Source organism: Corvus cornix, chromosome 2 (assembly GCF_000738735.6).
Source record: "Corvus cornix cornix isolate S_Up_H32 chromosome 2, ASM73873v5, whole genome shotgun sequence".
Lineage (NCBI taxonomy): Eukaryota > Metazoa > Chordata > Aves > Passeriformes > Corvidae > Corvus > Corvus cornix.
In genome coordinates, this window is record NC_046333.1 from 42903481 (window position 1) to 43047659 (window position 144179).

The 144179-nt window shown below is 39.6% G+C and overlaps 1 protein-coding gene and 1 long non-coding RNA gene across 7 annotated transcripts; one reads left to right on the forward strand and one right to left on the reverse strand.

Annotated features, from left to right (window-relative positions):
• Positions 1 to 21369: 21369 nt before the first annotated feature.
• LOC104689066 lies at positions 21370 to 27234 on the reverse strand. 3 transcript variants are annotated; one of them, XR_005601388.1, is made up of 4 exons: positions 27147 to 27234; positions 25967 to 26152; positions 24186 to 24302; positions 21370 to 22948 (listed from the first exon to the last, which is right to left on the reverse strand). It is a non-coding gene; the product is annotated as an uncharacterized LOC104689066 (long non-coding RNA). The 3 variants fall into 3 exon arrangements; XR_005601386.1 differs by having other exon boundaries at positions 21370 to 24302; XR_005601387.1 differs by having other exon boundaries at positions 21370 to 24302; positions 25967 to 26068; positions 27147 to 27232.
• A 142-nt stretch (positions 27235 to 27376) lies between these two features.
• Positions 27377 to 120068, forward strand: SATB1 (SATB homeobox 1). 4 transcript variants are annotated; one of them, XM_010398970.4, is made up of 13 exons: positions 45267 to 46158; positions 46251 to 46320; positions 49019 to 49254; positions 53040 to 53216; positions 54021 to 54147; positions 54875 to 54998; positions 73190 to 73301; positions 75622 to 76076; positions 84602 to 84814; positions 93133 to 93288; positions 115048 to 115251; positions 115750 to 115845; positions 118345 to 120068. In XM_010398970.4, the coding sequence occupies exons 3-13, from the start codon at positions 49044 to 49046 to the stop codon at positions 118825 to 118827; spliced, it is 2358 nt and encodes a 785-aa protein (XP_010397272.1). In that variant the 5' UTR covers positions 45267 to 46158; positions 46251 to 46320; positions 49019 to 49043; the 3' UTR covers positions 118828 to 120068. The 4 variants fall into 4 exon arrangements, with proteins under 4 accessions (XP_039404258.1, XP_039404259.1, XP_010397272.1 ...); XM_039548324.1 differs by lacking the exons at positions 45267 to 46158; positions 46251 to 46320 and adding an exon at positions 27377 to 27456; XM_010398969.4 differs by lacking the exon at positions 46251 to 46320 and having other exon boundaries at positions 45268 to 46158.
• The last annotated feature ends 24111 nt before the right edge of the window (positions 120069 to 144179 follow it).

Consider the following 144179-nt stretch of genomic DNA (forward strand, 5'->3'; position numbering starts at 1 on the left):
ATGAAAAGTAACTCTTGTTTTGGAGTAAAAGGGTTCAGGTGCAGAAAAAATTAGGGAGTGATGCAAGTTGTCATTAAATGATACAGGGGAGTTGGCAGGGAAGAAACTTTCTATTTCCTTCTTCCAGCTCCCAACTTCAAAGTTTGCCTCCCCCTGGTCATGCTAACACAACTAGATGTTGGGCTGTGAAATAAACCAGATCCCTGAAATGATCCAAGTAAAAATAATCCTTCAGAAGTCTACGATTGAAGTATAACTCTAGCAGAGCTCTTGGAGACCAATTTTAGTGCTTATTTTATTTAAAATAAATAAGACTGAAATGATTAATTGTGTTATCAGAAAAACACTATTGTTAAGCATTATAAAGCAGTGCATCATGCTTTATTCAATTCATAGATTTATTTTTTTTTTTACAGCCAGAAGGAACTAAGCATTATGAAGATGATTTCAAGTTCATGGAGAATAAATGAATTGAATTTTGAGTGAAAAGTAAAAATTGACACCCTAAAGTTAAAACTAGATTGGCAGGATATCTAAAAATGCAATACTTTCAAAAAGAGAAAGAGAGTGAGATCTAACCTTAATAACAAGAAAACATGCAAGACCAAGTGTAAGCTTTTGAAAGATAAATTTATCCCACTTACATATTACTGCTGCTTTCTAAAGCTGTCTCTGCCTAGTTAAAAAAGATTGATGAAAAAATGCTAAATAATAGAAATGGAAAAGTGTGCATTTCATACAAGTAAAGCAGGAAACAAGACAATAAGCAGATTTCCTAATAATCAGTATCTGTCTAAATGGTTGGCAGGAATAACTTTTAAAACCAGTGCTCAAAGTCATGCAAAAGAGAAGAGATGGTAGGTAATGACACAGGTCCTACAATAATGTGGCAGTGGCGCTTTGGTTTCTAAATTATTCGTATAACTTGCACTGTATTGTAATTCTGTTACTTTCACAAAATACATATTATGCTGTCTATGCTAGAATACTTAAAAAATTGTCTGTGAAAGACAAAATGATCAGATGTTAGCAGAAAGAAAATCATTAAAAGTGCCCTGATTGAAAGTGTAGTCTCAAAAGGGGGTTTTGGCCCTTTACCTGAATACTGCAACTTTCTGTTTTCAGTCTGCTTAGTTTCCTGGACTAGAGAACACAGTTACAAAACACTTATTCAAGGAAATTTCATTTTGATTCCTGCAGCTTAGGAGGCTTCAGCATAATTTTCTTATCTGCTTCTCCATTTCACTCACTTGAACAACTTTCTCTACTCTGCTTGAATTGAAGCAACCTTTCATCAGCATCGTTCCAACCATCTCTTTCTTTCAGCTTCATCACTACCAGATGGCATGGTGTAGTATTAGCCTGTTTACATTTTAGATTCTCTCCTCCCACCTGGTAGGTAGCTGGGACTTGTTTGGCTACAAAAAGATGTGGTGGGAAAACCTCCATTATTTTCTAGAGAAATTTTAGAAGAGTGAAAGATTCTCTGTATTTTTCAAAACAGAAAATAAACCCAGATTTACTGAATCCTTTTAGATTGCACAAAATTTTATAAGCTTGCCACAGCTTTGAGTAAAGGAGGAGCAGAGAAGGGCTTATCTATGATGCAATATAGTAATAAGATGCTTCACTGTTTCAGATTATGACAGTTCAGCCTTTTCTGGAACAGAAATACAACTTTTGAATGTTAGTGCCATTTCAAAATCATTTATTGCTGAGCTCTAATAATATTTTTTTTTCCTTTAGAGTGTCATTTTATTCTTTGCATATTCATTAGGGTCTTGTTCTCAGCCTTCTAACTTCTAAGACCTAATCTAACATGAACAAAACAATATTTAAATTTAAAAAAATGTTGAACTCAGATTAGAGCACTCATATCTTCTCCAAGCTCTTTGCCTTGCTGCCAGGTAATATATTTCTCCTTCTGACATGAATACGCACATGGTTTTACTAAGGTGTATGTGGTAGATACCTTTGCAGTATTTCTTTCCCACATCCATATTTATCAAAATTTTTTTCAAAATGCTAATATAATCCTAAATGTTGGGGTGAAAATATCAATTAAAGGGGAAATTTTAAAGGGTCAATTTTCATTTCAGCTTACTAGTGTTTATTTCTTCTAAATGTTGAATTTTAACACTTGTTATTTTGATCTGGGTTCCAGGCCTTTTGTGACCATTGTTTGGAGAAAGACAAGAGAACAGTGAAAGAATGGATGAAAAAGATTTACAACACCTTTTCCCTCGTTAGTTACATCCATGTAATTATAGCAAAGCACTGAGGGGGTACCACTTTGCCATGCACCTGAAGCATTTTTTCCTTGACGGTGCACTGATAGTTTAGTAACACAGCCCCTACTGTGACTGACAGTTGGTTTTGGACTAAATCATATAAAACTGAATAGGAGAAGGTGGCTATTGGCTAGTTCAGCCAAAGTCTATTTGGCAGAGTAGATTAACCTCCATGAAGCTCTGCACTATTGCACAGCTCCATGTGATGCTGGTGTCTGCAGCTACTAAGAGTAGCCAAAGGCAGCACTGTAGAAAAGCAGAGAATCACTGAAAAGGCTTTCTTTAGCTGCAACAAAGATTACATGTATGCCAAACACATCAATACAGCAGATGACCTGACAGAACTGGTAGTTAAAACAATTTAGTCTTCTTAGGAATGTTGTTCCTGGGGTAAAAGCTCAAACCTCAGCTCACTCAAAAGAAAATTGTTCCAGAGCATCATTTCTGTAGTTAACACCTTAGGAACGAAAAATGAGTAAATGAATACTGTTACTTCAACACTTTTATCTACTTCATTTAGTATTTTCCAAGAGCCAGTTCAATGCCATCTGAATCTGTAAATTACAGAAATGAAAAGTATTTAAGTCTGTTGATTGGGGATAAAAGCAAATAGAAGATTTCTATTGAAGAAGCCAAATATGAAGGTGATCTGAGAAATTGCATTAATGTAAGCTTTTGTCTAGAATCACAGGTGAGTCTAGTCATCAGTCACCAGGGAGAGATGAGAAAATAAACAGGAGAGTAAGAAGAGATTGAATGGAAACATGGTAAAAGTCCTGCCATGTGACCTCTGCCAGCAGAGCCCAATGTTGATGAGAGCGCCTGTGTGAGTTTTCCAAATTAAGTTTATGCTCTTATCAAGGGTACCAGGACTGCAAGATTAGGGCTTCCAGCTGATCTGCACAGACCCCAATAACGGAGGAGATTGTCATATAAAGGCATGCTTTACTTCAGACACCCAGACCAGTTGCAATTCAAGGTAATTAAAAGTAGGAGCCCAGGATACAATTGCTTTCTTCCAAATTAAGCATCAAGTTCTTGGAATAAGTTAAGGTAGCCAAGATAGCAGCCCAAGGTTGACAGGTGTGACACAGGCAGTACAGGAGAGCTGTGCCCTTCTGCTGCAGCAGCTGCAGGCCAGGCAGGTGACAGGAGGGTATCTCCTGCCTTCAGGAAACTGATCTGAGAGCCTAATTTCTCTGTGTAACCCCCAGGAAGACGTAGGCACCTGCATCAGTTAATTCAGGGTGCTGAAGTTAGAGAACATGATTACAGCCCTCAGAAAGTATTTACAGACAGGTGGCCTTGCCCATTCACCCTTGCAAACACACACCCTCTCTTCAGTGCTAGTGACCTTTCACTCCTGCCACCAAGACTAAGATGGCATTGAGTCTACTGTTGTGGAATGCTCCGGCTGTGGAGTTCCCTCTGCTGACTCCCATCCTTCTCCAGGAGGGAACTTTGTTGAAGTGAGGCAATGGCAAAACTGGCATGATGCTGAAGCCTGCAGCTTCAGGCTGTCTTAATCCAGGCTGCTATATCTTACCTCTTCTGTTTGGCCTCTGTCTGACTGCCTGAGCAATTCGCACAGGGTGGAGGTGATATTTGTGCAGAGAGGTGGGGAAAATCCCACCCTTGAAAAAATGCTAAGATGGTGAAAAGGGTGCATGTTTTGTACATGGCCTCTGGCAGGTTCAAATGTTAGAATGAAGCAAAATCAGGGCTTGAAGCATGGGTCTTTATCTTACATGTGAGTGTCCTAATATCCTTTACATTACTGGCTTGAGTTGCCTTAGAACACTTGTTTCATCCTGATACAAAGAGGGAAATTTCTGAATTTTTGGCAGGATAGTAAAACCACCCAGCTACAGTCTCAAGGCATGCACCCTCTCTTCATGGGAGGTGAGCAATCACATGCCACGCTGTTCCCTCAGGTACTGGCCCAGCTCCACAGGCTGATAAAGAGGGATAATAGGTCTGAAGCCCCACCTCCTTTCTTTGCCTTTTTGACATCCTGCTCCCCAAATCTGAGTGACAACAAAGGCTACTGTAGTTCTTGGGCTGCCTAGGACACCCACAAGGCAGCCTGTCAGGTCCTGCATGGATGCCAAGGCTCAGCTGGGAGCAGATCCTCCACAACACAGTCAGTTTTGGAGACAAAAGCATTTCCTTCCTTTTCCAGCCACTGGCAGCATCACCCTGGGTTACCTGAATTACTCCAGGGGTCCAAAGTTTCCTTCCTATCCTGCCATTCCGCTCCTGCATCACGTATCCCCTACTGGCCAAACCTCACCTGTTAGAGGGGCAGGAAGCTGAGGGAAATTAAACAGTCATTGCGAAGGCTCACATAAAGCGGAAAGATAATGACTGCTCCAGCCAGCGCTGGCAGTCACGGCACAAACTTCCCCGCGCAGCACTGCCAAGGCAGCTCGCTCCTGACTGCGACACACCTGCTTGCTGAGAGCTGCTCTTCCCGTGCCAGGGCTGCCCACCGCTCCCGAGCAGCGCTCACGGCCCAGGGGAGCCAGACCACCCCGCTCACGCCACTTTTAAATGCAAAGAGCCAAATTCAGGCCTACAGCTCTCAGTCCTGGTGAAGTAACACATCCTTTGCATCCTTACCACCTGTATATGTGCCATACACCAAACCAGGAAGTCGCACTTTTCTGTCCGTAGAATCTTCTGTGTGATTTACAGAACGCCACTGAGCACATTTTAAGAGAATTCAGTGCTGAAAAATGATTTTCAGTGAATCTTTTATTAATCTACACGTGCCAAATCATATCTTCAGGGGAAAAATAAAATTCTAAAAGAAGCCTAAACAAAAATAATAGAACAATTATTGCTGGAAAATTCTGATTGCCTATAAATTATAAGTCTATTCAGCTCTGTGACAATTTATGTTTTCATTTATGAAACCATTCTTGTTATTAACTTTCAGTCTTGTTTACTGAGGGAAGTAGGAATACACCAAGCAGGCAAATCATTTTAAACCATGTCTTGAAAACCTAGGGTTATGGCACACGGGGCACGTTTATTACAACTGTTTTAGAGCGCATGATAAGTTTAAAATGGGGCCCTATTTCAAACAGCAGGGGTTGGTTAGGACAAGGCAAGTTACCATGACCACAGTTTCTAATGTAAAAGTGTCAATGTGCTCGGTGTATTCATAATGTGTTTATTCTCATTACAGTTTTCAATTTGTCAGTGTTTTACTGGCATGCAACCACAGAGCACAGACAGCTATTGCTGGTTAACCTTGTTATTGCAGACAAGTTACAAGTCCTGACAAGAGTCTGATAACTGTGCCTACTTATTTTAAGCCATGCATGAGGAAAGGGTAGGAGGTTCAAAGTAAGTTATGCTTTCCTGTGTGAGTCCCCATATGATCACTCAAAGTTACTGTAAATATAAAAGCAGAAGTGCCTGATTGCCATTTTGTCATTATGACATTAGACAAGAAGGTAATCAAAAGACAGAATCAAACATGAGGCTGAAGTTACAAAAGTGTAAAACCCTGAAGCCTCAATCCTCTAAAGCAAATGTATGGATTTAGTTACCTGTACAGGTCCTTGCAGGATGGAGGACTCATTCACATGCAAATAATCTTTCCTGGAATCTATATCCCAGAAGAAACAGTGAACAAACAGGTAAAGAGTGGAAATTATTATTTCTTATGGAAAAAATGTGCTTTTCTCCTCCGCCTCCTTTTCCTCTTGACACATTTACTGCTTATTCATCTGTCTCAGCACCTTGTTGTATCCTGATGTAGACTTTGTAAACTTGCTGGGTCAGAATAGTCTCTTTTCCTATTAATTTAACAAATCAAAAACAACTTCTAAAAATACCCCGTGATCTAGTCCTGATCCTTGACTGAGGCCACATATCAGTGCTGCAATGTAAATATGACCTTACTACTTCACCAAATGATCCACAGCAGTTAAATAAAAAATATACAGTTGTGAAGGGAGGGGGGAAAAAAGTTTAGGCAATTCCTGGGTGCAATTTCACTTATCGTGGTAAATCAGATAACACTCTTACAACTTCCCAAAAAGAGACACATAAATAATATCTTTTTAATATTCTGAGACACTGGCCATGCGCTGTTCTTTAAAAGTGAGGATCGTGGAGGTGCAGCCCTGCAATTAAAGGATTCATATTCTATGTACATTTTGTCATCTAAATCAGTAAGCCACCAAGGACTGCTGGTTAAAAAAAAAAAAAAAAGGAATAAAAAATATAAGAAAAGGGGAAAAAAAAGGACAAGTTATCAATCTCTAACAAGCATCTGCCAGTGGCCATTTGCACATCACTTCTGATTGTTGTCCTGCTGTGGAGAGAAGTGGTGTTGCCCAGTGTATACCTTTGGTTTCAGCAGAACTTCCTTATCATTAAGGTCTATTACAGTTCATTAGTGTCCTACAACATGAGCAGCCAACATATGGGAGGTAGAGCAGAGAGAGCCAGGATTCTGCTCCCAAACAGCATCTGACGCTGCTTGGAAATCCTGCTTCTTCAGTCTAGGAATATGCTGCCTCTGGAAAGGCAGTATCTTACACACATAGCATTCTTTCAGTGGAGGCCCATTTTATCAGAAAATTTAAAAAAAAAAAAAAAGCTAAATCAGAGAGCTGTGGAGCTGCTGTAAAATTAAAATTAAGAAAACCCTTTTCTCATTCATCTTTTAATGTTCCTTCAAATTAGATGGAGAGGAGAGATAGTTACTTGCTTCACCCTCACCCTTCTCCACCCTATCATTTACCCACAGAAAAGACTGATTTATAACAACAGTAACTTCTGTACTATCAGACATCTACAAGTTTTTCAGTCTGCAATTTTACCTCACATGAATAGATACTGCAGACTTAACACGCTTCAAAAAGTTAGAACCATTTAATGAACTACTACTAATGTGACTACACTTCTGAAGACACGCAGTTCTTTCAAATGTGTTTCCAAGTGAAGTAATGCTTCTGAGATTTATTATAACACATATATTTTTTCCTGAAAATTCTGGGCTCAACTAGTTGGAAAGCCAAGAGCGGAGTGTACAGACATCTCCTTGTTAGCTGTGGACTGGACCATTTTCAAGATAGACGGCTTTAAGTAGAACTGTGCTTAAATTATTCTTAAGTATTTGAAAACTGGTTATTTTCTTCTTTGAAATCTGTTTTGATCCAAGCTTGGCGTAAAGAAAAACCAAAGTAAATTAAAAGCAAAACTGTCAATTTCTGCATTTGTTGTTTTGCAGCCCTACAAACGTTCTGCATTAGGATACTCCAACTCAGAGTAGAAATTTCCCACATCAATTCACAAAGCTTCAAGATGGGAACACCTATTCTTCTGATAAAATGTTTGTTTAGAGAAACCTCCTGAGCTCCCCAGTGCCAGTTTTGCCACCCTGGTAAATATTTATAAATGAGTCACAAGCATCTGAACAAAAACTTTGGATTGGAAGCCTGACTTAAGCACCGATATTAGCGCCTATATTCGTATTTCACTTGCTGACCTTGTATCTGCCACTTTCATGGGAAAATCAAATGCTTTACATTACTACGTTCAATTTCTGTCTTATATTTCAGGCCACATCTAAATTCTACTCCATGAGGTTCATGATGGTATGTTTCTTTATGAATCATACAGTTGTCAGCACCATGGGTCTTGGGTAAAGTTAACACACCTGACAAAGCTAAACCATAAGGGACATTTTGTTGTGTCTGTGAGAGTGAAACACCACATTTAAATTTATTTTGTTTATATCCAGTGCACAAAAGAAACTTATTTTTATACTCTGATACGCCTTAGTATCAGGAGGTGAAACATCAAGAGTAATAAGGCATAAAGGCGGTCACAGACATTTCACCAAAACAAATATACTTTTTTGTACATGAGATGCCATGTCAGGGTTAATCCCATTTTTAGCTCTGTGGCTGACAGTCCACAGGGACTGTGGTGTCTCCACACAGCTATGCTACATAAGCAGCCTATGTGACTCTCATTGGGCCAGTAGATTCACATGGCAACACACTGTTTTGGAAAAACATCAGAGTTAAATTAAGGTTGTTTGTTTGTTTTGGTTGTTTTTTTTTTTTTTTTAATTAAATGCCAAGGAGAACTTAAGAATTATATGAACCGTGTGAGGTCCATCACCAAGGGATTCCTGGCCAGCATTTCTGTCCAGTCACTCACAACTTTGAAAAGCCAGGGTGAGTTTTCTTAGCCAGTTTCATCTCAGGATCAAAACACAATTCAGACCGATGAGGTTCTCTGAAATTAAAGGAAAAAAAAAAGTAATATGGTCTCAGTTGCAATCCTCATATTGATCTTCATGGGGCCAAGATCATTCCATCTACACTAACCACAACTCCCCTGGTGCAACTGGAGACCCAGAGATGTCAGGCTGATCACTTTGCATGTCTCTGTAAAAGAATGTCGGGGACATGAATTCCAACAGAAGTTGCAGTGGGAAAATGAGCCTCCTACAGAAATGCAGGGAATGTGCTGGAAGGAAAAGACCTTTCTTTCGGGCATGCAAAGTAAAACCACAGCAGGTATTCTCTTGCATGTCTCTGTACTACCTGGACCTTTCAGGTGTTGGAATGATATACTTCCTGATCTATAGCAGAGCAAAACAAAACAAGTTTTAAAACAAAGAAAAGCATTTCTTAAATTTTTCTTCCTGATGCTTTAGATTTGGAAAGATGTGACAGAGAAACCCTGAAGCTGAGGGGAAACAAGACAAGGGAATTAATGGCTAAATAATTTACACTTTTACTATTACAGTCACAATGGCTGATGGACTGAGAGCAGGCTGCTCATAAAAAGGTGAGGTATATAGGACACGGTGGAGAAGGGTTTGAGTGGACAGTAATACAAGTGCTACAAAGTAAAAGAGAGATTTATATTTTCAGCAGTGTGTGACCTGCTGGCATGGTTTTAAATAGCACTACTCTTACTTAAAATGTGTTAAAACACAGTAATTAGCCTGAATTGTAGCAGAGCTCATTTTTCTAGCGCTAATGGTCAGGATTGCAGGAAGAAAAACTGTGAAGACCATAAACTAAGTGCAAGCCAATATGGGGATATCTCCATGTTTGTGGACAGACTGCCCCATTTATTACAAAGGCATTAACTGAGACATTTCTCATGGTGTTTGAAAGGGTAACAATACTATCCTCAGCAATATTCCAGTTAAGAAAGTGTGCAGGAACAGGCTGATTATCAGAAACAGCACAAATATTTTATTTTCCTGCCTGAAAATAGTTGAAAGCAATAGGAACAAGTATCTGGTGCCAAAAAAAATACAAATATTATCACTCCAGCATAGGATTCAAGAGCCAGCTCTCAAATTTGAGTCCAAACATTACTGACAATTCTTTAAAAAAAGTTCAGTAGCATGTTTTTAAAAAATTCAAATGTTTCTGCAATTGCCGTTTTCATCCAGATCACAAAGAAGAAGTATCAGAACGTGAAGAGAAAGGTCTGGCAGTCCTGCTGAGCAAGATGAAAACACAAGAAGAGTAGAAGACTCACAAAAACAAACAACCCCTCCCAACAGTTTTTTTGGTGGGTCTTTTTTTTTCCACATTTCTCCAAACAAGAAATTAGGAGAAGTGTTTTTATGTTGAGGATAATATCCCTAAATTATTTGAAGTATTCTTCTCAATACTGATTATTTATTAGAATATTTTTTGTTAATACTTGCCAAGGGTGTCACCCAAACTGGCTGAAATCAAAGGGACATTCAGACAAATTCCCCTGCTTCGCCCCATTTTCTGGGACAGTTGTAGAGAGCTGTGAGACCCTGTGGTGGCAGAAGACAAGCCAGTCCCTGGTGGTGCCTACATCCATTGGGGGGCTGCAGAGGCAGGCAAGGGTCCCAGGAGGTTGCAGAAACATCTCCACCATCCTCGTACAAGAACCACAGAGATCCACACCCCAAATGTGTGTGTTGCTGAGCCCTGGACTAGCTGGGGTGGACAGACAGCAGCTTGTCACCATTATCTGCAGACAGGACGGACAGAGGGAGATGCCTGAGCAGTTCCCGGGGTGGGATTCAAGAGGAGCAGGGATTGGTGCTCTGGAGGCAGACTCAGGCACAGGTGTCCGCAACCAGAGTGCCGGAGGGAGGGTCACCTCGCCAGCATGGGTCCAGATGGCATTGCACATGGCTCTCCTCTTTCCGGAGCTGTGTCTACTGAGGCAGCACCTAAGGTCATGGCAAGGCTTGGCAGAGACCTTGCAGAGCTCCCTCTCCCCCCACAGTTGCCTGGATTTGGAAGGCCAGTGGGTTTGCAAACAACAAGCTGCTCTCCCCCGAGCTGGGGAGAGCTACCTGGTGACCTTCCAGAAGACAGTGCCTACCAGCCTTTGCCCTGGCATGAGTGAACTGCCAGCTCCAAGAAAAATAAAGAAAAAGCAAAGCAAACCACAGTGGTGCTCCTCCACCTATCTCAAAATTACAGGTGGGGAGTCAGTTGTTCCTTACTTAGGAGACCGCTGCAGCATTATTTGGCTTGTGATAATTACCCAGAGCATCTGAGAATATTGGATCTGGGCTCAGAGGTAGCAGCTCTCACCAGCCAGGTGCTGTGCACCAAGCATTGAGTTAACACCAGTGCTTGTCAAGGGGCCTTGGACAGTAGATATAGTGCCTGATCAACTGGTTTTGATGCTCCCAAAAGAACTAGCACTTTCTGTTCTAGGCTTAAACATTGTGTTCTTCCTCACTGCCTTCTCCAACTCAATGAGTGGCCACATACTGCAGCGCGTGTTCATACTGGTGGGACCTTCACATGGGATCAAGTGTTAGGATGGCATTACCAGGGATACCACAGTGACTACGGGGGTGGGGATAAGTCCAGTGGCATGTCAAACCATGGACATCAATCTCTCAGGGATGAGATTGATACAATCCAGGATACTGCAAGGGTACCTCTCTCATGAAGAAGTGACAGGAGTCAGAGGAGATGATGATCCTCCCTGGGTCATCAGTAGTTAAAGATACCTTGAGATTGACATAAAGTGACAGGATAGTCAAACTTCTGCCCAGAACTACAAACTCCAGGAGTCTTGTGCCTTATACATAGCTTTTATGGACTTTTTTTTACAAGTTCAAAGAGCATGAAAATATGACCTAAATATAATGAATACAGTTACAACTATACATCACTCCAGATGAAGCAAGAGTACTGTGTTGGACTGTACTGTGCACCTCAGTAAAGTATTAATATAGTAGGAGGTGCACCAGCTTACTTGTAAACCATTCATCATTCTCATCCTCGAGTTTAATTTGTTGTTGAGGCACAGGCCACAGGTTGAGCATTTCAGCTCATTTAAGGAGTTATGACCCAACACCATACCGTGGCTACTGTATTCCAAAAGACTGAACATCACTGTTAATCACAGCTTCCCAGCAGATCCAGAGAGGCAATACCATAAAATTGTTTAGTAAACAGTGCAACTGCTTTGAATGAAGATGAAAGCCCAATTTGAAATATTTGAAAGTAATTTTTAAAGAAAAAAGAAAAGGCATAAATTCTTATTACACGTTTCCACAAAATCCTTTTCTGCTGCTATTACAGTGTACCTTCCTGGGATAAATGTGTGGTTTACAGCATCTACATCACAATATATAACTTTTAGCACTCACTCACTTGATGCTGTAACGCATGCAGAGACACTTTTTTTTTTCCTCCTCGATCTTCTTTTGGATATTTCTTAAGGCTTGTCTACTCAGGGAAAGTTAAGCAGCAGAGCAACTCCAGGATAACTACTCTGTGATAGCTCCCTGTGGACGCTTCATTGCAATAAAAAAAAAGACTTTATTTGGGAATAATTACCATGCATTGTGAGTAGTGGAATAATTATTCTAAAATAAAAACCAGCCTAATTCCAGTATAAAGTATATACACCCATGCAGGAGGTTTTGTCTGCTTGTTTGGGGATTGAGGTTTTTTTTTCCCAGAATATGAATTCAGTACAAGAGTAGCTAGAATACTTTCTTTTTTCCCCTAGAATAGCTATGTTAGTCCATTTTTCCTTATAGATAAGGTTATGATATTGATTTAAATAAAAGATCTGTCACCTGGATTCTTGTTAGTTTGAAATGTAGTTTTTCTCAGTCCAAAATATTTGTGTTGGCAGCCAGTAACAGGCTGATGCGCCTTTCCTTGACAAGGATTTTCCATTCCTTGGTAACAGGAGGACTTGTCCTCCCCAGCATATTCTTTGGATAGGAAATCTGTAGCTGGAAGACAAAGTGTTACAAATTTTATTTTGTGGGATCATGCTGGAAATTATCTTCTTTTTTGTATATCTCTAGCAAAAAGAACAATTGTCTCTGGCCCACAAATCCAGAAGAATCATATTGTGACTGGCAAACCCTTATCTAATAGTGTTTTGTCTCTCCTTTCTCCCTAAATGCAACTGGCTATTTATTCTAAGCAGTTAGGTAATAGACAAAGATTTGAGAAGGCCTGGATGATTTGTCTTTTAAGCAAAGCTGAAATAGCTCTCCACCTGGCCAAGACACCAGCCAACCACAGACATCTCTCCTGGTCTGGTAGCACTGATTTGTCTCCAAGTTCACTCAGGCATTTCCTACCTCCTGTATTTATGACCTCTCCTGCCTTTGTATTTTAACTGGCTCTGCTCTCAGGCTGTGGGTGGAGAGAAATGTGTAAAACCACCTGCCCGTGATGATGTGTTTCCATTCAGCTTCAGGAAAAAAGGTTTATTCAGTAATTAAAAACTCTTTTTTGCCTTTAGATGTGCCTAAGCACTTCTACCAGAAGCATAAGACATGCAAACAAATCCATTCCTCATCCATCTTGCTGGCTCGCCTTTCCCTTTTAAAACCATGTAATTCTGTAATTTTGGTTGAAGGTGATCTTCAGGGTTCTTAGCTCTTTCATAATATGGCCTTTCATTTCCCTACTTACCCTTTAGCATTTTTAAGATCTGGCAGCAAGGGCTGTTTCAGATACCAAATGTGTTCATGATATTAATAGTGTTTTAATACACAGGCCAATGGAGATATTTAAAGCATCCCATGAACCATAAGGAGTTAAATTCAACTGTCTTCAATATGAATCAGCTTTATGTGCAGATGAATTGCCAGGCAAAGAGCAAACTGCAAATGTTGTTCCTGATTCTGTGTACACCAGCATTTTTGGTAATTTTTAAACATTCTATATTATCTTTTAAACAACAGATGGTGTTAATAAAATTATAAACCACACCCCATAAAATACCAAACAGCAATAGCATTTTCCACGGAAATAATACAAGGTATGATATTTCCGCATTTATGAAAAGCTGAGCATGAAAAACATTCAGGTTGCAAAAGATAAGACCCAAAATACTCCTTTTCATTTCTTGTTAATGCAGCTTCAGCATTTTAATTAGTATCAATTACTGCGAATGGAGTTTTGGATGTGTTTTAACTTGTTCAAAAGTTTCAAAAAAGAAAGTTTTTTATTTGTTTGGTATTAGTCTCACTGCAAGTTTGGATGTGCAATGTGTGAAAAAAAAAGGATCTACTTTAAGAAATGGAGTTTGCTTTTAATCACTTAAACTGAAAGAGATGGATGACATGTTAAGTTTTCTGTGAGCTCTGAGTATTAAATTACTTAATAAAAGAAAAGTAAAATTTGGCATTGCTGTGTAACTAATCAGAAAATAATGAAAACACTCTTAAATAGGTGACAAGTCAAAGCTCTATCTAAAGGGCCAATTCAATCTCACATTAACTTTGATCGAAGCAAGAGCTTTTGGTACTTCTACAGACGGAAAAAAACACAGTTAATGTAGAGATCTCTATTCTACTGACATTTTTCAACAGTTTATAAACTAGATGGAAACACACTGGCTTTCTCCTTCAGACTAAACTTGCAGTCTGAATATCACTCCAGGAGAACACTACAGTAGTTTCCCAGCTACAGTATGGAGACATATGGACAAAACAAGTGTCTTCTGTACATGCAGGAGAATGCCACCAAGCCTGTCATCACTTGGGTCATTCAGCACTTCCTCTGTCTATTTTGAGCCCAGCCTGCTGCCGTATCACACTAGGCTGAAGGGAGAATCTGTTTCTTCTCTCCTCCATCTATCTTTCTGATAGTCACAAGGCAGTTCTCTTTCCCCCAGAAGCCCAACAGTCATGGCAGTTCAGCTACTGATCTTAAAGAAATGAAAGCGGAGAGTGTTTGTTAGAGGGCAAGAAGTCTGGTAGTGAGGATCTGAGCGTAGCTAGACTGCAGCACAACGAAGTGTGAACCCAGTCAGACTCTGCATTAAATTATGGAAAGTAGTGATTATGCAGGATGAAAGTCTCGTCTCAGCCAGCTGCTGCCAGGTCTACCTGTCTTAAGGTGTTCCAGCAAGGTGTGTGGCTGAATCCTCGTAGCTCCACCCTCCTTTTGCAGTCTCCTGTGGCATGTGTGCATCTTCATTTTATAGTCTTCAGGGCTAGTCCTCTGAGTGCAGTTTGTATGAGTCAAGAAATTCATGCTGGCATTACCGAGATCAGAATCTAGCCATTTGTATGTCTGAGCACATATTCTCCTTGAAACAAGTTTGTGGTAGTGTATTCAGGAATGTTTCGCACTCAGGTTCAGATCTGGTTCCAGCTGGAGTTCCCTTGTAATGTTCCAAATCTCATTAAGTTAATGAGAGTTTTTTTCCAGCCATTCCAACGGGATTCCCTGTTTGTGTGCCCACATCCTCAGCTCTCAGGAAGCCAGGGTGAGTGCTGGGAACAAGAGGTCACACTCCATCCTGGCTGCTCCTTTCTTAGCAGGACACTGAGCAGGGAGGTAAGGCAGCCACACTTGCCTGCCTCCCTCATGCCTTGTCTTCCCCTGTTCCCCAGTTTCTTCTGTTTATTGGTATGATCAGAGACTTGAATTTAGGAATGGAGGGTAGGAAATTTTCACAAGCAGAAGAAAAATTAAACATTAATTTTGTGGGATGTGCTCACAGACATTACAGTGATGGGCAATGGTGTGACTCCCACCTACAGGTTAAGTTCAATCATTTAACATACGCTTTTTTCCTTTCCAACTACATTATCAAATTGCCCTGTCACATCTGGCTGCCTTGTTGACCATCCCAAAATAAAAGAGACCGCAGACAGAAGAGATTGCCCTCAGATGAACTGGGATGGCTGGAAACCTTGCACAGCAGGGGACAAAGCTGACATTTTCATGGAAAGAAGACTGTAGCAATCAGGACAGTCAAACCAGTACCTTTAATGAGAACTAGATTCACCCACACAAACAAGTTGAATGGACTCAGAGATACATATCTTCTCATATCCAAATCATATACTTCCTATTAGCACTACAATTATTATACAGACTCACTAAGAGAAGACAATCTTCCTAAATATTTATTTAGTGTTGATAGAATTGCTTACAAAACCTCTCTCTCATTCTGAGAATCTCTTACAAGACTCCCTTGTTCCCAAGTTCATTATTGCTACTTATATTATTACTGTAAATCTTTCTAATGCCTCAAATGCTTGGCTCAGAAGAACATTTTTATAATGAGGGTGGGGCAATGCAAAACTTTTCCTCTCCTAATTCATTGCTAAATTGTATTTGCAAGTTCAAATGCCAGAGTGATGAAATCACAATATTATTCATTGGATTTTGTTTGATTATTTGGTGGTGTTGTAGGGAACGTATCTATAAAATAACATGAAAAGCAAAGCAACAGAGCCGTAGGGGTTTTCCGGAATTTCTCTTCCGCACACATCAATTTTACTGTATGACTGTCCTGAAAGATTTATGCTTTGTGTTTTGAGGGCCAGGTTTTAAATGGCTTCACAGAATAAAAATATTAAAATTTAAATGCAACTTTAAAAATGTGTGTTGGACCTTTGGGCCTTCTGAAGAGGTCAAGTTCAAGACACTTATAAAAAGACCATTCCCTGAGAGACTGCATGGGAAAGCCTATTAACATTACTGCTTTCCTTTTATTTCCCCTTTGATCATAAAGTAAGGTTATGGGTGGCAAAAGCTGTAATGGTGGGAAGATCCCAAATAGGATAGTACGATTTAATCTACTGAACATAAAAACCCCAAATTACCAACAACAATATGGTGGGTTACCAATCAAGAGTATGACTACAAAATACCTTAAGGAGAAACAAAAACAACAACAACAACAACAAAAATGAGGAAAAAAAGCCCTGTACAATTCCACAGTAGGAATGAAGTTTGGTTTTTTTTTAAAAAGGAGAAAGAGAATTTTCATTCTACTTTAACTAAGTTTTATTTTGCCCATATGACAAAAAACATAACTACTATTTAAAGTGTTCCTAAATAGTGACTAAAAATAAACAAGCTCTGCATCTGGGTTAGAAAATACCAAAGGACAATTATCTGTTTAGGCTAGGGACATAACTCAAAATCTCCATATTCCATACAGAGGATATCAAAGCCCTCTTTTTCCTACTTCTGCAGGTCTAATAGTGACAGTGAATGATTTAGGGGAAGATAGGGAGAATATACAAGTCTACATGAGCACTTCTGAGCTCATTTTCATCCAAACAAACTGGCTTTTGACTGTTACATATATTTTATACTAAAAGCTGGGGGCTTTTTCTCAATCTTACTGTATGAGGTAAAATTTAGAAAATATACTCTATTAACTTTATCAAGTCTTCCATTGCTGCTATGGCCACTTTTTAGTATGTGGGTATCAAAAGGTCCCAAGTGCAAAACAGACTTAAGCTCATTGATTTTAAATAGTCCCATCTAAATAAAAGCAAAATTTGGCTCTGAACACCTCTAGCAGAAAACTCTGCTACTGTCATGAATATCTTAAATGTAATCTTTTTACTTTTAATTAACATTCTAAAGAGAAGAGGAAGTTGGAAATCCAGATAAATCTGTTATGAGTCAATTAAGAAGCCAGGATTAGCATATGCAATCAAGATGGGTGCAGCAAGATTTCATGGAAGAGTTCATGAGGAAGCAACCAGGATGTATCATTTGCATGGGCAGCCTCCTTGGTTTGTGTTCTGCTCAACCTCAGTATTGTTGACTTGACTCACTGCCTGAACATTGCCAAGCAGTAGCAAACCACGATTTCATTTTCCTGCTTGCACAGATACAACTTACCTTGACATGTGGTTTTAAAAGAGACAAATCATATGAACTATGACAAACCATAGTGGTCCTTTTCTTCTTTTTGTAGATGTTCTTTTTAGTAAAATCTCTTCCTTAACCTCAGTTGTTTTACTATCATCAGCAGATATTGCAGACTGTCCTACTCTTTCCTTGATCTGATAAATTATACTGAATACTTGTCTGGGACTAAAGTGGGATACTTCACACATAGGCCACCTGAGCAATGGAAGCCTTTAACAGGGAGTGACTGATCAGCAGATGATATAAAAGGAATTGATGAACTCACATGAGTTACTATCAGTTAAGTATTTATATTCTAAAGCCGATGTCCAATTTACAAGAGAATGCTACAAATTTTTTTTTTTTTTTACATGAGCTTTATGGTGCAGAACTTGAAACCTTTTACAGTTTTAGCTGATTATTTTAGAATTTGGTCATCATGGAGCATCCATCTATCCATGGTTTACCTTTTCTACAAATAAACTGAAAGCATGAGCATCCTGGGAAAATAAAGCAAATGTTTTCCTAGCTTCACCTTTCACAGAAAGAAGATTTCAAGGCTTTTAAACTGTGATACTCAACAGTAATAAAAATAATTTAATATATATCTGTGATCTCAATTGTTTTGAAAAAAGCTGTCCATAGCACTGGAGAACAATACAAATTTAGCACAGCTGCTGAAAGACAGTCACTACTGAACTAATTTTCAACATATGGTGTGATTTTGCTTAGATCTACAGATTGAGGGAGTTTGTTGAAAACTAAACAATCGTTCATAAATCTCAAGCCTCAGTTACCATGGTTCACAGGAAGCCATACACCTAATGCCAGTTAAGAAAACTATTTGTTTAGCAATGACTAGAACAAGATTATAGAACATGAAATGAGAAAAACTGAATTTCAGCCACCTGAAGCAGTGTTAGAAGCTCATGTCTGCTTTTGCTGATTTCTCATTCAGTACTTATGATAGGCTTTGCACAACATTGCTTTCCCTCGTATTGACCAAGACTTAAACTGATACTGGTGTAACACAAAATTTTATCCCTTCAGATTCAACAAAGAAAATTATCCTACATCACAAATGTAGTTTCCGAATTTGAAGTTTTTGGAAAAAAAAAAAATACGATACTGAGGGTTTTGTGGGTTTTTTTTAAACATGTTGCACACTGGAAGATGGGAAGGCCCTGACAGTGCAGTAAAGACTGGCCACTATAATCATGGCAAACATAAGCCTTTTTTCTAGGACAGAAACTTCAAGGTATCAAAAGAAACACATCTCCTGGGTCTTCTTTTGTCTTACTGAATCATCATAGTCAATCTAAAAAGAAAAAAAAAAGAGTAAGGAGCCCTGCAATTCAGAAATGCTCTACATGGACTACATTTTTAGAGGGTGTAAATACATTAGAATATATCAATATATATGATGAAATTAGGGTAAAAAGGTGTGTTCTAGAGGCTTCTCAATGTGTGCACACTATTAAAATCTGTCTGAGATCTGTTTGGCGAAAGCAACAATTATATTTCATACTAAAGAATATGCAATTACAGCCCTCTTAGCACTTCCTGCTTCCTTCAGCAATGAAGACCTGTCTGCACTGAAGATTATAAAGTCCTCCACTGTTTCACTAGGTCACCAGACTAAACAGGCCAATCCACTTTCACAGCAATTTATTCCATATTTTCTCTTTTGGGCCAACTTCTTTTATAATAAAACTGGGCCTAGCTGGAGATTTACAGGACTGTCACCACAGGAGAGCTAGCCCCTGTAAAATGACATAGAATGCTGTTTAAACTTAAGCACCAAAAATCTTTTGTCAAGTCCCTAGTGTATTTATTCTCATATCTATTATCTTTAAATTCTTCATCAGACATTGAAAAATATGATCTTCAGACTTCTCACGCTTCCACAAAAGTTACCACAGCCACAGAGCTGGTGTAAAGGCTTTATATACTAAACCATTATTTTAGTTCATGGTATTTGTCTCTCATCAGAAAAACCAGAAAGTCTACAGTTCAGATTTCTCAGGATCATAAATGGTTTGATTAAACTGCAGATGTTAATTAAGACCCAAATCTGTATCTTCATGCATAGCCAGAATAACCAGCTTGTTAGCTAGGGAAAGCCCAAGATATTTAGAATATTCCATCTTGTAGGATGTAGATCACAAGTGGAAGGGTTCCAGGGCAGCTTTGTAACCTACTCTTCAGCTGTATCAAGCAGGTTTGGGGAAGAAAACACACATGGAGCAGACTGCCTGAACTGTGCCCATACATCCTATATGTGGCAAAAGCAGTCAGTGATGCCATGGCAGAGGAAAGCGACTGCTGTCATTACCTTTTTTTGGAGGGATATATCATCCCCTGATTTCAGAAGTTTTCAAGTAGACAAAATGAAATTATTTTTAAAGAAGAAATAAGCATCTTTAAATATCATTACACTTTTCCTAGAAAAGGCCAACATTTTAGTGTTTATTTCAATTTTGATTTAGATAAATTCCATAAAAATATAATTCTAACCTTGTGTCCCACAGGACTCAAAACCAATATGAGTGTCTAGCCATGTTAGCCATTAGAGCTTCTAATGGCAACCACTTACAGTGAGAATTTTCATTATAAATAATATGCAATCCAACAGTTTCCTGTGCTGTCCTTTGTGATGCAAAATACAAATGGACCAGAAACTGTCCTGAGAGAACAGTTCCCAGCAGACACCAAATATTGCTCTTAATATGAAATCATCTGTTAGGAATGATTAGATACTGATTTATATGGTTTAGGGCCTAATCCTATAAAGGATTCCACTGTTCCAACCCTGAATTTTTTGTCCCATGGCTCCCGACCAGGTATCCAGAATCATGTTTTGAAAGCACAACCTTCCTCTGGAGTACAAGGAGAGACACCTGGGTGGCCTGGAAAACAGCCAGCACAGCATGTCTTGACCTCAACATAAGACAACTGGAGTTAACAAGGGGAAAAATGAGGCTTGTCCCAAATCTACAATCCTGCCTCCTTCTAAAGCCAAGGCTCTACCTGAGAGTTACCTCTAAAGTCAGGGCTCTACCCAGGGCTGTCTGAGAGATGCCTCCATCCACTCAATATCTACACCCTCATTCTTTTTATGAAAATAGGTTCCTGTGATCTTTCTTCAAAACTTATGTTTTATTAAAACATAGCTGGAGGAGAAGCTGGCTTCCCATCTCCCTCTATATAACAACTCTGTGATTAGAGCACTAATGCAATCATGGGATTCATCTCTGCTGCCCTGAAAGGCCCCAATTTACAACTCCTCTCACCCCGGGGAGGACCCTGACCACCAGGCTGATGGTTATTTTAGAAGAAGCAGTCTCGACCCTTCTGCTGAAACAGTGCCCTTGAGCACAAAAGAATTCAAGATTCCTTAGATCATAATCTTATGTTTAGGTTATTCCCAGGGCTGGGGCACACACTGAGTTTTCTTGGGATTATTTTTGTCTTCACTACATTAAAGTGTTGTGGAATACATACAACATCCCCCTAAAAAAAAATTAAAAACAAAAACAAAAATAAGAGTAAAAATAAAAATAGTCCTGGGAATAAGTCCCACTATTACCACACTGACCCTGCTGTATTTTGTCAAGAATGCAGTCATGTCAGGGAGTCTGGGCACACTCCTGGAGTAACCAGGAGGCCAAGCTGACCAAGACACTCGAGCAGAAGAATATTGTGGGTTGAGAGGACTTGGGTGGGCATGAACAGTCCTGAATGGCCACTTAGGAGTCCCAGGTAGAAAAGGAACTAACTCTAAGGCAAACCTAGTGCTTTGAGGTTTAGGCAACTTCTTAGCAGAGGTTTTCTGAATCACAGCTGTTTGTTCACATGTTTAAATTCCACCCGATTCCCACATTTCACACCATCCAGATCCTCTTAGTGACCGAAACACAAGCATTGAAAGAGACATCTTTGTGCTCACCAAAATATCTTTTTATTTAGGAAAAAACCAGCAGCAGTTACTGAAGACAGTTAACATTGAAAGCATTGAGTGGTTACCTTCGCAGCATAATGCCTGTCATAGCTCATCTGACAGACTGATTATTCAAAGTCTGGTGCACCTATGGTTGGGAATCACATTGCAAGGCTTAGGGCTTGACACTAAAACTGCCCTGTCTGTCCACAGGAAGAATTATGCTAAATTCTGATTTTGCTTCACAATATTCCCGAGGTGAAAATATAATTCTGAAGAAGTAAAATGTTTATTTTGACATTGTGACTGATGTCTTCTACTCTGTGACAGAAACAGTAATAAAAGGCCTCACTAACTAGATGCTGTAAATTCCAGACCAAAGACATGTTTCTCTGAAACCTCTTTATTCTGGGCACGTTCTGTTTAGGCCCTTACAAAATCTCTACATTTCTAGAAACCAAGTGTATTTTTGTCTCTAAACAGCACAGGGGTGAGGAGTTTATATTATCACCTATAGGAGGAAAAGCTTTTTCACTGGACTTACCAAGAATACAAGAAAAAAGCTGAATTTCTCCTATTTCTTCTGGGTTTGTAGACCTATTTACTAAGATCTAGTGGCACACCTTGTAACTCCTAGTTAGGTATTCAAAATTGTAGCATGACTACAAGTTAAATATAATTTGTGAAATATATGCCATATTTGATAAAAAATGCATGTAGTCAGAATCATATGATGATTTAATTTGCATAGATGTAAAACCGGAATTTATTATACACAACCTATATTCATAAAAGTAGACAGTCACCTGGTTTCTCTTCAGTGGTTTAATCTGGCAGTCCCTCACTACAGGCAACAGAATTTTTAAAAGCAGCCAAGACAAACCAGACACCAAGTGGAAGGAGAAAAGAACAGACAATGTGCAGGAAAAGTGTTTCACACAAATATTAATATAACTCCTTCAATCCTTTAAAAAATTATACTTTTAGACTGATGGAAGATGCAGACGGCAGTCAGGCAAAACAGAAGTGAGTCTGACATCACTGATGCACCTGCAAAAAGTTGATCTTCCTTTCCAAAAAGCAAAGTTTTACAAGGAAATCTACAGGATGCACTTTACTTTTTTAGGTCATCCAAAGATCTCCTGTAACAGAGATGCAGAGCAGAAAACAGTTACCATCTTGGAGAGAAGCCAAATGGACTGAGGTACGGTGTAGCATCAGGGCCTGGAAACATGGGCCTTCACGGAATGATTGGAGAGAACTTAAGCCAGTCTGGAGACAGACAGATGAATATGTTATTATTGACATGATGCCCAATTCAGTAAACAAATTTTCAGAAGAGACATTCAAGTAGCAAGTGATATAGGCCTGAGCTCAAGAGATTGGTGTGTAACCAACAAGCAGTAGAATAACCAAAAGACTGCAGAAAGGCACTGAAGATACATTCAGAAAAAGTCATCTATCTTCCACTGAGCCACTAGCAAGATGAAACATCAGAAAAGGTTGGGGTACTCACATTCAAAATACACACAGAAGGCTACTTCAGCATGGTTGTATCTGTTGACTACCATTTTCATCTACAACAGATAACATTTATAACTGATTGGAAAAACACAGTTACTCAAACCAAGTCTTAACATTTCATCAAGCTGCTGAGACATCCATGTATAGACCATGCCAGTATGCAGGTGTCTTTGCTATGTTCCACAAGCAATAACATATAAATAGTTTTCAAAACGTGGGCTGGAGTTTTTGTACGTTAAGAAGGAAAAAAGACCCAAATCTTATTTTCAGTTTCTGACATGCTCAGCTTAAGCAAATCATGAAGAAAGCAAGCGATTATAAGGAATGCTACGTGGCATGTAGTGGTTTTCACTGATATAGCATTATCCATACACTAAAAGCTCGTGATAAGCCATACTTGATAATGTACATATTACTTGAGAAGAACGTAAGTATCTGAGTGCTACTGAGAGTTCTGTTGCTCATCTGTAATTTCAAGCTGAAGATGACCTTCTCTGTCAACCATGGGTCAACATAACTCTCAAGTAGGCACAGGTTTCGCAGCGTTGCTTCTTGATAATGAACATTTCACTTCAAGCCCCAGGTAATATCAGATACAGAAAAAAACCCCACATATGTATGTATTTGGTTCCTGGGTCTGTGTGGATGCTTTTAACCCCACTCTACTCCTCACTGAATTTCACTTTCCACCCCTCTGTACTCATGTCTAAACATAAAGGTATTTACATGTCTGAAAGGAACTGGAAAGCAACTGTGATAATTCCCAGAGGATTTTAAAGCTCTTCTCACACAAAAGCAACACATCATTATGTCACAGTAGCACTTCAATAAGAGGCACCTCAGGAAGGGCCTCTGACATAGTTATGATTAGCAGATTCATCATTTTCACTACCTCACTTGTAAAAGAAAGACTGGAACAGAAATATTTTCAGTTAGTATCATCCTACCCTGGAATCAGTTATGTCTGTAGGCCTTATAGAATGTGCCATCAATAACATGATCTTTGGACAAATGTACTTTCATGCATTGTTGGAAGTCCCTAAAACTGACGGGTCTTTGAAATCGCGTGTGTATCTGTTGTTCCTTCGCAGGTTCTAAATCCACAAATTCATGAGTGGCTTATTGTGATTCATATGCCACTTTCATTTTTGGCAGGTAATGCTAATGGTATTGGAGAATGACTATTTGAATGAGATCTGCACCCACTTCCCTCAAATCAGGACTCTAAAAATGCACAGAATGGAGCTGTCAGCATAAATAATAAAAAAAAAATTTAAAAAGAATGCGAACACTTATTCTGTATAGGGTTTCAACTGCACAGTTCCAGGCATCAGGGATGAGCAGGATGAACAGGACTTTCTGTAGTTCCTGTAGAAGGTTGGGCAAGCAAACATCTGGGGGTGGACACTGAGGAAGAGGAAATATCTACGTGTCAGTAATAGGAAAGTTATATTGTACACCTGCTTTTTAGGCATGCCATCTGTGCTCAGTCATACCATATAGCTTTGATGACATGCCACAGCTAAAGGACAGGCAATATATGTCTTGCTTCAGTGACATGAATGACACAACTTGGTAAAACTCACTGCTTAATGATATAAATCATAACTCTCAAGCACAGTATATGGTTGTTCCATATGTTTTTCAGTGTTTAGACCCATATTAGGGATTTTGGCACTAAAAGCACTGAAGGAGCATTATTGTGAAAACCAATTCACACTAGGTAAGCAAGAGCACCTTTTCTATACTAATGCTGGACTTCCCATCATATTTTGTTAGTCTGTAACTATACCATAACATTCAGCTAATATTGTTTACAGTAGCCTAATATCAAGCAATTCTATTCCCATTACTGCTCACAGTCTGATATTAAATATTTGTTTCCAAAGTAAACTGCCCAATGTAGTTGAAAAGTATTACCACATTTTTTAAGCTGGATAGATCTTATCTTTTAAAAACAAAATGTGACCTTAAAAAAAGCGTGTATATTTTGACTAATACACAAAGTTGATGAAAAATAAGGTTTATGTTACATTTCTATTTTAAGGAAGGATTTTCCATAGTGCATTTGAGGATCTTTAAGAGGGAGCTTGGTCTAAATTCAGTTCCAGTTCTGGATCTGGTCTTAAATCCATGTGTAGCCTCAGGCAAATGTGTTAATTTTCCCTTTTCAGTTTCCCTGCCTTTAAAGTGGGGATAACATGACTAACCCAAATAGTTTAGCTGCAATTTGTAGCAATGAGTAACTTGATTATTAGATTTCTGAGACATGAAACACGATTATTATTAGGGCTTACTGACAAGCCAGTCAAAAATGTGATACAGATAAAGGAGATGGGTCTTTGACAATAGAAGGATGTAGGTTAGTCAGTCAGTCAGTTAGAGCAGCCCTGCAAGGAGGCGACTCCAGGGAGTGGAGAGTTGGACCTATAAAAGTGAGAATGTCCCCTCCGTACTGATTTCCTATTTATTTTCCTATTTATTCCCATGGTATCAAAATACCATAAAAAGCTAAGTCCTCTCTGGGAAATGAATAGGTCCAAAGCACTACAACAAATCAGCTGCAGGCAAATAAATTTTTATCTGTGTAAGTGAGCTCAATGTTATTTTCTAGTGGAAATGTCAGAATTGATTAAAGACCTAGCATTTCTATTTAAAATGAGAGAGTAGGGGATGATACATTTTAAACAGAGAAAAAGTCAGCAGACTGATAACATGGAGATAAAGGGGTGGCTTAATTTCTAGTGTTGTTGCAGTAAATTAGTACTCAACATATTGAGTCCAAATTTGCACCACTGTACCTAGTATAAATAGTAGTGCCTTTTAATAACTGTGACAAAAATACTCTCCCCACTGGCAAGGTCAATATTATTAATTGCTATTCCTATTATTAACCTTTGGGCTTGTGTATCCTCCATGGATTAATGATTATTCAATAACTGAGCTACAAGGTTAACCTTTTAATAGCAATTAATAGAAGGACATACTTCTGGCTAGCTAGCAAAAGCAATGACGTATCAACTTCTTGGCCTTGGTCTTGTTTCATGCAAAGGTGCCTATGGGAATTGTACCTGTCAGTTCCCAGAGCTGAAAGAGAAAATCTGCCTCAAAGTCGAGACAAATAAAAGACGGAGATTGGGCCGACATCCGAGGTCCCCTCTCCCATCAGTTTCCTAGGGAATAAGAAACAGCCTCAGCTTTCAGGGAAACCTGCACTCATTGCCAGGGTCATTCTCCAGGAAGTCCACTTCCAAATCCTGCATCAGTGAAGAGGGGAAAGAAGGTCTTAAAAACAAAAAAAGGAGAGAAAAGTACTTCCCCTAGGAGAAGTTTCACGAATAAAGGCGATTTTCAAACAGCGTTACGGAGGAGCACGTGGCGCCAGGTGAAACACCGGGCAGGAGCCCCAGAGTGATGCGCGGCGGGGCTCGGCCCCGCTCCCGGCCCGACGGGGCAGCAGAGCTGCCGGCGGGCCGAGGCCTCCAGGGGATGCCTGTCCGCACCCGGGAATCCCCAACCCGCGGAGGCCGCCAGCGCGGTAGCGGAGCTTCTCTCCCTCAGCCACTTCAAATCGCGGGTGGCCGTGGGGCGGCTGCCTGCCCGAAAGGGGCTGCTGCCGGTGCTCTGGGAGTAGCGGCGAGGGGTGGCCAGAGGGCGCGGGGGCAGCTGTGGAAATAAAGGAGCGGGGGAAGCATGGAGAGAAGGGGGGAGAGGGGGGGTGGGGGCGCGGTGCCGGGGGAAGGCAATGCGGGGACAGTGGAGGGTTTCGACCCGAGTTGCGGGGGGTAGGGGGTCGCGGCAGGGATGGACACACGCACACCACCATCCCCCGGCACTTCCACCAAGTCAGCCCCACCGCCCCGCGCGGCCGGGAGCCGCTGGAGGGAAGGAGCCGCCGCGCACACACACACAGACACACGCCACCGCTGCGCTCCAGCCGCCGCTCGGTTCTCCCCCCCTCCCACCGCCGCCGTGCAGGCAGGAGGCAGCGGGCGCGGAGCCGAGCGGGCGGCGCAGGGCTCGGAGTCCCCCGGCCCCAGTCGGACCGGCCTCCAGCGGCCGCGCTGCCCCGACGGCACCGCCGCCCCCTCCTCGGGGGCAGCGCGCACCTCCCCGCCCGGAGGAGCCGTGCGAGGCAGCGGGCGGGGGAGCGCGGGCACACACACACACTCACACACATATACACACACACACGCAGGCACACCCGCACAGACACACGCAGGCAGAGGCAGGGCTGCCCCACGCCGGTACCTTGCTGCCCTGGTGTTTTCCGTCCGGGCTCCTCCTTGCTGAGGCAGCTCGGGAGCGGAGTCGAGCGGGCGGGTGCGTGTGCGTGTGTGTGTGTGTGTATGTGCGTGCGTGCATGCGTGTGCCTGTGTGTGTGTGCGAGAGCGAGCGAGCGAGAGAGACTCTCCCCCCTCCCCCTCCTCCTCCTCGCTCTCCTTCCTTTAAACGCCCACTCCTGATGGGTGAAAAGACAACTTGAACTTCAGTGCAATTAACTTCGCCGGCGCCTCGGAAGCCGGAGGTGTCGCCGGCCTCGCCCGCCGCGCTCCCATGAGTGAGTCGGTCCCGCTCCTTCGGCGTCGCTCCTCGGGGACGTGGGGGACGGGGGGGGACGGGGCCGTGCCGGGGGCACCCGCCGCGGCGATTTACCGAGGCCGGCTGTGCCGGCCCGGGAGGGCGGGCGGGAGGGAGGCGCAGGGCGGGTGGCCGCGCTTGGCGCTGCCGCTGCCGGAGCCTCCCGGCCGGCACGGGCTCACACCTGCCACCGCGCCGCTGCCGGTCGCCGGCCCCGCTCCGGTCCGCTCCCCTGCCCGCTGCCGCCTCACCCGCCACCGGCACGGGGGTAGTGGGGGGAGGTGGGGGTGGGGGCAGAGGGAAAAAACCCAGAAGTTTGGCAAAGTTCTTACCCAGCCCCGCGCGCCTCCCGGCAGCGGCGGGCGCGGGGCGGCGGCGCCCCCGACGGCGCGGGGCGAGGCGGCGGGCCCGGGGGGTCGCGGGCAGGGAGGGGGGTCTCGGGGTGGCGCTTCCGCGGGGCGCGGGGGTTGCGCGGGCGGCCGAGCGGCGATGGCTGGCCCAGCCGGGGGCGCGCCCGTGGCGGTGGGTGGCACGTCCCCCCCGCCCGCCCGCGGCACGACCCGGCGCTGCCGCTGTCACAGGGAGTAGTGCCAGGAACTCGTCTCTGTGCTCCAGGATTTTATTTTTTGATTTTTCCGCTCCGTCTCCGAACCCGCCACCCGAGGTTTTGCTAAACCCTCGCCCCTTTGTCGCCGTCTCCGCCGGCTGCCGGGGGGAGCGCTCCTGACAGGCACCTGCCCGACCCGGAGTTTTCCTCTGCCAGTCTCCAGCTTTCTCTGACTGCGGGAGAAACTTCACTAAAATCTAAGTTTTCTGAAACACTTTGCACCAGCTCCTGAGCTGGAATGAGTTTAAACTGAGGAAAGCTCTCCGCTGGTTTTAGTCCGTACAAATGAGCGCAGCGCTTCTGCGAAAATTCACAAATTCAGATGCAGAGACTCCAGGGCGTGTGATCTGGAGGTGCCCTTTCATTCTGGTCCGTGCTGCTTGGGTGGGAGTTAGCAGCGGCCCCTTATTTCTACTTTGTATTATTTTGGTACAGTGCATTCATATATTTGTCTGCTGTAGTCTGCTGGCAAACATTAGCATTCAAGCTTACATTTTTGACAAATGTGCAGACAGGAATAGCATGAATAGGCATCTTAAATATTAACAACCTAAGCATCTGTTGTGAAACAAATTTAATATATTTACTCTGTTTTTCTCACATTGTTAGAAAAGGTTACAATAAGTGTAAAATTTCAGCTGTAGTTAGCACAAGGAATGCTTGGATATTTCACTATCTCTTCAAGCATTTAACACAATCACCAGATAGAAATGTGTCAAATCAGGCGCACTATTCAAAAACAACTTGAAACTGTAAGCGTAGAGTGTATAGACATGAATATAGGATGTTCTTTGCAATTTCTATCTTCTAATTACTCTTCAGCGCTATTTGTAGAATTTGAGAGTGTTCTTTCCAGTCCCGTACTCCTATATGCTCTTTAACATGTTTATACATACACTCATTTTCTAATTCACTTTCTATTTGAGATTGTTATTGGTATTGCCTTGCTTTTCAAATCAAAGCAATGGTTTTGCAAGGAAATGTGAAATAACATAGAGTAGGTAAAAAAATGAGCAGACAGAAAATGCAACGTGTTCACATATAAGCATGCATCAGAACAGATAGGGTACACACATAATAAGGCAATAGAAGAGAAATTAAAATCCTTGGCTAGTATGCTATGTATGCCCACTCTTCAGTACAGCTAGTGGAAAAGAAACAACTGACTCCAAGGAATTCCTCTGTCCCTGTAATAAAACTGTTCAGAGTACAACAAGAGCACAGAAGAGCGAAGCCTCCAAAAAGGCTGTAGAGTTATTTCAGGAATCAGTGCATTCCTTCCCTTTTTCCCACAAGTTCAAATATGTAATAAATAAGTCCTTTGTATGCAAAATAGTTTACTGGAACAAAAAATATTTAAATGAAATGCTTTTTGTGCATGAATTTTGAAAAACTGGCCATTTCCTTTTTATACTCTTTGTTCTTGATACTTTAAATAGCAAAGTAACTCTCGCAGTTTCCCTTCTCTTGCTATTTTAGCGACTCATGAATCCTAACCTGCTGTTGTGCTCCCGAGAAAGCAGTGTGAAGCAGAGTCAATCTGTAACTCACTGATGGGACACAGTGCTTTGGCAGTATCAGAAGCTGAGAGAGGCTGCCACGCCAGCCCCAGCTTGTACGCGAGCAGGGCACCTCTCTGGTTTGCAGCGTAGGCCCAGCAGGTCAGCGGATGAGCACCTGCCCTCTGTGGCTGCGCTTCCCAAGGCAGGGCAGGCAGCGCCAGCCCTGCCTGCACCCCTGCCAGCATCCCACAGGCACCAAGCACCACGTTCAGCTCTGCTGGGGACATGGGCACATCCACCCCTGCAGCACTAAAACCTCTTTAGAGAGGTTTCTCCCATGTTACAGGTTTGGGATAGAGAAGGGTTTACATGTATGCAACTGCCTTTTAGAAGATAATCATTGAAGTCTGGTGTTCTTCTTAAAAAAAACCAAAAAACCAAACAAAAAAACCCCCACCAAATCTTTAAAATATATCAACTACTTGATTTTTTCAAAGTATTGTCACCTTTTTAATTTCATCTATTTTTTTAAATCTAAGTATTGTCAGAGGAATTTGTAGTAATTCCTTAGGTATCCAGCTGTATTTGAAAAAAAAAAAATTGAGGAGATTACTTTATTAATAAAATACTTTGTAATATATAGGAAAATACATTAAAGTAGATTTCTGAATTAAAACTGGAGGAAATATGACTTCTGAAATGTTTTAGTCATATTTCTAGGAACTATGGTATTTTAACATAGACTCTAGTGAAGCATTTTATTGCCTTCTTGTATATAACTGCCATTGCTCTCTCTAGATATATTTAATATATATCCAGTGAAGCCACAAACTTTCCTTCTACAACAGTTTAAACACATCTGGAACATTTTACTTTCTTATAATTTATGTTAATAGATGTAGAGTGTATATACAATCTTCTCAGACATCATTGCTTTTTCCAAAGGGGAATTTTTTTACTTTCAGTCAGGGAATATATTTATAAGAACAAAATAACTCAAAGTATAGGCAATTCTATATATCATTTTATTTTCTGTTATATTAGGTTGATTATATAAAGCTTTCATTTAGAGCGATGGGATGATGAAATTACAGAGGAGTGATTGGCTTTTGTTTTTTCAAATGGCTCGAGTTGAGGGCTGCAAAAATGAATGTTTTTGGTAAAGTTCTTTGAGTACATAATATTTTTCATAGAATTCTGACAAATTAATTTGATAGAAAAGCCACAAGTCTCTTAGCCAGGTAAAATGGAAGTTCTGTTTTTGCCGTTATAGGCATCAGGCTTCAGTAATCTGCTCCTCTTGTGGAATGAACACTTTCTACTTAAAGCTATCATGCACCTACTGTTTATTTACGCTGCATTAAACTGACAGCACGGCAATCAGAGGAAAAAATATGGCTTACTTTCCTGAAGTAAACACTAGTTTATAGGTTAGTGCCTGTATTTATATTCCTGTCGCCACTAAATAATGGCTGTCTCCATTTTAATATCTACCTGTGGTATTACCCAGGGCAGCTGGCTCTTCCTTGTTTAAAACAAGGGAAAAAGGAAGGGGAGGTTAGGAAGAGAAGAAAGTTTTTTTATCATTCCACTCTAAGTGAAACTTAATAGAAAAGTGATTCGATATTCCTTTCTGTGGCATGCCGAAGCCAGTTTTAAAGACATAGTATTCAGTTTAACTTGGTGTAATTGAATTGCATCTCAAACAGGGAAAACAGAATTCCTTAACAGTATTTGTCTATCCAAGACACTGAAATTGTATATTCAGGCAATGGCAGATTAAGGGCAGAAGCATTTTATTAATAACTGAAAGCACATATGTGTGTGTGATGAAAAATGTTCTGCAAATCTGTCACTATGCAATCAAGTGCATTTTTTAAACTTTAGTTGTCACAAAGTTGCTACTGATTCTAAAAAAAAAAAAAAAAAAGAAAAAAGCAAGAAGTAAAACAGTTTGACGGTTAAAGAGTAACTTACAGTTCTTACTGCCTGTTATACGGAAATTTTGCAACTTTATAAAGTCCATGTCAGAAAGCCCTGTTGATGGTACTTTCAATCTTGGACTAATGAGTCCAAGTAGCCAGTGTTTGAACTGAAGATAACAACAGTCAGAATAACCCACAGTTCGCAAAAAGCTTCTCTAAATTCTCTGTTGAAGGCTTCCATTAATAACCTTTACCTGAGAGGTTCACTTCTTCCTCAGCTTCTGAAAGTATTATACTTAACACTAAGTTGGCTTGTTGGTCAGTTCCCTTGGCTGTGGTATCATGAACTCTCAACAGCCCAGACCACAACTTGTAACTGTTACTTCCAACAGGATATAGTCTGATGTTCTCTTCAGAAATGCTGGTGTTTTCGAATATTTGCCATCCTGTGGCATCTGAGCTTACCACAATTATCACCAACACTTCATTTCTTAATGGGTATCCATTCTATAGCTTTGCAAATGTCAACTTTCTAATGGTTTCCGCACGGCATTGTTCTCAGTAGGTGTAAGTCTTGATAGAGATTAAGTTTAAGGAGACTTGCCAGCACTGATCTTGTACATATGTTCTGATCTGGTCCTTGTGCCCTGTACCAGTTGTAATCTACTCTTAATCTGTTTTATCTGGTGCAGTGTACTAGGAATGGCATAGTAATAGTAGAGTACAGTAGTAGAGTGTAGTAACATACCTCAGGCACCGTCTGAATTCTAAATATTTCCTTTTAAACTTGCTGAGCCTGACTTTGCTCCCATGCACACTGCTGTGTCACTGCAGAGCTTAGTTTTCACTGTTCTTGTAGAAGATCAACATTAGGTGTTCAGACAGGCTGAGGGGCAAATTAACACTTAGTATTCGTGCCAAGGTCCACCTTGTAGCTATTTATTTAGAATACCAACACACAGCAGTCGCTTTGGAGATTGATTTCCCTGGGAGACCCTGTGCATTTGTGTATGCTGGGATTGGGACTGTAGGACCTGCTCTCAGCAGAGTGTAGGCTAGCTGCTGTCTCTGAGCTGTTGTAAAGCATGGCTGGTGACACCTCTGCACAGCTGTAGGTTCACAAGAGTTAGCTCTCGCCACCTTGTGCTTCGCTGTTGTGAACTGCGGGTTAGAAGAGAGGCAGAGGAGTCTGCTGGCCTGCAGATGGGCCTCAGTCACCCCAGCTGCACCTGGGTGCAGAACATCAGGATGGGCCACGTCTGTCAGCTGTGTTGGCCTTACATAACTTCCAGCCACTATCTGCTCTATCTCTTTCCCGTGGCACATTATGACATGATATGACCTGAGGAGATGAGGGAGGTGCTTTAAACCTCAAGTGCATCTCATCTTCCCAGGATCCTGCTCTGACAGGATTTATTTGGCCAGCAGCAATCGTTTGTGGGTCATTACACTTGCTGTTCACTAGACAAAGTGGTGATGCGCTCAGATCACATATACTTGGGGGACTGTCTCGTACTCTTTTCTGGTGTCTGGACTCCTGGTTCTGGTTTCAGCCCTGAAAAAAATGTGTGATTTTGGGTTAATAACTGTCCATGCCATGTTTGCCATCCTTAATGCTGTAACCCTGATTTTGAAAATGCTCAGCACACAACTTCATATGAAAGAAAAGGAAGCTGCAGCACACTATTCTTTTATAAATGTGGCCTTAATATGCTCCTGGTTTATTTACCCAGCTACAAAATTAGTAATATACGTGTTTCATAGAACACTGAAGGATTAAGTAATTCTTTATATTTGTAAATCAGTCCTAGAGTGGAAAACATTTTCAGCACAAGTGCCAAGAATTGCTGCTCTGAACTCAAACCCACATGCAAAGGTATGAGAAAGGTATTTCCTTTTCAGTAACTGCACTTAGAATGTGTGTCTGGTCATAATAGCCAGGTAATTAAAAACATTTTCAATGAAAAGGAAGAAAGTTATAAATTTCATACACACCCCATGTTCCTACTTCTATTACATTAAATAAAAGACAGAAAAGAGAGGAGGGAAAGAGAGTGGGAGAGAGCATGCATGCACGCAAGCTCTCAGGAAGACCAAATGCAAAAAATGGAGAGAAATTGCAGACTGAGTTTTAAAATGTTTATAATCAAAGATGAAATTAATAATTTTGTGGAAAGTAGTATTAGAAAGATTTTAAATCATTAGCGCTTTTCATCATAGGTGGGCTTCCTTGATAAATGTAAGGAGTCTCAAGAATAATTAAAGGCATCTTAAAACTTAAAAATGACAGTTCTAGCTTCTAAGGATTCATTGTAATGTAATAATACTGTATGCTTTTTGGTGTTACTTCTGCACTAGACATTTAATTACAGTCTTTGTGAGACATGTTATCTGTATAGTAACCAGTGCATAAAAAGAATGATATTTACTTTTACATACAAGCTCTTGCTTGCCAGCTTTCTTTTTAAGATTATAGATTAAGATCTTCAATCCAGAATGTTCATGACTTCAATGAAAACAACTTAATTTGACACAATTTTGGGGAGGAATGGAGCATTTATTGTAATAGTACTGCTTCTCTAGTCACACTTTTTGCAATAGTATTTGACCTGCTGTTTAGCAGTAGGTTTTTTTTCTGTGCAAAAGCGCAAACTCAGCGTTTCTTTGCTTGTTCAAAGGGTAGATTTTAGAATATCAAATGAAAAAGCAGGTTTAATTTTTATATGGAGAAGTAAGATTTTAAAAAGCTTCTAAGAGTAGTTTGGTAGGTTTTTACAGGTACATCTTATTGCTGAGAGGAAATTTGGAGCTTGCTTTTGCTATGTCAGATATTGACTATTGTCTGAAATTTACACTGGATAATATAAATTCATGGGGTACATAGCTTGTTCCACCCATCGCTGTGGAAAAGTGAGTACATTTGCAAAAAGGTGCATAAAATTAGTTTTTCTCTTGATACACTTCCAGATTCCCCTATTGTGAAAAGTGCTTCTCAACATACTGAACTTCCCACAGTTCCTAGGTTCCGCACTGCCGTCTTTGCAGGATGAGGCACAAGGGAAACCGCATCCAACAGTTTTAAAGCAGAGCTTTTCAATCGATAATATGTATCATACATCTTCTTTTGGGTCTTGCTTTTCATTTCTTATCTAGGAGTTCTGTGCAGGAGCTGTACGATATAGGTTTTGAGCCCCTAGTTTCAGTGTGCTTTGTAAGAAAATCTCACAGTAAAGTCAATCAGACAAAATCAATCTCTATCCCATTGACTGTATTTTATTGACTTTCTTTTTCTTTTTTTCTTCACCTGACTCACTGAATACCTTAATCATTTTCACCGTTCCTGATGAATTTCATTATAATCTTCTTAAGGCAATTTTGCAGCATGTTTGTATTTGAAACTTGTGATTCCACTACTTTATTTGGGCTGCAAGCCCTACAAGGAACCGACTTCTGCATTGCCGCTTAAAATGACAATTAGGATACTCATAGGTGTAGTTATTGTTTTCTAAGCATTCCAGAAGAATTTTATAGATACCATGCAAGAGAATTGAACCAGTAGAATTTCTTTATATGTTTGGCAGGATGACAGATACGCCGTAAGAAGCATTATACTGTCTGATAAATTGCATTACCAAGCACTATTTCATATAGGTTCTGTCTCTTTAAAAATGCAGTCTCCTCTATTTGCCCTATTAATTGTTGATATGTTGCCATCCACGAGACAAAAATTAGAGCTGTAATTAAATAATCATGTGATGCTCCTTAGTGCCAGTGAGAGCAAACTCATTTTTCCAGGCCCTGATGGTCACTGATTATTGTATTACTACTGGCTTGCTTTATTTTTTTTTAATGGCTCTATAATGCTGGGTTACCTAACCACTGCCCTTCTTTTCAAAATTAAAGGAATTAAAGAACATTAAGTCTCTTAATTGGCCAGTGGTCTATGGGGGCGCAAAGTAGTCATACCTTCTCTGCTTTTTGGTCACTCAATTGGTTCTACTGGGAGAACTACATCAGTGGTGTGGTTGCATGCCATTTAATTTACACTGGTGTTTTGGCTGGGATGGATGCATATAGGGAATGCCAGGAGAATTACAAAAGGAGCAGGGTATTAAAATTCAGAAATGATTAAAATTGAAATAAAAGGATGCTGCTGCTTTGCCAGTACTCTGGCAGTCATAATGACACATAGAGATTAGTTTCCACCTTCATCTTTTCCTTCTTTCTCATTTCCTCTTGTTTATTGTTGACACATTTTCCTTATGTCTCTGCTTCTCAGCACTTTTTTTCACTGTTATATATTCCTACTTTTTCTCTTTCCTTAAGCATGGAGAAGCTTACTTAACCTTATTATAACAATAACAGAATAGGTTATTAATATTTAATATGCACATGATTAAAATTTCTCTCTTAAACATAGGTCAGCTCTATTATTAACTGACATGTTATTTTTCATTAAAAAATTTTTATTCTGCCCTTACGGTTTCTCAAACACCCTTTACTTTGGTGGTGATTTAACACATAATGTTTAGAAAACTGTGTTAGGCTAGTGAAAAAAAAGAACTTACCAGTCATGGATAATCAATTATGCATGAATTCAGATATAACAGATGGAAACTGGTGAGTTAAAGTTTCTCTTTAGCTTCGTGATTTTTTTGTTTTGTTTTTGTGACACCTGTCTCTTATGTATAGATAAACATCTAACATAGCATACTGCTTTTCATGCGTCTTTGTGTTTTCTGTTTTTTGGGTTTGGGGTTTTTTGGTTTTTTTTGGTTTTGTTGGTGTGGCATAAACTTATTTTCCCCTGTTTATAACTTACTATTTTTAATTTGTTTGTCTATGAGCATTTCTATACTGCCTGCCTTTTCTAGGGCTGGAGTGTCCTGTGATGAAGCCAGCATTTAACCTTCTAATAAACTACACAATGTAATTTGACCTTAAAATTGTGTCAGCATGATATTTTAAATTATAGGAGTTCATTTTTGCCTTCAGCTGCTCATGGACTAGAGTGTTATGACATTAAAGCAACAGGGTAGACTGCAGCTGGGCATATGTATTCATATATGCATATATGCACATTCTTGTGATTGTGATACTTATATAGGTGTTCCCTCCAAAGGCATTAATTAAATTTCTTTCAATCATTTGACAGTGAAATAGATTGCTTTATTGCTTTTTGTTAAAAAGTTCAGTATGGACTGAGTGCAATACTTCTTTTGGTCATGGAAAGATTTTTACGGAACCAAATCAAGCAAAAAAGACAGTAACACTTTGTGATATTCCCACAGCAATGACCACTTGGTATTAAGTAAATGAAGAGCTGAATATGTTTTCTTTTTCTTTTTACACAAAAATACCTAAAATTAGAGTTTTAAGCATGGGCTTAGATGTGAGATGAGTTTATGCATAGTTCATTCATGGCAGCATATTGAGCGATTCTTGTATTTGAAAGTGTCCCGTGTTTGAAAAATATGGGGGTGAGTTGACTTGGACATTATTTTTCTATGTCTGCAATAATTTGGAGCATTTCTTCACCTGGCCCCACCCACTTTGGAAGTGGCACATTTGCAGATGCGGTGCAGAGAGATTTTCCATCTGTATACCTATAAAGGAAAAATGAGTTGACAGAATTCACTGCATCTTTCATGAGCATAATATTCCAAAACTTCTCATGAGCATCTTACCAACATTTGTGAAGGAAAAAATCTAATACAGGAAGGAGTTTTTAGTATAATCTGCCAGAAGCAAATTACAGAGAAGAGAGAGACCTTTCCCCACAAATTTTTGTATTTAACGCAGGAACTAACTTTTACACACCTGTTAAAGCATTTTCCTCAAGTGCTTTCGTGAGTATAAATTACTATCATAAATATTAACCTAATTTTGCCCTAAAAATACTATATTCTAGTGAGTTTCCAACTGCTGCTCTCCGTCTCAGTTTGTTTCCATTGCAGCCACTTAGCAGGAAATCTAGAAACATAGTTGCTTCAAGCAAATAAATACATCAAATACTCGAATACATTTTTGTTACTTTTTTTTTCTTTTTCTTTTTTTTTTTTTTTAAATCAGAACAAGTATTTTTAACATTTTTGGGGTGCGGAGTAACATTTTGAAGTTATTTGCTTTGTGTTGTTTGCATTAAACTAAGCATACTCTGACACTTGCATAAATGACCTTTATCTTAGTGGCACTGCATATGTTAAATCTTTTTTACTAAGCACCTGGAAATATTAACAGGTATCTTGTTCCTTAAAAGAGCTGTGAATATTAACAGCTAATTGCTCCTGAAAAGAACTGTGAAAATCTCATTCATTTTGTCTTTGTAACTGTGAAATCATCTGAGTTTGAGATGGGAAGGAGCCTTAGAAGAAAATGCTAATTTGGCCAAAACCACCAGCTTTCAATGTTTTACACCAAAACCACACATTTTGCATGTATTTTATGTACAATGAATATTGACTCCTGTCAAGTTTGGCTGTAATTAGATGCACAGTTTTACTTAAAAGGTTTTGAACCTTAGCAAAAGTGTAGCAGAACCTGGGCAGAGTTCTGAGTTAATAATGAAACTGGAAACAGGACATTTCATGTGGTTTTGTGTTTCATAATGAAAGTTAGACATAGTTCAATTCATCAATCAGTTCTAACCATTTCCTTCGACTTAAAACTCTTCCATGTTTTCAGTTTGTGTCAGTAGATTTTTATTTGTACTGTCAGGTCAATGACAGAGATGATTCTCCTGTTGATGAAGAATTCCTATGCAAGAACTCACTGTGGTTTGAGCTCAGCAGCAGGAACATCTAAGCTCCAGATAATAATACTTGAATAACCCTCTGCAGGGCCAAGTGCAATGGTTCAGATGCTTTCTACCATAATGCACAGCTTTGCTTGGGCTGTGTGAAATCCATCCTTACCTGAATCATTAGATCAAATTTCTGTATTCCTAAAAGCATACTAACTGGGATAGAAGCACAATGGCTGGAAGTGAGGGAAAATGAGTCACAAAATGGAAAAAAGCAGAACCAGTCAAAAAATTGCAAACAACATTGCAGAACACTTTGGAGATAACTTGGTGTAACTTTCCTTTTAACAAGTAAAAATAACAGGAACTATGGCTTTATATGTCTAGGGATCATCATTTACATACTGTTAAATTAATAGAGCTTCTATTCAGACACATCCCCAAAATAACCATTTATCAACTGACTCTTTTAGGTAAGAATTATATGCCCATCTCATGCCTAGGAGTTATCTAGTGCTGTGATGACGAGGGCTTTAACAGGAACCACTCTTTTTTCATCTCTCAGTGTCCCACATTAAACATCTTCACATGAAAGACCTAAAAATTATATGTCTGGGGAGAAAGCTGTGAAATTAGTGACCTGCTGAACATACATTTATGACATGGGAAACTTGGCTGATCCTAGGATGCCAACTTTCCTCCTTTCTTCCAGCTGCCTAATTGCATTAAATATTATTATATAAAGCTCTATTGCATTTTTTTTATTTGTTCTTTTTTGTGGAAGTAGTTGCCACATGGAAATTACGAGCATGACTCATCAAGGTCCTGGTCTAGTGTTAAGGATGGAAGAGAATATGATCTTCAAAATGCTTTTTTTAAAGCCGAAGCTTTTTATTTGAAGTGGTTCTGAAATCCACAGTCATAAAACATACTGGCTTGTATTAAATAGCATATATATAGTGTTTGTGGGAGTTGATGTCCTACTATAGATAGCAAAAAGTGAACTCTGTCCACATAGCAGGCAAGAGACTGTGCAACTACAGAGTAAGATTTATGGGATTAAACATTATTATTGATTGCTGTGATCTTTTATGGGAAAGTGGGCACCTCTCTATTACAACTTTAAGAAGCTAAGATTTCTTGTGGCAACTGGGGGTGAAAGACTCGCTATTCTCATTAGTGCTCTTGTTCACCCTTCAGTACATCACGCCAAACAGATTTGTTGGATTTTACTCCATAATTTTCTTCCAGCATTTTGCCTCTCCATGACTCACCAAGGGGTGAACTGAAATAACTGTTGGGACCACATCTGCAAAGTATGTATTTACTTCAGTTGCACAAGCATCTTAGTCAAAATAGACATACAGATATGAAATGCCTTGCACAAAATGGTGCAGTAGTTTGACTAAAAGTAACGTGTTTTATCCAAAATCATATTTTGCATATTCTTATTCAACTCTATTTTAAAAAAAGATTCTGTGATTGAAGTACATTGCAGATAATGTTTGCAGGAGTAAACGAGCCTCGTCACAGAGGCAATCAATAGGGAGATGTCTGTTTGTATATGATTTTACATATCTGCAAGCTAGCTGAGACATCCAACTACAAAATGCTGCACCATGGGACACTGTGTAGATATCTGATACTTCCCAGGGGGCTTGGGGTCTATAAACTAATGAATGCACTACATGTAGCCATATATGTAGGTTTTTCACCTCTGATGAATATGGTAAGGATAATTTACTTCACTTAATAACCAATTAAGTGCAGTTCAATACAGCTGACTATCGTAAGTTAAATATTCATTTTACGTAACTGTTTCAGGACATGGTGTGTGAGAGAACACAAACGAGCAGAAATTGCTCATGCAAAATGTGAGAGGGGACGACAGCTTGTGTGCGATGCCTTTCAGTGCTATGAATTTCATTTCATAGCACTTTTGCTTTTTGACAGGCATCCTATCCAGGCTGGGGCAGGTTGCAGTCAAAAAAATCTAGGTTGGTATGTAACTTTTGAGTTCAGCGTGGGGGATGTCACAGAATGCTGTGATTCACATTGGTGTGCACTGGATTCTTGGGTCGTATGTAAACTGAGATTGCTGCAGTCAGGTTGGTTGAAGCATTTGAGCGGTGTCAGGCAACTATTGTTGTTCAGGGCAAAGCGAAGGGAAAGTTAGTCTGAGGAGACTGAAAAACAACTTCAGTCAGAGGTACAAAACGTGTAGAGCTGCAGGACCGCATTGGCACAACAGCAGTGACTGTGCGGAGGTTTGCACAGGTGAGAAAAGACTGTAGGGTGCATCCTTCCCCTTCACCCACACTTCTGTCTAACCCACGTGGCTAGTAGGCACAAAACCTCCGGGGAGTCATCCACCTTCCGGCCACAGATGTTTACCTTCAGAAAGCCACAGAATGGTACTGTCATTGCCTTGCTGTCCAGCAGTTACCATTACCCATAGATGTGCACCCATCACACCTTGCAGTGGGGGAAATGCATTCAAAACCCCACCGAAGGGAGTTTCCCAGCAGTCCCTCTGCTGCTGCACAGCTCTGCATCACCTCCAGCACGGGCTGGTGCTTACGGGTTACCCAAAGGGCTGCAGCATTGTCAGAAGTACATATGAGTAAAAGCCAATCAGTCTGATCTCCCCAAAGAAATCTGATAAAAGAGAATACACAGCCATGCTGGTTTTGCTCTGCTGCCAGGTCATTTCTGTTTGCACTGCACAAGAGCCAAGCCTCAAGATTTGGGCCCATATTTCCTAATTTATTTTGAACAAGAAAATATTGGAATAGAGACCTTAGGAGGCACTGAGGCAGCATGCCACACTGGAGAATTTGTTTTGCTTTGCAGCTACTGAGACTGCTGCTTGAGAGTTAATTCACCATGGGGTTGAAAATATGCAGCCCAACTTTTTAAAATATTTGTCTTATTTCAACATAAGCTAGTGCAAAATGCATTTATATATCATAAAAACAGTGCAACAACTTTATTAAGGATTAATAACCTTTATTAAGCATATATTTGCCTGCTGTATGTTGACTAGAAGCTATGAAAAATGTGATGTTACTATTGCCGCATGTTTAAATGATTGCCTGCATATGTATCCATGACAATATCTATTCATCTTCTGTTCTTTATATATGTTTTTATTATAAATATCTTTATTCTAGCTGAACATTTTAATATCAAAGTTGAGTGCAAATTGGAATAGGTCAAATGAAAATCAGATATCTGTATCTTGAATTACTTCCAAGTAGTTCGGTATTGATAAGAGATATCTGATTGTTGTCTATCTGTCAAGACGTAGCAGCCTTCAGTAATTCGTGCTTTCTAGTCAAAGCAAGGGTTCCACACTCAGCTTTCCAAGTCTGTAGTAAATACTTTACCAGGCATAAGTGGTGTATGGGAGTTAGATTAATCCATGTGGTAGGGAGTTTATAAGGTTTAGTGCATATATGCAATTTCAAGAAGAGTTCTTTTCCATAATCATTTATCTCAAGCATAGGAAGCATATGCATGATTATATAATTAACAGAATATTTGTTTGTCAGTGTTTGGTTAGTGTGCGTAATAATATCATTATTAGGCCTTCTGTGCTCCTGTATTATCAGATTGTTATCTCCCTGCTTCTTTAATTCACCATCTCTGCTTTTTAGATTAATCACTTTGTTTTAATCCAAACGTTTTTGTTTGTTTTTTTTTTTTTACCATGAACAGAATGATTTGTGAACACCAAAGCAAAAGTTATTTTAGAAGATTTTAATCTTTTGTTATTGTTTTTTGGTTTTGTTATTGTCATATCTGGTAATCATTTTTATAAGGTGGTATTTTAGTCCCACATCTTGTTCCAGATCATATTTGCTCTATTCTAATCAGCTCTGCATCTCTTAAATTATCTTCAATGTCCTTTTCCTCCATCATGCTGCAGGCAGCATACTGCCAGCTGAAACTCTCACATCCTTCATGATTTTCTTCTTTAGTGGTCAGTCTTGCTTACTGCTGAAGTTTAAGTTTACTTTATCAGGCTTTTCTGAAAAGGTTGGAACAATAATACATTGATATTTTCCATTTTGCCCAGAAAGTTTGAATTCAACTAGTTAACACAGTTTTTCTCCAAGTATTCAAATGTATTGGAAAATATATATATATATATATTTAAGAGGGACTGATTGATACTCTATCTTGTTGAAAAAAGAATTGTTTCTAAACAAACAACCTGCTAGACAGTTACCCCTTGATCATATGTTATGGAAGATGTCATCTACATCTTCCCTTGTTTTTCTTTGTGAAACATGTTTCTTTGGTTTTGGGTTTTGGTTTTTATTTTTCCTTTTCAGCTGTCTCAGTAATGATCTTAGTAACCCTTTTCAAGACACACAACATAGGTACAAATTTTCATGTTTCATACATATGCCACCTCCACTTGCTCTGCTTTGAATAATAGTATTATGTAACACTGTATTCATTTTCCAGCCTTGCATTTCTTTGCTTCTGAGATTATAATCTATTTTATGCACTGCAGAATATGATAAATATTTCATGCATTTCACCCTATTACCATTTTCTTTTTCCTGCATGCCCTATATGCTGTTTGTGCTTATTTTAGTAAACATCAATGTGATTCCTTACCTAGTCTTGATGTATTCCTCTTCTTTAATAATATGTGCAGTGCAAAAATTTTCTCTTTACAGATTTAAAGATTTGCCCCTTTTGTGTTCAGAGGCCATGCTATTTTGTGTATTACAGAAGTGGTATTAGCCTTCTCACTGGCTTACTTTTGCTGCTGCCTCATGTTTGTATTGTTTTTGTTGTTTTGTTGTCAGTTGTTTTAAAGTTACTGCCCTAAACATTTTGGTTATACCTGTCTATGCAGCAATTCATGTTTTCTTTGGTCGATGATGCAACTTTCCCTTCAGACACAGGCTATTCAAACACTGTGCATTTTATCAATAAAGAAGTTTAATTTTTCTCTTATCTCGCAGCTTGTACAAACTTGTTGCTTTCAAGTTTGGCTAGTTGGGTTACTTTTTTTCCAAGTGCATGATGGGAAAAAGCCATGTCTGTCTCGCAGTTACTTATTTTGTCAATACTTTACCACCTTTAAGCTTTCATCTTTCAGGGATGGCTTTCGGTCCCGCGCTGCGGACTCGACACAGGGACAGTTTTGTGGCGAGGGGATGTGGCATCTCGCCGTCCCGAGCCCGGAGCGATGTATCGCTCTCACCCATGGTGTGTTGCAGCTTGCTCTGGTTGGCCGCGGCGCTCACCAGAGCCACCAGAGCCGCGGTGGATGATGCCCTCCGCGGAACGGAGCCGGTTTCACCCAGCCTCCGCCGCCTTTCAGAACCGTGGCTGGTGCTTTTCTTTCACCCCTGTCGGTATCGACAGCAAGGGGAGGGGAAAAGAAACTTCTTTTCCCCCACGTGGGCCGCTGGCTCCCCGGGGTGGCCCCCGCGGCGTGCCCCCACCTGCGGGGCCGCCGCCGTGCACCTGCCCGGCGCGGCCCGCGCAGGCTCCGCGCGGAGGGGCGGGGGCTGCGCTAGCGCGGCGCACCCGGCAGCGCCGGCAGGATATTGTTCAGCCTTCACCCCCGCCCCTCTTCTTCCTCCTCCTCCTCCTGCTGGTGCTGTTGCTGTGCCCCCGCGCCCGTCCCCCCGGCTCGCCCCCTCCGCCGCAGGCCCCATCTGCCGGGTGCGCGCGCGGGGGGCGCGCTGTGGCGCGGAGCGGGGCGGCGCGGAGCGGGCATTGTGCGCGGCGCAGGCAGGGCCGCCTCACCCGCACCCAGCTCGCTGCAAATTCGTGCGCGCCCGGAAGCCGCACGCCCTCTTCCCCGCCCCCCCGCTCACCTACCGCCGCCGGCGGCCGCCCCCCCCGGCCCGGCCCGGCCCGGCCCGGCCCGGCGCCCCTCCCCGCTCCTCGCTGCGGTCCCTCTCTGCCACCGCACTTCTGCCGACCCCCTCCCCCTTCCCGGCCTCCCCTCCCCCACGCCTCTCTCCTTCACCACTACCACCACCACCACCTCCTCCTCATCCTCCTCCTCCTCTGCCACTTTCTCTCTCTCTCCCAGGACGCGTCGGATGATCCGGGGCCGCCGGGGAAGGGCTCCGGGCAGCAGCAGGGAGGCTGCGTCCTCCTCCCGTCTCTGGCTGTGGAAAAAAAAAAAAAAAAAAAAAAAAAAAAAAAAAAAAAAAAAAAAAGCCGGTGGCCTCGGTGTTATTTTGTATTAAAATGAGGAGGAGGAAGAAGAAGCAGCGGCAGCAGCGGCAGCGAGCGGTAGCGGAGAGGAGGAGAGGAGGCTGTGAGCAGGGGACGGCGGCGGCAGCAGCAGGAGGAGGAGGAGTAGTGATGAGTCAACTAATAATTTAATGGGGACAGAAACAGAGAGAGGGAGAGAGAGAGAGGAGGGGGGGGAGCAGAGAGCAGAGCGAGGCAGCTCCGTCCGGGGACACACACACACACACATACATACACACACACACATATATCCATGTAACATCCAGCAACAACCACCAAACCGGCCTAAATAACAACCATACCCAGCCAGCCAGGGGAAACGAGAATTAAAAAAAAAAAAAAAAAAACAAAGACAAAATACAAAGCCTACCATTATTATTCTTTTTCAATTGTTACTGGGGTTTTTTTGCTGGCTTGGTTTTTGTTGTTGTTGGCTTTTTGCAACCTTTCTATTTAATATTTTTTACCCCTTCTTGCGAGTAACTCTTTTCGGAGTTCCCAGATTTTCTTTTTTTTCCTTTGCAGAAGCAGAACCAGTTTTTTATCGTTGGTTTTCTTTTTTTCTTTTTTCTTTTTTTTTTTTTTTTTTTTTTCTCCTGGTAGGATTGGGGGTTTTTTAAATTATAATTTCTCCCGGTTTTGGACTCGGAGGGAGTGAAACCTCGTCACTTTTTTGTAGTGGTGGTGGTGTGCCTTGTTGTGTGTTTCCTTCCTCCCCTCTGTTCTTTTTCTCTCTCCCCTCCTCTCTCGCTCCCTCTCCCCCCCCCCCCCCCCTCCACTCGCACAACAGCCCCCGGTAAATGAGAGGAGACAGGTCCTCTCTGCCTTTTTTTTTCTTTTTTTTTTTTTCCCCTCCCGGACCGCAAAGGCGAGATTAAAAGTGGCATTTTAGTGCCTTTTCCTGCAATTTTCTCTCCACTTTTTTTTTTTTCTTTTTATCTCCAGTAGCGATCTCTGGGGCTGAGGTTTCCGCAGAAAGTTTGGGGGCTGTTACGGTGTGTATTTTTGCGGAGGGGGAGGGGAGCGGGCTCCTTCTGTGTGTGCTGCTCCTCTGGGTGCCTATTGGAGAATAATAGTGTAAGTGACAACCTAGAAGTAGACTTTCTGCTCTTCACACTGGATAGAAAAGCTGCCTTTTTTTTTTCTTTGCCTTTTTTTTTTAATAACCCCCTTTCTCACTTGATCCTTTACGCATTGGTTTTGTTTTTGAAAGGATAGCTAGACTTAAGTCACCCTCCACCTTAATTTAAACCTGCTACTTATTTTTTTTTATTGTTATTATTATTAATTCCTCATTTTGAGCGTTACACTTGTCTGATCATTTTGATCTGCAGCTCTGTCTTCCGTTGCTAAACCTCGAAAACTGGCTCTCTCAAAAGATATTTAATCTCTATTTTTTTGTCCATTGCCATTTTTGCTCATGGCTACTCTGTTTCTCGCTATCTGTTTTTGCCCCTCCCCGCCTAGAGGAAAATAGCAACAAGAAAAAAAAAGAAAATAAGAGAATATTAGGGGAAGTAGTCCTCAGGTCTGCTGCCCCCCCCGCCCCCCTTCAGAAAGGGGGGGACCTAAAAAACATCAGTCTTGAACTTCTTCCTCTTCAAGAGCTCGGGCTGCAAAGGAAACCTCCTTTGTTTTTGTTATTTATATGCTGTCAAGTTTTGAAGTGGTGAGTTTCGGGTCGGTTTTGCTAATTTCACTCAGAAAACTGCAGTGTTTCTGTTTCTAGATAAGTACTTTGCTTCTTTGTCTCTTTAAAAGGTCACAGGGAAAGCTTGGCCTGGATTGTGAGAGCCATATGGAACGGATAAGTGCGGAGCCTCTCTCAAATGTGATTATGGGTTTTTATGGGGGAGGGAGGGAAGAGGAGGGGAAAGGCATGGGGAGGGGGCTGATTCAGGAGGAGAGAAAGAAATAATATAATACCGGCAGCGTTACATCGCGACAAAAAGAGATACCGCACCGACTCTCATTCAGAAATTGCGCGGTGTGCCTGTGTGTTACGCTGGCTCCAGGAAACTGTGCCTTGAAATTGTGCTCTTCTCTCACTGATCTGTGATGAAAACTTGTAGTTGTGAAAGATGCCTATATGTGAAATCCGGGGAAACTCCTGGCCTGGAACCGGAGGAGATGATAGGTCTTTCCTTCCACCCTCTCCCTGGGCAGGCCATGCTGGTTGTTGCTCATCACTATTCCAAACTGAGGTTTCAGTGAACTTTAGCCTTGGGCATGGAGTTTAAATGAGTAAATTAGGTGTTTTATGTGCATGTAATTTTGCTTTGTAACATAAAGCTTTTTACAAGATGACTAAGCGGTGAAAGGATGCCGATGGGTGGGTGTTCTCAGGCCAAGCGAAAATGACCCATTCGATGTTTTGGTTGCAGTCAGTGTATTAACTAAGTGGCGATCTATCACTTTTATTCACTGTACATGATGTAGTGCGATTCTGACTCATGATGACTAGATACTTTTTGTAGCGAAGAACCTCCGTGCCTTAGAGTACTTCTGAAGTTGCCAAAAGTGATGAGGAATTTCTTGTTCGGGGCTTTTTTTTGTGTGTGTGTTTTCTTTTACTCTCTCCCCCCCCCCCCCACCGCCCCCAAGCCCCCCTTTTTTTCCTTTTTTTTTTGTTAATCCTCTTTTTCTTGAGATAGACCAGTCTCAGAAAAGCAGCCCTATGGTATGTTAGCATCGTCAGAAACATCGGAAGATGTTAACAGTACGAGTCTGTAATTCTTTGCTTAGGTTACACTTTACACAGTTTAAAAAATTCTTTTTGAGAAGTGGCTAAAATAGGCATGTTTACTGTTAATGAGACGCATGACCTAAAACAGATGGGATAAAGATGGATGGTGAACCTTAGCCTGTCACCTAACAGCATAAGGAAAAATAACGATTGTCTGAACTTCATCTATTTTGGTTGCATTCTTGAGGTTGCTTTGTAAATGTTCGAATTAATACATTGCATCTCTCTTCACTGTATCAGGAAAAACAGCATGATGTTCAAACAAGAAAAAAATAGTTTACAAAATTGTCATTGGCATGTATACTGGTGACATAGAAGTATATATATAAAGATTTCAAGATATTTAGGCTCTAGTAACTTCGCTTTGAAATGTACAGAAAATGTATTGAATTACTAGGCAACTGAAAGAAAGTAGCAATTATCCGATTCACACCAGTCTTTCTAAATATGACTTCCCCAGTATTAGTATTTGCACTTGCTAATGTAAATACTAGTTCATAGATTAATGTCTGTTGACCTGTCCTTAGTGCCTTAGTGATTATATTATATATATATATATATATATATATATATATAATTGCGTAGTTATACCTTTCCGTGTCAGGGAAAGGTGGGTAAAATACCTAAAAATCAGAACAGTATTAATTAATGAAATCATAACCAGAAAGATTCCTTTGCTCTCAGCAAGGTCTTTTAATATAGCTGGCAACACAGATTCTGATGAGTGGTAAAAATCCTTAAAACTTACTCTGTTACATTGTAGGCTTGGGAGATTTTTAGTGATTTAGCTGTAATTGTTATTCATGGACAGAGGTTTCAAAAGTTTATAAAAAGGGAAGTACAATCATGCTAGCATATATCTTTTCTTAATTTGCTATTTAAATTCTCTTTTTTTGGTTTCAAATAGCTGTGTCAGCATCACCCAGGTTTTAGGGGTTTTTTATATCTAAGGGCTTCAAAAGTACTGTAGAAATTGTGGAGAATTTTTCCCCAGCTTTATATTTGGTGAGAAACTATTCAGTTATTTTTCTTAATTGAATAAACTGCTCTGTTTAACACTTAAAGCTTAACATCTGAAAAATTGCATATTTTGAACTTTGCAAAAGTTGATAAACTCTTTGTATAGTATTGGTTAGGAAACTCAAAAGCAACCATCTCCCGCCACTGCTTTCTGAAGTTAAATGTCAAATTCTTTTCTAACTTCTGTTTTTAAGGGGGAGAGGAATTGTAAATGGACAATAGCCTACATCTCTAATAAATCTGTTGCTCCTTCAACTAAAGTTTTCACAATCTCTCTATTGTTGTTCATCCATTTTATAATCAAATAGATCAAGAAATTTTCCATTAGAATCTTTCTCTCTCTCTCTACAGTAAAAACATCCGTGATTAATGCCAAATCTTTCTGTGAGATTTGTAACAATAGCTGTCTTGGAGCACACACCTTGACAATCATCATCACTTATATGAGTGTTAGACTCTCAGTTTTAGTAGAATATCTCCAAAGATTTTGTTTGTTTTTTAAAGAGGTACTCTGGCTGGCTTTTTAAAAATAATTCCACTAGATTATGATACAATCTCTCTGTAAAGTGGGGTATGAGGTAATTTTTGAAGAATAAGTTTGTTTCTTTTTAAAAAGGCATTTCTTTCTAGTTAAAATAGTTATCTATTCTTCTTTATGAGCTTATGATACGTATATATCTGTCTCTGTACATGTGCAGGCTGTGTACGTATACATATGCGCACACGTGTACAACATATATATTTTTTTTTTGAATCATGGCAGGTGATCTTTAGAGGCGGGACTGAGTATGGATCATTTGAACGAGGCAACTCAGGGGAAAGAACATTCAGAAATGTCTAACAATGTAAGCGATCCGAAGGGTCCACCAGCCAAAATTGCGCGCTTGGAACAGAATGGGAGCCCATTAGGAAGAGGAAGACTTGGAAGTACAGGAACTAAAATGCAAGGAGTGCCTTTAAAACACTCTGGACACCTGATGAAAACTAATATTAGAAAAGGTAATACTTTTGATAATTCTGCATTAGAGAAATATGATTTATAATATTTGGGGGGGAAGCATACTTTTGCAGACTCTACTTCATTTATATTTCAGGATTAAAATCTCCAGTCTAAAACACTATATATTCCCAATTCTGATATAAATCACATTTGGGAAATGTAAGGTTCATTCTTGGGTGGAGCATCTTGCTTTTCAGGGTGGAGTCTGATTTTTGTTAAGGTAAAGGCTAGCTATTCTGATTAAAGCAAATTCTTGCATTGAAATATAAGTAATTTGGTGCATTAATTCTTTGAGTAAGCGTTGGGCTAAGAAACACAAAAATACGTAACAGTAAATACTGAACCCCCCAAAACAAATTCTCACCTTTCCTCCTGATGATGGTCCTAAGATTGGAAGGGCAGCAGTGTTTCCATAGCAGTTGCAAGTTGGTTTAAAGGAGAGAGTGTAAATCTTTAGGTATCACATTGGAAAAGTCATTTATGATGTCAATCTTTGCAGTTTATTTTCTTAAGTACAATTCATTATTGAACAATGAACAACTTGGGTGTCATATTTTTCAGTGGCTGGTTTGCTGTAATTAGACGTTTACACAAGGAAAAGGCACATTTAGAATCATTGATGTTTGTATATGGATGGCTTTTGTTTGCATTGAAAATACTTTTAATGGACAATAATATACAAATTTTACTTATCAAAATGTGTAAGTCTTTTTGACCATGTCCTGCGGGCTTGCTAATTTAAATCAAAATATGCTGCATGTAATTTGGCATATGTGTTAAAAAAGCCTTTACTTTTCCTAGTATAATCAGTTATGTTTATAATCCAGATTTTTCTTGTATTTGCTAAGCAAAGTGCAAAATGTAACCAAGACTATTAAACGCACAAAGTTAGAAGGCAGAGGAATTTCGTTGTGTCTGATGCATAACATTTATCGTACAATCATTTATTTTTTCCTCGGTTTGGCGAAAACAAAGAATATATTGATCCTGAAATGAACAGACACAGCAGTCCGTATTGTTAGATCTTTATCTATTAAAAATGGAAAAACAGCACTTCAGCAAATTCTTTGGCCTCTGCTCATGATTACCCTATTTATTGATTGTTTGCCAAGAATGTATGCATCTTAAGAAAGCCAGGGTAAGAGCATTAAAAATATAATTTATTACGGCGTTTCAAGCAGAGTGCATTAACATTGTACAGTGAAGCAGTGGGGCTGTATAAAAAGGACTTTCTGACGCCTGCAAACATATAAGTTCCATAAATTCCTAAATAGGAGATTTCAGCTGTCTCTGGTATTATGTGATATTTGCACAGCAAACTTTAATGCCAGGACAGTTTTAGACAAGGATTCTACAGACTTCACTGCTCCTTATGGCAGACGTGCTGTTTACACAGACTCGTAAACCTTCAGCAAAAGCTCTAACACTGCCTTCAGGTTTAAATCATGCTGTATTTTTAGCAGGGAGCACTGACCAATGCTCTCCCCTTTAATACTAGAAGGTTATGAAGTTGCTGCACTTGGAGGTCTTGCCAAGTACTAGCAGGAGTGATCAGCCAGCTGAGATTGTGCTCCCCTGTACAACATTTTTCACATTAACAGAAGGACACTAGTGACAGTTTGCTAAAAGATTTAGTGGCTTGATTTGTAGTCAGATGATACCTGTGTCGCACTACCAGGATCCACCTCTGATAATCTACGCTGTGCCTCAAAATTTGGCCAGGAGGCTCTCCTGTGTTGTTTAAAGTACTGCATTTTCCAAAATGCTGCAACTCAGGAAACCATGTACCTGGCAAAAAGCGTGCTGATAAGCAGCGAAGTACCTGTGTGTTGTGTCTGATCATAGCTTAATTTGTCAGAACTGATAAGGGGAAAAACAAATATGCTTTAGCTGGTTTTGGATGTATCTGCACTGTTTGTTAGAATGAAGCTTTGCTTGCACTTTATCTTCAGGAATTACTGGTGAAACTGCTTAAGAATTTTGAGCCCTTACTCTGAGTCAGACGGTAATAGGTGAAACATCAATTGTGAGAGCCTGAAAGGGATTAAAAAACCAAAAAACAAACCACCACCTTTTTGCAGATGAATCGTGTGTGTCCACAGCTTATTTAAAACCAGTGAAGTAAACACCACTTTGCATGTACTGCTTTTGCTTTGGTCTTCTCTCCCTTCCTGGCCAGTCTCACTCAGATTACAAAAAAAAAAAAAAAAAAAGCCAAAAAGAAAAAAAAAATAAAAGCTCCTTCCTGCACTACATAAATATTGGCAAGCTTTTGCTCTTGTCTTTCAGTCTTTCATGCTGAGCCTATTGGGCAAACTGGAGTGAGTTTGTGAGCTTTTTCTTGCAAGCCTGAAGGGGTTTGTTTGCCAGAGATTGGCTCTCTGGTGAACAGATGTAGTTTAAATATACGTGCTTAAGAGGTATCTTTTCTATCATGATTTCTTACTATACGTTAGAGCACAAATCAACAGACATGGTCTTACTCTATTGTCAAGAGTAAACCTTCCTTTCAGACTACAGCATGTCTGGTGCACCTTAGCAGGTTAGGAGGTTTCTGTAAGTCTAGAGGGCAGTGGTTATAGAGGCATTAACATTGTAGGACTAATTGGAGTTCCTGGGTGCCCTGTTAAAATAACCCTTGTCATCATTTATGCTAAAGATGATACCCCTCTGGCAGGCTGCCATAAGACAGTTCTGTACATCTCCTTTTAACCCTTTTGCTTTCTGTCATTGAGAGATCCTAACCTGTGCTGCTGGAGAGAGTGGAACAGGATCAGAGCTTAAAATGTCAGGTCATTGTGTCATCCATGTCCGTCTGGGAGGGATTTTCATAAAGTCCAGGAATCTGATTGCTGGGAGAGACTTTGTCCCTAAAGCAGCTTGGGTCATTTGTTACTTCTTTCTCTGTCATCAAAAGGGAGGAAAAAATTAAAATAAAATAAATTAAAAAAAAAAAGGGAAAAGGAAAGAAAAAAGGTTATTTGCTTAGTATTCTGTGCAGTGTATGGAAGAGTTTGCCATATGATGCTACAAAACTGGAAATCAGTAATTAACTTTCAGGCATGCCAAAATAGCATTGTGGGGTGTAAAGTGCAGGAGACAACAATAACAACAACAAGAACAACAAAAATAAGCCTGAACTGCAGGTACACTTCTTAAAGTGGCATTGAAATCATGATTTGTTCCTTAAAGATGCGAGTGAAAGTAGTGCTCAAGTGCACTCAGTGAATGAAGCATGAATTAGTGTTAACTTTTGCCTTGTTTCCTTGTGTACTCTTTTCAGAGTGAATATATAACACACAAGGTGATTTGTTGTTGATGTTGAAAGCAATTAAATATTTTTGGCAGGACTAAGAAAGTTTTAATGTTAACGAACAAAATTATGTGGCTGGTACTAAAATGGCTTACAGTGAAGACATCTGCAGTATGTATTTAGGTTCTCATGCTGCCTGCTACTCACAACAAATCAGGCAGGACAGAGAGAATCAAGTTCTCTTCAGTCAACCTTGTTATTTCTATAGAAGGTAATTCTTTAAATCTGTATCTGATCAAGCAAGATAAATTTGCATTTTTGCCTTTCAGGGAGATGTATGTTTTATAGAACTTTCTCTTTTTTGAGGAGGGTGAGGGGAAAGGACTCGGGGAATATGTTGATCAAATATTTGTGATGATTCTTGATGCCTCCTCTGCCTGTTCGTACAGGTTTTATTTACATAACGCTGTATAGACCCACCTACTCTACTATAACTCAAGTTTAATATGTTAAATTTAATTTTTTTAATAGGAAGTATGCTTCCAGTTTTCTGTGTAGTGGAACATTATGAAAATGCCATTGAGTATGATTCTAAGGAGGAGCATGCAGAATTTGTGTTGGTGAGGAAGGATATGCTTTTCAACCAACTGATTGAAATGGCATTGCTATCTCTTGGATATTCTCACAGCTCTGCTGCCCAAGCAAAAGGTAAATAAGATTATGAAATTGTACAATGAATTGTGTTTGTTTGTGGGGTCTTGGGGGAGGGGCAGGACTTCTTTCAGGAATGCAATGCAGGTTTTACTTCTTAAACTTCTGGCAGATTCTGTCTCTGTATTTTTTTTTCTTCTTAATGTGTTTTTATTTAGTTAGTGCACATTTTGTTCATGGGGAATGTGGAGGTAAATTCCTTTTTTTTTTTTCTTTTTTTTTTTAAAGAAGAAAAAAGACTTCAACTGAATCATTAGTATGCTTATTGACCTTAATAATCTGCTCCACTGAGGATCCACAAGGAAGTGTAAAGCATATTTGAGCAGATGGACTGTTGAGAGTCAACTTGCATTTATGACTGAATATCCAGCTCTGTTTCTTTTATTTTGTTCCTGATGGTTTTATAGACTGCAAAGTAATTTTTTTTGTGCTTAGTTCCTGCATTGCAAAATCCTTTCTAATTTATTAAGAGGAATGCTAACTATTATATCATGTCCTATTGAATTCATGGGAACTTAGGAAAATATACTTCTGTACATATTAAAAAAATCTCTACTGTAAAGCATTTGTATAATTTCATAATATAGATAAAGCCTATCCTTGGTGGTGTGTGGGTGGGGGTTTTTGGAGGGGGGGATGTTCTTTTCTTTTGCCAGATTTAAGAGGTTAGAAACAAAGGTGGCTGTCTTGTTAAAATCAGATATTTCTTTTGCCCTTAGGAATAAGGTAAATCACTTTCTTTCAATTTTTCCTGCCCTTCTTGCCCACTCCCCCTCCCCTCCAAAAATTACAATCCTGCAGGGCTTATCCAGGTTGGGAAGTGGAATCCAGTTCCACTCTCCTATGTGACAGATGCCCCTGATGCTACAGTAGCAGACATGCTGCAAGACGTGTATCATGTGGTCACACTGAAAATCCAGTTACACAGGTAAGTCACAGACCAGTTCTGGGACGTGAACTGTTACTTGTCTGCTCTTACCTGTCAGTATTGCTTGTATTTCATTCCCACTGTGCTTTGTGCTCAAAGTACAAAGGCTTGCCTAAATTCCTTTTTAGTTACTCTAATTCTTCTTTAACTTACAGTATACTATTGCAGCAAACTTTTATAGCTCTGACACATAGATTTTCTTTGGATATCTCATTAAAACTATATTGCATTTTAGTCAATTAAATGATGCATTACAAGAAGGCATTTTACATAAAGTTTACTTAAGAGAAAAATATTTTTGCATATCATGAACAGTACCATCTGTGTGCATTTTGTAAAAGAATGACTTGCTCACACTTATTGTTGCTGTCTAGGTTCTTAAATTTCACGGCAACAAAAAAGAAAAAACGGTTAATATATTAATGCTTTTCATGATCAGTCGTGAGAAAGCATTACACCTTAAATTGTTTTACCAAGCGCATCAGAGCAGGAAGGTAGAAGTAACATGAAAAAATAGTCGCCACATGCAGCTGATGTATAATTCATGCATCAATACAGCAGATGTGTTGTATAAAGTAATTAACTAATCGGAACAATCAGGAGACCGAGAGCAATCTCCAGATGCATCTGCTTGATGCGCAAAATGAAATCTGTCTGTCTTAAAGGAATGTTCTGCAGCAGGATGCAATCTTGTAATAATCCCTTTTCTAATCTGTGTTTCAAATAGTTGCCCTAAACTAGAAGACTTGCCTCCTGAACAATGGTCTCACACAACAGTAAGAAATGCTCTAAAGGACTTACTTAAGGATATGAACCAGAGTTCATTGGCCAAGGAATGTCCCCTTTCGCAGGTACTTAGCATAACATGTAATAAATAATAAAGCACTATAGGCAACGCTGATGTGAGATTTGAGATTTCTACAGACTGTAGCAAGTAGTACCCGTGGAGTGGATCTGCCAAAAATGCAAATGCATTTGACCACTTCATGATCTTTATAAATATGCCTGATTCATTTTGAACATAGCCTTACAATGTTTCCCATGGGATGTTGTGAAAAGTTGTTTACACCACACTGAAATCATCTCACAGTAAACTGGATTTTAACTGGTTTTTGTCTTCAGTCTTTGAACTGCTTTGATGCAACTACTTTTTTCAAGCACATGTGTTCAAGATGTTAAAAGGCTCTTTACTTATTGCTGTCAAAAGTACTATTGAATCTGAATGCTTGTTAGATAACCTACAGTAGTTTTAAATGCTAATTCATAAACTGAGACAGTCTTTGGCATGCTATATGAGACGAGAATAAAGAATAAAGCTCTTTGGGTGATATGTTGTTGTTGCAAAGAACCAAAGGAAAATCAGTCATTTATTAGTTCTAATCAAAATATACCTAAATAAAAATGAAACCTCAATTTATGCATTGCTAAATATTGAACCGATGCGTTCCTCAAGCCTTAGTTGTATTGTTCTATTTTTGCCATTCTTTTTGTTCTTCTCTTGTCAAATTACTGCAAAGGCGCAACTCATTTTTCTACGCAGTATGGTGTCCAATGATGCTGTGGTGGGAACGTGGTATTTTTTTTTTACCTTTTAAATTTTAAAATGTATTTCATTGTGGTGCAGTCGAGACAAATTCAGTATACAAATAAATGATACTAACTGTGGCAGGGAGGGGAAAAGAGAAATTAAGGAAGTAAAGGTATTTTTATGGGGATTTTATTTCTCTTGCTTAGAATACTGGAGTCTTTGTCTCTGAAAGACTTCAGTTAATCTACAGAAGACTACTCTCCTCCTCTGTCTATTTTTCATGAAGATAGATTAGCAGACTTGTTTCCCATCACTTTTTTTTTCACTACAATTAGATTGTTTTCAGTGATGTGGCTCCAATATAGGAAGTTTTGAAGTGGAAATAATCAAAATTATCTTCACTGGTTGCAAACCATTCCAGTAATATGTCTACAAAGTTATCTTGTATGTACCTACTGTAAAAGCATGTAAGCTTTTGCACTCTGGCTTATGGAGGCTGCAGATAACTTGGGATTTTTCTCCATTTTAATCTAATAGGGTTACTTTTTACTTGATACTGATGGAAAGCAAATAATTTCTGTTGAGATGGAATATCTCATTTCTATTTGGACCTTGTGTTTCACGAAGGAGTTTCTGTATATATGTATATATAAAGCAGAAAAAAACTTTTAAAAGGAATGATTTACTATAGACAGTATCATGGTACTGGAGACAATTCAATAGTTACATTCTTCTAAAAAAATTCTTTCGAACTGTACTAAATTTTTCTGTAATAACTTTAATGGACAAAAACCCAACTTGCTTAATAGCAGCTCTTCAAGTTAATGCTTGAGATGACTAAAACTCCAGACTAGAGAACTCTGATGATTTGGGACTGTTTGCTTACTGGTTTACATTTCTTTACTTGTAAGGAATACACTTAAAGCTGTGAGTTTCTTACTGTTCTTTAAAGCATGCTTATTACTTTTGCCATCTCTATCTTTACCAGTGCTGCCATAGTTGGGTTGCAAGAATTCAAATAACTTCTGCTTTTCTTTTTTTCTTCAAAAATCAAGTAATATTAAGCTTAAAATACATTTCTTTAATCTTAACTTTTGGAAAATCAAGCTGTTAGAGCAGTTGATCAAGACCCCATCAGTCAGTCTAAGTCTTCCTGTTAACCTCTGGGAGCTTGAGGGAAGATGTGTTGATCTGACAGTGTCCTTTTCACATGAGTAAATTGATCTGACACTTCCCATGTTTGTCTTACCTCTAACTCCTTGTATATCACTCCTATGGAACGGGCACTGATTTAAGAGTGTCAGTGTTTTATTAAAGGTATTAAAGTTTGTGAATTGCCTGCCGTGGTGTGCTCCTGCAGCAGAGGTGAGAAGTAAGAGCAAGGCAGAGGTCAGGAGACGGTGTTTCCTTAGGGAATCCATCAAAGTGCCAGCATAGGAGATTCTTCTGAGAGCAGGGAGGGGGTCTCTCCCGTTATGTTCTTCCATGGGTATAGGTAATGCCATATGAAGTGCTTCATCACGAATGCAAACTAATGCAGTGACACCATACCGTAACTTATTAACACTGTTATGGATATAATTTATTAACCACAGAAAAATGACTCAAAGTGGAAACGAGAGTAGTTATCGTTTCCTGTCACTGTCATTAGCAATACTCTGTTTTCTGTAGGTATGGAAGGACGTGTTTTAAAGTAATTAAGGCGCTGTGCTCAATGCATGGCATCTCTGAAGCCCCATTTTCACTTAGAGTTTACTGTATTTTCTGAAGCAATCTTGCATTTTGTATATTAAAAAATTGCTCATATTTGTTCAGAATACTGGCATTCTATGTACGGAAAAAAACTAAAAACAAATATTTTATATTATTTTATAGTGCAGATATACTTAATAGCTTGAAAATATGTGAACAAAACGGAAAACCAGTTGCAGAGTCTTGAAAACTTAACGGCATTATTTGCTTGAGTGGTTTTTTTTTCTTTAAAATTTTTTAGCCATTTATTTTCTTGTCCAACTTAAACCTTGGGGTTTAAAGGTACGAACTTGGGATGTAAAGGTACTCACGCCTTTCTTGGTAAAATACCACTGTGATTCTTGCTCTCATTAGGAGAGTTTAATACATGGTCCTTTTTGAAGCTACTGTAATTCTCACTCTGTGACTGTGTGGCCTGAAGGCCTGAAGGTGAGGTTTATTCTCAGTATATGAGCCCACATCATGGGGAATCCCTGTAAACTTGACCTGCAGTGCTTAGGATGGACTGAAGCAAATGCACGGCTCTGAATTGCTGTGGAATTGCAGACAGCCGTCCAGAGATTTAGACTGCTTGATACCAAAAATTTGAGACAAAGTGAAAGGACACTACAAACTTTGCATGGAAAAGCCAAGCCTGTTCTGAATTATGTGCTGAAGTGCATATTTTCATGCTTTACATCGGGTTTGCAGATTTTATTGCTAGAGACTGGCAGCATGTGCAGATGCCGACTGAAAGACTTTTTGCATATGATACGCACAGCTTGCTTCATTTCTGTTTCCTCTCCAGACCTCTTTTGATGGGGAAGGTAACTTGGAATTTAATCTAGGGCTCAATTTTGGGCCGTCTTGTGCATTCCATTAAATTGGTCTATCTCGCGAGTGGCCTAGATCTCATTTCCCTCCTGTTTTGGCTCTTCAGTCTCCAAAGGGTTGTAAAGAAATTGTTCTACCATCAATTCTTATTTCCAAACCCTTGCACAGAAGCTCTACTCTACCTCAGTCTTATGGGAGCTGCTCTAAAGTGATCAGGCAGGCAGGCAGCTCTGTTGCATTTACTTATTTAATGTTAGTCCTTCAGTGTCTTGCCTTAGTCTTAGCATTTTCATACTTCATTTTCACAGTTTTGCTCTGTTTTGATTTTTAGTGAAGAAGTTTCTTCTTACTTCCACAGTTAATAACTGAAATACCACAGGCTGTATTTATTCTGATATTAATAAGGTCTTTTTTCCTCTTTTGCCCCTACTGAATTACTGCATCTTTCTCTGTTTCTATGTGTGTATATATATACATATATATATATGAGATACATATGGTTGGATCAACTTTTATGAGGAAGAGGAGAGCAACATGGGGTATTGATCTGAGAAAAGGACGGGAAATTCTTCTGATAATTCTGGAACAAACTCACTGTGTGCTTTTGAACATTTAGATGTACCCCTTATCTTGAGTTCCTGTAACCTTTTCCACTAAAAGAAGATAACAAGTCACCTACCAAATGAAGAGATTGTAGAGATTAATTAGTATCTGGGCACTGCTTTGGAAATATGGCAGTGATCAAATGGCATTGACTTTTCTACTGGTATTATCTTGCCTGATTTTTTTTCTACAAAAAGATTTTCTGAATGATTGCTGTTAGTATTCACAAATGGGCACTTTATCAAAGCACTGCAAAAGCACTTCTGAAGCAAGGTATTCTTTTTCTTACCCCATAGTATCCTGAAATGTGAAGGTGTCTGGGGTTTTTCTTTTTCTTTTTTTTTTTTCACCCTTTAGCTTATCCTTTGAGACTGTTTGTATCTAGTCTGACTCTCAGGACAACCATAAGTCAGTGCATTCAAGATGAGAAATTCCAGGCCTGATATATAGTAGAATTTTAAATTTCAATGGCTTTTTGTTCAATATTTTGTAGGGGACATGCAATATTTCAAAAAAAATATCCAGAGGCTGTGATACTTGGGGACATAGTAATTTACAGACTATTTTAAAATTTTTGGAAGATATTTGTGTGTTCCCCCCCTTCCCCCACCTATAATGTCATTTACATAATTTTGCTCTTGGTGATAAGGGAATAGCGTTATTTCAGTCCGAAGGATATATGCTTGCATTCCATGAAACGTACGCGTACACAGAACAAGTGCTGGTACGATACCCAAGTCTGAATAGTTTTGCACTTGTGACAAATATAACTATCCTGACTGCATTTTTAACAAGCTTTCATGCTGTAGTGAGTGATTCTCTGCATCTGACATGGGCACGGTATAGATCATATACTTTCCTTTCTGTTCAGATATCCTGCCCTGAATTTGTAAGCTGTTACGTGCAGACTTTATATGATCTGGCAGAGACAACAGAAAGAAAGCTTTCTTGGAACATCAGTGTTTCTCAGTTCACCTGATCTGAAGGCACTTGGCGAATAGGCAGCTCACACCGCTGTTCTGATTCACCCTTCCAAAATCCTCACCAAAAAAGTTGCGTTTGCTAAAATTAAAATTTCTGTACTCAGACTATCAAGGAATGAGCTATTAAGAGTTGCCAAAATGCATACATTTTATGAGCAGTTTTCAATTCATGCTTTACTAAACCAAAAGGTGTTTTTTGCCCCCTCCCCTTTTAATTTTACCTGCCTAGACCTGACATCAAGTCTTTGGATTTCTTTGTGGCTCGTAAGTCTCTTCTCTCTTCCTCCCCTCCCCCAATAATTAATAACCTGAGTAAGGAATGCAGCTCTTTTTTCTGCTTTAGAAGTTACTGTACTTTAGATTTTAAAGATGTCATTAATTATTTCAGGGAAGTAAATCCTTGAGGGCCTGGGCTCAGCTTTTGGCAGGCAGGGCTTTTCAACCCACCCCCCACTTGCTCAAGAGCATTCACTGTGACGTCTCTTCAAGCTGACATGGTATCTGGCTTCTTAAAACATTTGCAATTAACTATTAAAATTTGTGCCTATAATTTTTAGTTGTCCAGATAAAATGGGCGGTGCAGAGCCTATTGCTGATGGGATGAGTAAGATGTAATCCGTGTTTTGGTAGAGCTGCATGGGGACCTTCTCCGGGTACTCAACCTTTCAATTGATTGATTGTTTGATCATTGATTTATGTTCTTTAGATGCACCTAAACACTCTGTGTTAAAGCTATGCCAGTCTGTCTGCAACTGTTTAATCTGTGCAGCACCCTATTAAAGGCCAAAATATATAGCTATTTTTTTTCTGCCTTTTCGTTAGAATTAAGTATAACAAGGATGTAAAATCACTTTCAAAAACAGTTATGAGGCCTGAAATTATTGTGAGAGGAGGGGAAAAACATGCTTTGTTCCTCAAATAAAGGCAGTTTCTGACTTCAGGGGAGTCTGTAAGGTGTCAGCATGTCCCTTAGTATTTGTGCTGTAATGAGGTCTTGTTTCTGCTGCTGAAAAGTGGAGGAGTCCAGGAGAGGAATGGTGCTAGTGTTGAACTTGTTGTTGTTGTTGTTTGGGGTTTTTTTGTTGTTTTTACTCTCCTAAAGACAGGAGTTATAAGCACCTGTCCTCCACTAGGCTTTCTTGTGAACAAAGTACAAAACTAATGCATTTTTGGGACTGTGCGTCCCACTTTGAGTACGAACCATTTTTGATTGTATCTCAGCAATTTTGAGAACTGTCATGTGAATGATTATCTGCATCATATGGACTTCAAGTTTTAGGGAAGTTACAGAATGAAAAAGAAACACAGCACATTTTCTTCGGATACGTTTTCCTTCTAAACCATGTATGTTTTGTAGAACTGAGCCCTACTTGACTTCTGTTTTCACTCAGTGTTCCTGAAATGGTATATAGAAAAACTTGCATTCTAAATATTTTTGGTGATGTTCTTCTTTTTTGTAGATACATGTATACACATAACCATGCCTTTTTTTTTCTTCTGGGCACATTTAGTGGGTTAAGAGGCAGTCAAGTAATGCACTACTACAAAATTTTGTATTCATTCATACTCGTTCATTGCATTCGTTTCTTGCATACCTCTTAATACAGTCACAGCCAAGTGCAAACCCTGATTCATTTATTTTTTTCATAACTTTATTAGAGAGTTAACAAACCACTTCTCCAGTGTTCTTTAAAACAAGATTGCAAATAAATCTTCTTTTTTTTTCCCTCTTATTGGCAAATTTTTGGCTGTGGAGTACTGCACAAGTATAAACAACATGAGAGATCCTTTAACATAACATGAGAGAGCCTTTAGTCGCTTTGCTCCCTAGCTTTGGAACTCATTGCCAATTGAAGTAAGGAAAGCTTGGCTGTTGGGACTTTTAAATCTAGACTTAAAAGTTATTTGTTCTGTTTAGCATTTTTAAAATGATTCTATTAGGAATTGTATGTGCTTCAGTTTTAATTTTAACTCATAATGATTGTAAAGCACCCTGGGATGCTTGCATGAAGGGCGCTACAGAAACCCAAGATTGTATTGTACTGTGTTGTAATGTATTGTATTATTACATGGTACTGGAGTTGGACCACGGACAATTCATATAGAAAGCATTTGAATACTTAGCTAAAGATAAGGAGTGGGGGGGGGAGGGGGTACTGTCTTTTCTTGCTTCTTTTCCCCCTTTTCTGTCAGTTATTTTATTAAACTAAATTAACATGGCAGTTATTCCCTAAGAAATGCCAGCATAATTTACTGCTGCAAAGGGGCTCAAAATGTAAACCAGATGATAAACTAAAAATAAAAAAGTCCACATTAAGATTTAATTGCACTTCCCTTTCTATATTACGTTCTTATGTAAAATACATTACAAAACAGTACATTCTTTATCACTTCCTTCACTTTTAACTGAATTTCATTAACAATAAAGAAATATATTGTCTCTATTTCAGTAATGTCACTTGACAGTTAATCCCTTAACTCGATGTACATGTCTTTAAGATTTTTTTTTTTTTTTTTTTTTTTAATAAAGAACACGATAGCACTGACTGGAGCCAAGTATTGCACAATCATGTGATTTGCAAGTTTCCCAGCTCGCAGCTTTGCCAGTGCAGGTCAATTCACACCTGCCACACTTATGCCATTCTGGTCCTCATGTTGCTTTTCCTCCGTGATTGTCAGAGGTAGAGAGAGTTGTGCATGCGGCTCCTTCCTTTCCCCCCTCCCTCCCCACTCCAAATGTGTGGTAAACCGTGTGCATTGGAAGTGTCTCCTCAGGAATTAAATGGAGTTTAATTTCTGTCCATTAGAAAGCTGCTATCCACATCGCCAATTAAGCCTTCTATTTAAAGGGCGAGGAGATACGTATGTCTACATCTTAATCACTGCTGTGACTGGTTTGCAGAGACCTTCTCTGACTGGTTCAGTTATTACTAGCAGTGGTGGGAGGCACAGGGATCAGCGTGGTTATAAAACCTACCCAAAAGCTGAGCAAATTCTGTAGGTGCTGTAGCGTCACTGTCAGCAGATTTGAAGCTGAGGTACATCTGTGTTAGGGGACGCAGGGGTGTAGGCATAAGGATTTTCCAGGAGAAAATTACTTGAATTGGTAATAATTTTTACCTGGCAGGAGCAAAAGCAAACAGGACCCACTTGTTGAGAGGCAGTACTCAGAGACATGCAACTTTCACCTTGTCAGCCAGGACTCATTGCATGCCTTCACTCTAATCATAACTTAGAAGAAAAGAGATGAGTTTCTCAGACTCAGCAAAACTCTCAAAGCTTGCTCCCCCACCATTGCCACTTTTTTCTTTTTTAATTAGCAATTAAGTTCTTCCTTTTTATATCCAAGATCCATGGTACGAGAACCCTAAGGCAAGGGTGAGCTTTGTCTCTCTTTCCTTGGACACTTCCTTAAGAACAGCACAAATGGTATCAGATTCTGCTAGTGCCTTGCAGCAGTGATCAGAGGACAAGTTTTTCAGGACAGTAGCAACCTCAGACGTGCCTCACTCGAAGCCATGGAATAAACTGCTCAAAAGCGAAAAGTTCTGTTCCTCAGAGGTGGGAACACATGAAACGTCCTCATCTACACCTATCTCATTTATTTTTATTTTGTTTTTTAAGTACTAAGATTTCCTACACTCAGAACTGCAGTTCTTCTGTAAGCTTGTGCCAAAAGAGGGGGGAAAGTGTGCCTGGCTGTCCCAAGGGATTTGATAATTTACAGTAAACTGTGAGGGAGAAGGATGGGTTTTGTGATGATGAAAATCTGAGACACATACAAAAGACGTTGGTATCAATGGCCTCTCTAGAGCCAGAGAGGAGATTTCAGCTCTGTAAGTTTACTTGTTTGTATTTGAATCAGTATATTGGGACTCTCTTAGAATTTTAAGTGTTGTGTTGATGCCTTTTCCTGGTCTTAAAATCAAGAGTCATACACGGTTAGAAGGGGAAAAGGGATTTTACCTTGGTATTTATTTTAAGGATCTTTAGGTGCACACATTCAGGTCATATGCATTGAGATGCGCCCTGCTGAGCGTGTCCCCAAAGATCAGGTATAACATTATAGGTGTTACTAATTAGCATATCTATCAAAAATTCCCCAATGAGAGGCTCAAGTGAGCCCCCCTCCCCAAGGAGCCTTCCCCTGGATGGTTCTATCTTAGTTTACAGAATGTGTTCTGGAGAGGACCTTGGGGTCTGGGGCACACTGATCCCCAGCTGCGAAGCTTCTAAAATGTTTAGTCTCTTAGCTTGACAAACAAGTCCAAGAATGTAGGGAAAAAGCACTAGGAATACGGAAGTTGTAAACAGGTATAACAGGGGTATAAAAGAAAAGGCAAAAATCTTCATGGCATCAGTGTGTGTATTTATATATTTACGTATATATATCACAATAAAATCCCACCAAAAAAGATGTGTCAGCTAGCACACCCCCAAGCTCCTAAAGGTGTGTTCCTTACTCTGCACTTCTTGTAAGGAGGATCTTTGTGCGCTAAACCTAATTCAGCTATTTTTTTTTTCTTTAATTTATATATTTTAATACTTAAGAAAAGTTTAGTTAATAGAACCTTAAAGTGCACATACATATTCCTCATGGAAAACTAGCTGGAACATTTCTCTTTTGAGATACCTTCATTGAATCTTGGATCTTTTTATGAATTCTTCAGAGCATTTATACTTTTCACAAACTCTTGCTAGTGAAAGATAGCAACACAGAGGCAAAACTAGTATCTTGGCTAACATAGCTGCTTCATACTATAAATTAATTATCTCTTGACAAATCTTTATGTTTTTCTCAGTATGGAAAGAAGTTTGTTCATGTGCTTTTAGCAGCATATCCCTCATAGAATTTGGGTCTGTATGATTAAGAATAACCAGATATACATGTGGCTCATAAAGAGGCACATGACCTGAAACAGTAAAACTGAGACTTAACCATTTAAACAAAGGATAGATAAGGGATGTTACATTTGGCACTAGAGGGGTATTTAAGCAAGCAATCAGAGGCATGAGAAATGCACTCACTAGGAGCAGAAATCAATGAAGTTCAAACTAAAAGCTAGTCATACATTTAAAAAAAAAAAAGAAAGAAAAAAAGTACATAAAAGATACATTTAGGAGTTACAGAAAGATATTACAATGGATGAACTGAAATATCCAGACGAGGAAGTCTTCAGATAAATACTAGATGATTTCTCTAGCTCGGCCACTGGTAACTTGGCTGAACTCGGGAATTGCTAGATGAAGTTCTAGGATCTCCTTTTCTGTAGATTCCAAAATGGATGCTCAAAATGGCCTCTTTTGACATTAAAAATCTGCAAAAACTTATGTATAAAATGGAAAAGAGATCAAAGGAAAGGCTTATCCTTAACACCAAAAGAAATTCAGCAAGACAACTGTTAGTGCTACTGCATCTGATGACTTCTTGTCTGGACATTGTGCCTTAGGGCTCAACTTCATGCCAGACATCTGATGCTTTGCTTAGCAGAACAGTGGAATCCGAGAAGAGACTTGCTGAAAATCATGTCCTCTTTCCCAGCAAGGAAATCTTCCTTAACATGGTGGACAATATTAAGCAAAAGCTGTAGTGAAAACAAGCATCGTGGCTGGGTGAAGATAGAGCAATATCAACATCTCTATCAGGAGAATGTATATACTGCAGATTTGTAGAAAATTTTAGCGTACACAAAGCTGACTTGAATGCATTAATAGGTCTAAAATGTCTTGTATCACACAAAGCATTTGCATTAGGTTACTATTTGAAAGCACATTCATTAGGACAAACATTCCAGATAGGAAACAAGGCATAAGCACTCTGACCTGGCTGGAACAGAGTGGTTGGAAAGAAAAGCAATCCACCAGAAAGGAATGCTGAAGTTGTCTCAGATTTTCACCAAATCAGTCTGTGCGATTTCCAAGACCCCACCTACCTCTTTATTCCCACACAAGAAATGCTGGTTGGTATCTGGGGTTATTCAGATTGTCCTCTTGGTTCTCGTTTCCTCTAGTCCCATTCATTGCATCCCAAGACGCAACTGCAGGTGCACAGGCTTCATGTAGTACATTGCCTAATGTAGGAACAGCAGCCTTATGGAGACACTGAGGCTGTCACCACATGGAATTGATAAGGAGGGATGGAACTTAGCCTAGAGTGGCCTAAATCAGGTCTTGTGGACTTGAAGTCCAGCCCAGGCTGGAGCATGGCTTCTGGGTTTGTCTTCATCCAGCAGAAATTCTGCCTGTACACCCCAAGATAGTGTTGTGGTGGGCACCAGTGGGGAGAGCCCCTGAAACATGCATTCCTAGTTCAAGCTGAAAGAGCAGTATAAAGCAATCTAGTCATTTCATAACAACCCTTTCAAATGGATTCCTGGCTGAAATGGATAGCGCTTTTCTTACGCATGCAGCTCTCAAATTTCAGAGCTCTGCTGGCAAAGGCACTCGCATAATCAAAATCTTAGGGTGTAATAACTCACCCCTCAATTTCATTTTCATTCTGTGAAGTACACCAAGAATTAACTTATTAAATACTGGTTATTTTGCAATGTATATTTTATCCAGATTGTTTCTAGGAAGGGTTTAGCCAGGACTTTTACTACCGTCTGCCATTTACAAATCATGTGCAGTAAAATCAGGATTCTTAAAAAGATTTGTGTTGGACATCTGACAATGAAGACAAAAATGCGTTATGTCTCCTTATCTTTTATAGGTTGAGGTTGTGACTTCATTTTCTTTCTTTCTTTCTTTTTTTTTTTTTTTTTAGTCTAAGGCACTGTGCCATGAAGCTTGTAACGCAGTTATGAAGTTCTTCAAATCTGAATTAACATTTCCCACCTACCTATCTTTCTCTCTTTTAAGCTTTTAACCTTTGTAGATATAAGAGTAGTATCTTGGGAAGCAGCTTTTTATTTGAGCTTTATTTATATCCATCAGTGGGAGATGCTCGGAAAACATCGGGAGAATGCTGCTCTGTCATGCAGCAACTGGGAATTTACATTACAGAATGGTAAAAATAGTGCAAGGATCAGTTCCTTCAGATGCTGAATCCTCATTTCTGATTTTCAAAATCTTCCCATGTGTGGGTATATTTCTATACATATATAAATATATGCGTATATATGTATATATAATTTGGGTTTAGTTTTATATCTTCCCTCATTATATCAAAGTAGCTTTATGTTTACATTAATACATACATTTATAATGCTTAAAGACAACATAAGGCAGAAAAGGAGGAGGAGATAAATTAAGTTTTTCAAGGATAGGAGAAAGGAGGAAAGACATGCTAATGTATTGTAAGAAAAGCTTGTGCCATCATGGTAAATCTGCCTTTTCTTCAGTTTTAACTTATATGACTAGCATTTGCCATGCAGATCCTTACTTTCCTGACCCTGGCAACAGTATGGAGGTCAGATAGCCATCCAAGTGCAATGCCAAAGGCACAAACAAAAGTTTTTTTCTTCTCTGTCCATCTGTGGGTTTTTCCCTGATCCTACATGTTTATAGGGCATATGACAACAAATTCAGTGGCGTTATTTGCTATAGTTCAAGCTAATGGACCAAGGAATTTAACATAATTCTTCATATGCAGTTAAACTGTCCGTGTCAGGATTTCTTGCCCAAAAAACAGCTAGTGGCTGGATATATTTGGCCTGCTTTTATTCAGAATGGCAGGTATTTCTCTGCCATGCCAGAACACTAGGAACAGCATTTTGCCCTGGTTGGGTTTTTGCAGTACGTGGGCTGGTGTAGGCTCAGGCAGGCTAAAATCTTTTGATTTGAGGATAGTCTTGTGTTATCCAGTTGGGGCTTGAATGTTCCCTTCCCGTTTGAAAAATGTTAACGTGGAGCCTCCTGAGAAATAAGCACTCATAAGAGTTCAGCTTGTGTTGGAGCTGATGCTTGCTATTTCCATGCAAACAAAAGCCACTGATAGTGGCTAGAGTAGAGGAAACAAAGTTCCTCTGTCCTTTATGAAAAGATCCTCCCCTCCATATGCCCCCAAATCTTTAAGTTCTGTTCTGCAACTTTATCACTATTCAAACTAGGTCTAGGGACAAAGGCTCATAGCTTTTCTCTTTTACTTTTTTTAAAGAGCCATGTTAAGTTTGCAGCATTGGAACATGCTCCCCTGCTGGTGTCTAGGAATGTAAAGCAGAGGAATTATGGAAGACAAAATAGAATAGAGCCTTAAAAGTTTGGCTTTAAAAAATGGAGCCAGTGGTTTGACAGATTGTTCAGTAAATGTTCATTTTATTGAGAATTATAAAAAAGGTGCTTAGCGCCTCTGTACCATTAATATAATACATTAAAAGGGTACTGTCAAGATTAGTGTTTCAGCTCTGAAAATTGACTGTAGGGTTTATGGGCAGCACTGTTCATACTCTGCGTGTAAGATGAGGTATCTTCTACTTATCACTTCACAAAACCATTATGTTGTTACAAGGCTTTATACTGAAAAGCTTGATAAACAGTAAAACGTAAATAAAATCTCATTTGAAAAGTGAGAGAATAGTTGCTGCCTGTCTTATAGCCAGATTTAGCAGATGCGGGTTTGAATGTAAAACAGTTGTGAAAATAGCCAGTGTCAAACTAGTGCAAAATTAAACTTGTGGGGTGTTCTGTTTTCAGTGTCTGTCATTGTTGAAGTACTCCATCTCAAAAGCATGCATTCCTTTCTACAGAAAAAAAAAATCAGATTCCTTGGTTGAAATTAATTAGCATTCAGAAACCAGATAGCATGTTTTTGGGTATTCATGAGATCTCTGTTTGAAAAAATGTTTTTAACTTGTAGAAATGTGTTGCAACACACAGATGGGAAGAAAAAGAAAAAAAAATCTCTTTAGCAAGCACTGTGTGTAAAAGGAATATTACATTTTGCACGCTCCTGATTACCCTGTGTAAACAGTTTTTGACATCTGTCTTTATAGTTTTCGAGGAGAGGAAGACTTTGTTAAAAGAACCATTTTTATACAGCAGTCACCATTTCAGTCTTGCTTTACCTGTATTATGAAAGCAGATGGTCTGCATGTCTTTTGAATATTTATAACTATCAAAAACAATCTCTTGCTATTCACCCTTAGGCTTATGAGATGTCAGGACTGTTCTGGTTGAAAAAAAATCATCTTGGGTGTTTACAGAAAGGGGATTACATTAAGCTGAAATGACTATACATTTTCCAGTTTAATATTTGTCCATCAGCTGTTTAATCGTATTTAGATAGTTGTGTAAATAAGTTGTTGCAGCCCTTGCCCCTTCCACTGAGCAGGCTTGAAGCTTTAAACACCAATGAATGAGTTGTGAAAAAGCTCAGCTTTTTTTTTTCCTAGTTAAACAACCTGGAAGGCCTAAATAAGTTTTGGTTACAGTGCTCCTTTTGAGAAAAATGTTTAATTTGCAAAGGAATCCCCGATATCTAATTCAGTCGAGTTGTTCTAGGAAGCTGCTGTGTCTGTTACTCCCTGCTAAGTCTGTTAGCATGTATTTGCTCTGTGTAAATACTGCAGCCCAAGTATCCCTTCATGAGGCATGAAAACAGCCTTATTCTGCCCATATAAAAATAATTTTAAGGTTATTTAGGGGAAGTTTTGGGACTGTGGGGGTTAAAAGCTTTTTTGACTGGAAGCTGAGCAATCACTGATAACAGATTTTGCTGTGGTTGGTTGATTTGGCAGAAAAGCATGAACAGTTTTGGTTTAGATGATTGAATTAACCTGATTAACATTGTTTTTGTTGTTTTGCAAAAAGGACAACAGTATACTTTTAGCAATGATCGAGCAACACTTCACCTGGTTGAAGAGCAGTGTTAGAGGCAATGACTCAGAAATGCCTCCCTTGAAGCACCTGCAGCAGTGGCTGCAGTGACGAGCCAGCATGAAAGGCTCAGGTCCCTCCCGTGTCTTGCAGGATGCACCTTGCGTTAGATTCTGGCACAAAACAAAAGGTGTCTGACGCTACCACTTTATTGGGTTTTGTTTGATGGGCATATGAAACGATTCCTGCTTGAGATTTATGGTATTTCTCCAGGGAGTTCCCCAACTTCTTTGAGAAAAATATGGTTTCTAGTTTTCAGATCTCTGGTATTTAATCTTCCAGAGAATATGGGATTTGGTTTAATCTATGCTGGGTGAACCTCAGCTGAACTTCAGAGCAAATTCTACCCCTACCTTCACACAGTTGTTGGATGCCCAATTATAATTAACTTATTTGGCTAAAAAAAGAGCACTTGGGCTGCAGCAGATGGTATCATTCCAGAATAGTGGGATTTCTGTGAAGGTGGCACCATTTCAGATGAGATCTCCTGATTCTCAAACACGACTGCAAGTGATGTGGTTGGGGGGAGGGAGGTATGGGAAAGGGGAAAGAGGGAAATTTGAGATCTTGAAGGCTCACAACTTACTTTCAGGGATAAACTACTAGGACATAAGTTAAGACTGCATATCTGTGACCAGTTTTTGCTTTCTCTTAATTTTCCTCACAAATATGAAAAAAATCTGTTTATGAGTGATGCATGTGATGCATTTGAATATTTGTATGGTATATTTATAATCATCATCCTTGTATGTGGAAGGCATCTGCCTCTGTGCCTCACTGATAAAGAGGATATGTACAGTAGTACCAGGATGCTATGTGCTTCAAATACAATAATTTTGATTTTGATTATTGATAATTCAAGACATGGGGAACTCCTCAAGTGTAATGACCCAGGTAATATGAAAAGCACCAATATGCCTTCAGTCTAGATAGTGAATCTCTGAAGATCACTATCTCATGGGGTTAATCTTAAGTTTTAGGCCATAAGCATACCAGACATTTATATATGTAGATTGGCATTAAAATGTACAGGAATTCTATAGCAATAGGAAATTTCTGTAGCCAAGTGCATCTCTCTGCACTGATGTGACTGCATGTTTGATGACAATAAATAAAGCATAGAAACAATGAAATTCAGTGTTGTCAAGTTATTTTCTGAGTTAACAAGGTAGTAATATTTTATCTGGCTTGTAAAATTTTGCCTTCAGTGAATTAGTAAATAAATCATTGATTCTTCCTGATGAGGATTCTTAGCGTAGGTAATATCACTTGAATGTTTGCATGAAGTGTTCTCGAAGAAAATGCAGGATAATTTTCATTTTTAAATGTGTTTATAATGTCTGTCTTTTTTTTTTTTTTTTTAAATCTACTTTGAAGAGCAGGAGTAACATCCCAGTGTTAGCCATCAAAGCTTGAAATTCACATTGTGTCAGTGAAGCTAAAATTCCCAGCAGTGCTTCTTAAACAGACCAGTCCCCTATTTGGTTGTAAAGTAACTGCATTAAATTTATTCCTGAAGAAGCAGGGGATGTTGCAAACTGCCATGTCATTTGTGTATCATTGTTGTAAAATGACATGGAAGGGAGCACTAGGAAATCTTAGACAAACGTCTTCAATAATAGGTAATTTACTAAAATTAATATACATGTTTTCATACTTAAAGTTAGTTGGGCAGGAGAAGACATCTGAAAGGGGCAAAGTAAAATGAGTGAAACCCACCTTGAAGTCTAAATGACATCCGAAAAATACATGAGTTGGTGTGGGATGGTGGCCTCTGACAGGTGCAGTTCCCCATTTTGCATGCACAGATCTGCCGTTTTTGCATGTAGTCTGTGCAGTCATATAATTTACCAGTTCAGATTCACAGGACTCTTAAAATCACAACTTATGTAGTACGTGCCCGTGTTTAAGATGGTTCAATCTATAAAAGAGCTTAAAAGATAATTTTGTACATATTAGACATTAATTATACTGCTATTATACTGGAAGTTGAAATTGGGTTCAGCTGAGCTTGGTTCTGGTTCATTCAGGCTAGACTTTTGGTAGTCTATTAAAATTTCAGTCTCCTTTTATACCACTGACAAAAGGCTTCTAGCTAGTTTCAGAAATGCCAGAGTAGTATCAAGAAATGACAAGAATTTTGATGATTCGGAGAAACATTAAAATACCTGCCTGGTAAGTAGAGGGTATCCACATTTGGCATAAATAATGCTGCCTCACTCTAGGAGTTCTGCGCCTCCATGAATAGCTTGTTACTGAGTAATACCCTAGAAAATGGTTCTAATGAACTTCACTAAGATCAATAATGAAGGTACTTTTAGTCAGAAACTGAACTAGCCTTTTAAAAGAAGACTTACAGTAACATTTATTGCATTTTTGCTCCAGAGTCTTTCTTCCAGTGGCTATTGTAGTTGGTGTAACAAAGGGTTGATGTTCTAAATGATTTTTAAGACAGCACAAATATATCTAAATGTTACATGCTGAATAGTGAAGAAATGTAATAATCAAGGCTTTGTCTTCTTGACTGTCATCGTTTTTTTGATACACTGGACAATTCTTGTAGTTAAGCCAAAAGTAACTACTTTCCACATAGAAATTTAAAGGGTGGCAAAGTTCAGTCTGTTAAAATTATATTTGCTAATTTTGTTGTTCATACATCATATACTGAGTATAATTTTCAAGTTGGAGCATTATCTCATTTTGCAAGGCTTAGTCTTAATTGAATTTGTAAAAGAATGTACTGGAACTCAAAGTTTTATGCATTGTAAATTCCACTATTTTAAAATTGGTCAAAACTGAGCAGAAGGTAAATTTCTCACTGTAGCTATCTGATATCTCGAGAACCTTTGAGAAAAAAATCATCTTGATCTTCCTTTGGTCTATTTTACAGCTAATATTCAGTTACAGAATTAGACATGACAATAAGTTTTTCATAAGCCTGTTTTTGCAAATCGCTTAAAATACCCTGTTTAGGAAAAACAAGGCTGGGTTCATTTTGGGTTATTAGATACATATTTTATTATAATTTAAACCCTATATTTTATCCTATTAATAGGTCATTCAGATAAAGTTTTATCCTATGATTTTCTGGAGTCTGCTCTGTGATAAGTGGCACAGAGTAACTGGACACGGGTAACTTGGGTCACTGTGTGCACTTGTAAAGGCAGTGTAGGAATTGCATGCCTGTAAACTTGTGTGGGTATGTGAAGGGTCAATCAAATTTAAAAGCAGAAATAGGATGAACAAAATTCACTTTCAAGATTAGCATCTTCTGTCCAGAGCCCATCCCAATGCATGATGTTTCTTGGTCGATAACTTTGTTCTTCCCTTAGTACATCTGCTATTTTTTGCTTCCATTTACAATATACCTTGGTTTGTTTTCATGCTCAATTAATGAGTTTTTTAAAAGCCTTTGGATGATAGGATTTAAAATGCAATATGGTTCTCAAACTTTAAAAATATAATGGTTCAACAATAAAATAATTTGTGCTTTGACTTGTACTGCTCTGTATTACAGATTTTTTTTTCTTCTCCCCTTTTCACACAGAGTATGATTTCTTCCATTGTGAACAGCACTTACTATGCAAATGTCTCAGCAGCAAAATGTCAGGAATTTGGAAGGTGGTATAAACATTTCAAGAAGGCAAAAGATATGATGGGTAAGCAAAAAAAAAAATTGCCTTGATGGTGGTTACATACCATTATGTGTCACATTGAGGTCTGTCACAGTCATATAAGAAGCCAGTTCCCGTCACGATAAGTTTAGGATGCTTTTGATGAGTAGATGTAGAAAGTACATATATAGTGAAAGAATTCATTTAAATAAATATTTGCTATTGAAACAGCCAAGCTGACTTGGGTTGCCAGAGATGTAAAGCTGTCATTCCGTAAATCTAGAGATCTACCACCCAGAATAATTGTTTAGAAAACCTGTTCCTGGAACTGTGACGAACTGATTTTTTAATGTATGTATTTTTTTTCTCGCTCTGGCTAATGTATATTTAAAGAAACAGGCTTCTACAGCTATCACTGCCTTCCAGCAAGAATGCTCTAATTTTGTAAATTCATATTTTTATCTAACCTTGGGACCTTAATTTCAGTTAATTCTAACAAATAGTTGTTGTGACAATTGTTTGCTTGTCGTAGTAAGCACAAGTAAATTATTGGAGAAAAAAATCTATCAATTCTGTGATACCTTTTATCTTTTTTAAACCTGTTCACATAATTTTGAACACTTAATGTCAGAAAATTTCTACGTAAATTTCAACAGAATGGAGAAATGGCACCTCAGTTTGGATTGAATTTCGAGCTTGACTTAGCTTTCAGTATTTGAAGCAAAATCATTCATCTACCAAAACGGGTTCCTTGCCTTTTATAGCTTAAGGCTGTAATGAAGACAATGCATCACTTTTGTGATAATTGCTTGAATTACTGTTCCGAGTGAATGGCCCACTTGGGTTGATCTCTACTTTCCCTGAGTGAAAAAAGGCAGCTTCTTTCCTTAATCTACTTTGTACCTTCTGTGTAACACAGAACCCTTCTTCTGAGACCACCAAATTTAGTGGTAAGACTTCACTTGGTTTCAGGTGGTCCATGTGTGAGGCAGCAGAGTGTCCATAGGAGAGAGCGACCTTTCCACCACAGCCTCTCCCACATCCTTTGCAGCAGTGCTCCTGCATGGGGCAACCCCTGCAAAATTTTACTTACGTGGCTTGCTAAGACATGTTCTCCATCCATTCATTTGGGGTCAGTGAAGACAGCAAATAGAAGATGTGTGCTTATGTATTCCTGTGTAACCTAATGCTGGCAGAAGAGGCAGCATTGCCCCCAAATTCACCTGCGTGAGGAGTAGCAGGGCCTCTGCTTGGGTACTGATCCAGGATATGGACACCAGAACTCTCTGCAGAACAGCTGGCTTGTTTTTTATTTATCAAATTTCTGCCTGTGATAGGACAGAGGAGGAAAACGGGGATGCAGCTGGGAATCCAAGTGGCGATTTCTTCATCCAGCTCCAATCCTTGTGGAGGAAAGGGTGGCTTTTCACTGATGACTGTTAGTGAAGATCATAATTACTGTGAAAAACTCAGACACAGCCTTTTAAAAAAAAAAAAGCTTTACTAGTATAAGAAAAAAAAAGCGCTACAACATTTTTCTGAAAATACTGAACTTCTGGACTTTTGGTTTTTAAATAAAGCTTATTTTCTTAAGGCTATTTCCAGACCAGATCTGCTAAAGCTCTAGAATAAAAAAAGTGACATATGCTGATAAAAAGGAGGCTCCTTTATATCAACCTAGAGTTATTTTATATTGTTTAATCATGCACAAGAGGGGAACTGGAAGAACTCTTGTAGTTTAAAAAACTGTGCTGTTAATTAAAAAGGAGGGTGTGTCAAAGGCAGATGAGTTAATATAAGAAAAAAATTCAACCATGTTGCAAGTCACTGAAAAAAACCATGCATACATGGTTGCAAGATAAAGCAGCCCATCTGTGTAATTTACATAAATTATACTAGTTCCTAGCAGTCCCATACAATTGATGCAGCATCTAGAAATTAGCAGAGCATTGGGAGGTCTGCACCTCACCCTGCTTGTTACAGATTTCCAGTGACTGGGAACTGCCGATGTCATGGCAGGGACCTCACGGGAGGAGCAAAACCAGTCACCGGGGGCTTCCCTCTCTGGCTGGGGCATGTTTTCCCCCAACAGCCCTCCTTACCCTTTACACAGATGCACTTGCTGTTTCATCTGCAGCACAGACTGGGTTTTTGTCTCTTGTCTTTGCCCCATCTCTAGTTGGTCTAATTGGTTTGTCTGAAGTCCTCTGCATCTGTCACTGTGGGATGCAGCAACCCGCTTGTGGTTGGGTTGCATTGCACCCTTTTATATTTGTTTATTTTTATTAGCATGTCTTGTAAGGACAGTCAAGTTTGTGATTTTCAGTCTGATGTTGGCCTTTTCAATGTTTCTTTTCCGCTGTAGTTGAGATGGATAGCCTTTCTGAACTATCCCAGCAAGGTGCCAACCATGTCAACTTCGGTCAGCAGCCAGTCCCAGGGAACACAGCCGAACAGCCTCCATCTCCTGTTCAGCTTTCTCATGGTAGTCAACCATCAGTTCGGACCCCGCTTCCAAACCTGCACCCTGGACTTGTATCTACTCCCATTAGCCCTCAGCTGGTAAATCAGCAGCTGGTAATGGCCCAGTTGCTGAACCAGCAGTATGCAGTGAACAGACTTCTAGCCCAGCAGTCCTTAAACCAACAGTACTTGAACCACCCTCCTCCTGTCAGTAGATCCATGAACAAGCCGTTGGAGCAGCAGGTCTCAACGAACACAGAGGTGTCTTCCGAAATCTACCAGTGGGTCCGTGATGAATTGAAACGAGCAGGAATCTCACAGGCAGTATTTGCACGTGTGGCTTTTAACCGAACTCAGGTCAGTCATCTTTTTTCTTTTCTTTTTTTTAAGTCTACGATTCTCTTCTTTCTCTCTCTAATTAGTAATTGCCATCTTCTGTCTTCTCATTTCTACCTTGTCACTTAGCTCCTCTGAAGGAACCACACATCCTTGCAGGACCACTGTCCATGTTGATACAGTACTGGAATCCTCAGGGATTGGTTTGTGGAAATTCCCGCTGTTCTTACAGGAAGCGTGGTTCCTCTCCAGTTGTGATGGTTTATGAATAGCTGAATTTCCCAGTAAAAGAAATTAACAGCTCTATGCAGAACCATTCACAAAGTCACCCAAGAGATTGTTTTTTGTGTTGCAGTGTTGTACCCACACTGACCACCTGCACACACTGAACAACCAGTCTTCTTTCTCAGGTGTACTAGAGATGGTCTTTTATCCATACTTGCATTTATTTTTATTATTTTCTAGTGAAAGTCTTAATAACATCTTTTCAGGCTTCTGAAAAGATTAAAAATTAAAAGCTTTATCTCTAGATTATCTACTCTTTTCATGTATTTTTGTACTGTTTTGCAAAAACAGTAGTTGCTGAGCTTGCTGGTGTCCACGTCAGAACATATACTTCAGCTCTTCAATGCAGAAAAAGCTATCCCTAGCAAAGCTGATAAGTAACACTAAAATGTGTTATTTTTTACACCTGTTTTAGAAGCTAACCCTGTTATAATTTATTCTGCTCTATGAATTTAACTTAATGCCATGTTGCATGGAATTTAATCAAGCAGAATTTATGGAAGAAATGTCAGTATATCGAATGCAAATAATAAGATCTCAAAATTTTAGAAGTATGTTTTAACAGAAAATAAAATATTTTTAATAGGACTTTTTAAAATGGGAAATATTTTTAAAAGGCATAGGTAAATTTGCTTTGGGTTCCACATTTTCAAATGAAAACACATACTTAGGGAACAATTTGCCCATTGTAGATTATAGTATAACAAAAAAGATCATCATTTGATCTTCTCTTGAAACGTTTTTGTTTCTCCCTTAGAAAATTCTTAGCTTAGAGAATAAAAATTCTGTTTCAAATGCTCTGGTACCAGGTTTGAATCAGCATGTCATTTGTAATTGTTCTGAATTACTGTTGCATTACAATATTTTACATCCTCCTTTAGCTAAAAGAAAGTAGAGTCATTGTGTGAATTCTCTGTAGGGCTCTGTGTGTGTGTGTCTTTCCTCTTCACAGCAGAGGAGGTTTTCAAGATCTGGGCCTTTCATACCAAATTTCATGGGTTACATAAACTCATGCAGGGATTACTTACATTAACTTAGGTCCAGGCAGTGTCAGTTGTTATATTTACAAATAAGTGACATTGAGTCTTTTTTAATACAATGTTTAAAAGTTTAATTATTGATACTCTAAAGTATTAAAGCAATAATAGGAGCTTCACATTACAGTGGTTTGCAGCTGCCATCTGACCTGGACAAAAAGCCAAGCAAGTAATTCAGAAAATAAAGCTTATTTTATATATTTACTTCTTTCTCAGGTTTTCCTAAAAGCCCACTATTTTATCTTAACTTTTCCCCCTCTGAAGTGATCAGTTTTTTCAGCTAGTTTTGCGTACAGCTTTTGGCATGTCCTTTGTCCATGAGAAGTATTTGTTACCTGAAGTACAAGGATAATTGGTTCTAACTGGACATTGAATTTATATGAGAGAGTAGGAGAAAATGCTCTTTTGATGTGAGGAATGCAACTGTAGAACCAGATTTCTAGTGCAAATACTGATTCTTTAATATTAGTATTATTATTACACTAAATATATATTAAAATATGTATTGCTATGTAATTTTCTTACTACAAATGTTATTAAATATTTGTTTAAAGTTCAGTTCTTCCCCAGACTTTGTGGCTAACCAGTTTGGTAAAATATGTTCACAGTGACCCAAAACTGGGAAGAAACCCCAAAATGAACCTTGAAAACAATTCCCCTAAAGAGATAGGAAATAGATCTACATAGATCGGCAATTTTCAACCAAATCTATTTGAAAAAACACAGAGTAGTATCCCTATATCCTACAAATTGGTTTTGCTAATCAAGTTAGTATTTGCAGTTATCTAGGTAAGATTTTCAGTGTTTGTTATGTTTTTGGCAAACTACAGGGAGCAAAAAGGAAACATACCAGGAGCCTAGAGAGTGTCGGCCTCAGTTTTGCGAAGAAATATCTCAGCATACTTTTCATATGAAGCAAAGCCCCACTGAAATACAGAGAAGTTTATTGTGGGTGCATTTCACCTTTGCAAACCTGGAAATTGTTAATTTTACCCACAGTGAGAGCTAATGTTCCAAGGTAGACACAGGTACCAGCAATTCTTACAGAAAAACTTTTTAAATTTGTTCTGCTTGCTGTACTTCTGAATTCCTCACAGCTTATTCAAGGACACATCACATTTAGCTAAAATTAGTATAGTACTTTAATAACTGATGCTATTTAGGAGGTATTTTCTAATAGTGATTTTCTAATATCCTAAGTCTTTTTTTTTGTTGTTGTTTGGCTAGAGAAAGTGCAAATGCTTGTTTAAATTTGTGTACTATTTTCTGAGATAGAAACTTAACTCAGGCTTACCACTGACAGTTTTGAAACTGTCATAAGTATATTTGAGCTGTGTCCAGGGACCATATCATGCCATCAGTTTCTAAAGGCATAAGAACTCCCTGAAATAGGTTAGGAGTTCTGTGCAAGAAAACCCTGGTGTCAAGATACAGTCTCAGATGAGGGGAGAGATTTGCTTTTAGTGTAAAAGGTAAGGAAGGAAGTGATCTAAAAATTAAGAGTGATTTAGCATAATGTTGAGGCAATAAAATGGACTTCGAAATTGGCTGAAGATGCTCTTGTTTTTCAGACTTATGCTCTACAATATGAATACAGAATTTGGTGGTGGTTTTGGGTGGGAAGTTTCTACCAGCATAGCATGGTAGTTCAACACTTGATCCTGATTTTCAGGATTTTTTAATTGGCAGCAGAAATGTCAACTAGAAATATTTCTATCTTTCCACAATCCAAGGATTTTTTAATTTGGCAGCAGAAATGTCAACTAGAAATATTTCTATCTTTCCACAATCCAAGGAAAGAATTTGGTAAAAATACTTCTTAAAACTAGAGTGTCTTTTTTTACTATTACTAATTATCTGTAAAGAAGAAAAAGACCCCTGAGCCACACCTTAGAAGTGTATCCTTAAGAAAGAAATGGTGTGAGTTTAATGTGTTCTTGAATAATTTCCCCCCTACCCTTAAGTTCCAAATGGTAATTTGAAAACAGTTCTCAGGAATGTGCCTTGTAAACTTTAATCAAAGTCCAGATAGCTATAACTTGAATGAAAATTCACATCTCTACAGGCACAATAGGACAACTGTTGCAGGGAGCAGAAGCAGTTTTGGTGGTAGCAATTTCTCTGTGGTCCTTCTAGGAAGTCTTCAGAGTGCAGTCGGATCTGAAGTTTTGCTTGTCCTTCAGCAGTTGTGTTTCCACCTCATGGATGCAAAGAAACAGGTTGAATCCTGTTAGCACCTCCTTTCAGTGCACCATAGAAAACTTTGTTGAGTTAGTACTTGTGCTGGCAGATTTGAGTTTCACCTCAAGCAAGGTGTCCAAAGGTGACTACCAGTCTCTCTGTTTGCCAGGTTAATTTTGGTAAATTGAGATGCTTATGTTTCAGTTGCCAGTTCATCAAATTATTAAACATAATATTTTTTTTCCAGCTGATGTCAGTGCACTGTGCAGATACCTCTGCTGTCTTTTAAGAGCAAGTTCAGTATTTTCTTGTGCTTTGCAGGCTAGAAAATGGCATTTTTGATCAGTTTCCTACCCTAGGTAGCCCCAAGCAGCCATGGGATGACAGTGATGATGCAATGGGGCAGCCCCCAAAGTGTGGTGCCACAGCCCTCCATCAGCAGAGAGGCTCTGTCTGCTGTTTCAAATGTTAGGCTAAACTGGGAGATCCTCTACTCTGTTTTGTTCTTAGAGCTGGATGCAGCAGCAACATTTTTTGGGCTGAACTGCCCTCGGAGCCCTAAACAAATAAATAAACTGCTCTCCCATTTCTGTTGTGTGTTTTTAAATGTAAGCATGAGTCAGGAAGTGAAAGGCTGGGGTTCCCACAGCCAGCCTGACATTTGACTCGAAGGTGTAGCTCAGCCTGGTGCATGGCTGGGTGACTAGTCTGCAGTGTGAGAGCAGGGAATTGTGTTAGTCATGGTTGTGGTTGGAACTGGAACTGAGGGCTGCCTGTCTCTGTTTGTGTACACTTTCAGCTGTAAGGTTTGCTGCAGGAACTTGGGTGCTGTTGTATGGAGGCAACCTTGTGGCTCTGTCTTCATGAAAGAAGGAAGAGTGCTTTTTGCTGCTTTTCCATGTCTGACTTTTGTTACTCTTCTTTTTCCCACCAGTGACAATGTTTGATCTGAAGGTCTTTGAATATTTCTCAGTGTTTCTCACTTTTCTCTCTCCCTCCTTTCTACTTGAGCCCCATGCTCGTTTAAAATATTAGCCGGCAGGACGTACTACCTTTCATTCATGTGTAATGCCTTTTCTCATATGTGAAAACTTCTGTGTATTTAGGACTGTGCTCATGCTAATTCTGCTGTGCTCATGCTGCTATTTTGAAGGAGAATGCTTGTATGCAGTAAACGGCTCTGTGTAATTGTAAAACAAAATCTAAGTTTACACAAACCACCTTCTCAGGCACTACTTTTTTTTTCCTTCCACTTTGTCTTCGGCACACTTTATTTTCCAGTAAAATGAAAAATGAAGATGGATTATTCAAAATTGATAACAGTAATGGACCATCATGTAATGTTTTATTGAATTTGAGTTCTGTAAATTATGTGGTAGAAAGAAATTTGCCTGCTTAAGTATAACAGAAATTGCCACTGTATTCATATAATTCTTCGTAGTGTAATTTAAGAAAAAGTACACTATCCATATCACTATTGAATAAAAGGTAAAAAGGTGCTATTACACCATCATGACAGCTCTCCTCTTGCTACTAAGCGACATAGATAAATGTGTCTGCTTATAACTTACTTGGCTGGGATCCAGGCTTGGGGGTGGAGCCTGGGAATAATCTTCCACCTGGACATGGGATAGGAGCACCCCGCAACCAAGAGGGAGAGCGTTCAGGGATGTTCTGCATGTTTTGGGAAGGTTTGGGCAAATTGCATGTTTCTTCTGGGAGCTTTGAAGTTCTATCACACTGATAAAATCTATTTGAATCAGTGATTATGTTCAAAGAGGAGACAAACTGGGGGCCAGACAGGCAGTGTTTTTGTTCATATTGGCAGACACTTTATCTCCATTTTAAAAGAATTTGTAATGAGCTTTTGAAAGCCCTGATAATATTTATTGAACATTTTTTGTGCCATTAGTAATGAATTATACTTGTGATGACATGTAAACTTTTTTTTTTCCAATGGAACCTGGGAACATTTTAAAAAAATACATTTCCAGTGCAAAAAAAATACAAGGGTGGGACAGTGAGTAGAGTTCTGAGCCTAACAGTGTTTTTAATCTCTTTGCAAAACAAGCTTAGTTTTTGTGCAACCTGAGGTGCAATTGAGGTACAATATCAGGAGATCACACCAAGACTAGTATCTTGGAAAACCAGTTCAAGCCTGGTAAAATGAGCAGCTAATCTGTGCACATCAGCACAGGGCAGAATGTGAGAGCTGCTGTTTTCTTTCTAGGATTTTTCCCATTGTACATCTTGTCTAACAACTTTAGCTGAAGTTTTGTGCTCAGAAATTGAAGCAGTAGCAATGAAGTAATATATGAAGCAGGCAAACTGTGTTCTAGTTCTAAGAATTTGCCTGCACCTGGTTACTACATCTTAGTTTTCATGGTTTTTCCTCACATATTCTGACTTTTAGGTTTAGAGCCTAGAAGCAAACTCCTCCTTGCCTTCTCCCTGCTCTGTCATCTCCCCTCCTCTCTCTGCATCACTCTCCTCTGCTCTGCTCCCAGCTCAGGCCAAGAGTCATGACAGTGATGGGGGAAGAGAGGAGAATGAATACTTAGTGGCATTTCTAATCACCAAGAGGTGTCCCACAGCAATGGAAATGCAGGCAAAAGTTAAAAAAACCCAGAACAACCAAAAAAACACCAACATTTTCTTTATTTACTTATTTCACTGAAGAGGGAAAAGTTATACAACAAAAGCACCCTTTTCTACCTTTTTTAGCTGGCCACTATGTGGCTAAGGCTTTTACAAGCAAATCTTTTCTATTACGGGCTAAAGTATTTTTTAAGGACATTTCCTGTGTCTGACAGTGGGCTGGCTGTTTGTAAGGAGTCTTTTCTCCTGACAATGATCAGTCCACTTGAGTTTAGTTTTTCTTGCTCCTTTTTTCATGGAGAGTTGTCTCCAGCACAGAAACAGTCAGAAATTGCATATGTTTACAACTACCTAGAAGGAGGTTGTAGCGATGTGGGCATTGGTCTCTTCTTCCAAGTAACAAGCAACAGGGCGAGAGAGAATGATCTCAGGTTATGTCAGGGGATGTTTAGATTGGATGTTAGTAAAAATTTCTTCTCCAAAAATGTTGTCCAGCACTGGAACAGGCAGACAGGGAAGTGGTGGAATCACCATCCCGGGAGGTATTTAAAAGACACATAAATGTGGCACTTGGGGACATGTTTTAGTGGTGGGCTTAGCAGTGCGTGGTTAATGGATGGACACAATGATCTTAAAGGTCCTGTCCAACCTAAATTGTTCTATTCTGTTCTCTACATCCTGTGCTCTGCAGGCAGCTTTGCCTTGTCTCCAGTAGAATAAAATCATTTTGTACCTCCTCTTGTGGTGGATTGTGTAAGCCTACCACTAACAAACATTGGTAACTGTGGGTTTGAGTACTTAAAAGTGGAAAAAAATGATAGACACAAATTTATTTTCCATTTTTGCTAATAAGTAAATTTATTATTAGACTGACCATTAAGAAAAAAACTTAAAACTTCACCCAAGTGCCACTTTTGTCAGTAACTCATTTGTTCACCTTCTGAGTAATTTCTACCTGGATACCAGAAAACAGGAGGGATCAAGAAAAGTGGTAAGAAAGTATCCCCCAAGATTATTATTTTTTTAATCCTCCTCCAAAATATTTTTCATGCTTAGTGCTGGAAAGACTGTTTTTTTCCATGCCATTTCCCTGTTATGTGTGCAGGCACAGACAGGGCCATGAGGACCACACCGGCTGAGGTGTAGTGGTTGGCACCTCTGTTCTCATCGCCGAGCACAGAAGTGCAGAGCTCACACTGAGTGGGCCCTGGTCCTGCCTAAGCACAGCTGCTTGAAAGCAGTGACTTTGCAGCAGCACCTCCCTAACAGTCTTTTGCCTGGTAGGATAATACCTTTGAGAGAGGTGACAACTTCCACAGGTGCTGTGAGCATCAGACTTCCCAAAAAGATACGTTTTGGCCATATTCTGTTGTACCCCCTTAGGAATAAATATATGCAGTCAGTATTACCTATCTTAGTTTTGGCTTTTTTATTGTCTGTTTCTCTCTCCATTTACCCTCCATTATCCTGAATAACTTACAAGTGTTCTTTAGGAAAAGAAACATTGGGTTGTGTTATTTCTTTAAATTCACATGTGTGTTCCCTTGTTACCCTATTAAGTAAAAGCCTCCCATACCAATCCTCTCTCTTTCCCAGCATGGCAACAGCATTTATTCTAAACAGTAGTAAACATCTGCTTTTCTAAAAGTTACCTTTCTTATCACGATCTTGTTACTCCAAGACAGTAGAGCATTTTGAATGCCCAACATATTTAAAAGGAGAATCTGGCAGGGGGAGGAGATGTCAAGAACCTGTTGACATTAAATATAAATATCACAGGTGATGGACTGTTTGAGGATTAGGGTTGTCCTGATGAAGAGAGAGGAAGGTGCAAGAAGGAGGAACATGAGGGCCTCCAACAGCGAGTTTCCTCACTCGTTAAACTCCAATATGCAACTCTTAGAAAGAAATACTGACTTATAAAAAATACGGCCCTGAGTCAGTGAAGCAGTATTTTCGGAACATTGCAAGTTTATAGTCTCAGATTTGTTGTGAAATATCACTTCCTTTCAAAGATCTGTTTAAGTTGCTAGAAATGTGGAAAGCCTTTTTTTAAGGTTGCGTATGCATTTTGCCTGCGAAGCCTGAGAAGCCCCCAGTGTATCTCACTTATCCTTAACATCTCATGATTGTCTGTGGACTGTGAAAGATTTCATGGCAAGTTAAGCCAGTAAAAGGAGGAAGACGTATTAGTCAGGTTCAGTTTATGCTGTATTTAAAAGAGGTGCTTAATAAAATTAAGGGTACAACTGAGGCTCTCTTCTCTGCTACCTAAAATGCCATTAATACAATCCTATGTGGAGCAAATAGTGCATTTGCTGTTTTCATTCCAAGCCCAGCGGTAAGAAGAATGAGGACTGATAAGCAGTGGCTTCGCAGAGCACCGTTTTACAGACACTCACCTAGGCTAACTCTCCAGCCTATTTTTTTCTTCCTTCCCTACAGGGCTTGCTCTCAGAAATCCTCCGAAAAGAAGAGGATCCCAAGACTGCCTCGCAGTCCTTGCTGGTAAACCTTCGGGCTATGCAGAACTTCTTGCAGCTGCCAGAAGCAGAACGAGATCGAATTTACCAGGACGAGAGGGAAAGGAGCTTGAACGCAGCCTCTGCGATGGGCCCGGCGCCGCTCATAAGCACACCGCCCAGCCGGCCTCCACAAGTAAACTGCTCTCTCTGCCTTTGGGATTTGCTCGTTGTGTTCTCTCACTGTCCCGCTGGGTGAGACCTTTCTGAAAAAGAAGAAGCCTTTTGCTGTCGCATTTTTGAAACACTCGTAGAATCATTCCTTGCGGCGCATATCGCAAATTAATTTTAAGAAATATAATAGATGATAGTAGCAGTTTATTACTACCTATTTCCTGATTTTGACATAAATTCTATCCATTATGGTTCCTACAGAATTTTTTGCTCATTTTATTGAGGTACAAGCTTTACTGGGCAAGGAAAGATGATGGCTTTTAGCTGTCATCTTTTCTTACAATTCTTAGGTTTTTAATGTTACAGCTTCAGAAAGGGATTTTGGAGGATTTGGACCACTAAACTGAGAGGGAATGAAAGCAGAAGTGTGAGTACCTTGTAGTGCCTTAAAAGTTATTTTTCCACAAAGCAAACAGGTAAAGCTAAAATGATGGAGCAAAGAAGATCCCATCCTAAAATGCTGGGCATGCTTTCACCAGCTTGAGCTACTGACAGCTGGGTAACATAACAGGCTTGCTATATCCATTGTTCTGAATGATTTGGATATGTTCGTTAAAGCTTCATTTAGTATTTTTTAAAATGAAACTCCTATTGATTTCTCTAAAATTTATTTGATTTAATTCTCCAAAAATTACAAATTTGATAGAGTGGGATCAAGAGGTTCAATGGTGCAGTCCTTGTGTCGATCAAGGAAACTCTGATGCTTGTTTTAAGGTACATCAGAAATGCACGTGAGCCATAGGAATGCACAGGATTTCCACAAAGAAGAAATGTGATTGTGAGTGAAACTCTCCAAAACCTGTATATTTTCAGAAATACTCTGCATTGCTGTGGCTCAAGGTTGTATGTATGCAAGGAAAAATCAAACTGATCTGCAGATATGTGGGAATCATGCTGTATACACAGTCCAGTTTTGCTAAACAAAGCAAGGCTTTGGGATTGTGGGAATTTTGTGATGGCTGAGTTTTTGACAAAAACAGCAGGTTTTTGTTAACCAGTCATAGGCTTGTGACTATGACTATGTTCCATACCCGTTCAGAATGCTATAAATTCCTCTTGAGATTATTTTTCTAATTTTCCTTCAGCTAATGGATACTAAGGACCAGACTAAAGTAACAACAAAATTGTACGAGGGAGGACAGAAGATCACCTTGACTTGCTGCAGTACTTTTCAAAAGAGAAGAAATTTTTAGCAGAAAAAACAGACTGAACTAATGGTGTAGTTTTGTTATCATTGAGTTTAGTCTGTAAAATCCACTATATATATTCTTCAAGATAAAGGACAAGAATCTATTTACATAGTAATGCTTTAGTGGGAAATAGTTAAATAGAGATAACTGTGTTTAAAATAACATTTGAGTTTGTTTTAATATCTGTACGTGCTCCCACAGCCCAGGTAATTCAGAGCCAAGGCTAACCCTCCTTCTTAACTTATCTCTTTCTGCCAAGGTAATGTCTCACTCTGTCTCAAGTGGTCTTGGGCAATTTCACAGCTAAAGAACAGAGTTAATTACAGGACCTTCCAGAAGGATGTCAAGTCAGAGGTAGTCCTTGTACTGGTTTTAATTCACACTTTAAACTGTAAAAATCCCTTGCAGCCAGAAAGAAAGTGAGACTTAGGGGTTTTCTTAACTGACAAAACATACTGTAAGTCCAAATTTGGTGGGAAAGGGGGGAGAAATCTATCTGTCTCTACTGTGCTCTTGTTCATAATTACATTTTTTTCTTTTTAGTGTGAGTCAGGAGTATAGTTAACCTAATTGCGACAGTTCAAAGTGGAAACAGCATACATTTTTGTTTTAATCCTTTTCAAAAGGAAAGCAAGTTTACAAGGAAACCTTATAGACTAATATTGAGGTCTACAGAACAAAGCACTTATTTTTCCAGTTGTTGTGCTGTTCTATGTCATTCAACAAAACACACACACTTTCCCTAGTGAATAAACTGAGAATGTAGAAACCTCTGAGTTGCGATTCTCTGTGACCTTCTTACATGTTTCCAGAATTACCCACCTATAAACATCTGAAGCACTTTTCAGCTGCTGCTGAGTGTTCAGAGTCCTAAGTTTGAAAATTGAAATATCTGTGTTGGTAAGATAACTACAATACTAGATGCTAGAAATAATCTTGAAATTATCTTAGTTGTAACACTGTCAAGTATAACTTTACAAATCACAGCAGAAATAAATTATAGTCAGGATACTGCGAAATTATCAATGCAAACTGCTACTGTGATACCTCCCCCAAAATGTCCGCAGTTTATTGACTATTTGATACTAAGGAAATAAAACTACTAGCATCCTTACTACTAAATTTATTATAAGCAATTATTTAAAGTTCACTATGGAGGAATACAGCAGAATATTTTTCCAGCTTGGCTGTGAGCTTCTCGGATAACCATTGAAAGAGAAAACAGACCGTTTATCCTGACAACAGAATTTACACAAGAGCCAACATATTTAATATTAAATCTTTAGACCAGTGTAACATTTGAAACAATTAAACTATGAAACCATGAAAAATGGGAGCTAATATGCCACACATGAAGGTTTATTTTGCAATTGCAAGTTATCAGTTTCGGAAGGATGTGAAAATAAACATCCTGAAAAGGATCTATTTTGCATTTTTGTGTTGCCAACTGGTGGCCAGACAGTAGAGCAGACTTAACCATTTAGCAGCTGAGCTTGTTCTGTGTAAATTTTGCATTCTGTTGTATGGAAAAACAGAAAGCGTGACCTTGGAGGTCTGATTGGACAGTAGGAATTCACCAAGCATAAACCCTGGTGCCTGAGTTAGAAGGAACAGTGTTGAATTTATCTCATTTTTACAGCATTCTTACTAGTTGCTACTTGAGCTTATGTATCTGGATTGTTTCCAATTCTTTTTTGAAATCCTTTAAGAAGCTCTTTGTCCCCCTTACTTCTCCCTTTCTCTTTGACTTAAACAAAATGCAAAATCTTACTTTTTTTTTTTTTAATTGAAATCATTAGCCTCTAATGCATGAGCTTTTGGGATGTGTGTATAGCCTTCTAAGCTGGTCAAGTTGTAAAAGTCTGCTACTATCTTCCACACTGGTGGACTGAGCACAAGGAGACGGCGTACACAAGGATTTTTCCCTTGGACATTGTTCGAGTTGCCCCCCCGGGGCAGAAGCCTGTCTGTCAGGCTCTTTCCTGGGGCACTGGAGTTTATAAGTATTAGCATCTCCATCAGGTAGGTACTGCATGGAGACGTCATTTAACCTCTGCAATCTAGAAGGAAGGAAAAAGGTCCTTTCATGTTCTATTTCTTTTTTTAATTTCCCCCCACACTTCAACACCTTTGTCTTGCAGATCACCCCACAGAGGCTCTTTTGGGGTATTCCTCGGGCAAGTTCAGAGAATGAGTCTATTGCAGTTATGTGGAAATGAGGGATCTGGGGATACTTTAAAGGATCCTGAGGTGCTAGGGATGGCCTTTATGTCTCATTAGGACAGTTTGGGAAGTGGGGGGAAGATGACTCCCTTCTCCTTTATACTTGTGGAGGAGAATGGAGACAGGTGTCCAAGTTACAGATTTTCTTTTTCAAAATATTCTGGTTAAAGCTTTTTAGCCACCCTGCAGTTATGAACACTTCCTTCTCAGGACAAGTAATCTCCATTTCAGCAGAGCCGAGGAAGAAATCTTTCCAGCCACCCATATTCCCCAAAGAAAATTTGTGTTAACCCTTGGGGGCCATCATCATCCTGTGTAAAAACAGAGTACGTGTAACATCAAGAGCAGAATATTATTTTAACAAGGCAGTGTTTCAAGAAGTATCCACAAATCTTGCATGAGTCATGGTTCTGGGTACTCATTGACCAAAACCTTCATCTCATAAATACAATCCTGGTCTCTCTCTGACTACAGATAAATTCCTTCATGTTAAAGCAATCATAGGTTGGGTCTCAGAGATAGGATGTTACTCTTGAAAGACTGGTGTCTAGGAGGATGTTGCTTTGTTGGTGTTTGAGGACCAGTGAATCTCCATTGCAAGGAGTTCTGGATAACACCAGCTTCCATGAAACTTTATAGTGGAATCCTGGAGTTTAAATACATGCATGTGCCATATATCACCACCAGCAAAATTTTTATATTTAAGCTGGCAAAATTTGAGATTTAGGTTGATAATCTTTGTGCCAAGTTGCATTTTAACAAAAGTAAAAATGAACAAAATAATAAATGCAATCCTCTCCTCCCACCCCTGCAAAAAACCACCATGGAGGAGAGTTAATGGAAACCCTGACACTTAACTATAACTGCACTTCCAGGCGCCACTGTAATAATGGAGTAGTAAACCTTGTCCTGATAAAAGCTGTTCTGAGAGCAACAGCATTTATTGTACCTCCTCTGCTATTTGCAGACCAGAACTGAAAAGTAGTTTGTTTTGCCTGGAATGAACTACTTTATGAATTTTAATGTACAATGTAATATTAAAAGCTAAACCAGGATTAAAGAAGATTTTTGTTCCCAAGCTAAAGCAGTACTTATGAGAATGTGTTATATAAGATTTTTTTTGTTTCAGTTTCGATGGGGAAGGAATGAGCTTCCATGTTTGTGAAAACCTCTTCATACTGGTTATTCCTTCTATGACAACTTAGCCTTTTTTTAGGAAAATTGAATAAATTCAGAACTTCTTGCTACTGTAATCAATCTTATTTGATGAGAAGATATATCTGGGTAGGCCAGGAGGAGATGGATGCGCTATTTTTTTTTTCAAGTATTCTTAGAAGGCTAGATTGATTGGTGATAGGAAGATGGCCAAATGAATTTCTGATTCTGTGTGTTACATTTGTAAAATAATGCTCCCCTCTTCAGTTAGTATTTGCAAAATTTGGTTACTGTCAAAAAAAAAAAAAAATTAGCTGATCTATGGTTTCTTTCCTAAACAGAAAATGTGGCTGTAAGTGTGGGTGGGGTGGGAGGTTGTGCTTAAGTGTGGATGAGATGAGAGATTATGTTTTGTTTTGTTTTTCTCTCCAAAATGAATACTTTTTCCACCTCCTCTCCCAAGTCCTGAAGTTGCACCGTTGAGAGCTTTTTTGTTTTCTGTTGGGTTTTTTTGAGGAGGAGGGTGTTTTTTCAACCCAGCTTCAAACAGCCTCTGTCTTAAACTAAATTCTAATTTCAACACAACAGCCTAGATGCTTGCTTATGTGTAAATTATGAAACAGTTTTATGTATGGATATTCTCCAAGAGGTTAATTGGCATTATTGCATGGAATTCATCAGAGCAGAGCAGACCAATAGTCCAGCTAGACCAGCCAGAGTCTACACCTGATCTTTGAAGAGAAATTATTAAGAGGCAGGAGTATTTTTATACTTGGGCAGTGAAGTGAATTGGAGAGGGAGAAGGTATGACTGCAAACCACGACTCTTGGTAATCCCCAAAACCCATCATTTTATAACTTTAAGACTTTTATTCCCCTGAAGATCTTTGGGCTAATACTGCTTTTTGATGCAGATATTAGTGTTTTCTGAATTCAATTAGTGTTCCCTAATTAAATCAACAGAAGGCAATAGGAATTTGTTTGCTGGTTTTAACTTCGGTGACCTACTAGATGCTGTTGAATTTATTGTACCTGTATAAAGATAGATGTGATTTGCAAACCAGAATGAGGATTTTCAGTAATTCCCTTGGGTTAAATGCATATCTGTATTAAATTGGACATTGAAAAGGGTGGACCAGGTTGCATGGTTTAAATTATGTCTACAGCATGGTGTGTGATGGTTTTTGATGATCTGGGTGTTCACAGCTCAGTTAAGTGATCTATGAAGTACTGCTATAATGTGAAGCTATCTTTTGAAGCTCAGCAGCAATCAGAAAGGCAGCGTGCTTACAGAGAAGACACATTTTGATCAAGATCACAAGAGCAAAGTGTTTCCTTCCCAAAAGACTTGTGTATGCTAGCTGAATACCTTCATCTTCTCATCTTGCCCTTGGGTCATTCAAGGATTAGTTACAAGTTAAAATTATTCTTGGGGGGAAGGACTGAAATTTGTTTCCCAAAATTTAAACCCAAGGTTCAAGAAGGCATGTTGACAAAGCCATCTCTTTTTCATTCTCTAATTTAGCCTAGGCTGATTTTTACATGCATGCAGTTAAGTCTGTCTCCAGTTTATGTATGTTTAACATCCCCACCGGTGGTCAGTTATCTTCTGGCAAGTCCTTCTCATTTGGAGGTTATAGAATTGATTTTGTATTTTTAAATGATTTCACTGTATGATGTTCAGGAGATGCACCTGTTCTTGCAGCCCTGTACTGATATGCCCAGTGTCAGGCATACCTTTTCCTGCTCTGCAGTGAGAAGGAGAGAGTTTTGTGGTGCTGCTCCTCACATTGCCTGCTGCCAGGCACCTCAAATATTTCTGAACAGCCTTTGATATAGGCTTGGCCATCCTCTGCTGCAATGTCACTGGTAAAATGTCACACTGCAGAAAAGGGCATGGCTGCAAAGTACTAATTGTTTTCAGATGGAAAAAAACCCACATGATTAACTGTATGTCACATTCTGGGATTTTTCTTCATTTCCCTTTTTACTTAGGGCCCTTGTTTTCAGACACCAGAAAGTGCTAACGCCTGCCGGAATGCGGGCAAGGGGAAGTGCTTGTGGATCCCTTGCTCTCGCTGGAGTTTTGCCCCTTGTAGTTAATGGGAGTGTGTTAATACAGTTCCTGAAAAGCCTGATAGACAAATCAGGCTCAGCAAAAGTGGCATGCACTCCCAGTTTCGGGGCTAGATTATTTTATCTTAAAAGCACTGTGGATGATAGCTAAAACAAATTGAGCATGGCATTTCTAGGAAAAAATGGGCTGCTGATTTGCCTAAGTACATATCTCATCCAAAGCCTTTGGCTCTCGTATCGTGAGACCTGTGACATATGAAAGCTCATAGAGAGTGAGATAAGAAGATGAATTATCACATTGTCATGATTTCCTTTTGAACCTCAAGGGACTTCAGAGCACAGGAAGATGCTGACTTGCACTGGATCAAACTGATAGTGAAACTGTGGGTTTAGACATGTACTTAAGGGTAGGCTGAATCACCTTCTGGAAGTGCCAAGCTCTGTCCATTAGACTTAGAATTAGGCTGAATGACTATCTTAAACTAGATGTGTAACTTCTGAATAACTAAATTAATTCAGCTCTCAATAACCTCAGTATGAATCAGTAGGTTTGAATTGAAATCTTAAGGTTTGATTTTGTTTGTTTCATCACCTTGTGGGTTCTTGGCAGAAATCCAGTTTTTCCTTTCCTCTGATCCACTTTAGGATTAGTGGCCCATTAGGTCTACTAATCTTGAGCAAGCCTTGCAAGAGTAACTGCTAAAGACAGACGTTATCCTTAACTACTGAGAATATTGTAGGATAAGCTGAGTATCTGCTGATTTTTTGTACCTCTCAACTGATATTGCAGAAACTGCAGTCTAACCTTGGTGGGATGATGCTTGGTGTTGAAACATCACTTCCATCATTTCCAGAGGATGAAGGAAAGGATAGTCTCCTGCACATCATGTTGCTACTGATGTATTTTTTTGTTGTTGTTTTCCTTAATGCTGCAGATGCAGCATAAAGGTGGTACTGTAATCATTCTGTCTTGTTTACATGTTTGGTGTTTATTTAATCTGGACTGCAAGAAGAATAAATATTTGATGTATGGAAGTGAAATACAACTAGAATCAGTAGCTTTAAGAAAGTTCTATCTTGGTTTCATGGAGTGGTTAAAGTATGCATTATTCTGAACTGTCTTATAAACTGCTTAAGAACTAAACTGATAAGATAAATTTTTAAAAATTCAATCTAAAGCCACAACTTTTCAACATTATCATGCATTTGAGTGTACTGGGCATGAGACATGAATCAAGATATATCGGTCAGATTTCTATTTCATTGGAGATTCTTTTATGTTGCACTTACAATTTTTATTTAATTTGTGTGGGGCAAAGAAATCATGTAAGGATTTATAAGTCCCTACAAGACTGTTTGACAGGTTTCCACCTAATTTATTTTGTGACATTGAAATTTGCAGTGGTCTGTAATTGGTAACTCGTATTTCAGATGCACTCACCTGTTACAATGCACTGAGTTTTCCTGTTTCCCAGTTGCTTGAACCATAGATAACGTATAATGTTAATTCTCTGAAAAGCTGAAAGAATATCAGAGAAAGATTGGATAAAAGGAGTAAAATGCAACGGGGAACTACTTAGGGAGGGAAAGAGAGAAAAATAACTTTTTCATAATGAAAAATGTTTCATATTTTCTAGGTCAAAACTGCTACTATTGCTACAGAGAGGAATGGAAAACCAGAAAACAATTCCATGAACATTAATGCTTCCATTTATGATGAGATTCAGCAGGAAATGAAGAGAGCTAAGGTGTCCCAAGCACTGTTTGCGAAGGTTGCGGCAACCAAAAGCCAGGTAAAACTCCCAGGGTGCAAAGAGCTCCCTGTCCTGTGCAATTGTTCCCCCAGATCAGTTTCTATGTGAGTTAAAATGGGTGGCTGGGTCAGTGTATCAGCCCAGTACAACAACTCAGAGCTCCTTGCTGAGTCTGGAGGTAACCTCTAGTTCCCCTGGACCAGGCAGGGTAGAGAAGTGGCTTCATGAGACCTCTCACTCCCTTTTCTGTACCAGCCAGAACCTTCCCTGTGTGCCCATGGGTCTTGGTGTGGCTGAGAAGGCATCAGGTTCATCAGTTCTTAGGTGGTGTGGATGTGGCAAAAGCTGTGGGCAAACTCTGGGTATTGCTGCCAAATTAATCACAAGGCTTTGGTGTTTTGCAATTACGTGTGCTGCAACAAGGAGCAATGGAGTGCTGGTTTTTTTGCATAAAAATATTTATTCAGACCCACTGGTGAGACTGTGTGTGAGAGGTGGATGGCGCTGTCAAAAAAAACCAAATCAAACCAAAAAAAAAAGACCTCAAAAGATTACATTTATACGAGTTATAGTTGAGAAAAAACATGCGCTCTTTGTGGAACACGATGTCTGCTTGGTTACCTGCATGTGTGCATACGTATATGTTGCATATTCAGTTTTAAGCCTTTTTTGTGTGGTTTCCTATTCTGTTTTCTTCAACTGAAGATTTTCTGTCAAGTTTAGTGGCAAGAGGGAAATCAGCAGGCACTTGTTGGGTGTGATTATCATAAGTGACATGTCTTCTGAGAAAGATCAGTGGAGTGTGTGAAAGCATTGATTTAAGTGAGAATGTACTCAAGAAGTAAAGGAAAAACATATAGAAAAATGGGAAATACTAGAACTGTGGTTATACAAATGCTTGAAAGAAATGGCAAAGGCGCCAATGGTTGCAATGTTGAATTTTCACGTTAGATTAAATGTTAAATCCACTTAATCACTACTCCTTTACTTTTCTAAAATTGCTTCATATAAAAATTCAGCATCTTCCAAGGAAAGCTAATGAAGCTCAGTTAGACCGATGTTTCTTGGGCTGTCAGCATTTTAGTGCTGGTTTTCTTTTTAGCAAGTCTTTAACTTTTGACTTTTGTGCTGTTCACATTTTGGAGTTCACTTTATTGTATGGAAAAGTTGTTGTCTCTTAAGTTATACGGTGTAAGGAGCATTTAAAGGGATATTTTGGAAATGTTGTATCAAAATGATTAAACTCAAGCTGTGGACTGTAAAAATTATAGCTTTATAGGCCACATGCCTGTCTACCCTTCAATCACTGTCAAAGTGATAATTTCAACAATAATATGTTTCTTTTATTGTGGGATTCTAAACACCAAGTGCTGTTTAAACATTAAACTGAATTGTTTATGTTAGTGCTGTACTCAGTGTGTCATACATCAGGCCACTATAATCTCCCATGGAATGTAAAAATTCTGTCATGAATCATGGCTTGTATATCGGAAATTACTGTAATTTTGATTGGAAATTACAGAGCTCTTGAAATGTTTCTAATTATGATAGAATGTTACAGCAGCTTCCAACCTGTGTGTTCCTCAGATGTCTTTATTTACATGTCACAACTTGGGGTTAAAGAACTGTCCGTTTTCTGCACCTTCCCCTTTCCACTGCAGTCTTCTGCAAAGCTAAGGTATGAAGCCAGTCTACCAGCCCACATAATTACGTTCTGATCTGATTTGTGTGATAGTATATTTATTTAAGTGCAAAGCCTTAAAATTTCTAGGTGAATCAGTTCTTCCAGTGCTGACTTGCAAAGGGACAGGTAATCAAAATGAAGCCCAAAAGTTTCCAGAGGATGCAGTGCAGGTTTATTTGAGCATTGGTATAAAATTTAGATTCTTGTACAAAATTTGCCACCAAGTACAGAAAACAACACTAAACACATAGTTCGTTTCCATTTTACTCTTACGATTATACCTGTATTCCCAGGGGTTATTTTTATCCCCAATTTCAGGAATGCAATGTTAACCTATGTGTCTAGCAAGCTTTCAGGTCTGTGGTTAGATAAAGTGTCATTTGTACTAGAAAACTGCTTCACAGAAGTGACCTCCTAGGTAGACTGGATGTGTTGGGTCTTCTGGAACTAGCTGACTACTAGTCACCCAGTTAATAATCTTTAAATACATAGCAATGCCATATACATTAAGGAGGTACATGTATTGTAAAAGTTTCTGCATTGGAGCTCTTCAGAGGTACAAGTAAACTTTTCTTGGGGCACAAAAGTCTCCTTTGTGCAAAAAAAAAAAGGCTCGTTCAAACATAGTCTCTAAGAGAACCTCTCTTGAGAGAGATCTATTGCTGGTATTTTTTTAATTTGGAGACATTGGTTCCATATTCAGAACTGGAAATCCTGAGATAACCCAGGTTTTAGTGAAAAATTGGAAGGACAATGATGTGTTGATTAACAGTTTTGTTTTTTAAAATCACTAAAATTGAACATTATTGGTTTTATCTTATTTTGGATATAAAAACTTGATTAACGTCTGAGTGCAGTCTGGAGTTGTGGTGTAAAACCGTATGTGACCTAAACTAGCTCTGAGGGGACAAAGGTAATTGTTTGGTGGAAGGCCTTTTCATTTTATTCTTTTTTTTCTTAATAAACTGATTTGGGTCAACAGTAGATTGGATGTCTAAGCAGCCAGCATCTGCAAGGTGGCTGGGCTTGCCTGAGCCAGGAGACTGCAGATAATGTTCTGCTGACTAGAGCACTTTGTACAGAATTGCTATTAAATGATGCGCTACAGGAGCTTCTATTTGGGTAGCGCCAAGGTAAAAAACGAGCGTCTTCCCTTGCTCTGTGTTAGTGCCTTTGGCAAGAGTGCAACTGGAAATCCTGGGATAATCACTTCATTACAGTGAAAAGTCAGGAGGAAACATATTAGAAAATAATGTGTTGATTAACAGTTTTGTTTGTAAATCCTCCTTAGTGGCGGAGGACCAACCACATGTGGACCTGATGCTCAGCAAAGCAGCTGGGTGCTGGGGCCTGGTGTGGCAGAGGTCATGGGATCAGGCAGAGGTTGCAGGGCTGTTAGAGAGATCATGTGCTGGCTTAGGTGAGGGATGATTTGCCTGCTTGTAGTTTCACAGTGCACTTTGCTGGCAGCTTGTTGGCTTTTCCAAAGAAAAGGGCCTATCTGGCACATGGGTTTGAACAGGTTTGGGGACACAGCTAGGACATTCCTTCAAATGTTGAATTCTTTTCCCGTATAGGAATGCATACATTCTGTACATCTTTTAAGTTTCTATGTTTTTAAGGATCGATATATTATGTACAGAATAAATTAAAAATCTGTTAAATTCAAAATATATACTTTAGAAGTTAATATGATTATACTGAGGAGCTAAGGAAGATACTGTAATTCAAATTCCTGAAATACATCATATCTTTGGGGAGTTTTAGAACTTTAATTGGCAAAGCACCTAATGTCAGTATTTAAAATCTTGAGGTTTTATTGTAGGTTGTCTGTCTAATAGGCCTGCATGGGTTTTTTGTGAGATTATATTGAAAAGAGGGCTTTGCAGAAATGCACACAAAAGGAAGACAGAAAGGTTTACCTAGTGTTTTGTCTCTTCTCCCAGGTTGTTGGTTCTTAATGGTAGAACGACAATGCCAACAGTATTATTTGCTAAAATGTAATCAGTACACCTGAATAACTCTAAATATAACTCTAAATAAATGATATTATATATATAGTATTTATATATAATAGATATATATATTATATGTAATGTAAATAATAACCCTAAATTAAAAGAATCCACACATAAAATTGTGTGGCGTACGTTACTTTTACAATTTCATCATATTGGGTTTTTATTAAATTTATAACCTGAAAGTATGATTCAAGTAATTATGGAAGCACAGTCTTAATTTTGTTATTTAAAAAAAAAAGTTGATTTGTGTAGTGATCATTAAGGTATCATGGTTCAGTAACTGTGCAGTGGTTACAACGTTCTCATGTGGGAGCCAGGGATGAGTTTTTCTTGATGGTGACAGATGCTGAAATCTAATTTTATTCCATAAAAACAGACAAACAAGCAAACAAAACCCCCAAATCTAAGAGCCCTGAGAGATAAGGCAGGTAGAGATTTGTAGTGTTTCTGTATGTTTGCTGCGTTTTGAGAAGTTAGATTTACGTTATGGCTTATCCTGAAAAGCCGTGGCTTGCATGTGCTAGTATGAAGCAGGGAAGAAAGCAAAACTTTGCTGAAAATCACCTTAAATTGCTAAAGCTTTCTTAAATTTAGGAAATTACAGTTTGCAAAAACTGAAGTAATATAAAGCTCCGTATCTCTGAGAGTCCCATGCACTACAGTTAAGGCCAATAGCCTGCATTATTTACCTAAAGAAGTTTTATTTGTACTAAAATAAGTGGGTGAAATCGATACTCCTCTGCAGCGTCAGTCCTGCCGATGCCTGTTTATGGCCCCATCCGTGCCAAATGCCTTCCCTTCTCACTGAATGAAAATGCCTGTATGTGGAAGGTGAGACACTTGGTTCTCACAGAATCATGCTTTGATTTTTAATTTTAAAATAAATCTAATGGAGTACTATGCATACCTCCAGAAGCCTCAACTAATGACGTAGAGTTCTGACCTGTTACTTCTGAGCTGTTGCATTGTGTTAATCCGTTTCTTGTCCTTCTGTCCCTGTCTTTCACTTTGGTTAATAGTAGCTTCATATACAAAGTGTGGAGGTAAAATCATGGGTTTCAGACCATGCTAGAGACTCCATCCTGAGCCATGAGGCAAGTATTTTGTGTAGTGCTATTTAAGTAGAAATATTTGACTTTTTGCCTTTGTACGCACCCAGAGTGTACTCCTCCAGGAGGCTGTGTGAGGAGATCCAAGGGGTAGGCACTAGGCAGAGCATCTAGCACTCATGAGTAAATGAGAAGGAGTTAAATGGGGAGGGAATGCTAAACATTGGCACTAAAAATGCTTTTGGCATGCAAATACCATGCTTTTCCTGACATAAATATTTTCAGAATAGGCCATTAGAGTTCAGGTATATAAAACCCTGCTTTTACTGGAAATTTTAATGTTGTAGTAAATCCAGAGATTTATAGTGAAAAATTGATGTCTGTTATCTCACTTTTATCTTTTTAACCAGCAGTTTTATAAATGCTATATCTTTGATCTGGCTTTTTCCATCTAGAGACTAAGCTATATACTCTAATAGGAAAGTCATTTTTAAACAGCTTCCCACACTGAACAAGCACGGTATTGTGGATCTGGCACAGAGATGTAACATGCCATTACCGCAGATATAGAACAATCTATTCAACTATTTTTCAGCGGGAGGAAAAGAAACCTTTTTATCACCAAGAGTAACCCTCTGGTAACAATGTGGCTTTCGGAGGGGATCTTGAAATTTATTTCCAAAGCTGTTTCCTCAGGGCACTGCACCTCAGGCTGCCCAGAGGGGTGAAACCTGCAGGGCAGGAGGGGACTCAGTCCTTCGACCATCACCCTGCTCTCTGTCAAGTTCTCTCCTGCCTTTGTCTCCCTCAGAGCAGCTGAGTCACTTCCTGGGTTTAAATCTTGGCTTAAAAACCTTCTTCCCCCCCCCACCACCCACCCCCCCCCAACCTCAGTGTACAATGGATTCTCTGTGGAGCAGGGAGGGATGCTGCACAGGGAGACGCGAGGTGGAAACACAATGTACTCCGAGGTCTGCCATTTCACAGGCCCACCTGGAAATAAACCCCTCGCCCTGGTGCGAAGGCAAGATACAGTAGTTAGAAAACATTAGCTGCAGAAACACACAACAGTATCTATTTTTTATTATTTTTTAATGTTATCTTCCTCCCCCCCTCATTGCCTCGGGGTGATTGCTCTGGCAGTTGAAGAGGTGCCATGAGCAGCAGGAGTCGGGGTGGGATCGGGTGTCAGCAGGGATGGAAGAGGAAGAGTGTGAACTGAGAAAGCAAGATGGGCTTTTGCATGCAATCAAGAATTGCCCCATGAAGCAGCATGTCATTCAGTGAAACTGTGAAACTTGGCAGATAGAGCTGATTTGTTTCTTTCACAAAATATCGAGTTACACAGTCATAGTGTGTTCTGTCTTGCCCAGGTCGGAGGGAAAAAGATTTTCAGGTTTCTAGTGGGGGGAAAAAATGAATGCTCCATGTCCTTCCTCTGCCCCATGTCCTAGTCTCTTTTACAACATCTCCTCTCAGAAATAAAGGTTAAAAGCTCAGGAAATTTCTTTAGCTTTTTTTAAAATATTACTTCTCTGAAAGAGGGTAGAAAAATTGAGTTTAGTTGACTCTCTTATCTCTTGATCATGGTAGACCATATCCCACATTATTGGTATGACTTCGGTGGAGTGGCTTGACGCCAGTGAGCCTCGGGTTCCTGCTAGTAAAGAATAGACAGCAACTCCATGAATCAATAAAGATGCACTGAAGAGAAACCACCTTAAAATTTTCAAGGTAGTTCACATTAGCATGCAATTGCCCTTGTAAATCTACATAGAGGAGGGGGAAAAAGGCATTAAAACCTGAAATAGTTCAAGCCAAAGAAACAGGTACAGAATGGAAAATTTTTAACTGGTAAGAGGATTATATTGACCTCTTCAAACAGCTCCTTGGAGCCAGGTAGCCCTTTCAACACGTAAGGCAGAGGCTGGATTTTTTTGACACACTGATGAAAAAGTGTGCTTCCTGAGCATGCTTTACACATGAGGTCAAATCGGCTGAGGCTGGAGGTTCCCAGCCAGGCGGGTGGCAGCAGGAGCTGTTCAAATGCTGCCGTTTAAAGGACTGGTAGCAGCTTCAGGAAACTGAGCGTATTTGAGCCCTGAGGAGAGCTTCCCTGGAGGGATGCGGTGCACACCTGCCCTGCGCTGGTTGGGAGTTAATGCTTAACGCTCTCGCAGCCACAGCCTGTGGCGCATCCCTGGGAGGTGCTGGGACCACTGAGTGCCTGGCAGGATGTGGCCTGCAGGTGTCCAGAAACAGCAGAGGGGGGGCGTCTTGGTTGGATGATTTTTCTCTGGTGGTAAGAGCATAAATGAGTGAGAGAAGCTAGGACAAGTACAAGTTTAAGTCATTAAATGTACAAATGAAAAAAGAGAGCCAAGAAGAGAGAGCTCTTTACAAAATATAAAATTATGTTAAAGCAGCAAGACGGCACAACATAAGGAATGTTTGGTACATGTTATTGAAACTGAAAAATCAGAGTATGGAATGAATTATAATTTAGCATAATCCATAATTTTACAGTTTTCATTTTGAATTATTTATCTTATATGATTTGATTAAAGATAAAACTGGCTGACAAGATCTCTAACATCTCTGCATGTCTTAATGACAAATGAAAAAACTCCACATTATAACTTTACCATTTAAAAATTTTTATTTGTATTGTTTCTTTATAGCTCCCTTTTATTTTTAAAGCATATTTCAGCTACACATTGTGTACACGCGATTCCATAACCCATCAGGCTTCAGTGTTGCCTCAGTACCTCTGATTCAGTAAATCAGATCATAGGCAGCATGCTGTCATATAATAAGGTGTCTGATCCTTATTACCAGTTTGTTGATGCACAGACTCCTTCAAATTGACCATTGCAACACATGGTTTCCCCTGAAACTAGCTGTGATAATTAGCGTGGCTCTAATGAGACAGAATGTCACTGATCTTGTGCTGAACTGTCGAGTATCGACGCTACGGATGGGAACTGTCAAAGCTTGCCATCTGTGACAGAGCTTGGCATATTCCATTTGCAAGGTAGAGCATGCTCAATAGACTGTTTTTAAACAAATGGTCCATTTCTTGATTAGGGCTCTGTGTTCTGTTACTGTGGAAGACTTTAGATCATAGTTAAACTTTTTGCTTTTTTTCCCCCTTCTTCTTCTGGTGGGGTAAGCTCATTAGGAAATGAAAACATTACTGATTCTCAAACCAGTCCTTCAGTCTCCTGTTAGACTTTTGGGGAGAGGTGGGGAGGAGCTGATCATGTATTTATTCTTCTTCCTTCCCCCAGTTATCTTAATGGGTTTCTTCTAGGGCTTGCACTCCCACAAGTCTTCTACCTGATTTTTTTAAGCACTGAGGGGTAGGGATGGCATAGTTTTGAAGTATAGAGGAAAAAAAATTAAAAAGTCTCAGGTAATGTGCAGCAGGAGCATGTGCACCTGGGATGAAAGATTGAACTGGTCAGGAGAGTCAGGCACCCAGGCTCCTGGGACTGGCCCTGCAAAATGCCGTGCAAAAAGTCCAGCGCTGCTTATCATTCCAAAATATGCTTTGTTGCTTTTTATTTCCTCCTTCTCTGGCAGACCACACAGGGCTTGTTCTGAAGAACATTTTCACTAATCTGATCAGGCAGCCAAATACGCCGGGAAAACTGCTTTAATGATCCCACTAATTACCTCAAGTCAATATGAACTGTATTATTAGACTGAGGGAAAATATTCCATTAGGTCTCCCCCTTGGGAGTTTCTCCGCTTTGTGATGTCACTGAAGCCTTCGCCCTCTCGCTTGTAATTAATTTTATTTACACACGCAGGCACGCACAAGGTCACACCTGCACAACCGGAGCTGGCCAGGGAGCTAGTGGCACTCAGGCTTAATCAGATCTGTCATAATTACCATTCTGCATGTTTCTGACACACGCTGTGAAATATTTCAATTTAACTGCCGCTACCAGCACAACCAGATGTAGTGTGAGTGTGGCTGCATTGGAAATATTATTCCTCAGGATAAACTCTCTCCTCCTCCTTTTTCCTCCCACCCCCTCTCTCTTTTACAGCTAATGTGGCACAGAAGCTGATGTATCCTGTAAATCTTGAATGCAGTGCTAGATTGATAACAGCAGATTAGACAGTTTAACCACAAACAGCTTGTTCATTTTTCACAAATGAAAACCACATGTGGTGTAACTAAAATTTCAGGCTTTTTTTTTTTTTCCCCTCCTCTTTGGTTGTTGTTTCCTTTTGTGTGTGCGTGTGTGTGTTAAGGTCTGCCTTAACTGTAAAGGGGTGTAAAAGAGTAAACATACAGGGGAAAGAGACACTGTTGTCTTTGGAGATTATTTCTCCCTGACCTTTATTAAAAACCTTTCTTGTTTTGGCAAAGAAATCAGATGCCGCACAGGGGTTTGTCACTGACTCTGAGACTTTCTAATCTCTGGGGTTTGTGCCCATTTATTAAAGAAGTCAACCTACTGTGCTTGTTATCAAAATAACATGCCAGCAAACACCTTGCTTTAAGAAGAGCTTCTAACCAAAAAATGTAGTCTTCACTGCTAGCTAAATTTAGTAGAAGTAAAATTTTCTGCCAAAGTTTTTCACCATGGATTTTGTCTCCTTGCTAAAGCTTCCCTGTACCTCTTCCTTTGGGGGAAAGATTCTTTTTAAAAAAGAGTCCTCAAAGTGTTTAGAAATTTTGACAAATGGAAAATTGATTTTTTTTTTTATTAAAATATTCTCATATTTCCTCTGAAAACAGATTATGAAAAATTAAATATTTTCTTATGAAACCACTTTTTAGGAAACCAAAAATTTCTTTAAATTGTTTTGCTTTTTTTTTCATAAATCCATTTTTTAAGGTAAATTGTTCAGCTTTCCCTAATTAAACAGCCTTCAGTACTTGGTAAGGTGTTTTTTTAAACCATCTACTCTTTAGTTGATCACAGTAGGCTACTTTTCCTACACAGAGAAAAAATTAATGCAATTTTAATAGAAAGTTTTAATTATAAGACTCTAAAACAATTTTTGCAGCAAGGAAAACAATGTAATGTGCAGAATGCAACTGAGCAGATTCTCCGAAAGCTGTTCCAGGTACTGTCAGGCGGGAGGAGTGGTGCAGTGCATTGGATAGAAATTCATCAAATCTATTCTGTAATAAGGCTTCCAGGGGAGGTTTAAAAAAAAAGTAGCTTTAGTAAGAGGTTGTTTTATCCGTTGGCTGTGATTTGTGATGCAGTGGCAGTACTGAAAGTGCAAGAGTCAGGGAGCTAAGACTCAGTGTTCAAAGTCAGTCAGAAGGTGAACAGGACAGGTTTGGAAAGCCACTTGAAGGTAAAGTTTGCAGCAGAAAATTTGGCTGCGTAGATGGCCCCCCAGGCTGCTGCAGACAAGGTTAAGGACCCATGCTCATACCAGTTGGCCAGCAGCTACTGACTGCATTAGTAGTTCCCCAGAGCTGTGTAGGTCAGTGCAGGTGTGCCATCAGTGTCCCTCACTGCATGGCAGTGCCTTCTCTGTTAGTGACTCCCCTAGGACCTGTGCAGGCCCCGAATAAAGCATTCTGGAGGTGCCGCCAAAGCACTGGAAGTGCTGTGGCTGCAGCTATCTCAAAAATAAGTCTGAAGTAAGATGAAGAGGAGGGCAGGAACGGCTCATGTTGGACGAGGTAATGATGAAATGAACTGTCAAGACTCTTGCAAGGATCTGGAAATACAGCTCTCATTTCTCTGGAAAGCTATTCGAAAAATATCATGCGGTTGGGAAGCACTGGATTGCCAAAAGAAGAAAGTATGGCACCTTCTCCCACCTCCTTTGAGTCTTTTATTTTTAGTTTTTCTTTCTTAGGTAGAGGTGTTCTGGTTCCTACACTCCAGATGTGTGAATCAGCTCTTCCCCAGGCAGCACCTGCTGTCTGCCTGACAAGAGGTGCTGTTTCTGGCAGGATGGATTTTCTTAATCTTTCTTCCTGCTTTCTATACCCTCACCTTCTGTTTTGTTCTTCTCTCACCACCTTCTCTTATTCCTCCCAGTATGGCTCTTCTCTTAGTTCTCCTTGGACTTTTTCTCACCCCTTCTTGTGCCTTATACACCCTCGCCATCCATTCTTGTTCCATCTGCCTCTTTATCCCATCCTACTCCTGTCCCCTGCCTGCTGGAATCCCACCCCAGGCACATCCCCATGCACATCATGATTTTGTACACGTATTCCTTTGTGTGCGGGGCACAGTGTGGGCACTCCATGCCCTTGGCCTTTGCTGGACTGGTCACCAGCAATACTGGCTTTGTGGCTCCTTTCTCTGAGTGATGACATGGATTTAGCTAGGAAAAGAGCCATACTCTTGATTTCTCAGTTTGCTTGTGCCTTCTGCGAGCAGATCACTGATTCAGGAAGCTTTTGAAGATTGAGTATGTCAGTGTTTTAACTATTAATGAAAAGGGGAAAAGTTTGAGTGGGCTGTATGAGAGTTAACTAGGAGCATAAATGAAAACACAGCTGTGGTGGCAGAGGCGAGGAGGAGGCTGAGGAGTTAGCAAGCAGCCTGTGGTTCCTGGCTGTGGGGGAAGCAGGGTACCAAGTAAACAGCGCAGAAAACAAAAGCGAGCTCAACCCGTAACTAAACAGGAAATGACAGGGTAAAATTCCTGCTGAAAAACCGAGAGCTGCTAAATATGTAACTGCAAAGAATAAAGGCGTCTTGTGCAAACACAAATATACAGTAACAGTCCGAGAAGCAATTTGTTAGAGGAGTGACCAATTACAAACCAGGTGAAGGGCTGCTGGGCGGCAAAGGCAGGAGTAAGAAATAATAGATGTGTGTTTTCTCCCTTAATGTTGAACTAGGTAATTTAAAACACATAACACCTGAATTAATGTTGCAGGATTTCTAGGTGCAAGGTGAGAAAGGAGATGATATTTTGTTCCAGATAATTTTTTATTTTGCTGTTCCTAATAATTTCTCATTGCATCAATTTCTTTACTTTCTTCAAATTTAATCTCTAAGTCAAACTTCAGATTTTTGTTTATGCATTACCCTAAACTGTTGGCATCTATTGAATAGGCTAGAGCAGGCATGCAGCTAGCTAAGTGGGGAAAAATTCCAATTTGCAAATATTTATCTAATTTCAAATCTGCCAGATTCTATCTGAAAGCACATTGTTATTCGGGGGGCACATCATTCTTATTCCTGTGCAGTGTCATGTTCCCTTACTTCAGAATGGCATTTGAGAAGCATATAAATATGGTTTTCAGGATCTTTGTAAAGCAAGGATGTTTGGACTGAGTGGTCCTTAGCAGAATTCCCTGAAGTTTTAGACCCCAACTAAGCAAGATTTGCACACATACCAGTTAACGTCTGTGGGTTTACTCAGGTGACTGGTTATTTTGCTGAGCCTGGTGCTTAGCATCTCTAGTACCTATAGCATGCAACAGAAAGCTCTACTGATACACAAACTTTCCACTGTTTATGTAAGAACAGTTATTAAAAAAAAAAGCCATGAAAGGCTTAAATTAGTTTCTTTTTATTTTTTGCTTTAAGGCAGCCAGTTTGCTTCACCTCTGATAAATCATTTGCTACTCTTATTTTCTATAAGGAGGGAGTCTGAAAGGATTGATCTTTTTGACCTGAGGAACAGGATGGGAGGGATCAGGGCAGGAAGAAGCATGCTGCTCCATGCAGCCCCTGACTTAAGGGCAGAAGGTACTGCCTAAACTGCTGTCTGGAAATAGAGTTGGGGCTGGGACTCAGCTGGGCTGGCACTCGTCTTGGCCAGTGAGAAAAACACTAAGAACTGATCTCTCTAGGAACTTTTCCCTTGTGGCTGTTCTTGACCTCTTCCTGACAGCAAACTACCTGGAAACACTCTTGTGTTGGTTCCCACCCAGGAGAGAGAAACCTGATCTCTCCAGCTTTCCTTTTGATCCAGCTTTCCTATTGTTTTAAGTTTTTGCCGCAAGCAATTGTGCTACAAGTGAGGGTATTTTAGCTTTCTGAGGATTTCACTGCCTTTCTTTTTCCATGGGTGAAGTACATGTTTCTGGCTGCTCCCTTCTCATTTGCTGGGAGGCATCGAACTCGCACAGGTGTGGATTTTAAAGATTTTTTTTTTTTAACTGCTTTGAGATAATGAACGTTATTAATTTTCTGACTGTTTCTGTGGTTAACAAAATCTGGAGGAAAGTCAGAGAAAAGTTTCTTTTCAATTTCCTTAAGACTCCCCTCACCCTTGGCATTATCAGGGCATTAAATGTTCTTCACTGTGAAACTGAGAGCCACAGAATCCAGCTTAACTGCAAGAGACAAGACATTTTCTCAGAATATTTAAATGTCTAATTCAAATCTATATGAAAGCTTTTAGTTAGGCTGTGAAAATTTGAAGGGATGTCTGAGAACGGATTTGAGCTGTGTGTTTCAGAATGATGTCACTTGTTCGAATATCTTGTCAGCTGAACTGAATTTACAATGAAGTCCAAATATCTGTGAGCCTGTGATTCCTCAGTGTGTGGTAGATCTTCCCCTGATCCAAAATGAATTCTGGAAAGAAAAAAACATGTGACAAGAAGCCATGAAATTAAATTGCTCCATCTGGGAAATTATAATATTTTGTTAAAAATATAAAACAGGACGGGCAAACATATAAGTAATTACAAAAGTGACACTTTGGCCCAATGGCTCTTTTACTGGAGGTCTTTTCCCCCAAAGCTAATGTTAAATCTCTGTAAGCAATGTAATAATAAACATTTGCTGTTCACTGTAAATTGATAGTAGTAAAAAAGATTTTCAAAATTGCCAGCCTCTTTCTATTAAAGACTCTTCTCTAACTAAACTGCAGATATAGCTGCCGTACAAAATTGATTGCATGTTTAAGAATAAATAAATGTGGGCTGTTAAGGGTTGTGGTTGAATTTAGGGTTGTATTTACTTTCAAGGGACACATTGATATTGCAGTGAAATCAGTACTTCTTTCTGCTTAAATAAAAGATAAAGGGCTATATATTACCAGTCACCCTCTGTGAAACCCACTGACCCATTTTATACGACCATACTATAAAAAGTAATGTACCAGACTAAGACTGGCTTATTTAATAATTAGCAGGTGTTTTTTCTTTCTTTTTCAGGTCTTTTGATTATTGTTAAGTCTATTTTTGTCAGATGCTCTCTCACGGTTACAATGCTGATTGAATCAGGTGTGTGAAAGAGGAAGGATCTGGAATAGAGGAAGACAGAGTAAAGCTTCACTTTTTTTTTTTTTTTGCATCTATTACTTTTTTCTCTTTTTGTTTATGAGTGTAGCTGCATTTTATGTAAGATTTTCAAAGGCATATACACTGTGGTTTTGATGAGGGTTTGTGCCTACCTATCATTGCCAGGCAATTGAAGGCAATACTGTAAAAAAGATATATTTGAACAGGGGAAAGAAAAGGTGAAGGAAGCTGAGAGCAGAGAAACCAAGCTTGGGAGAAGCCCTTCATTTAGATTATTGAATTTCCTCCATACTCAACTAAAAAGTAATAATACTTATGTTTTCACTCAGGTTTAGAGTTACAGGTTAGGTTTTTTTCTGTCCATGAGCTGGTGGTGTCTGCAGTGCTCATACACAGGGGACACACAGACGAGTTTCGATACAGCCTCAGACCTTAACCCAGCTTATCTTTTTCCAAGCACTGGCTTTTGGCCACTTTTTGGCCACCATGGCTCTGCATAGAGACAGAGGTCTGGTACGACAGACAAGACTGTGGGAGCAGGACAACAGCTCTCCATGTCATTTTGCTTCTGTACTTGTTGGATGCTCGTCATTGAATTTTAGAGGCTGCTTTAGCAAGTTTTCTTTCCCTATTTATTTGTTTGGATGTATACAAGAAAAGATGTATTTAACTTTGAAATGCTGCAGCCAGGGAGAGGAAAAGGCAGAGGGATGATGACACATTAGGAATCCTTTCCTCCTAAAATGTCACCAAAAATTTGTGGTGAAATGCTATCAGTATCACTGCTGGCTGTCTGGTAATTTGTTTTTCACCACACAGAGAAAAGGCAGAGGTACCATCCCAACAGATGGTGTAGGTGAATAATAGGTTGGATAAGAAAGTAAAGGAAATGGCATAATTTGTCTCAGTATTCTTCAAAGGAAGTTTTTCCTGCCAGTGAAGTTTACTTTTCTTCTGAAAAGCCCTACGAGGTTACGGGGTTTTCAGTTTGTTTTGCTAAATCTCATCTATGATGATGGTAGATAGAGATTTACTTAAAATCCACATCTGGCTACCCTTTTCAACGTTCTAGTAATGAAAGCCAGTGAAATAGATGAGCCAGGAATATCTGGAGATAAAGGACAGATTCAGGTTTCAAACTTTCTCTGATTTAGGAGAATGCTCAAAGGGAAAGCCTGAAACTTAAGGCTGATTAGTGTAAATAAAATACTAAGGCAACCATTGTTCTGGGGACACATATTATCACTTTAGGCCACATATCAAAAAGAGAATTCATATTCTGGTACCTCTAATTATCTTCTGGAACCAGCTGAAAATGAGCTTTTTCTTCCTAAGTTCAAGAAAAACAGGGAAATCCCAAAGTATTGAATATTCACTGGAGTTTTTAAAATTAGTCAAAAGTAGTTTTGCCTCACAGAAGGAAGTCAGTGCTTAAAATTTCTTGAAAATATAAGCTAAAATGAACTCTAACAAATGTGTTGGTCAGTATCAAAAATTGCTAAATCTGGTAGATTATTAGTTTTCCCAAATTTTTATATAAATACCTAGTGGCCTTTCTTTTAATAGACTTCAGTTCTTCTGTGAAGCATTTAGGTCTATTCAGCTTTGCATAGAGGCTAGCCAGGACACTTTATGTATTTTAGGAAAGATAAACCTGCAGTCAGAATAAATTTTCCTGCAGCAGGAAATTCTGGAATAACATCTAAGGGTAAAAAGGACTGCTCTTGTCATCTAGGCTTGTTCCCATCTCTAAACCCACAGGTATTTCACACAGAAAGAAGTCAGATTTAAGTGATCTCAGCATGAAAATGAATTTTGAATTAAATGCTCTGTTCTTCCTCTGCAGTGGGTGTTCCCTGTTCTATTTTTTCAGGTAATTCAAATGTAACACAAACAACATTCCCCAGAGAAATTAAAGCAGTGTCCATTGTTACTTATTGGTCATATTTGTTTGTGCTGAACTAACATTTGCTTATTTTTGCTTCTCAATGCCATATGCATGAGTTTACTGATTCAGAACTCCCTGAATTTTTGATCCTGTTGAACACTGTGAGAAATCTCAGTTGAAGGGTTTAATGCATTTTCCAATCAATGTGTAGGGGAAATTTGGCCTTATCAATTTAAATGCTGGAGATCCTTTCATTGCATTATAGAAGAATCTTCTCTAAGCAGAGATTATTCTTAAGAACTTCATAACATTTAAAGGTTAATATGTTAGGTAAAGAACAATATCTTAAGACAAACATTTTTATTACAGGACATGAAGGGATAGTTCTGATTAAATTACACAATTATTTGAATGGGAAAGAAGACAAAGTGCATCATTTCTTGCCCTCAACTTTAATGCCTTTAATCAAATAATGACCTTCTGGAAATAGTTAATTTTAAGCATTTGGAAAGATCAATACCACTTTGCCACCAAAAAATGGCCCAGATGATGAAATTTGATGTATTTAAAGTACCATTTCACCCTTTTAACCTAGTAAATAATTTAAAATGCTTTCAGTACTCCTTTGCTACCATTATGTATCTCGCTCAAAGTATTATGACTTTTCCAAAAGCAACCTTTCTGTGCAATGTGCAGCCTACAAGTTTAATACTAAAGACTAATACTATATGCATATATGGTAGTGGTTGTGTCGGCCCTTTTTCTTCCCTTGCATATGTGGAATCTATTTTGTAAAGAAATAGAAGTATCTAAGATGAGCGCAGCCATTTGGAACAATAATGAGATTATAAAGCAAGTTGGATGGCTTTTGAAGGGGAAAAAGTCAATATTTAAAGTTTAGTCCATGAGCTCTTTTCCTTTGTTTTGTCTGTAAGCTTTCCTGTTAAAGGTGAAGGATTTGGATTGCTCTGACAATTAAGAGCCCATTTTACCAAGTGTAATTTCATATCTGCGTTCTATAAACTGGAGTGCCTTCAGCATTGTAAATAAAAAAAAATTGCCCTCTATTAGCATGTTTGTGGGCAGATTAAAAACAGTCTTCATTAGCATAAGTAACACTTACAGATTCTTTTAAAAGTAGAAAATTATTTGTTGAATGATAAATTGCTAGCTTTCTAGTTAGTTGCTGAAAATGTGCTCATTCAAAATGCCTACTTTAGTCTACAACACTCATTTTTTTTTTAGTTAGAAGTACTGTTTAATGGATTATGTACTTAGTCTTTGTTCACAGTAGATGCTGAAATGCAATTCACACTTTCTGCTAAAATGTTTGTATCAAACACCTCTCTATTCAGATTGATTTCTTCTAACACCATGTATTTTTATTATACTATATGCCCCAGAGAATGATACAAAATAATCTTAAATACACCAGACCAAAGAAAAACTGATCATGTCTTAGCATTGATACTCTAAAATGTTTTCCCTTCTTAAATTTAAGCTACAGCCTTTCTAAAAAATGCTGAAGTCTTTGTCATTCTGTAAGAAATATTCATAATTTGGCATATTATTATCACTGTAACAAATTGACCAAATGAGTTCAATTGCTTCACCTTGTAGCCTTCTCTTCCCAGACTAAATGTGTTTGTTGCTGTTTTGAAAAGCTTTGGCCAGAGAACATTTTTCATGATTGTAATGTTATCCTCTTTGATGTAATTAGGGTAGGTATTTACACCTTACGTGTAGATTTTTTTTTTTCTTTCAATAAGAAAGATACCAGAATGGAAGAATATTTTATTAGAAACTCTATGTGAAGAGCAGAAGATTTTATTTAAGTACAGCACGGGTCTGACTGAATACAATAGCATTTGGATATATAGATAAAATGCATAGATGCTTTCTTTAAAATAAGCATGCTCATGGGTATTGCAGAGCCTAAGTTTTGGCAGTTATCCTCTTTGCGCTTTTCCTGCAATAGTTTGGCAGTTCGGCTTTCACAGGTTTTTTTCCTCTAATGTCTTGTGTTTCTTTTCTAAATCCCTATCAGAAAACCAGACAGAAGACTCTTATTTATTTTAAATATCTTAGGTTTAGCATCTTTTTTTTTTTCACCATTTTCTTGCTTACTGTAGCAAGACCTTTGCAGATGGTACTTGGTTACTTGAAAGTGCATAACAGTATTTTCTTTGTAGCAGATGGATTTAAGACTTTTAGTTCCCAATAAATGTAGGTTTACAATACATAACTTTACAGGATTTGTGTTGTATATAACAGGTTTGAACATATTATCTCAGAATTCATCTGCATGGCATTTTCAGCTTATCCAGGGCCCATGCCAGTATTTTAAGTAATAGGGAGAGCACAGTGATTGATAGCAGCTAAAGGCGTGATTTTGAATAGAAACAAAGGTTTTAGAACAGAAGGTGTCAAATTAAACTTTGTCAGTTTGAAAAGTAGTAACATCCTGAAAGTTCTCCAAACATATTTACATGTGGCTAATGTTTATATTTTGCTTTGTACTCTCTTTATATTCAGTGTAATGTTGCCTGGCAAATTTGCGCTGTTTTAAAATCAAGGTTGTTCCCAATGTCATTGAAGAGTTTTTGGGGGGTTTGCCTTTCTGCATAAATGTATCAACTTCTTTATTTTAACACTGGTTTTTTTAACAATGTACTCTATATGCTGTATAAACCAGTTGTGATCTAATCTGACTTATAAATATTTCCTTATTATTTTGTGGTCATTTCCACTTCCTGTAAGACTATAAAGACAAGGGGGAAAAAAGGAAACTAGGCAGAAATTGCTCTAGACTTAAAAAGGCTTGAAAGGAGAAAAACCAGCCCTGTTACATTCACTTGTAAATTCAACTGCATTATCTGCATCAGTTCATACTTTTTTAGATCAAATGGAAACAAAACTCATAAATTTTACGGAACTTAAAATTAACCATTAGAAAAGTCTGGATGATTACTTTGCCTAAATTTTATAAAAAACATTTCATACTTGCTCATGTAGGTGACTTTTATGAATGAGCTTTATTTCATGTACAGAATTCTGAACCTGAAGCTGAATTAAAAACCTCTATTTTTATTTGTCTTGAACCAAAAGAAAGCATATTGGTATAAAGTTCTTACTCTCTTGTCAAAATAAGCCCCTACAGCCTCTCTTGCTGTTCATCCACTATCTCTTCTGAGAACATTGATGAGATCAACTTTCATAAATACGTTCAGAAATAAACAATGAAGACCAACAAATTGTTTCTATCCATGTAATTGTAAAAGAATTCAGTTGGTCATTTCCATGTTTTCCACTGAATGTTTCATCAGAGTGTATCTACTTCTTTAAAAATGTTCCAAGTTGAATAGAGATATTTTCGTAGAATAGCAATCTTTTCTGTGTACCCTGTCAGAGGTATCTGTCTTCATTATCTCAAAATCCCTGAAAGGCTAGCAGAGACATGTTTCAGGTTAAAATTCATCAAATAATTTTAGATAAGGAATTAGAAGTGTTATTTCAGTGCAAAAATTGAGAGAAAAATATTAGAAATACAATGTTAGCTATCAGTAGTTAATAAAAATAAGGCCTGACCCAGTAAATACAGAAACTTTCTCCCCTTACTGTCCTTTCTGTATTTCTTAGTTAACAAAAACCATTGTGAAATATGTTTAATCAGCAAAAAATGTTATTGCCTAGGAATTATATTTTCTATTGGACATTTTTTAATGATAAAGACATTTTATAATTATAATTTTTTTAATTATACTGTCTTTTTAAGAAAAAACAAACCCTGTGAATCACATGGTCAGCAGACAAAATATCTGCAGCTTCTAAATGCAACTTCTTTTCCAACCTGTGTGTATGCCTTAGAGAGGTGTCACTGGGGGGGACAGGTTGTCTTGTCTTTTTTTTTTACTTTCACCAAACTGTCATGATAGCTCTGCTCTTTTTTTCACCACCATTAGAAAGAGGGCCAACAGTTTCAGTGTGAAGCAGTGCAGATTCCAGACAACCAAAGAACAATTTTTACGCTTTGGCATGGGATGGTTTGTGGCTTTGGGCTTTTTTAACTAATAATTTTATAACTGCTTTTCAGTTAAAAGATCTAGATTGGTTTCTTTTCATCATCTTCTCTCTTCCATCCCCAACAAGCTACCTCTACTTTCTGAGTGCACCACTTATAACTTACTGCAGTAAATACTGCTGTTGAGCATAATCCAGCACTCAGTATCCCCATGGATGCAAGGTGAGCAGAGAACCACAAGCAACATGTTGTTTTTGTTAGGGGCAGGGAGGGCTCGCACATTACGCTGCTAATACATTCCAGTGAGGTTCCACAAGACCCTTGCCACTGTCTTGAATACATGCCATACAATTCCAGCTGGGACAGGCTGAGTGTTGTGTGCTCTATGTGAAGGCATTTGGCCACATTTCCCAGTCATCTTGCTAAGCCCTGGGCCAATACCCAGCATCCTGCTTAGTGCATGGTCAAGGAATGGGGTGTGCTCCATCCCTAGGGTGTAGGGAAGCCCTTCTGCTGCCCCTGCTCTCCCCTCCCTCTGCTCCATCCCTAGCACACCTTGCAAGCACCTGGCAGATTTTGGCCCCATTTAAATTTTTGCTTTTTCAGCTCTGCTACCACCATCTCTATAACAGTTGTCATTTTGATTGTTTCTTGGGGGCATTTTCTTCTGTGTCATTTGTTCAGTTTTCCACTTATATCCAAGCAAATATACTTCAAATTTTTATACACACCTCACTAAATATTTTCATATACAATATGAATACATTAACATTATTTGTTTACTTTTACTCTTCCTGTTGTAGCAATATTTTTACGCTGCATTTATTAACTGTTAGCTAAAGATATGAGTATCTTCAAGAAAATACATATCTGTATCATATCTATGTGTCTATTGTATCTGTTAGTAAACCAGTCTGGATAAACCATTAATCCACTACTGGTACATATAAAAAGGATCTAAAAGCTTCCGTACATTTATATTATTTGTTGATTCAATAAAATGTCACATTATCTTTCCTACAGCATTAAGAAATAAAATTGCATGGACCTATTTTTGAAAACAGATCCTTGAAGCTAAAATAAAGGAAATATGCATGTTTTATACATGAAATATTTTTTCCTAAATTTTAATATATCAGAAAATTTCTGCTGATGTACACTGTCCTAGCTAGAGGGTTTACACTCCTCTTTTAGAACTACCAGTGCACAGTTTAGGAAAAAATCCTCAATTAAATTTTAAGAAGACATAAGGAAACATTAAATTTTCTAGATTAACTCATGTCTCTTTCAGAAGCAAATTAGCAACTGCTTCAGTTGCAGGGGATTCTGTAGCCGACTTCCTATTATGTATCCCAAAAATTCCTAGGCACCTTGCTGTCCTTGATGTGGAAATGGTGTAAAGGGTGTGTCAGATTCTAGAGCACATCTTCCTTCCCCCCAACCCCTAATAATCCTAATATGTAAAACTGAGAGACTGTTTTTCTCTGTATCTATGAGGACAACCTGTAAACAGTTATGTATCACTTGAAATAAGTTCACCTGCAGGGAAACCTCTTCTTGTAGCAGAAATTAAGTTATTGCTTGGCTGTATCTAGTCATAGGATTCCTGTCTTTTGAAAGGATGTTAGGGAGCTCCTTTGCTGCTGTGATTTACATTAGGCAGTCCTACAGTCACGCAAACAAACAGCAGCACTGTGATGTGGGATGAAGGGGAAGGTGCTTTCCAAAATGCCTGTGGTTGGTAAGGGTCTGTGAAATGGCTGGGCAGCCTCTCAGTGTGTTGGTGTGTGCTTTAAGCCCAGCCTGTGCAGTGAAAGCCTTTTCGATCAGGTGAGAGCATGAGAGAATGCAGCACCTCTAAAGTACACATTTCACCCTCCTTTTGCCCCTTGCAAAGGGATGAAAAAACTAACGTTTTTCTGGTTTTATCTTCAAGGGGTGGCTCTGTGAGCTGTTACGTTGGAAAGAAGATCCTTCGCCAGAGAACAGGACCCTCTGGGAGAATCTCTCCATGATCCGAAGGTTCCTCAGTCTTCCTCAGCCTGAACGCGATGCCATTTATGAACAAGAAAGCAATGCAGTTCATCACCATGGTGACAGGCCTTCCCACATTATCCATGTGCCAGCAGAACAGATTCAGGTTAGTTTACCTTGGCCAATCCCGCAGAGCGCTAAGTAAATAAAGCTTTAAACTGAGCAAAGGAAATTAGTGTTTCTTCCCTCCTGGTCCGGCTAAATGCAGGTCTCCTGGTACAAGATAAGAGTGCGCTGCCGTCCACCACCGGAGTTCAAAGGAGACCGTGCGACCACCCACAGTTCTTGTTTCGGTTCGGTGGTTGTTTGCAGACGTGCGTGGTGGTAGTGCAGGGGCAGCTGTGTGCGGGGCAGGGCGAGCCCCGTGCTGGCTGTGCCTGGCTGGACAGGCACCAGGACCAAAAGGCAGGGGCGTGTGGCACCGGTGGCAAAGGTCTTCCCAACAGAGCATGAGGACCTTGTTCTGCTGCTGTTTGAAAACTAAGCAAGAACCAGCAGCACTGGTGGCTCATCCTGGGTAGGAGTGAAGGAAAGGGGATTCCTCATCCCACTTTAACCCCAGTTGAGACTGGGGTGCGTCAATATTTGTTTGTTTTTCCTTCAGAGCCCCTCTCCCACCACCCTTGGGAAAGGAGAGCATAGAGGCGCTTTCCTACCAGGCCTGCTGACCACTGGACCTTGGCTGGGTGCTGCTCCGCAGGTGAGCCGGCACAAGGGCACCATGTCAGGGAGAGAGAGGAGGGGATGCAAGACCCACATCATGAAGCTTGGAAACAGCTGCCCTCTGCTTCAGGGCAGCCCCATCAGGGCCTCAACCAGGAGCTGCACGCACCCTTTTTGCGCTGGCGCTGCCAGCCAGGAGCCGAGCTGGCTATCATGCTAAGCTGTGTAGGCCAGGTTGTCAGTGGGAACTGCTGTCTCTCTGAGCTGGGGACTCTTTAATCGCTTCTCACAAAAGGCCCAAGGTCAGCCTTGTGACTGCTCCTTCTTAAAGGGCAGGTAGTACCCCATGCTTTCCCTACCTCAGCTGAGACCCTGTGTCACTTGTATTACCTATACAGAAAAATATTTACAAAGCTAGGAAGGCTAGAGTTATCTTGCAGCCAGAAACAACACGAGTGTATATTAAAGATAAAGCAAACTGAATAAGACAATCCCTTAGGATATCAAGTACTAAAATAATTGTGAAAGCCTGGAAACTTGCTGTTTGATTTAGCAAAAAGAGAGAGAAAGATCTATATTAAGTAATAAAACAGCACTTGTTTGAAAATGTACATTGTTTTTAATAAAATCGCTTCTTAAGGGGATGAAAGGAGAAGCTTATGCACAGTATAAACATTCAACCACTATGCCACTTACTTAGATTTTCTTGCCTTGTTGATAAAAGTTGTGTGTTTGATCTTGTAAATATTATTCACATAAGCAGTTGCATTGTAATCTCTTAATAGGACTTGTAAGAGTAAGGATTGGGAGATTGGGCCTGAGTTTTGTCTCCACTGTTCTACATGGTAATTGTTGTAGATGCATAAATGTGTAGCTCAGATACAAGTTTTCAAACTGTATATACAAAGCCTTCAGTCTTGTAAGAATTTAATGTGCTGGGAGTAGTCTTGAATCTCTTCAGGACTGGAGCCTTGAATGGAACTGCTCACAGACCATAAAACATGAAAGGACCTGAAGAGGGATGAGGAAGGAGCCCTAATTCCAGGGCATTTGTGTCAGATCTTAGAATACGAAGATCACTTAAAGCAGTGGCTTCTAAACTGGTTGTGGAGATCTATGTGAAGTCTCCACAACCACAAGAGTCCCTATGAAGTGGACAGAATTATAATCCCTCCGGTATTTATACCATTTGTGCAGCATTTTGTGCTTCTTAGGGCCTCAAAGAACTGCAACTGGAAGCCTGGAAACCACTACCAAAACACAAAAAATTGTTGAGGGGAGACTCACAAGGGGAAATAAAATGCAGTGATAGCAACTGCTTGTTTTGCTGTGGTTGTTTTTTAATAAGAACTGGTGGTTTGTACCATATGACAAGAAATTTGCTGATCCAAAATATCTTACTAACCAGTGCTTCCTGTGCTGTGCAGCAAAAGAATTGTCAACACAAACAGTAGCTGATAAATTTACTTTTGATTTTAAACATGATCTTATAGTGTACTGTATTCTGGTGGTAGATGAGAAAAACATTTCTGTCCCTAGGGCCCAGTGCCTCACCTTTTAAGAATGTTTCTGAATCCATGCTTGCAAAACTTCATTTTAAGCTCTTGTTAATTATTTACATCATGATTTTCTTTATCTTATTCTTCTGATGTGCATATTGGCTCATTTTTATTGCCTGAGTTTTTGGAATGCAGCATGTTCCCTTCTAATAATAATAGTGCAACTTATTTAGAGCTTTGCATCTTAGTGCTTTATAAATATTAACTAAATAATCCCCAGCACAAACACAGAGGCAGGTAAATAGGTCTGCTGTTTATTTGTTGGGATACAGGCAGTGCAGGCCTGCTCAGAGACCACAGGTAAGAGAGGTCAGAGCCAGAAGGGGAAATACAGATTTCCTACCTCCAGATCCCTTTGTCCTTGCTGAGGCTGGGTTTGACAGCATCACGTTAGGCGCTTCCAGCCAGCACATTCTGTCGTAATGTTTGCAAGTTTGACGAGACCTCAGTGCATGCTGAGGTCAGATCAGCAGTGAGATATTTCTGTACTTACAGAGCTAAAATGCTCTCCTTCCCCGACCCCGCAGTCCCTTCGTCTAGCTATTGCTAGAGATTTGCAGCCCTTGTTTTTGGGCAGCAGCTGCCGTTGCTGGCAGAGCTCCGGCACGTTTGCCCTCATCTGGCACTTTTCTCACTTTGCCCTTGCTACAGTTTTGGCTAAGCTGGTCAAGTTAATCCTATACTGTGTCACCTACTTAGCATTTTGTCTTGTCTGCACTTGACTCATGGAGCACGTTCATTAAAATTTGTCAGCTAAGCCACACCAATGTTGTATCATCGGTGCTTTCGGTCCGACAAACCTACAGTGTTCTTTTTGTTCTTTCTTTCTTTTTTTCTTCCTTTTTGTTCTTTAAATTTACTAAGCCTTTGTTTGTAGCTCTGCAATTTCTTCCCCCCGCTCCCTCCCCAGGATTTTCTCAGTAACAATATATGAGCAAGAATACATGTACAAAAAAATGCTGTTCTTTGTCTTGCAGCAGCAGCAGCAGCAACAGCAACAACAGCAGCAGCAACAGCAACAACAGCCAGGTCCCAGACTACCCCCAAGGCAACCGACAGTAGCATCACCAGCTGAATCTGAGGATGAAAATCGTCAGAAACCCCGACCGCGAACAAAGATTTCTGTTGAGGCCCTAGGGATCCTACAGAGTTTCATACAAGATGTAGGCCTGTATCCAGATGAAGAAGCAATCCAGACTCTCTCTGCTCAGCTTGACCTGCCCAAGTACACCATTATCAAGTTCTTTCAGAACCAGCGATATTATCTCAAGCACCATGGGAAGCTGAAGGACAATTCTGGTTTGGAGGTGGATGTTGCGGAATACAAGGAAGAAGAGCTGCTCAAGGATTTAGAAGACAGCATCCAAGACAAAAATGCAAACACGCTTTTTTCAGTTAAACTAGAAGAAGAGTTATCAGTAGAAGGGAACACAGAGATTAATGCTGAATTGAAAGACTGATCTAAAAGTATTATTTTCTTTCAACAGTGCCGCTGGTATTTACTAATGAAATGAAAATTCCATCTTGCGTTCTGTCAAAACCCTTATTATTCATTGTTTGGCCAATGAATCTTCCAAAACTTGCACAAAAGTTGAAAAAAAGGATAATGCAGACTGCACTAGATGTTTTACTCTGTTTTACAAACTGCTTCGCAGCAACAGATGAAGCGTTGAGGATTGTTTGATATTAATTTGTGTTCACTGGATACACTGTGAGTGTACCCAATAAGCATGATACCAGTGATTTTGATTCTGGAGCCTTCAGACAAGCATTACAACTTTTGTGATTTACTGTTTTTTTGTTTCTGTTTTGTTCTTGTTTTTTAATTATTACTGTAGCACTCCACACTTGATCTTTGGAAACTCACATTTATTTAAAAAAATAAAATAAAAAGAGTTTGTTACTCTTGTTCTATTGTATGTTACAAAAGAACTATAGACTGTGGAATGCAGTTTAAAGATAACATATGCCAACAAATGCCTTGTATTATATGGCACTGCCGTAATTCAGATTTGTTTTCTTTTGGAAATAAAGATCACTGTATTTTTTTTTTCCATTTTCATTGTTACATGGTTTTAGAGAAAATGAAAAAAGAAAATGTGAAACACAATTTAGTCCTCATTATTTATTTGTAGATCCTGCAGCATCATGTTGTAATTAATTTTTTTGGAAGTTTCCGTTAAATGTAATATTGCTTCTCTTGTTACCATACTGATTTTTTTTTCTATTTATAAATGTATTTTGATGGGCAGTAAAACAAAGTGTCTTAAAAGTTTTAAATAGAGAAAATGTGCTTTACACAGTTGCCTATAAAAAGTGCTCTATGTTATCCAAGCAATTCATACTATAAGCTTCACTCTTATTGTTGTATGCAATTTTTACTATCATGCAAATAAGCTTAGGTAAATAAAACTAATAGATCACCTTAGAAACTTATGCAATTAATGTGAAAATAATTGATGTTTGCAATGTGTCTTCCTTTGGTTTACAATCAATTTTAAAGCTACAGCTGTATAAATTTTCTGTATAAAGGTGTATTTCTTTTTTATGAGTTTATTGCTATGAAAACACCAGTTATTTTGTTACAGCTGGCTGTTTTTATAAGTGTATCACAATTTTCTTTATGCAGAAATGTTCTGACTAGGAGTGGTTATTGACTGTAACTACACAATTAAAATTGTTTGTATGGTATGATATGGCAGGGTTTGTCTGCGTATGTGTGTATCTGGGAGGAATAACTTGTTCTTAGTGCACACCATACCTTCTTGCCACCACTTTGTTCTCCTTTAAAATCACAGGCAGATTTTTTTAATGACCCGCTTAAAATTTGAATTTAGATAACATACTTCAAAAAGAAACCCAGTTTGGTTATGAAAATCATAACCTGTCTTTTCTTGGTTTAAAAACTTGCCTGCCCAACAGAGATAGGAGGATATTATTGAGTCAGAAGGCTATCAGGCATAAACATATTTACAGTTCCTGGCAGTAATGCACTTATAATGGATACAGCTGGTTTTATTTTACACTAGAATTATGCTAACACTGTTCCTTGCACTAATGTATAAACATTAAAAAAAACCATTACTAGTCATAAAGTAAATAGGAAAGATGGGCTTTGCCCATAGCAGTCCCCTCCCAAGCAAGATTATTTTTAATGATCACTAATAAGGTTCTTGATAAAGCCATAACAGTTGGTGACCTCTGAATTTATGCAAGGCTCATGTCTAGGCTAAAGAGCAGCTAAAAGTTATGGAGTACACACTATTGTTCTCCTAGGAGAGAAATAGCTCACACTCTGTGTGACTCGGGATGGGGATTCAGCTCGGTTCTTCTGAAATGACCAAGAGTTTGCAAAACTGAACATGAGTTTCAAAGGCACAATTGACTCTTAGCAAATTTCTTCGTTTAGTTCCATTAAGTTCATTAGGAAGACACATATTAGGCAACAAGGTGTCATTCTACACATTTAGAACTGCTGCAGGTTGTCCTTTGTCTCAACGCCCTTGTGGGTCCATTGAGCAGCTCTCAGCTGCGGCACCGCTTGGCTGCTCCCAGGACTGTGTTGGGGCTGCACCATGGTTTGGGCTTGGGATCCAGTCCAGTTAAAAGAAAAAGCCTTAGTACCACTCTGGGAGGGAAATAAGCCTTAGGAGGGACACATATACGTAATTTGGCATTGCATTCCAATAAAAAGGCAGTAAAACTATGTTCTCGCTTACTTGTAATAGCTAGAAAGCTATTGATAGCCCAAAGCTATGCTGGTCACAAAAGGGCAAAATTAAGCCTAGTCCAGGGAAGTCACTGTGATCATCATTGGATTTCTTCCTTATTTCAAATGGCATTGTTGCTTTGTACAGCCATGCAGACGGAGCTAGGACTGATCCCTGTTCGCAGCCGAGGGGCAGGATACGTAGCCCAGGCAATGCAAGCTGATTTGATGGGCAGGACAATGCAGCTGGCACCCTTGGGTACACTCTATAACTAACAATGTGTGCATATCCAAGGCAGAAGGGGAAGTGAAGGAAAGACTTTCCTGGAATATAGCTCTCTCCACACTAAACGCTAATACACACAGCCCTCTGAATACCAGAAACAGGGCAACCCTACAAAAGCATAAGAAGAAATGTTTATAAAGTAGTCTTTGATATTTTGCAAGCAATTTCATTTTAAGTTTTATGGGTGCTGAAGTAGAGGCCATGTGTGCTTGCAGATGGTTATTATAGCTGTTTCTTTTCCATTATCTTCGTTGTTCTTCCTCCTACTATAGCTGAGGTTATCTTCCAAGTAGTTCAGCCTCTGTAGTCACACATTACCTGCACAGGAGTTTGAATCATTGCCTTTTTGTGTCCCAGTGGGTGGGCTGCAAGTAGAGTCTTTTAACTTGGCCTCAGTGACCAAAAGCGTTTCTGTTAAATTTTTAGCAGTGTTTTCAAAGGTGATATGGGTATTAAGGATTCCAGCTTTCTGTGAATGCAAGAGATTTGTACTGTGAGGAGTTAAGCTACAACAAGCATATGCCACCTTGACTCATGGACCAGTCAGACTACCTAGAAAATTACCTTATGTCCTTTTCTGTTCCTTAAGTTCCTTTTTCTCACCGTCTGGTGGAAGCATACAAAAAAACCCAAAAAACAAACAAACAAACAAACACACCTTTCCACTTTTGCAAAGATTAAGAAATCAGACTCGAATTCTGCAATGAAGCACAAAAATTGAGACATAAAAACAGTATTAGTTGTGAAGTTGTTAGCAAAAGTCACTGAGTAGGACTTCTCTGAGTGTATGAAATGAGTATTTCATACATACTTCGGGAAGAATGGGAAAGGAATATTACTAGAAATAGAATTTAAGCTGCAAAGAAAGCCAAATGCCTAAAAAAGAGGTAACTCAGTGCTGGGAGGGGATGACAGGACTTAGTTTTTGCTATAAAACGGAAGTATTTACCATGTTTTATGGTGTTTACCATAAAAAGTGGAGTATTTTTACTCCCGGATGATTCCCATTATTCTATATTTAACTGACAAGATTTATGTATACTAGAGTCCCCCGTGTTTGTTTTTCCAGCCCTAAAGAAACCCAATTAGACCCCACATTCCAAGAGGTCCGTGGCCTGGGGACAGTCTCAAGCCCAAGTCACATCCTCAAGTCACTTATAAAGACCCTATGATGCAGGGGTTTAGATTTGTGTTTTGTATAACTACTTTAAACTGGTAAGATGACCCAGCAAAAACTGTCCATGTATAGAAGTAAATTATTTCACTTACTTTTTTCTTTTCGTTGGGAAGGTGCAGCAAATGGAGAAAGGAGAAGGTTTCTCCAAACCAGTGATTTTGTTGCAATGATTTACAAAGTCAGTGCTTTGATTGTGTGCTGGGAAAGCAGCAAATATTACTAAGTTCATTTGCCAAAGCAAATGCTTCATATGTTAAGAGCAGTATATATTAGATATTATAGGGGCTCTACTAGAACATCAAGTGTTACCAATTCTGATTAACTTATTGAACTTGTGCTTTGAAGTCAGGTACATTGCAGAGACCAAAGGTATTTTGATTTTTACATAATGATTTATATTGTGCTTTGAATAACAGTCCCATAGCAAAGCAGGGATATAAATATACTCCCAGGCCTTTTTTTGCATGCAGAGGTAATTTAGGTTGGTCTCCTCACAGTGCCTTGCGTCCACACAGTCTTTTACTACAACAAATGAGCTAATAATTCAAACTGCAATAAGTGATCCTCCTTGGAGCAGGAGTAGTGCTACTTGGCAGTGAGTTTGTTTGCTTTCAGGTTCATATGGGAGCCTTCCCACCCACTCTGCTGCTGGCAGCCCTCCCACTATCTCACGCTGTATTGTTTCGTTTTGGCCTGACCCGGGCACTCTTCCTGCTCCAGGTCATCTTGGTCAAATGTCACCTCTCCTGGTTGTATGCCAACACTCAGGTATTTGTGCCACAGTTCAATATAAGGCAGCAAGGACTGTATGTGTCTGATGTCACCTACCCTTTGTCATAACCATTCACGCTGTGAGCCCTGCAGAGCTGCTTGAATAAGCCACTTGCATTGGAAAGAGAGTGACAACTGGAGCAAACCCACCAGGTGACAGGTTTCTTCTGAGCTGATGGAGTAGAGGGGGCAAGGGGATGTGCATTCCAGAGGGGAGAAAGAAGGAAGGTGCCAGAGAAGGAAGAAAGAGTCAGAAAGGTCACCATAGCTACCCTTGCATAGGGGATCGAGCCTTTTTGCAAGGCGTGCTATGGCAATACTCAAAGTTCTACAGAGTACTGCCAAGACTCCATGGAAAATGCACAATTGTCTCCAGCTGTGGGATTTGCCCTGTCAGGCAGTATCTAGTTTAACACAAAAACCTCCTCAGCTGTCCATGGCAGGAGAGGTCCCCTATCAGTTTGTCCTCTGGTACTGTCCCTGTGCGTAAGATATGCAGGATTCTTTTTGTCAGCTGCTGACGTGTTACCATGGCAGATGCAGCTGGGACTCTCTTTCTAGGTTACTTGCTTACCCATACAATGTGCTAAAGTAGTATCTAGGCTGTAAACCCTCTCATTTTCTTCCAGGATCACATCCAAAGATAAGCAGTATGTCTGCAGCCTCAAACCTACTTTTTGGAGCTGTCTCCTACAGTGCTCCTTCTCCTTGGACCAGATGTGCCACAGCAAATGTGTTGTATAGCTCAGATATTTATCAAAGTGCAAGAGAACAGAAAAAACACGACCTTTGTGGGTGCAGAGATGTGTAAAGCACACACAGTTCAGAAGTTTTGGAGCAAGTAAGATGCCCCAAGAGGCTTCAGAGAGAGATTTGATACTGCTGTAGTCATCCCAAAACATCAGTTGCAATGATTGGAAATTGTTGGGGCCAGAAAAGTTCATGTATAATCCTACTATATTTGCAGAGGACCTTCTCCCAGAACAGAATTTGGAAAAAAAGGGCACCCTGTTTTGTTATTTGCATTACAAAATAAACCTTATTGCTCTTCCACATTTACATTAAAGCAGGATCCTGTCCTCATAACGAGCAGCACTGCCTCAGCTTATGTGTCCCACATATGCACCCCATCTCCAGGGGGTTCCCCTGAATGTGGCATGCCCCAAAACAGCTTAACTCTTCTTCACTCTCCCATCATCAACCTAAACATGGCCTTTCATCTGCAGTCAACATTTTCACCAGGGGAAAGCAATTTAGAAAACAACTTACCTTAGAGCAAACCAGGGCAGGGCAAGGTAAACTAGGCTGTCTTTTCACAAGTGAAGGAAAAGTGATTCTTTATCATTAACAGCATGGCAGTTTACACTGTGAAATAAGTAAGAGGTGTTGTTGTTGGCTTGCCTTAGTAGGAAAAATGCTATATCCCCAACCTAATAAGGATTTAATATCAGCTGAGAGAGTGAAGGAGACCAAAAAGGAGGAAAAGTGAGTGAGAAGAAATATCTAGATAAAATCTTATTGAGGGCAGTAATGCCTAGAGATGGCTGGAGAATTACAAGACTAGTTTAAATTAAAGGAAATCTAAGTTGGCCACAAGGAAAAACTAAGTGAGGACTACTTTGTGGTTCACATACTGAATATCCTGTGAAAACGCAGAAAGAATGAACACAGTAACAGAGCTGTTTCAGAGAAAAGATTAAGTAGAAAAGGCTTGTAAAAAGGTAGCTCAGCTTGTTTCTTTAATACCTGCACAACCATAAGTGATGCGTGGAAGGTGAATACAGAAAGAAAATTCAAATCTTCTCATAACACCTCTAGAGGCAAAGCTTGAAATTATCAACTAACTGGATTAAAAATCAGTAAAAGGGAGCATTTTTCTGCCCATCTAACAGCTGAAGTCACTGCTATACACACCCCTTCATATCAAAAAGAACAAATGGCTTTTAAAAAGTGCAAAGAAATCGTGGAAACAAAGGATTGATCTGACCTTCTTTTGAAGAGGCCAAGGACTGTTTTCCACTCTTGTACTGGACAGCTGGCAACCCAGTGATGGCATCCACATAGACAGTGTCCAGCATCCAGCCAGTTGCTTTGAGTCCTCCATAGTCACAAGTGTGACAAATATGAGTGGGCTGAAATTTGCTGTCTTCTTGGTCAGGTATGCTAAATGCAGTTTGTGTACTTTATTCTCCATATTGTCCATAACCAGATTTAAAAAAACCCGATTTGAATAATTTCATTGAGGAGTAGGTCACCTCATATTTACAAAATGCTCCCTCCTATGCATGTCAGCATAAAAATTCATACCCAAATCATTTTGGTCATTGCCATGGTACCGGTACAGTTGCTGTTCACAACTGTGCTCCAACTGCAGCAAGAGTAAAGCAGGGCTCCTTTGACCCCATTTGCCTACAAAACTCGGCCATTTTTTATCACTTGTTACCACCTTTCTTTCAGCCTTCCCCGTGCACATCCCACTTTCATTCAGGTTTAGCTGACCTGTTCCTTTCTCTTCTTCAAAAGCCCCAAGTAAAGGTTCATAGAGGATTTAAAAAAAAAAAAAAGAAAAATGTATATATTTACATCATCAGACCATAAGACATCGCTCCCAAGCTTTTTAAGGATGCTCTATAGGATGGCCAGGACAAGAACCACAGGAATGTACTGGTTTGATTCCAGGTCTCCTCCAGTTCTCATTGGGCTTTCTGGAACACACTCTGGGTGATGGGATGGTCACTGCTGAGGGTCCCTCCCCAGGGCACCACGCAGCCCATGAGCCTGACACCGCTTGCAAACGCTGTTGGACAAAACGTGCACCATGGGAAAGCAGACCAAAGCAATGTGATTGCAATTCACGTTTGATGCAGCTCATTCCTGAAGCCAGGGTGATTGCCTAATCCAATGTATCATTTCTGTGCAGGCAGACCCTTGGGCTGGCATCATGTCCCATGGAGCACTGCTCCAGTGTGCAGCATCTGCCACCATCTGCCCTAGGGCTTGGCTTCAGATCGCCCTCCTCCTTTCTGCCTCCTTTTGGGAGATGCTTTGCACAAACTTTGAGGGCCAAAACTCAGGCTGTTTCAGGACCTTCAGGACATTTATTCCCTTCCCACTTCCTCCATTACTTGATCTTTGATCCACACTCCCGGCCTTCAAACACTCGAAGGGGCATATTTCCAGTGATTTAGCTTCAATTTCGCTTGCTATTATTTTTGGAAAAATAAGTCTATCTGCTTACCCGTTGTCCCTCCTGTTTAATCAATATGTCAGCTGTTGATCACAACCCCTGCCAGCCAGCCAGTAGATGGGACAATTATTCTCACAAGGACTTTCAAGTCCAGACTTTTAACCCACAGGGTCTAACACGGAGCAGCTGCAAGAGCTCTGAGTAGCAGCTGGCTCTTTTCTACTGCAGCTGCTGAGCTGCTCTCCTGATGGTCTCTGGCTACTTTGCTAGGGCAAGGGGAAAACTACTTTGTTTTCTAGACATCATAGTATAAAAGTTTAGTTCACTGCTGCTGTAACAAAGGAGGTGAAACGCCACGGTCATCTCCCATTCAGCATGGCTGTGATGCAGATTAGTCTGGGGTAGTTCTTTCTACCTTGTACCCAGCCAGCAAACGAGTGAGAGGCACAAGACACAACAGGAAAGCTCTTCCTGGCCTTATATTCACAGAGCACTGAGACTGGGGATAAAAATATTTAATTTAAGGCCGTATTACCCCACACCTCCTTGGTTTTTCGTTAAGCACTGGTCATCAGTATCAAACCATCTGTACTGCCAGAGTTGAGAGAGATAAAGCTATAGCTGCAAAGTGCTACTGCTGCTAGTAAGAAGTTATGTGCCGCATGAGAGTCAAGCAGCTATAACTGCAGTTTTCTGCCTGGACATGTGGTCTTTTATCTACTTCTTCAGCTCTGGCGTCTGGCAGGGTAGGCAGGAGGGCATTCCTGACTTCAAGGAAATTCCCTCCTTCTGCTGATTTCTCCTTCCTGGGTTCTGCCAGAGCCTGGTTCATGTGATTCATTAAGGGAAAGCAAGACACAAAGTGAATTCATATCCACATGCCCAGTCCTTTCACAATACCTCAAAGCAAGTTGTATGGTTGCCTGTAGGGTCAGGAAATTGTTTCAAAGAATTTGTGCTGACTTTTTTCAAATGTTCTATCCAGCTGTGTAATCAGCTGTTACATCAAGGCCCCACAGAGGTGTCCCTTCCAGCAGGCAGATGAGAGGGTCCTTCAGCACAGAGCAATGATCCAGTCTGCTGGGTCTGTGTAACAGCATGTTAATGGCCCACCACTGAAAGTGCCCTAAGAGAACAGCATCAGAGGCAAGTGGGGAACAGCACAGGGGACAAAACATGTGAGTGGGAAGGATTGCCTTGATACTGAAAAAACGGAAGAAACAATAAAAAGAGGAGGGGAAAAAAAGAAATAATAGATGACAGAAATACACACTACCAGTAAAATGTCTCACCCCTCATCTATACTAATTTTATTTCAGTATTTCCTCTCATGTCTTACACAGACTTGCCAGTTTTACACTCAGACAGAAAAAAAGAAGCAAATTGAAGCTATTTCTTCCCCAGTGAAGGGAGTGTTTTAAACTTTGATGAACTTGGATGCTTCTAAGTTCTTTTTTATTATTATTCTTTCTTTGGGGTCCATACTCATGATGTTTATCTCATCCACGTATGGGAAGAGGGGGAGGAATGGGTAGGCTTGACTTGTGCTAACTGTTGACAACAGTTGTTTAATTTTTTGCAACATGCACTCAAGTATCATGAGACTGTGTAAAATATAAATAAATATGGCCTTTGGAAACTCCATATATCTTTATGGCCTACAATACCTTCAAATCATGGAAAAACACATGTTTATTTGTTTGTTTGTTTTAAAAAAGATTTTGGTGGCAATGCTACCTCCCATTGCTGTAAACAAGGTCAGGAGGCCAAAATTAGTCTGTCCTATTTTGCACAAAATAGTCAACAACTTAAGATGGTTTTGCAATAATCAGAAAATTATTGACCGGTGTCAACACCCCCTTTCTGATAAACTGTTGAAATGTTAATATTCTTGGCAAAATTGTTTTTGCTCTAATTACTGTATCCATCTGCTCTATAAGATTGATTATACTGTGAAAATGTTTGTTCTCTTGTCTCCTGCAATGATGGGCCTCTCCTTGGCGCAGAAATAGTCCTGCCTCATCTTTACACAGAGACAAACATGCAGCAGAAATCAAACCAGCACTCAGCTCCTATGGAGTTGAGTAATAGTTCCTTGAAGGAGTTAATACATAATACAGCAACTGCCTCTTGGATGGACCAGCCCTTGGAAAAGTATTGCCCTGGCCCAGGTGAAAACAGCTGGCTTTCAACCAGCATGGGTATCAGTGACCAGGAAGGCCACCAAAAACCCGGGAGCCCACAAATGCTGGCATATCTGCAGCATTACTGCTTCAGCTGAGGAGAAGTTTGGCTACCTGGCAATGCCAGGCCCCCTCTGCAACAGCTCCTTGGCAATGAGCAGCTGAGTTGTCCGAGGAGCAAAGCGTTTCCTGTCCTATCTTCCATCAGCACCTGCAAAGGCTAATGTTACCTGGATTGGATTGGTTATTTCTGGAGCCAATGTGTAATACACATGCTAACTGTGGCACATGCCAATAAAGACCCAGTAAAAGTAATGGCAAGTATTAATCATTATTAAATTTGATTAAAACAGGACAAATAACAACAAAACCACCATATGTTTTCTTAGGAAAAAAACCCAAAATGTAAAGCCAGTGGAAAAATAATTACTTTATTAGAAAAATCTGCTTTCCCATGGCAAGTATGGGAGAAATTAAAAATTGCATTGATTTTGTACTAGTATTTCAAAATACATGCACAAGAAAAGTCATGAAAACTCAAACAAATTATTTTCTTTGAGCATTATTACACAGAACCTGAACATTTTCATTGGAAGGTGATGCTTTTCTCACACATAAAATAAAATTCAGCAAAAGCATTTCTTTCAGAAATATAATTTTCAGTAAAAAAATTTAAAAAGCAGCTATTATTTTCCAGATAGTGAACAGTATAGCCATGTCTAAAGCATTCAAAAGCCACTGATACTCGGGCTGAGATTGATTTCAGGTTTTTCATTTTAAAAAAGATTTAGGGTCTTTGTAAAAATCTTCCAAGTTCTTGACTCCATAGGGTGTACTCAATGCATATGATTATCCTTGCAGAAAGAAGCTTAAGGGCTAGGAACTTCCCAAAAGGAAGAAGGACTTTCTAGATATTGGAGGGGTGGCTTTTTCACAGTTTTAAATTCACGATGTACGAGTACATATAACTTTTCTGGAACTGGAACTGTAACACAGCCTGAAGAGAATCTGCATTCATTTGCACCTTTGTGTTAACCCTTCATTTGTGCCAGCAGGGAGGATTAAGTTGTACTCAACTAATACAGGCTGCTTCCAGTGTCTCAGCTACTGTACCATGCAGGAACACTTTCAGAAGAGTTCAAGATGGAAGGTGGAAAAGACTAGCAAAACAAATTGTTACTAGATTTATTGGACATAGTATGGGAGAATGAGGTTTTTAAGTGAAATTCCTCCTCAGAAAAAGATGTTGTATGCCCACTTCCTTAATGTGCTGTTACACCGCTTAGCAATTATATTTTTTACACCTGGGAAATATTTCAGTGGCGATAGGGTGACTGCAGTCCAGCCTTTACATAACACCTCTCCTGTCTTCTTCTGGGCTTACCTTCTCTTCCCAGGTCTCACAGCAATTTCCAGCCTGAAAAGACAGCACAATGTCTTATCATTCCTTCCATCGCACGAGCAGGAGAAACGTAGTAGAAATTTCTGCAGATTTCTTGCTTCAAATAGGGTTTCTCAGGCCTGGCATCAAGCACCAAGACTTCTACTCTGCCAGCACTCTCTCATGTCTTTGTGTCTGGTGACCACCATTCAAAGAACTTCCCACCTGGAAAAGACAGGTTTTGGCTATTGCAAAACCCGAGGAGTAAGAAGATTCCTTTCAAAATGAGCAAAGCTGTAGTTAGGTACCTGGCAGATGTAAGCCAGGTAGCTCATACTGAAATCAGAAGGGATTTCTAATCAAAATCTGAGCTGACAGATGCTTTTAAATTACGTTTTTAAAAAACTCTTCCAAGGTGTTTTTCATCATACATTTGTTTAAGCCCCAAAAAGGACAGATATGATTCTAGAAAACACCATGGCAAACATATCACAGAAAGTTTTGACATGAAAATCTCTAAATCTCAGAAAGGAGACGGATTGAAACTTACAGTCCTGACCTAGAACAAATACAAATACCTCAGAAAAGGATACCAGCAGCAGCGAAGACCACACACTCCACAAAGAGCTACTGGGAAATCCAGAAGTTCAGAGATAAATTAGGGGTTTTCTAAGCACTAGCTACTACAGTTACTCTTTGTGCAGGGACCTGAGCACTTTCTCATCGTTCCCTGCACAAAATACATGGAGAATTGTAGCGACTGAATTAGGCTTGATAATTTCCTGTCTGCCTGCAGACTCAGACTGACATCCTGACGCTGTCCTACACTGGAGGACTATTTTAAAAGCTGCCTTTACAGGCACACTGGATGCAATGCAACCTTATTTCTAAATGAAATCTTTGATTATGGAGAACAAACCCATGGCTAGGGAAGCATGCTACATGGTCTGTGGGGGACCATGCTTATCACAGCAAAATCGCCTTCTCAGTGTTCAGCATTGCTGCCGTGTCATGTTACAGTAATAACTGCAGATGAAGAGCTTTTAATTCATTGATAAAAGCAGAAGGCTGGAGTAGCTGGCTAGCTGTAATGAAGCTTATTATTCTGCAGCTAATTTGCCGATTATGCTAGAGTTTTATTTCTGAGCACTTGTACCAGAAGACAGCATTATCAACAAAACATCTAAACATAGAAGGTCCTGGGAAGAATGTTAATGAGCTGTCACCTACCTCAGCAAAGGTCCCCATTATTAATAGAGAGTATCCTAAGTATAGATCAGAAACTCTCCCTGAAGAGTGTGCAACCTGTGTGAAATATGATTGCTCATTTGGAACATAACCAGAAAGTAATGGCAAAGTCATGTCTCATTTAAAAAATTGTGGTTTCTTTAATGATGGTAAGTGGATGAGGGCTCAGATGAAGCACCCTGGTCTGGCAGCAGGATTTCCACATACCCCAGCAGCCCCAGCCGGAGACTTATCCTGGGAAAAAAGCTGCTCATAAAGGACAACTCTGTTGTTCCCTATCTTCTACTTTCTTTAACTCTTCTGTTTCCTTTTTTTTTACTCTCTGGAGGCCAGGAGCCCTTGAAGACTACTGAAACACAGGGACTCATCCTTCCTCTCACTTCTACCACTGAGATCCTCCAAAAGCCTGAAAGAGAATAATAGCACATCTATTTTTGTGCCAGGGAACAAAAGCAATGTCATGACAGATGCACAGGTAAAGGATATGGCATCTGGGGACCCTCCCATCACCAAGATCCAAGCAGACCTTTAGTCAACCACATACAATCATGGCATCTTCCCAGGAATGCTGAGACAGCTTTTTGTTATCCTAAAATTCCTTCAAAATCTCACTAGGAAAAGGAATTCTTTCATGTCCTCTTGCTTTGCTATGGATGGTCTCCCACCATTTCCAGACACACAGGTCCAGCTTCTTCTGTGTGCTCAGCAGAACGTAACATCATATTAAAACAGCATCTCCTTGAACCACCCCCTTCCAGGAAAAAACATCACCACTGAGCTTCCTTGTGCCTTAGGAGTGAGGAAGAGCAAGATGTGCTTTAGTTGTTTGGAAATTTTGTAAATATGTCTACTTGTTGCTAAGCTGATGAGAAAGTAATATATTGAGTTAGACCTTGGCAGGTTCAAGCTAGACCAAAGCACAGCAGAGATTGCTGTAGGATATACTTCGTGTCTGTATGTAACAACACTGTAGTTCAGAGAGGTTATTTATCCTAATCCACAGAAACCCAAAATTGCTTTGCAAGCTCACTGCCTGTTAAAGGGAATTACAGGCCTGAGAGTTTCTCACCTGTGTTGTGTCCAGCCAGAAAAATTGATCTTCTACCTCTAAGGGGGAAAAAAAAAGAAAAGACAAAACGCAAAACCCCTCTCATTTTCTTTAAAACACAATACTCAGCAGCAGGTACAGTCTCTTTCTCTTTCCTATTCATTTAAATATTGCTGTCAAAAAACTTGCTGTCATTTCCTAGTGGCAGTGTGCTCTGGTTGCTAAAATCAGTTTAAAATTGTACTTCATGACTGATTTCTAAAAGCATCAATTGCTGGAAATATTAGTCAAACTGATAGATCTGACATCAGATAATCATCCTCTGTCCCCACAGATGAAGCTGTGGCAGGCCAAGGGGTGAGCATGGTTGATCCCATGGGCTTGCCAGCCCACTGGCTATCCCAGAGGAGGGTGACATTGCCATGGGGCTGGATGACATGGGCATCCACACCTGATATTGCCCTTCCTTTTGGGCAGCTGGCCTTTGCTGTACTAGGGGCCACCTGAAGCCAGGAGAAAGACGAAGGAGAGCTACCTCAGTCGTGAGATTTACTTAAATCTGACCCTTGTTTTTTTCAAAAAAGGGACATTTGGGGGTCAATTCCACTCTAAACTGTGCTGCCTGTGCTCCAGCACATGCTGATTAGCCATGAAACACCAGGCTGCCAAGCAGAGCAGGCAAGCTGCATGCCAAGCAGCTTTCCAGGGCAATGCCTGAGCTCCATGACCCCAATCCCATGCCTGGGTGCCAAGTTCCTGCATCCCAGAGCAGGACAGTGTCCACACACCCACAAAGGGGAGAGATTTACCACTGTGAGTGGTGGGGGTCTGATACACGGGATCCACAGCCTTCTCAGAAGGGAAAGAAATGGTTTGCAAAACAGCTGAGGAGATGGACAGCGCTGGCAAATTCCCCTTTCCAAGCAAATGTCAATGAACCAGCGCGACCTCCTGTGCATATAAGATATTTTGTCTATTAGAGACCAATCCACATAGCTACAGGCAATCTAGACTCCTTAGGGAAACAGAAGGTTGCCTACTTAGACTTATTAGGATGGGAAATGGCTGAGCAGCTGGATGAACAGGCAAAAATAAACTACCTGATATTCTTCCAAGTGCTATACAGACAGCATCCCCATTTCTCTTCAGTCCACTTGGCTTTGCAAAGCCAAAGGGATTTAGATGCTTAACATTCAGGAGTTAGAAACCCAAATCATCGAAATGTAAACAGGCAGCTTTGAAAATCTGTCTTAGGAGACAGTACCACTGATTTTCCATTAGATTTTCAAAAACAGATGTGCTTGGGTCTGGCAAGGGCACATGTAATTGCCAAGACATTTTGAAGATGTTTACATTCACAATGGCTTGGCATGTGGACAGCAACACAGAATATAGGACTGACCCCCAAAAACCTGCTAAGATCCAGTTAGATCACAAAACCCTCCCTAATAAGATCTACTCAGTAAGGAAAAGATCTCTACTGTTTACATCACAGAAATCTAGACAGAACATTAGACATCACATTGTAGCTAACGGAAGAGTCATCATTGTGTCCTGTGCCACTCAACCATGATAAAATTTTAAGGAATTATAGGACCAGTTCGCATCACTGTGTAGTTAATTTTTTATATGGTTTTTTTCATCAAAACATTTTTTCAACAGACCACTCTTTGGTATTGATGGCTTTGTGTAGAGCTTTTTTCCTAGAACAGTTATAAATGTTTTGTAACAAATGAGTATGTATGAATACTTCAAATAGTTCATTCTTGTAACTGTGCATTACCTTGAACTCATGTTCTATAAACTCAGTGCAACCAGTGTATTGATTTCCTTTTCAATCTTTTCAATGATTCCTGTTTTTTTCCTTGAAAGAAAGAAATACACTGTAGCGTACTGTGCATCTTTATATTGGTGGGAGGCTGAGAAAAACTCTATTTAATGGTCAGTCCATCTCTAAAGTCTCTTATTCTGTAGTCCTTGGGCACGGAGGCCAACATTTTCCAACAGACTGTGTAATGTTAGGCATTTGAATCCATATCTATACACGTAAATAAAGTTAGCCCTGCTTTTCAGAGAACTCTCAGATCCCATCAGTGGGAGTTTTTATGGACAGAGGACTGAATAAGCATTGCAGGATTTAATTAGTACTATTACCCAAAGGAGCGCTTTAAAGATGGCTATATCAGAGGACGCTGATACAGTTCAGCAGATAACTGTTCTTCTTTTTTTCTGTGTATAAGCTTTCAGTGATACTTAAGAGAGGAGAATATTGTTCCTTAAAAATTAAGTTCAGCTATGTACTGCTTGAAGTACTATTTATTTGATTAACATGTCATGCATTGAGGATGTCAATAGCCAGAAAAAGGGAAGCATAGAAAACTAGACTCAGAGTAAGAAAACTGTTTCTTCAGAGCTATGCTTAACTGCTGACTTAGTAGAAGAACAATCAAGGACAGTTAGAAACACCTTTAGGAGCAACACATAACACAAACTCACACAGCTTCTCAAAAGGAATAGCACTCATCACGCATATCCTTGAAAAAGGAGGAAGTCCAAAGTCAAAAACCACCGTAAAATTTATGACCATCTTCAGCTGGTGCCTCAGCTGGTGTAAATCAGTGTAGGTCTGCTTGTTTGGAGGGAGTGACACTGATTTACACTAGCTGTATTGGACTGCTGTGCCAATGTGCTTCTTACATACCTAAAGAAAGAAAAAAAAAAAAAAAAGTTAAAGATATGGAGGGGGGGAAGGTTTCTAAATCTATAGTAGAAAATAAGCCAGGAAATCTGTACCTATGTTTCCTATAGGAAGACAGATATTTTACTGCTCAACAGCCCCATAAAAAAATAAAAGTTTCAATTTAGAATGTATCACAATGAAAATTTAAAATATACATGTAACAGCATTAAAATGCACGCACATATATTGCTATGATGGTTTGGCATATCTGTTTTTATGGAACCAATGAGTTCAGCTGGACATTATGAACTCAGCTTGCACTCTTGATTTTGCTACATCCTTAGCTTTTACTGTATTATATATTTACTTGTAGTGAGGCTATGAAGCCTGAGGTCTGGATGTCTGTCTTTGAATAGGTCAGGAATTATATGGCTCATAAACTGAATAAAATAAATATACTGAACAGATCAGCCCTAACAAATAGTAGGACAGCTTTATCCCGGCTTTATATACAATAAGGTTTGGTGCAGTAAGTTTTCTTTTCTCAGGAAAAAAGACAAAGATAAGACATGTATAATAGGCATTTTAAAAAAATTCATGTAAGGGTAAAGAACAAAAAGGGAATGACTGTGTGTAATTTCATGCTCAAGAAAAGAAAGTTGAACTTAAAAAAATTAGGAAGATATTACAAAAAGGAATCTTCTAGTGTCACAAAAGGACATCACTCAAAATCCAAAGGCCTGTCAGGAGAAATGCAAGAAGAACAACTGAATTAATTTAGCATTGAATTAGTTATTTTTGTCCTGACCATAATAAAGAGACCTATACTCGGGAAATATTCTGCAAAGTGTACAGCTTATTTATTTAGACAAGTATTTCTTCATTAAAGGCTACACTGGGAAAAAAGAGTGCAGCAAAAGTCTTTGGAGGGGGCACTTGAGGTCTTTGTGGTGATTCCATTGGAATGGGCTCTTGCAGGGGGCAGTGGCAGAGCAGGGCAATGAGCCTCTGCTGGGGTGAGGCAGGGACAGAGGACGGGGAAGGTAGGAGCTGCCCACAGAGGAGCTGCTCTTCCTACAGTCCAGGGCATCTGTCCCACACCAAAATCTCTCCAGTGAACTTCAAAGACCAGGTACGGTCTGAGGACCCCCAGAGCTGCTTCCCTATGAGACCTCCAGCCTTACTCAGAGAGGGCCTCAGCTGGTCTAAAGGCAGTCTTTCTCTAGTTCTGCTAAATCTTACACCTTGCAGATAGCTGAGCCAGAGGGATCATTTCTCAGTTCCTACAGATTTAGTCGTTTAGTCATATTCATTTCACCCACCTCTCCCATTACAGCCCTGCTTTTCATCAGGTCTGATGATGTACAAGCCCCTCCCCATGCACTGAGTTCATAATAGAGAAGTAAAGAAAAACAGACAACAGAAGAATATGCAGAGGTTTATGCTGAAAATTTCAATCAGTTCTACTAACATTTTCAACTTTTTCTAAGGTTTTGGGAATTGGACTAGACTGAAGTGCCTCACATGTGGTAAAGTATGGAAGGCAAGGAGAGTCTGGTTAAGAATGAGGTAACCAATTTGAGTAGAAAGTGGTTGAATGGGGACTAAGATGAAAAACATCCTTCTGACTCCAGCATAAACATCTGTTTGGCATGGTGGGGAAAACTTCTGCAAAAGTGAGTAAGTATTGCAGCCATAAGTAGTGACTGCAGTGGGTGTGCACATGTGCAAGAGACAGATGAATGATTTAGTAGATAAATGGCAAAACAGGTGACACGACTTCTGATTCTGACTTATGGAAATTGATACCTCTGCTGAAGTACAACCTGTTCTCCAAATCCTGACATTAAGACGAATACCAGCCTAAAGGCAACCCCAGCATTTGATATTTGTGAGAGCTCAAATATTGATTGCACTACTTATTAATGAGTTTCATTCATAATAAATACATGGTATGTTTGCACAGAGGAGGTGTTTTCTAGGGGAGGCATTACATGCTGTATTAAACAATGAATAATTTCTTAATCTTAAATGTGAGTAAACAGCAGGATAGTAAGTGTCATGGTTATAGGCAATTTCAGAAAGGTGCAAGTGTAGCAGGTGCTCCAGCACACCTGATGAGGCATCTCTCACTCCAAATGAAGACTTCTTTGATATCAATCACTATGTGAGGTGCTGTGTGCTAGAAATCACTGTCCTAAGTTATAACAGATAAAGGGTTGCCTTTTTAAGTACTAAATTCCATGTTGTTTTATTACTGTATTTATTATGTCAATTTTCTATGTTGCCCTTTTAGAGCTTCTCCTACCTTAATTATAATTACTTCTACAATCAGTCAGACCATATCTGGTCTTGGCCAAACACCCATTTTTTCATTCTCCATGTAGATCTATTTCAAAGAAAATGTTTCCTTTATAGAACAGATGACACATTTAAAATCCAGAGAAAACAATGTATCATAAAACCTGCACAGAATGGACTTTTTAAAAATGGATGTTCGACATTGCCTTTCATAATGGTTGTATTCCCCAAGTTGCTGGTCAAGTTGCCATTTACTGTAATGAAACAGAAGATGAGGTCTTATGTCTAGGAACTGAAACTCCAGAGCCGTCAGCATTCACTATTTCTTTTTCCCTACATATTTTTCACTACTGTTCCTTGGTGTTAAATTTCTATGATCAGCTTTTGATATAAGAGGGAAAATATGTGAGTACAGATAAGCAGAACATCTGACCAACAGTAAAAATTATCACTGTTTTATACTAAATGTGCAGTTTTTCTTGCACAAATATTCTCTCAGAATACAGATAATTATAACTGGGCTACTTGAAAAATGTAATGTAAAACTACTGCAGAATGTTTCCTTTCCTTCACAGCTAATACCCACAAGCCTCTGTTTGCATAGGTCTCCAGGAGTCCATTGCAAGATTCCCTCAAGGAAAAGGAAGCTCAGTGAACATGGATATACCTACACTGTCCTGCCAGCTCAGTGCTCCAGCTCAGATTCTCCACTGGCCCAGCCTACCTAAATCCTTGGCTGAGACAAGCCACCCTTGTACCTGGGGAAACCCCATCCCTGGAGAGGACAGAATGCTGGGCTTAGCTGCCACATGAGCCATGGTCATGCAGTGAGCAGGTACAGCTCTTTTAGACCACACTGAGAATCACCTCCTGTCTGCAGACAGGCACAGCTAAGAGTACAGAGCTCAGCAGAGCTGATCCACTCTGTGCTGCTGCAGGAGGAAGACTTATATATGAACATTAGTATATAAGGGAACAGGTAAAACTCTTCCAAGGTTTGATATTCACAGAACAAACAGCAGACTGGTAAAGTATTTGCAGAATGCCTGTAATAATGTTTCAGCATTTACCATCACCGTAGGCACCAAATTTCCCATTGAATACCAGCAAGCAAGACTGTTCTCAAGAGGAACAGGCAGCAACTCTCACACTTGTGCTTGGAGCACTGTCTAGATCTCAGACACACAAACATTGGGCTGTATCTGTGAAGTGGCATCTTCAAATTTACATCATTGGCTCCAATGCAGATCCGCTGAGACCCCAAACTCTTTTATTAGCTTCTTGACAGTGGTGGCAGCCTCTTGGATAGGAGAAGCATCACTTATTTTTGAGAAACAACATATGGTACTTAGAATCCAGTGGTTGCCAGCTTGTGATGTAATTAGCCATGATCTCTGAACATCTGCACTCATCAGTTAGCCTTTAAGTTGGTGATCTACTGTTGTACATCAGAATTGAGATTACTCTTTCTTTGGGCATGCTTCGTTCAAGAATGTTTAATATATTTAGTTAAAGTTCTTAGCTTCAAAACCCTGTGAATACTCTGTAGGCAGAAATCCTATTACAGATTATCACCTTGTCACTCTTTAAAAGTTCTCCTGAGACTGGAAAAAGGGGACTGCTTAAAAGGCACTGTAGGACAGTGAAGGACCACAATACATGATGGTATTGTCAAAACAGAAATGCTCTCCTTAGAATAAATGTTTACTGAATCATATTTGTAGCCTGATACTGTCAGACTTACTGTCATGCATATGCATGAGGTAGGTCCAGTAGATTTGTAATAGGAAAACCGGAGTTTAAAGATACTGGTCAGAAGAGCCAAGAAGATGAAAATATTTCAAAATTTTGCTAGCGCTTTTCATTAGAATTAGAATTTTCATTAGACTTTTTAAAGTCAAAGAGTGACAGCCTTAAAAGGTAAGCAAAGAAGAACAATTTATGTAATGTTTGTTTCTTTCTTTTTGAATTGCAAAAGCAAATTAACCTAGTATTTGTGACCAGTTATAACCTTGGATTACCAGATGGATTGAAAGAGACAGTAAGGCAAGAGAGAGAAACTATTAGTTAAACAAGTAATCTCATTGAAGCCATATGGGCTGTTTAGGCAATTAGGATTATTCATAGAAGAAGGGACTTAAGGAGTCTTTCAGAAAGTCCATTATCTTTGATAGCAAGGTTACACTGGGCAATGTGAACTCTCTGGAAAAGAAATGATGATGGAAGAAAATTGAAAAGAAAGGAAAAAGATTGAAAAGAAGGGAAAAAGACCTGGAAATAACAATTACATCTAAAATAGCAAGATCAAACGATAAATGAATATAGTTTCCCTAGATGTCTAGAAAATACTGTTAATTAGTCCTGGGGCAGCAGAAGGAGAAAGGAAAATGTTACTGTCATGAATGCTGGGCATTCAGCAATAAATCACTCTTTTTTTCTAGCTCTGTATTAGTAATACTCATACATAACTGTAGGACTTCTAACACAGGTCAAGGACATTGTTAATTGAGATTGTCAAGCTTAGTGCAAATAACAGTCCAGCTTCTCAGTAAATAGAAGGCTACCATGTGGCCTACACTGAATTTTCTTAATGCAAGTTGAAGAGTTCCTGTCACACTACATTCCCTGACAGAGTTTCCCTGCAGCTTCTGCATACATTGAATTTTGCACGGAAGTTTTACTCCCTGGCTAAACACACCACTTAAGTGTTCCCCTAAAGTTATGCACTGGACAATGTACCTGGAAGATAAACAGATACATTCAAAACAGCCCAAACACACACTGGTGCAGACTGAGCTGGCTGAACTTCTAGCACAGTCAATCCTGTTGGCTTGTCCAACAGTCATTAGGTCTTTCTAGGGAATTCCAAGAAAGATTATCTCTCATCACCACATTACACCACCCCTAACAGGTTTAAAGTCTCATCCTGATTCACAGTGGAAGCTCATTATGAAGCATGAATCCTGCATACTGTCTAGTACCAAGATTAAGTCCTTCCATATGTGAGGGATGAAAAATTCTTCCTTTCTGAGAAGTTTTTCCTGGAGCTGGCAAGTTCCTTCAGGTGAAGAAATAGTTGAGCCATGTAATGAGGCCCTGCAAAATGTCATTCAGCTGAAATCAGGTTAAGATAACCTCAAATTACAAGCAAGAAGAGAATGTTTATTTTCCCTGATTTGCAGTGGCTTTGCTATACTTGGCTGCGACACAAAGAATTGAGCTCTGATGAGCATTGCAAGAAGAGAAGATGATTGTTTTACCAGCTTGAAAGGGAAGGGAATCTGGGGAATTCATTCTTATTTATATTATTGCAAATATCTTTTGTTTTTTGGTCCGAGAAAAAAAGGACCAAAGGATATTTAAAACCTGCACTTTTTTCTGTAGCATTTTCATCAGCTGACACAAAGCTGGCCAATTTATTGCTCTGACTGACAGCAGCTGATCAAGTGTTCCCACAGCCACTATCACAGTGTGAAACATTGGGTTCAAAATGGTGATGGGTTCATTTGCTGTAATTCTAAATGGGACAGAGCCCAAAACCAGGATCCCAGCTCCCTTGAACTCGAGCTGTTCAAAATTCAGATCCATATCAAAATCTTACTGTTCAGGCGCATCACTACTTAATTTACCAAGGCTGTTACTGGCACAGCACTTCATTCTGGCTGTCTTCACTATCCCTCACGTGGCAGCCACAATAAATTATGCAGCTGGGAATGCAATAGCATGTGAAGTGATTGACCTGTGCAAGGATAGTGATCGCTCTCACATGGCTTTGCTGCAGCCCCATGCTGGGCAGAGCAGCACTGCCCTCTGCCAAGGGGACCAGGGATGCATCCCCTACTCTCTTGCATGCAAGTAAATCTGGCCTATTCAGCAAATGCTGCCTTGCCCCTGTTAGGTAGCAGTAGCACTGGGTAACATGACCAGAGAAGATTTCCCTTAAGCAGGACTGCTTCCATCTTTCTTAAGAACCCTGTTAGTGAGCAATGCTATAGCCCATAGGAGGACTTCCCATATAGGGACTTAGCTGCCTTTAATGAAGCCTTCACTTTAGTCTGCTTGTACACTTGCTGGAGAACTGGGTGCAGGTTCAATAGCTAATGGGATTAGTACTCCTACCTCTAAAGCCAGCAGCGTGGTGAAATGTGTCTGTGACTACCTGAACCTAAAGCCCAAAGGACGGCTCATTTGGCTGAGGCTCAGAAGATGCATGACAAATACAGCAAAAGTGGGTTAGAAATAGGAGCCAAAGGAGCCAGCAAAGTGCACCTCATGGCTCTTAGTAAAGAGTATGCAGCAGTAAGGACCTGTCCCTAAGCACTGAGCAGCCCCAAACTGTTTCTTCATCCTGGCTTTTATGAGAGAGGATCCCACTGCAATGATCCACGAGCACTCTGTGCTCCATGCACTGCAGTCTAAGGTCCTCAGGAGATGAAGGCAGTGCAAGATCTCCCTACCCTGGGGCTAACCTGAGTTTTCTTCCAAGGGTGGCACTGCACAACTTCAATCACACACAGCTCCTGGTAGTGTTTCCAGCTGACAAAGCACTCCACAGATGGGGTCTCCTCTTCCCTCCTCACCACAGCCCTGCAACTAAGTGCTCTCAAGCCACTGTTCCTACTTCCCCAAGCATAAAAACCTCCCAAAGGAGCAGAGAGGGGCAAACTACAAATCCCTGGCTTAGCTCCAGAGCCTACATAGAGCTGCTGGCTCACAGATCACAAAATGACCTCTGCGGAGGGAGAATGGGGGCAGCTGTGTTCCCTACGAGAGAGCTTTCCTTCCTTCAGAAAAAGGTGCTTCACAGCCTGCCCTTACCTCCGTGCAGGCATTCCCAAGGGACAGACACGGAGCAGCGTGGCCTATGGTAATGCTAGTAGCTAGTTTACACCTTGACTTCTGTCTGAAGCATCAAGTATTCACCACGAGTGCCGAGCTACATATGGCGCAAGGTATACATTATTCCACTGGCAGCCGTTATATGACACTGTAAGTAAAATAAAGTAACAGGTAGATATATTTTTCTTGTTAATCACAAACCTAATTTTCTATTAAAATGTATGAGATGACAAAATCTCAACAAACTCTTTAAAGCTATTACTAGAGGATAAAGTATTCCACCAAAGTATTAATATTAACATCATTAAAAGAGTTTTATCAAGTGTGCCTTTATCTCCAGATTGCAAACAATAGCAGCCTGAAGGAGAGATATGCCCTTGAGTATTGTGGTATGAAAACCAACAGCAGTTTTAGAGCCACATAAAGTCTTCTTGTGGCTTCAAAATTAGGGGAAAAAAATTCTTGGAGCCACAATTATAAGAAGTAATAGAGTAAATGAATCTATTTTTCATCACCTTGGGCTCTGAAAAGAAAACATTTGAGAATTATATTGATAAGAGAAAGAGCTGAGATATTCAAATGCATTTAATGTTGTTTTAATTGATTAAACTAGATCAGGAGCATTTCAAAAGGCATAAAGGAGCAGTTTCTGCATAAATATTCAAAATATATCAGGTTCAGAAGATAGGTGATGCTTTGTACATGTAAGTGATACAAGATATCTATCTTCCATAAATCCAGTAATGTCTTAGAGTCCAGAAGATTAAGAGTCTTACATTTTTAGGGTGCATTTTTCTCCCAGTCATTTGTTCATATCACAGAACTCTTTCTCCCTCCCTGTGGGGAGGGAGTGCTTCTGGCAGTCCGGAACTTTACAAAAGGGATTTTAGAGATGGGAAGACAAGGAAAGATTTTGGTTCTACTGTGACAACCCATGCTAGATTTGTCCAAGTCTGGTGGTGTCAGTGAGTTACAGATAAAAGCACTTGAAAGTCTGGACAAATCCCCCAGTCACTACTTGGAAAAATATATCTACTTCCTGGCAGCTGATTTCTAAGAGAGATCAACACGATTTCACCTCTGAGGATAAGAGCATTGACTCATGGATATCAAGATAAACCATTGACTCATGGATATCAAGAGCACCCCATTTGGTCTCCCCAGCTCTCAGACCCCACAAAACAAGTTTAGTGGAGCCTGCGATGTCCACTGCTCCTGCCCAGGTCCTGGCAGTCCTGTTTTAATGGCCCAGAAGCAATTCTACTTCCTTTCGCCAAGATCAGGGCTTTTTATGAATCCTGACATTGGGTTACTTCAACAGATTTACCAAATGGGTCTTCTGGGCAAGAAGGGATGGCCTAGGGGAAAGGACAGAGGTAACCAAAAGCCAGTCCACTGGAGGGCCTGTACCAATATCAAAATTCCCAATCTTGACAAGGTCCCTTTAAAATGTTTCTTTGTTTCATGATCATAAACTCAAAATAGTCCCCTTTGCCACATCACTATAACACTGCTCTGAGATGAGGAAAATAGAAGAATATTGTACTGTAGATGTCTGTCTCCCAGCTGCATTGAGTGATGAGGCTCTCTCTTCCCTGTATGTTCATAAGAGGTAATTTCTTCTAGAGTCTCTCCATAAAAAACTCCTTACAGGGAGCCCACCATTAATCTTGAGCACAGTAAGTATTAGCCAACATGGTAAAAAGAACATTAAAAAAAATCTTGTCCCTAAGCTGTGGAAGCCTAAATAATGACAGTAATAGCATAATCTCACTCTCACACACAAAGTTGTTAACTGACAAAAATAGAGTTCATGCAAAGCAGAGTACACAATCAGGGCAGAAAAGCACAAGTAATTCTTCACTAATTCCCAAATAAATAATACCAAATATATTGCTTTTAAGCGCTTCATTTATTTTAAAGAAATACATCTAAAAGTGTTCCAATGACAGACCATGAAGAGCACTTTGTAAAAGATTAATTATATCCTGAAAGTTACAAG

Excerpts from the sequence above, each read along its gene's own strand:
- SATB1 (XM_039548324.1), top strand. The coding sequence starts at position 49,044 with ATGGATCATTTGAACGAGGCAACTCAGGGGAAAGAACATTCAGAAATG. Across the intron at positions 84,815-93,132 it reads CGCCCAGCCGGCCTCCACAA|GTCAAAACTGCTACTATTGC; the intron begins GTAAACTGCTCT and ends CATATTTTCTAG. Across the intron at positions 93,289-115,047 it reads TTGCGGCAACCAAAAGCCAG|GGGTGGCTCTGTGAGCTGTT; the intron begins GTAAAACTCCCA and ends TTTATCTTCAAG.